The sequence below is a fragment of the Anoplopoma fimbria genome, chromosome 24, assembly GCF_027596085.1.
Source record: "Anoplopoma fimbria isolate UVic2021 breed Golden Eagle Sablefish chromosome 24, Afim_UVic_2022, whole genome shotgun sequence".
NCBI lineage: Eukaryota > Metazoa > Chordata > Actinopteri > Perciformes > Anoplopomatidae > Anoplopoma > Anoplopoma fimbria.
In genome coordinates this window covers 18,269,067-18,413,245 of record NC_072472.1, presented here as the reverse complement: position 1 = coordinate 18,413,245, position 144,179 = coordinate 18,269,067, and the positions used below count along the sequence as shown (strand labels likewise).

Here is a 144,179-nt window from a genome sequence, read left to right as displayed (position 1 = left end):
CCAAACATTCTGCAATACCCTGGATTTTTTTCACAGACAGCATTTTATAAATCCAATACCATGCCGTTTTATTTTTTATAAAAAACACGTTTGTTGTCATTTTTTTTGTTGACAGCATCTGCAGATGGCATTGTTATTGAAAATAAAGGATGGTTGAGATATGGTTAGGAAAGTTGACTGTGAGGTGTGCACTCATCCAATACAATAACAAATACTGGGCTGTTTGCTCCCCAAACCGTGTACTTATAGTGGCAACAACCAGTTGAGAGGAAAAGGTGAAACACTTATCAATCAATGAATAGTAGTCAAGTAATTAATTCTATGAATAGTCTTTATAAAAACAGTATAAAGCTACTTTGAGATTGTATTTAAAAAACACACATTTATGCATTTCTCAACAATAAATGGTAAAAACTGAAAGAAAAAGAAACGCACATTGATTAAAATGAGGCTTTACAAATTGAGATGATAAAATGACAGTGTTGTCATAAGGTAACAGTGTTCTTAACAACAGCATTGTGCAGAATTAAGACAGTAGATTTAACCTGCATGTGACCATTAAAACCCAAAGTTCTAACTAAATGTGTTATTGCAAGGTGTGCATGTTCGAACCAATATGCATAGAAATTGCTTTGTTTACGTAAAGCAGCTGGGCTACTGATTCCATGTAGATACGTCTGTGGAAGATATTGCATTGAACTGCTCCTTATTTTCCAGGATGCTCTCCTTGACATGGTGCGGAGGTCCAGGATTCACTTTGTTCACTGCATATTGCCTAAGGCAGATGCCCTCAAGGCTCTGAGTGGATCCCTGTTCAGAGGAGGGGAATGTGAGGCTCAAGGGGAGACTGGAGATCCCGGCTTAATGCAGCTAGATGTAGCCTTGCTCCGCGCTCAGCTGCGCGGCTCCAAGCTGCTGGATGCTCTCCGGATCTACAGGCAAGGTGAGGTGGCTCACATACTAAGGATGGGCAAAGAAACACAGACCTCTCGTTTCTTTTTTTTCATAGGGTCCCTCCTAAAACATCTGTCCCGCTCTGCAAACATTTCCAGAATCTAATGTTGTCATTCCATGACGACCTTTACAGGTTACCCCGATCACATGGTGTTCTCGGAGTTCCGACGGCGCTTTGACGTGCTGGCACCGCACCTCACCAAGAAGCACGGGAGGAATTACATTGTGAAGGACGAGAAGAGGGTGAGTCAATCAACGAGGGAGGAAAAATGTGCAGCCAGTGGCCAAGCGCAGTGAAGATTAATGTTGTGAAGAGGCAGCTTCATTACATCTGCCCCCTGATTTGTCAGCAGTCAACTGACAGAGAAATACACCCTCATTCATCAAAGCCAATGGTATTATCTAATCAACTTAACCTTATCAGGATCGCCCCTGTTAAAGAGGCAGATCGGTAGTGTGACTTAATATTTAGAAAGTCTGTTCAAAGCAACAAAATACCATTCAGGTAGATGTACTTATCGTCTTTTGTAATCAAGCATTGGAAACTAGCTGCCAAGGTTTTTTCCTTGTGTTTTGACAGTGCAGTTGCTTTACATCTTTAGTTTTTTTGTTTAAAATGTGTAAATAATGATGGTGTACTGGACCTCTGCAATAGAGAAGCCCTGTTGAGGTGCAGTGGAGAAAAAATGCGAGAGGGGGAAAGAGTGGGGTTAAGGGAGAGAAAAGCTCTTTTTCCCCCTGCGTCCTTGTTTTGTGGCCGAGTTTCTGTGGAAACGCAGGCAAACAAAAGCCCCTCAGTGCTTGTTGCAAACCTCTCCTGGTGTAATCTAGATGTGGTCTTTCAGGCCGGAGGCTCGGGTGGAGAGAGGCGGCTGAGACAACAATACACCTACAGTATACAGGCGTGTATATGGACAGAGAGAGGCTCCAGGCTGGCTCTGATGGTGTACCTCTGCATCGGCTGTGTGTGTGCTCAAAGCTGCAAGAGGGCCAAAACCACTGGGGGGGGTGTCGTGAGGAATATGGCAGTAGCAGGTGGATTGTGAGGGGGAGTGTTGTAATTGCTTTGTGGTTGGGAGGTTCTGAGGAGCCAAACTTTTTTCTGTGCTTTCTGACTGACTTTCAGAAACAAAAAAATCCAGTCGGGAATGGTTGCCAGAGAAGAAGAAGGGGGGGGGGCTGCACTGTACCATTAGTTCAGTCTTAGGGGGAGCTGTGGACTACTGAAGTGTTGCGGTGTCAGTGGAAGTTCCCACTGGATGCAGCAGTTGAAAGACTAAGTGTGTGTATTTGTTTGTGTACATGTGTGCCTTCATCCAGGCTGTGGAGGAGCTACTGGAGTCCTTGGATTTGGAGAAGAGCAGCTACCACATGGGTCTCAGTAGGGTAAGTCATATCACAACATGTCAAACAACTAAACAGCTTTATAATAATTGAATAAACCTTTGCTGTGAATTGCTGCCAGTTTCACTCCTCTTAAAGCTCTAAGCACAGAGCAGCAGTACAAGGCTCTCTTTATCCTTGTATTTATTTTACTTTTTACTTAAAAAGACGCTCACTGTCTGGGGGGAGTGTGTGTTGCTTACACCTGTCCTTCCTTGAGGTTTATTTGTCATCCTTTTTTGGGAATGTTGCCAAGCCTTTCCCCTTCTTTCAATCGTGTAGCCAGTGGCAACCCGAGAGACATTTCTCCACCCTGCCCGACTACAATTCTCTTTTCTTCTCAGGTCATTAGAGCAAATTCTCGCAACTGATGGCCCTCTTTGTTTTTCCCCATGACCGTTGTAAAGTAATCACAGTAAACACTGCCTAGCACACTGAGGTCTAATCCTATCAGCTGGAAAGTGGCCATCAGCCAAGAAGGAAATCAAAGGGAACAATAATGTCGAAAACTGTGGAACTTGTGCTCCCAGATATGTGTGCCGCACAGGGCTCCTTTTAAAAAAAAAAAAAAAACAGGACTCGAGAATGGTTCGGAGGCAGCTTCGTATGGAGCCACACTTTGGAGTGTGAAATGGGCTCAGAAGTAGAGGAGCGCAGTCGGCCGTTCGCAAAGCATTCCGGCGGCATCCTAGCAACCTGGCTCACTTGCATGCCAATTACACCGGCCCCCATGTCACCTTACGGCAGCGGAAATCACAGCTTTTGACAGCCATTAGAAAAGGCCACGTGTCTAAAAACAGCCCAGCCATGGACATTTTTTAACAAAGTACTGCATGCCCCTGATGATGACAAATAGCTTCTGCTCAAGCCCCCCACTAAGCAATTTGAAAAGTAATATTCACTGATGTCATTGAATGCATCACTCCTCCCTATTGGTTTGCAGATTCCCTCTCCTGAAGCTGCTCGATCATTTCCAGCTTTGGCTTTGTTAACAAATCACACATGGATTTGGTCATTTATAAAGCATTGGGACTTACAGAGAGACCTTGGGAGGAGGCAGCCGGTCATCCATCTATTTTAATAGCTCGCTGCCATCATATCTGGAATGCATTCACAGTGCGTAATCCCTCTGAGGTATAGACAGGCCGTGACGTGATCTGCTTTATATCGGCTGTTTACCTGTGTTTTACCTTTGGCCTAGATTAGAAACAGACAAGGCTGATTGTCCGAGATAATAACTTAATCACAGCTTTCCCACTTAGATAAGACTCACTTGTCCGTGGATTACACTGTCTCCTATTGATTAACTGCTTCAGAGCACTTATTTACTTTTTTTATAACTCAGTTTCTGTTTATATTTCGCTCTAAAGCACTGCCTTCTAAATCCAATTTCCCCCCGGCTAAAATAAGCATTAGATAATCTCTCCCTAATTGTATCCATTGCTAATAAGTTAATTTGGTTTCATGTGTTTTGTTCTAGCTGTTCTTCAGAGCCGGCACCTTGGCCAAGCTGGAGGAGCAGAGGGATGAGCAGACCAAGCGTAATCTCACCCTGTTCCAAGCTGCCTCTAGGGGCAACCTGGCACGGCAAGCCTTCAAGAAGAGGAAGGTAGGAAAGACGTCACATGAGAAGAACGGCTGATTCTTAAAGTGGCCCTACTATACTTTTCCACTTGTGTTATATATATTTTTGTACATGTAAAAGGTCCGTAGAGTGTAAAACCTGAAGTCCACGCCTAAAAGGAGTTACCCTCCCCCTCAGAATCACTGCTCCTGAGCTGCCTGAAACGGCTCGATTGAATTCTCTCCTTCACTTCTCTAACTTTATGAAGTCATAATGTTACGGAAGTCACATAAAACTCTCCGGCTAGTTTGGCCCGCCCTCAAACAACAAAAGAGAGAGAGGAGGAAGAGTCATTGACCAATCACAACAGATCAGGCTAGCTGACCAATCAGGGCAGACTTTGCTTTTCTGGAGGGAGCACAACGGAGCATTTCAGAGAGAGGGTGAGAAGAGGTGCTGCAGGACAACCAGGATGAGAAAAACAAGATTATGAGCATTAACGCATGTAAACGTGTTGTAACTGTAGAGACTTGAGATAAATATATGCACCCGGAAAATAGCATAATAGGGCCTGTTTAAATTAAAGTTAGCCCAAAACACCAAAGATGTTGTCATCTTAATTTAATTATTGACATTTCACCCAGATCATCACCCTAATAAGAAAATCAAAGGATTCCCTTTAATATCTGACGAGACAAGTTTAAAATGCCAAAATAAATTTGATATTTGCAAAAGTGGACAAAGTAAGGTCCATCAATCAAGGTATATTTATCTGCTTAGCCCTTTTCTTTGTAATAAAGTAGGTGGAGAATGTGAGCCCCAGGGGCCTTGTTCGCTTGGAGTCCACCAGGAGATGAGAGTTCCTGGTTCACAGCTAATTTTAGTGCCTGTTTGCTCTGCTCTTTCGGTAGATCCAACCCGCTCTGCTGTAAATCTTCAACTAATTATAAACGTGTTCTCTAAATCTATTGCCCTCTCCCCCTTAACTCCTGTTCCATAATCCATCCAATCAGCTCTCCTAGGGGGATATTTGAAAGATACACGTTCATTTCTGTTGCGTTTTTTATCAAACTGCCGCCCTTGAGGGCAGCCTTATCAAACATACTGCTGACTCACACACCCATCCGCTCCACCCGTCTTCCATCTCCCTCCCAGCATGTGATGGGCCCATCTCTCTGGACCTCATACATGTCCCCCCGTGATGTATGGAGCCCCGCAGTGCCTCTCCCTCTCTGGGATTACTATTTAAGTGAATGTGCCGCTTCAGCTGGCTAGTGATGAACCAGCAGAAACAGAATCAACATCGCTGCTCTCCATCCAGTATGACATGCTGTTAGCGAGCAGATATCTTATATATGATGCCAGTAAAACTATAAAATTGTCATCTTTGCAATGAGGTAAATCAATATGACCTTATATATTACTGGACTTCCAGCTCTAGTCTGTTGTTACTGTTTCTACCATAATTCGAGTCTGAGTAATGGATGTTGGTTGAAAATGGGGAACCAAGAGAGCCCAATGTATTTTCTTTATTAGGTTCATAGGTCATTACTCACACAGTGAAGCAGGCTAAGAGCCTGGTGCTTCATAATCTGAGAGAAAGAGAAGTAAATCAACAGCAAGAAACCATTTGAAATTGCTAAGCAACTGCGCAATTACAAAAGTCATTAGCAAAGAGGCAGTTTTTTTTCCCTCTGCTCCCATGTGCCCCTTATCTCAAGCAAATACATCCTTAATAGAGAGATAAGTTCATAATAGCTTGTAATTTCATTGCTCTTCAACTCAATGTAGGTCGGGGAGGAAAGATGGAACATACAATTATGAATGTGATTGAATGTGATCGCTGATTCTATCAAGTCAGAGCTATAGGGGGATGTAGTGTACAGGCTTATTCATACTGTGCATTGTCTTCATGGTCATACCCGTTTTGTTTCTCAAAAATCAGTTTAATTCAATCCAAAAAAACATGCTTAACCCCGGCAGGGCAATCAAAAAGTAAATGCAGCAGAGCACACTTACAAACCCAAATGTCTCTCTTATCTATAGGTTTCAAATTCCAAGGATCAGATGTGATACTTTTTGGAACTATACATAATAATTTGCTCTTGAGTCAGACGATGCAATGTTTTCATGTCCGTATGGTAAATATCAAGCTACCGCCGGCAGCTGGTTGTCTTAGGTCAACACAAACACTCAAAACAGGGGAAAACAATTAGTCTGGTTCTCTCCAAAAGTAGCGAAGTCCGCCTAGTGAATGCAACGGCCCCAGAAACAGTCAAGCACATAACCTTTTAGTAAAACTAGGGTTTTTGTATGGCTTTAAGAAACAAGCCATAACTCACAATACAAAATTTGACTTAAATCAGACCTTTCAGGAATTCCCAAAGTGTTGTTAAAATAATAATAATAATATCAGAAGATGACCGATCACATTTGGGAGAAAAGAATAAGTAAAAGCCAATACTTAAGTGCCTTACACCCCATTCTTTCTACTGACCATCAGGGGCCGACTCCTCTGGATGCAAAAATAAGTCTGATTGTTTAGAAGTCTATGAGAAAACGACCCTACTTCTCACTTGGTTTATTACCTCAATAAACATTGTAAACATGAGTTGATGGTCTCTATCGCTGTTTTTCAAGTCAAATTATGATCCATTTAGTTTAAAAGTCTGGGTGTAGTCTGTGTTTGTCTTCAAACCTTTTCACAGTGAGTCTTCTAATCATGAAAGTTAATTGTAACATTTTGGTGACAAAAATGTCTCATTCAGTGCTCAGTTGTACAAAGCTCAACCCACTCATGTCACTTCTGGTTGCAAAAAAACAAGATTGTGACGGCCAAAATGCTGAATTCAAGGCTTAGAAGTGGCAGTCCACGAACAAATGGGTGAGACTACGTCCACTTCCTATATAGAGTCTATATTCTAAACATAGAGCCCAATCTGATACTGTGCCAGGCACAGCTTGGTGTAGGTATTCACTGCATTGAAATAGTCCAATCATGCTTTATCAAATGAAGTCCTCTACAAGTTAAAATAACATTATTAGGTGTTATCTGCAGTCAAGTGTCAGACTGAGATTTGAAAATGTGTTCTGTAGAGAAACCACAAGTGAGGAGCAGTGCCAAGTCCAGTTTGCTTCCCCTTGATTTCCCCTTTTTTTCCACTTACTGCTCAAGCAACAACAGTATGCTGGATTTATAACGTGTGGTATACAATTTTTTCCCGCTAAATCTCATTCTGCTTATATTATTCCTGATTCAATTTGTCGCCACCAGAGTAGTGGAACAGAAGCAGTAACATGGAGTGATTTTCATCTCCCCTTCTCTCCCTGATTAACAAAGTGTGTTGCTGCTCAATCTTAGAATAATCATCACATAATAACGTCCACTTGCGCCTTTGTTGTTACCCCTGTATCCCTTCGTGAATATTGATAGGGCTCCAATTGCGTCGATGAAGTATCTGTCTTAGCTGGTACAGTAGATGGTACTGTGCCTCTGGAACAGTGCGGATGTGTTCAGGTGAAGCCTCTCCGACACTTGCTGGTTGATGTATATGGATGTGACAGTCGGTCACCAGTTCCGCTTGATTGATATTCCCTGGCATGTTAACCTTGTGAAGCTGTGCCAAGCCCATGTGACATTAAATGACAAAACCATAATTTTTCTTGTGTTTTTACCCCCCCACCCCTCTTTCAACTGTCAACGGCTTCCTCAAGGGGACAACCTGACATTTTAAAAGTCTGTTATTTTGCCTCAGCAGGCACTCTCCGCATCGAAAATGTTGTCCTTCAGGTACCCTACAAACCTTTTTTTTCTTCTTTTTTTAGTAATTTGCTTTGAAACCTGTTTAAAGCAGAAAACATAAGCTAGCTTTAGCCTTTTAATACTATATCTACTCACTGCAATGGTGCTCACTGAATTATATAAACCTTTATCAGACAGGGATACAGGACATCTCATTCATTTGAAACATGCAAACCCATAGTTCCATATCAAACAAACACGAATACCTCCCACTGTAAAGGCGTAGATAGGCTCTGCATTGGTGTACGGTACATTTCTATACATAGTGTGTGCCCATAACATGTTTTAGTAAGTCAAAGCTTGCAAACCCCCCTCATGTCGATGTACCTAGGAAGCCTGAACATCCTCTGAACGTCCAAGTTCTGTAGTTTGTGGATGTAAATTTGCATTAAGCTGTGATAATCCTAGAGGTCACAACAGGTATTTTTATACAGTGACGTCAAGTTTCAAGAAATGGTCCCACTATATGAAATGGCTAATGACTACCGTTATCACACATGAATAAAATTGGGCTCATTGGATCCACAATAGTCTCTGCTTTCCACTCATGCCCAATTTATGCAATCCCAAGACTGTTAAAAGGACCCCAGTATGCAGGAATATTGAAATACACAATTTTTTGAAAAGGATGCACATTTTTGGGGCAACCATAGAACCCGTTTTCATTTAGATATCTTAAGGTTAGAGGTCAAGGGGCCCGTTCAAAAATTGCTGTGCAAGGTGTCTGTCGCCAAAAATTTGCCTAATTTTGGAGTGTTGTTCAACCCCCTTCCTGACAAGCTAGCATGGCCACATGCATTGCCACAAATGGATTAATTAAATGTAGGTCGTTTAGTTTCACATGATGCCAGTATTTTCAGCCAAGCTTTAAGACTGAGTCCACTACAGCCTCTTAAAGACAGAGATGTCGGCTGGGATGGGGTCAGGTCTCAGAGGGTTAGCAAGGCATTATTTAAAGTTAAAGAGAGCCTCAGACACCGAGCATATAAGTGTTTCCTTCACTCAGATGTCTGAGAAATGTACAGACATGCCTGCATACATATACATGCACACACACCAGATTATTTTTTTTTTTTAACTAATGGAAATGTAGAACATCGAGGAAGAGCACGGAAACACGCTTTTGTCTTAATCTTGGCTCAGAAGCCTTATTCACATCACATCGTCTCACAGCTGTCACACCCTTTCAATGTGACGTGAATACCAACACGTTTATCCACGCTGTTCATGTAGTATAATCTTTTATTTGTTTTTCCATTCAGTTTTGACTAAGTATGACAAGTGAGACCTGTTTAAATCTTCTGTCAGAGATGCGCTGCATTTTTCTCCATGTTGAGGCATTCACTGTGTGACAAATCCTAATTGGTCATAGAGAGTACCTTCAGGGCGAAATGCACCTGATGCTGAGAATTGCGTCGCTCTAATTGGGTTTGCCCGTAATCTGCTGCTGCTGGAGAGCCTCATGCATAAGCAGCATGGAAATCGTGTAATACTTGGAATTAGCTGCCAACATGTTTGATTTAATTAATCAAAAAAATTTGCTTCCAGCCTTGGAACACATTCTGCAGAAACTCTCCAGAGGAGGCTGGCAAGTCCCGGGTTAGCTGCGAGAAGCCCATACACAGCCAATATAGCATAAGAATGAGGAGTGAAATGTTTTTCAAATATTGTTCATGGGTGGCGGGGATGATATGACAACAATAGATGAGCTCGGTAAAACATTTATTCCACTGGGTAATTAAGATTTTCCTTATTTCCTGGCATTGTTTTATTGACCCCCGGATACTGCCACCCTATGATTTCTGTCCATTACATTATCTCTTTCCATATACTGCATTTAACAGTATGTACTGCTCAAATTGCAGCAGTAAAGCTTGTATTATCTCATTTGTCTTTATTACGAAGCACTTATTTGTATTAGAAGATACAATTAACAGATTAACACATTTCACACAGACTATGTAGCCCAAAGTGCTACATAGTCTACTTTTACATTTATAGTGCACTCAAATATTTCAACACATGAATAGAGACTGGAAAACATTTTACATTGAAAATGAGAAAATAATTAAATAAATCAATAAAAATGTATTGACAGCTGCTGTGATAATGTTAAATGGTTAGAGTAAAAAAAAAGAAGATGTTTTCGGTATTTACACGACATTATTTTTTATATCCAAATGCGCTCAAGAATTAACATAAATAAAAAGGTCAAATTAAAATTTATATTTTCAATGACCAGTTAGGTGTGATTATCACCACGTCATTCCCGACACATCCTCAGGTAGAGACTCCCATTAGCTAGCTAACGTTCCCTCGGATTAATTAACACAATTAATTGTTTTTTAGAAGAAAAAGAGATGTTTTTAGTTTAAAACCTGTGCACTATAAAAAACACACAATTCCCCAGATGTGCTCCGGTTTCGTGACTGCTTCTCCGTATGTGTGTTTTTCAGATTCAGGATCTAGCAATCCGTTGCCTCCAGAAAAACATCAAGAAGAACCGCGGCGTGAAAGACTGGCCATGGTGGAAGCTCTTCACCACAGTCCAGCCCCTCATTAAGGTCCAGCTCACCGAGGAGCAGATGCGAGGCAAAGATGTGAGGAGGCCTTTCTGTGTGATGCACCCTGACCGGATAGATCCATCCCAGTCAGACAGCCTCTAGTCCCCTTTAATGATGCACGGCCTGCCACTGCAGCGTGGAACTTCCTGCTTTTCATTTTTGATGTCTCTTGTAATACTCAATATTTCACAGTTTTACCTGTAACATTACACATAACTTATATAGGCTGCATTCTGTGCCCCAGGAGGAGATCCAGCAGCAGAAATCGAAGTTGGAGAAAGTGGAGAAAGAGCGGAATGAGCTCAGACTGAACACGGATCGATTGGAGAGCAGGGTGGGTCCCTTTGCTTGTGGCAATGCATGCTGGGTGGAAAAGTGTTTAATATTGGCAGTGGAGTTCAAGTCTTTTCATTTCTTACTTGTACAAGAATGGTGGCAAGTATTTTGTAGTTTTGTATTACACCCTGTCTGTGTCTCTGTACGTGTGTGTGTGGGTGTGTGTGTGTGTGTGTGTTTGTGTCCAGATCTCAGACTTGTTGGCAGAACTGGCAGATGAGAGAAGCACCAGTGAGTCAGCATCTCAGTTGCTGGAGACAGAGACTTCAGAGAGACTCCGCCTGGAGAAGGATATGAAGGATCTACAGGCAAATAAACACACACACTTATATAAACTCACATTGTAGTATTTATTAAAAAAAATGTCCAGTGTCAGTGTGATTTATTTTGAATTGTGAACGTGTGCATTCCAGGCCAAGTTTGACGCCATGAAGAAACAGTTGGAATCACAGGAGATGGAGGTGATGGAAGCTCGGCTCATGAAAACGTCAGACCTCAACGGCGAGATGGATGATGACGACGATGGTGGTCAGTTGAGCTATGAACTGCTAATGCTCATTCACAGCTTACACCAGAGACTGTCATCTATCTGTGCGTTTAAATTTGAAACAATTGAGGAGGAAACAAACTTTTTCCTCCCTGTAATCACTATCTCGGTCATCAGTGTTTTTTAAACATTTGTTTTCAATTCCTTAATTAATTGGCCTTTGTGACATTTGCAGCAGCTTGCCAAGACCTCCCTAATGGGCATGTCAGCTCAGGGCAAAAGCATAATTTACTGAGCGCTCATACCAGCGCTACGTGCACTGTTTAAAAAATCTCCCCTATACTAATTGTAGCTGCGGGAATTAGCGGCTTTGTTCGACTGTTTCAGCGGGAGCCATGGCAGCGAGACTTGGTCACATCTCGCATAATGCTATTAAGTATATTTCCCAAGTTTGGGATTTACCGCTAGGGGATTAAGATGTTCGATCCCAGGGCTACAACTAATGCCTGTTGCTGATTGGTCTGCACCTGCTGGGTAACAGAGCTCCCGCTGAGAGCATATTGTCCATGAGACTTTTTTTTTTATGCTCTCTCTGAGTTCCCACCCCCCCTTCAACCCACCTCGGCAGACAAGCCATTACAGAGCATATCAGAATTCTTCGATGAATGAGAAAATAATCGTTGGGATCAGAGCCGGTGGCCCTGCAAGTTGTCATTATGCTATATATATGCTAATGAGCAGCACTGATGGAGGAGCCGGTGTTGGTATGTGAAGGAGAAATGGACAGCCTCTAAAATGATAAGGCTTGGAAATGAACCTGAACCTGAATATCTGACTGGCCGCTGTTATGGTTCTGATAGCCTGTGACAGCTCCAGAATTAGGGTCGGCTAAGAACTGTGGAAAGTGCCACTTAGACATGTCGTTCTCTAACTAGTATTGTGGTGTGCTCTGAATTCCTACCTCAGGTTTATCCAAGATTAAAGCTGAAACTCAAAGGCTGCTTTGTAGTTTTCTGTCGAAATTTTCGACCTAAAGTAAGGTCGGGATTTGATGAAACGCTTTTTATTTTTTGCTGAAAGATTATATTATTTCGGTTCTTGAATCTGATAACCATCACAGGCAGTGCAGTGCACTCCATAATCCACAGCATCCATCATCACTGAGCTTTTGAGCCTTTTTTTCGTCTGTATACCCCGCTAGGCCTGCATCAAAGGAAGTAGACACCCAAATGTCACACAGACATTTTATGAATTGTATGTCTTCCCTCCAGGAGGCGAGTGGCGGATAAAATACAACCGAGCCATTCGTGAAATGGACTTCACCAAAAAGAAACTCCAGCAGGAGTTTGATGAGAAGCTGGACACAGAGCAGCAGAGCAAAAGACATCTCGAGAGAAGGGCAAGAAACAATTTTTTTATAATCATAAACCACTGAACAAATAAAGTTTATTATAATGCTTGGTTACCACACACTTGTTGCCAGTTATATAAATGTGGCATTTAAATATTATAAAGAATAATAGAAATGTGGTGTGTTTGTTTACATGTGTTTGTTGGTGTGCACGCTGCAGCTGGCTGATTTGCAGACGGATAATGAGGATGTGCAGCGCTCTGTGCAGCAGCTGAAGAAGAAGTGCCAGAAACTGACGGCAGAGCTGCAGGACACCAAGCTTCACCTGGAGGGCCTGCACAGTCGCAACCATGATCTGGAGAAGAAGCAGAGGAAGTCAGTTGCAGTTTCTTTTTCTGGCTATTCTATCTATCTGTCTTTATTTCTTTCACAAACACAAGTTACGGAGAACATATTGCTCTTTTCTCCTTGAAAGGCCAGGCGCAGACTCACTGACCCAACCTGCAGCAACACTAACGTTTCCTTTAATTTGACTGAGATGTTCTGTAATCTGTGGAATTGCATTAGCTGAGAAAATGACTCACACTTTAAGCACTTGAGAAGCTACCGCTGTGGCAGAATGTGATCTCTCCCCTGTGGCTAATTGAAGATGCTCTGTGGGTGAAATTATTTTCAGCTGCGCTTCAGAGAGAAAAACAGGGAATTACAACGAGCTGACAGCATGAAACACTTAGCTGTTAAGTTCACTAACCATAAGTGTTTCTGCCCCAGACAACAGAAGAAAACATTTTGCACATTATTACAGCCCAATTGTGAATTGATGGCGAACGGCCGTGGAAAACAGTTGAGCCTGAAATAGAGGTAGCGCTGAACTGATGTTGGGCTCTGTGTCCATGATAACCTCATAGCCACAAAATCTCCTAAGAAGCAGGAGTTAGGGTTAGATATTGAATGACAATTTATGATGATAAATTACTTAATGTACCAGTTGTATCTACTACATCTGCTGTAGCCATCTGCGAATTGGCACCATAGACTGTATATAAGAAGTGGACAGAGTCACCGTGACGTCTCCCATTGGTTTGTGGACTGCCATTTTGAAACCTTGAGTTTTGCATTTTTGCCGTCGCCATCTTGTTTTTTAGCAACCAGGAGTGACATAAGAGGGTGGAACTAAGAGCAACCGAACACTGAATAAGACATTTTTAGGCACCCAAAAAAATTAGACCAGACATTGCCATGGTATCAACCTGTCAGTCACAAGGTAGCCACGCCCTAAAGCAAACGCTGCTTTATCATCTATTTCACTCTAAATGAGACCAGTATTTACATCATGATGTATTAAATAAGTCATCAAACTAGTGATGAGACTATTAACGTATGTTAAAATGTCTACTGAGGTTATAAAACAAGTTAGAAGTAGGGTCACATTCTCCTGGACTTTTACACATCCAGATTTATTTTCACAGCCAGAAGAGTCGCCCCCTCCTGGCCATTATCAAGAATGCAATGTTAAGCTACTTGAGCTTTTCCTACACTTTTCAGGCCCAGATGATGCCGCCCAATTGGCACTTATTAGCACTTTGTGTAATTATAGATATACCGTTTACTATTATGCTCAACTTTTCCTCCCTTTGGAACCCTAGTCTCATGTACAAATACCATTTTGCTGAGAGGTTTATTCATGCGTGTGTGTGTGTATGTGTGTTCCAGATTTGACCTGGAGCAGAACCAGGCTCAGGCGGAGGTACAAAGAGAAAGGAGCCAGAGGGAGAAGCTGGCTCGAGAGAAAGACTTAATGACTGGAGAGATGTTTAACCTCCGCCAGCAGCTGCAGGTAAGCTACTTTACACCACACTACACACTTCAAACGTACTCGGATGTCCTCTCTCAGGGACCACACGTCTGGTCTCTCCGCTCTCTATTTGACATAACTGGGCTGGTCCAGAGGTGCGTTTTTGATGTATCTCTTCCGCCTGCAGGACAAGGACAATGAATTGTGCGCCGTGAATATGAAGGTGCAGCAGCTGGAGGCAGAGCTACAGGATCTGTCCTCCCAGGAGTCGAAGGATGAAGCCTCGCTGGCCAAGGTCAAGAAGCAACTTCGCGACCTCGAGGCCAAGGTGAAAGACCAGGAGGAGGAGCTGGACGAACAGGCTGGAACCATCCAGATGCTGGAGCAGGTAAAGGGTGACGCAGTATGGTGAAATACTTGAGTTTCTATTGCTTAAAAGCTGCTTATATCACGTTATTCAGTGTTTCAAAAGTGCCTTCAAAAGTACCAACATGTTTTATTTAATAACTAATTTAATTAGAGCCTCTCATTTGTGACATGGTAGAAATCTAATTTTCAATTATTTTCATTTTTTTTTTTCTTCTTCGTGTCTGATGTATGTGTGTGTCCCCATCATGCACTCAGGCTAAGCTGCGGCTTGAGATGGAGATGGAGAGGCAGCGGCAGACCCACTCTAAAGATATTGAGAGTAAGGATGAAGAGGTGGAGGAGATCAGGCATTCCTGCAGTAAGAAGGTGGGTGCTGCTCATTCTCACGCTTACACATGTGTACATTTTTTTCTACACATAGCCTCTCTTCCTTGAACTGACTGTTGATCGCGCCCGGTCAAGGCAGCACTGAGAAACACATATTTGTAATCACAAATATGCTGTATTCATCAGAGCAGTATAAATATTATAATTTTAAAGGACATTAACAAAAAATCGTACTTCCAACACAGTACATGAATATTAATAACAAAACAAATGCATCTTAGAGGACAAATAGTGCTTTGTATTTGTATATGCTGACCAGGCGCCCCTGTGGATATACTGTACATTTTTATTCCTGTTCTATCTTTATTTTGTTGTATAGTATGTGTATTTATTGTCTGTGTCTGTGTAGTTGTATAGTATGTGTAGTTATTGTCTGTGTAGTTGTATAGTATGTGTATTTATTGTCTGTGTAGTTGTATAGTATGTGTATTTATTGTCTGTGTATAGTATGTATTTAATGTATAGTATTTATTGTCTGTGTAGTTGTATAGTATGTGTATTTATTGTCTGTGTCTGTGTAGTTGAGCTGCTGCAACACTTGAATTTCCCCCATGGGGATCAATAAAGGAATATAATATATATTAAAATGAAAACTAAAATATCTCATTTTCAAAGTTGACGGATCTACAGGCTAGCAGATCTGCTCGGGGGGGGGAATCCATTTGTCTTTGTCGTGCGAGAGCAGCCATGTCTAACAGGATGGTGGATGGTGTGTTATGTCTGACTTTGTTTATCACTGATCATCTGTTTGTGCATCCTGACACTCTGTTCCCGTGTCCTGCAGCTGAAACAGATGGAGGTGCAGCTGGAGGAGGAGTACGAAGACAAGCAGAAAGTGTTGCGCGAGAGGCGAGAGCTGGAGTCCAAACTGCTGAGCGCCCAGGACCAGGTACCTCCATCACTCCGCCTCTGTCGGCTGTGTGTGCACGATTTTAGCTTTCTCCACTTCTTTTTGATTGGAAAGATAACCGCTTTGGAGTCTGGAGAGGTGCCGTGGGACTTAAGAGGGCGGATAGAAACACAGAGAGTTCCTAACAATACTGGCTAGAAAAAGGTGTGTTTTGTGATTCAGGTGAGCCAGAGGGATGTGGAGACTGAGAAGAGGCTGAAGAAAGACCTGAAGAGAACCAAAGTCCTTCTGGCTGATGCACAGATAATGCTGGACCACATGAAGAGTAACGCCCCCAGCAAGAGGGAGATCGCCCAGCTCAAAAATCAAGTACGCCACCCTGTTGAACACTTTGCTGTGCCTCACACGGTTGATAAATCCTGGTTTCCTCTGCAGTATCCGTGATAGCTCCTTGATCTTGGCCTATTAATGTTTGTCCCTCACCTCCTTGCGGGTACCTTTTCCTCCCTCCTGTTTCTCACAGCTGGAGGAGTCAGAGTTCACTTCAGCGGCAGCAGTGAAGGCTCGAAAGAGCATGGAGATTGAAATAGAAGACTTGCATATCCAAATGGAGGATGTGGTCAAAACTAAGATGTCGGTAAGTTTTCACATCCATAGAGTGGAACTGCACAAATTGAGTTTCAAATATTCACTCCAGTAAGCTTGAATGGAAATCAGTTGACAATGAATTAGACCCGCCCATTTTTTCATCTCACAATGCGGTAACAGATACTTTGATGCGCAAAACACCCAATGATGTTTAATTAATTTAGGGCCTTTTCCTCACTAGCGTTCACTCTTAAAAAAATACAGCAGGGCTCAAAACATTAATATGCATGCATCATAAATCCATGGTGGCATATTAAAATAATAAATGCCCTTTGGCTTATATCTGATTTCAGCGTTTTTGCCCTAATGGATAAATTAGCTTTGTCGAATGTTTTTTTTTCCTCTCTCCATCTGCTCATTAATGGCTGTCTCATGAGAGTACCGTCTGCATGTCAGACTCGTAGACTGAGGATGTTTGTGTCTCTGGGGATGGCGCACACAGAGTGCTGTGGTGCCGGTGCTTTGCTTGTTAATTGCTGCATTTATGGCAAGGAAAGGTCCTGTAAATGTCTCAGATCAGAGAATGCATATTGAGGGTCTGAGTCCAACCCCCCCCCCCAGCACCCCGATTCAACCCCCAATCACAGAGGATGAACTCTAAATAGGACGTCGCCAATATGCTGCACTGGCTGCACTTTTCCCTGCCTAAATGAGCCAATTGATTATTTCCAATTGGTCTCATCCCTCAGCCGTCCAGATTGCGTTTCACTGCCATCAGCTGAGATTTGAAGACTGCCGCGGCCTGGCCAGCTAATGACCATTTATCCTATTCAACAGCTCATGAATAAGCCCTGTCGTTCTATACTAAAATGTGTGTGTTTTCCTCCTCTTCATTTTCTCCTTTCAGTTGGAGGAGCAGGTCAGCCGTCTGCAGAGAGAGAAGAATGACCTGCAGTCTCGTATGGAGGAGGATCAGGAGGACATGAATGAGCTGATGAAGAAACACAAAGCTGCAGTTGCCCAGGTAACCCGACATGCAACACCTCGGTGAGCAGTTCGAGAGCCTTGCAAATATGAATTTCTTTTGTTATCAAAGCTCCGACCAAAATCAGACCAAAACTGCGTGATCCCTCTCATTACTCGTACCTAGTTTGAGAAGTGGTGGTGTAAAGTCTTTAACATCCACATTAATGTTCTGTTCTTTTTCTGCATGTAAGTAGACTGGCTTTGAGGTTTGGAGGACATGTTCCCCTCTAAACACAGTGTGCGCTCTGCTATCAGGGCGACGCAAGCTGTTCTGCAGCAGATCACATGACAAATGATTTGGCACAGAAGTATTACGGTCATTAACCATTTACATTAAAGGGGATGTTCTTTTTTCAGATAATTGATACATTCATTGACACAAACGTCCTCTCTCTCACACACACTAATTATCTGACTATTGTGTGTGTGTGTGTGTGTGCACTAGTCTGCCAGGGACTTGAGCCAGATCAGTGACCTGCAGGCCCAGCTGGAAGAGGCCACAAAGGAGAAGCAGGAGATCCAAGAAAAGGTACAAGGAAGTATTCAAAAGCACTACAGCTGCCTGCCAGGAACCCGCCTGCTGCCTCAACACTTCTCTCAGATTGTTGTAACCCAAAAAAAAATAAAAAATGCTCTGTTTCTGTGGCAGCTTTTTCAGAAATCGCATTGCAATTTGCATTTAAATAGTAGGAATCAGTGAACATTTAAAGTCAAGGAGAGAAATTGTTCTTTTGCCTCTCAGTACTCACGCTTAAAGGAAGGGTCATGTACATACAATTGGCAGATTGTCACCATGGTTTAACCAATTAGATAAAGTGAAAGCACTCATTCTGGTCCTTTGAAACTCTATCAAATTTGGTGCAGCAGCTTCTGTCTCAGTGATTTCTCTTATCGCTGGTCTTTCTTCGTTTGCAGATGCAACATTTTTTTTTGAAAATAAGAAAATTCTCAAGGAAATAAGAAGGCGGCAATCATCGGATGTCTTAACTATTGTTGTGATAAAAGAAATTGACACAAAAGCAAAACCTTGTTGCTGTACTCGTATACAAACAGAATACAATGAAAATGCCATTTTACTTTCAAACATAAAAAAGTCCCTCACAACAGATGCGCACAGCTGAGTCATACACAAAATGTCAAACTGCTGCCCTGTGACTTTTGTATCGGCCAGAGGGCGGCTGGCGCAGTGGAGAGCAGGGTCGTTCTCCATTCAGAGAATCGGCGGCTCGATACCCGGCTTTGGCAGGCGATGTGTCCTTGGGCAAGACACTTAACCCCAAGTTGCTCCCGAAGGCTTTGCCATCGGTGTGGCCTGGATGTTGTATGAATGTTAGTTAGAGTCTGATGGGGCTGACCTTGCATGGTAGCCCTGTCATCAGTGCGTGAATGATATGTAATGATATGTAATATAAGCTTTGAGCTACTGATTGTAAGTTGCTTTGGATAAAAGCGTCTGCTAAATGACTGTTGAGCGCTAAAATGCCACTGTTTGCATTCTAACACAGCCTTTGAAAACATTGAACCTGCTAAACAGAATGTTCATTATGAGCATGTTAGCATATGGCACAAGTGGCATACAGCTCACTCTTTAAAAGCTTAACATTTGAATAACATGGTGGTCATAAAACCTCGTCTGATATAGCATGATTTTGGGCCGATTGGTTTGTTGTTGTATTCCGTGCTTGAGTCGTCAGCTAAATGATTGAAGCTCAGCATAAATGTGTATTCATGTGGCAAAAAGGTTAATGCACCTGATTCATGCCTATGTTGATAATAGTGCTTTTATAATAACAGTGTTTTAATAATAACAGTGTTTTTTCACAGGATAACCTCTGTGACGCTTTTCTTTCCAAAATGAATTTCCTCTGGGCTATCAAAGCTGAATTGACCTAGAATATGGCAATCTAGTGCTCTGTTTGCCTGCACATTACACAGGCTCAGGCTCAGAGTGACTGGACTCTCAGCGGGCGGCTTCCTTTAAGTGTTGACATGCAGCTACTAAACAAATCAAACCACCTGCCCTGGAACAGAATATGTTTAAATATAATTCCACTAAAGGACAGAATTGAGCTCTATCCAGCCCCGTTTCTATTAGATTAAGCTAAATGCGTGCCAAAGCTTTGGTCCACTTAGTTGTATGCAAACCCACCCATCAGAATATTGTTGGCTACATTAGGAGACCCACAGCAGGCTGCAAGCCATTGTTGGAAAATGTGCGGCGATAGCCATCTAAAGTATCTGACCTTGAAGTGGTTATCTCGTCCCCAGTAGGAGGGGACTCTAGCTCCTTTAGTAATATCAAAGAGAAACTCCGAATCCACCTTGTCTCAGATGCAAAGTCCCCCATTAGGTGCCATGCTGCCTTTTGGGCCGTTTTTTTGTTGTAACGTATCTTTCCTCCTTTTATCAGTCATGAGAAAACGATTCAGATGGAACAAACGTGCTTTACATGAAGCTGTGCTCTTTCCCCAAAGCCTGTGAAATTACTGTGACTCGGTGCTACTCAGCCCTGAACCCTGAGCTCTTCTTTTGACCATTTGTGCTCAGATTGGGGGGGCTCATTATTCAAGCTGGATGCACCATATTTACATCTACCAAGATTGATTAAATTTGCATTAAAAAAAAAGGTTGAAAAAGTGAACATTAATTTAGTTTTAATACATACACATTGCATCAGCGCAAAGTATTCCCAGGTCCTTACTTAAGAGGAAGTGGAAACGCTGAGATCAAGAGAGAGGTGTGCAGTCGGCGCTAGTCCTTAGGGAGTAATTGTGTGTGTGTTTACGTGTGTGTGTTTTGTGTGTGTGTGTCTCCTCCAGATTCATTCGCTGCAGAGCCAGCTGGAGTTCCAAGAACAGTCCATGGTGGAAAAGTCTCTTGTGTGTCGTCAGGAGGCCAAGATCCGTGAGCTGGAGACCAAGCTGGAGTACGAGAGGACACAGATCAAACGCTTGGAGGTGAGAGAAAGATGGGCTGTGTGTACTTATACACGCAAGTTTGGTATTAATCAAGAGCTGGAGATTTTATAAAATAAAGGAATGGTCCTTTTGCATAGCTCCATATTTTGGAGTCTGGTTAAGAAAAGCATCCACTAGGGAATGAATGTTTCAAATCATAATTGAGAAAAGTGCCGTGCTCAAAACTTTTGTGTTTTTAATCCTCACACGACCCCAGAGGTATACTCTGTCATATCTCACCGGTGCTTTATTTATCTTTTTCATTACTTTGTCAATCAATTTTTTCTAAATGACTTCACATCATTGTTTTCTGTCTATAATTGTATTATTCCTTTTCGGAAATACGAATATATTGGGGTAACATAATGCAGCTTTATAGATAGAACTATTTATTGTTTGAGTTTGTTTCTGCCATGTCACCCACTCATTTTGAATGATATAGACACAAACATACAGATCTAAATTTGAAATACATTTTTTCAACCTTTATTTTGGTCTTTATCTACTTGTATTGATTGCGGGTTTTCAATTAATTTATGTTGGGTTCAAAATGGCCCTGTTTTCTTTCACCATATAAATATAAACACAAATAAATGAAAGGATGGTACATAATCTTATGAGTAATAATGTGGATTGATAAAAGCTACAACTTGTAAACAGATTAACTCTACCTTTCCTAAAATAATAATAATCTCTTTGTCTTTCCAGATGACTAAAATGACACAACTAATTATGTTTTGAGAAGAAAACAAGTTAACATTGTTGCTATCCTTAATTCAGTAGTCCTTGTATTTTAATGATGTTGATAGGATGGGGCTTGTGAGCTAGGAACATACATTTAAGGGTAAATACAGAACAAAGGAGTTCATATTTGTTCACTTGGAATCCTCCCCAGAGTCTGGTGGGTCGTCTAAAGGAGAACCTGGAAAAGTTGACAGAGGAGAAAAACCAACGCATCGCTGCGGAAAACAGGGAGAAGGACCAGAATAAGCGAATGCAGAGGCAGATAAGGGACATGAAAGAAGAAATGGGAGAGCTGTCCAAGAAGGAGGCTGAGGCGAGCCGGAAGAGGCACGAGCTGGTAAGGCTACCGTGTGCTGGGAGACGTGATACGATTCAGCGGCGCTCACACTAGGAAGAGGTAACCGTGGTTCTTCTGTGCTGTTATCCATTCACCAGGAAATGGACATCCAGAGCTTAGAGGCGGCAAATCAGAGCCTACAAGTGGACCTTAAGCTGGCCTTCAAGAGGATAGGTGACCTGCAGGCTGCCATAGAGGACGAGATGGAGAGTGATGACAATGACGACTTAATCAACAGGTACAGCCCAGCTCTTAGCCTTCTAAAGAGGAAAACATAATTGCCTTTGCTTCGGTAGCTTTGTAATGTGTGCTTGGTACATTAGGGGATACTGTGCTGAAGCTACCGTAGAGAACCAATCGGAAGTCATGTTGCTGCAAGAAACAGATAAAATGTGAACTGCTATTCATTTTTTTATAATTTGGAACAGCCTGTCAATCACATTTTGTATCTTTTCCCCCTCATCTATTTCCACATATTCCTACACCAGCTCAGTCTAACCTCTTTAGTACTGTGTGAGTCATACTACACTTTGTCTGTTCTCCAAATACCTCTCACATGGTTTCGTTCGGCTCCCTGCTTCTGATCTTTTGTCTCGGCGCTGGTTTTCCCCTGTTTGGTTACTCCTTCCCTCTTTGCAGAGGGGTTGAGGGGTTATGCTAGCTCTGAGCCCACTGAGGTAAACACTGACTGCAGTAATACAGACCTCTAAGAAAAAAAGGGAAAACATTACACACGCCAGCTCTGTTTGAGAAAGGAGGCCGAGTCACTGCTTTCCAATGGATGGTTATTTCATGTGCATGTGTAAATGTAAAACTATTTATTTGCTGTTATCTCTGCGGGTTGTTTTTTTGCACCGTTGTTTGTGTATCTCACCCTCTCTCCTTTTTTTTCTCCTTGTTCCCCTTTTGGTGTTTTCCACACTTCTGCCAGTTTGCAAGACACGGTGACAAAATATCAGAAAAGAAAGAACAAAACGTGAGAATGGAAAAATGCATCCTTTGTTTCCGTCATAATGGTTGTTTGCAAGTTGTTGTGTTTTTGTTTTTTCTCACCAGTTTTCAACCACAAGGGAGAACAATGCAGTATTCCTTAGCTTCTCGGTGTGTGTTGTTCACAACAACACCGCGAGGAGAAGTCACTTTAAATAGAATGGAAAGCGGTGTCTGTGGTTTACATCTCAGATAAAAGCTAAGCTTAAAGGATGGCCCCGGTGTTTCATTTAGTTCCATTTTATTTTGTGCCAGGAGTCCGGAGGTGTCTGTACACAGACGGCCTCGTCAGAGGTTTCAGGGCTTGTTTTTCTGCCTTCAAAAGTTGTTTGTAAAATCTGATGGCACACAGAACACTTTGCAGAATGTAAGAGGAAGCGTGAGCTAGAATAGTAAATAGACGACACCGGTATTCTCCTCTAAGTGAGTCTCACTGCTGTAGACAATTGAAAAACAGCAAAGTGTTACAGACCTGAGGTAATACTGTATTATTGTCTCCATGGATAGTGTTCTATCAGACGTTTGCAGCCTCATCATACACCTTCATCACGCATTTGTTCTGATTTTTACCCATCTTCTGCTCCAAGGTGGGTTTTCCAAAGCACATGCAACAAGCCCACCTCTCACTGAGTTTCTACAGGATCACTGCACGCTATTTTCTTTTTATTATACGTTCATGTGAATAACAAAATAGAATATGTGAACATATTTCCAACATCAGTTGCTTGACAGTAGCTTGACATAAAATCTCTTAAATTAGGATGAATTGATTTAAGCTGCTGATTTTTTTTCTTATTTTGGCCTTAGTATTACCTCGATATTGTAGTAATTTTTTCTACTCCTCTACAATTATTTATTCTGTTTCTTTCAGTTTAAAGATGAGAAATGAACATGGACTGAGATTTGTCTGTAGAAATAAAAATCAACAAAATCTCTCCCACAATCAATGCCTGAGTGGCTTTATACACTCCTCCTGGCCCCTCCCTAATTGGACTGAACCACTGCATGGACGCAGGTGGCCAACGAGTCACAGCTGGGCTGACTCAGCCTGACAACAGTGATTGCTGTAAAAAATGTAGGGAATATGGGCATGTGAAAACATATAGAGGGAACCTTTTCCCAATAGAGATTCTATATATATTTTTTAAAGTATGTCACGAGAAAATGATCTTTCTTGTGCCCTGTACACAAACTAAGTGTGGGGGGAGAAACTGACATGTGCTCTGGAAGACCTTAAGTGTGACTGTGTGAGCAACGCTTTTGACTGTGAAATGATTGCAGCCCGGCTGTCTGTCCACAGCTGCACAGTCAGCAAGTGTTGCAAGAAAAGAGACGGCACAGTGTACCACTGAAAAGATTACGCCCAGAAGCTCGGCTGTACGTTTCCATGCACTCGTGTAGATACTCCACTAATTCAATCTCATTTCATAGCGCTGTGAAACATTTAACTTTAAATACAAATGTTCACCTTGTCTTGCTTGTAAAATGTGTAGTCATTGATTGTGAATGCTAATTAAGTTCTTTTGACTGACTGAATTACATTTTCTTTCAGATTTTTAACGCAGTGAAAGGAATCTTTGTGGCATGTTACATAATTTAAACCTTCATTAGAGCGGAGTGAAGAAATGTAGTCTTCAGTTTGTGGCGGATGTGCCCGTCCATAATTTCCCGCTTTAACCTCTGATTGCCTCTTCACAGAGACATGACATTGCGGTCTTTATATGCATTTCTTTCTTTTAACCACCGTTTTTCATCAAACAACCCGCATGTAACAACGCACTGCTTTTCTTATTGTGCTTTTCCATGTTATTTAATTGGCTTTTTATCCCTCCTTCGACATCATTGCATTAGCAGCATGGGTGAACAATAATGGAGGACGTGATTTTTTTATAATTATGAAGTGGATTTTCCAGATGATTTACATTACTATTCATTATGTTTTTGTACTCAATGCTTCAAAAAACAGAAGTTACAATAGCTGGATTATTATTATTGTAGGGGGAGATGATATCAGTTCCCCTTACGGACTGCAGCAGGCTATGTTAAAGTACAGGGATTACAAATAATATAGGACTATGCAGTGCAAAATATGCTTTCATAAGTTGTTTTTTTCACCTTTAGTGCTTATTTTCCTTGAATATTAGATGAATCACATCACAGAGTGTGCACATTCTTTTTTTTTTACCTAAATTGAGGCCTTATGCTCTATTTTATGAATAAATAATTAGCTAATGTTTAGCATATACTTGGTGTTGGTACCACAAGTGCTAAACCGATAGAACCAAGCTAACGAGATTTGATGCTGAGCGTAAGCATTTGTGACAAAGATTTACAACCAGTGCTGGCCAATTGTCAGAAGCTATCAATGTTCACTTCTAAATTCTTGGGGCTTGTTTGTATCTGCGAGCCTCAGGACTGGTTAGCTAGTAGTGCAGGGCGTCGGACAAATCACTTGTGACACCATTTGCACAGCACTCAATTGCAAGCCACCTTTTATTTTGTGTGTGTGTGGGAAGAGGGAGATGATTTTGCTGTTGCCTGGTTTCAGCGTTTTGTTGTGTGATATATCATGTTAAAAAAAGTCACAGTATCACAGAGATGACAAATTGGCAGCAGGTGTCATCAATGAACCTATTATCTAGTTGTGGTGGGCGTTCATCACTTGCATTTAGTATGCAGGGGTGATATAATAGCTGAAATTGGACTCAATGTTTTGGCTGCCGCTTGAAGCTCCTTTCACACTTAAGGTTTTCATATAGAAAATAATAGAATCAGGCCGTTAAGTCTCTCTGGAATCACCATTACCCTTCTACGCTAGAAAGTCGGGCCTGTAAGGTTAGATGATGAGAAAGTTAAATTTCTTAATACTCTTAGAAATTTTGAAGGCCTGAATACTATTCAGTCCAAGAATCCGAGGCTTCTTCATGTCTCTGCTTTCTCCCTCACAATGCTCACACAACACTGGCACCGTCACCACCTCTCTTGTGTAAGAAAAAAAAAGAATAGCTTTTAGGCAGAAAAAAAAGAAGGGAGCAGAGAGGACACATGACTGAATGCGTGACACAAAGCTTGGTGACAAAGGAAATGGTACGCTGTTCACTGGGAGACCTACATAGATGGATATGTGGACAAATGATAGAGCTCTGCAGTCTGGCTGTCATCTCACAGCTCTTTGAATATTGGGTTTTGCTCCTTAGAAGTATATCTTTTTTCTTCAAACATTCTGCAACATGACCCGAGGCTCAGATAGAAAAGCTTGTCCGAGAATGAAGATCTGGGATTGAAAATTGCAGCTCCTCTCTCAAAGCCCTGTCATCATCCCCACTGTTCGCACTGCTACAGTGTGTTTTAATATACACTCCATTTTCCTGCTCTGATCACAGAAAACGAAACAATGGAAAATTTTCGCACAAGTCGGACATGGTTTAGGCCTTCAGAACATATGTGTCGCCGCGCAATATTTCACCTGTCTCTCTGAATGTGAAAACTCATTTTCACACATCATGTAACCAAGGACAGCGAAGTCCAAAGCAGAGTGTCCTCAAACAAATGGAGGATAACATTTCGACCATGACCGCAGTATTGACGTAGAGGTTACGCCACTCTGCCCTCCTCTTCTTCACCACATCCTGTCACATTAACCCCCTCGAATAATGGGATGCATAATTTCGAAAATTCACCCTGGATTTTAAATTTAAAATGAATGAGGCCTGACCTTATCCAGGTGGGATCTACCAAGCTTTTTCATCGGGATCGACAGGTCTCTGTATATTGATTGTTATGTCAAGCGTAGTGCCCGCGGGGGCCGTCTCGCTCCAATAACAATCACCAGGAGCAGGTGACATGCCACACAGATGCTAGCAGCCCAGAACCAACCAAACAAGTTAATTATGCCTCCAACAGCTTCATCCACATTCCGCCTGGATCACTCATCTGTGTCTGAGGGACGTTCTGTCACAAAAACATCTTGATTGTGTTATTATTGTATCACATAATCATGCTTGTCTGGATTGCACTGCATCATACTGACCTTTTTAATATGATAAGAGAAGGAGTACAACTGTAACATTACTAACATTACTAACAAAACGCTAATAATGGTTAGTTTTCACACGTGATGTGTGAAAACTAACCATTATTTTGCCTGTGTTATTCCAGTGATGTTAGACTGCAGAGAATATTCACATAACAAGTCATTTGTCTAATTTATTGTCTGAAAATCTGCCCAAATTTATTCTAAATTGTTGCACAAGGCAAATTAAGGCAGTTTATTTTCGTATTATCAAGAAGGTATTTAAATGAGTTAGGAAAAATGTAAAAAACGACTTGTTATGTTGAATATTTTTGCTGTGTTGCGTTGGAGTCAAACTCGAGCTGATTCTGTTTCTCCACAGTGGTGATGAGACAGAAACCGATTCCGAGGTGGAGGACCGCGTGGACGGGGTTAAGTCTTGGCTCTCGAAGAACAAAGGCTCCACCAAGACCCTGTCAGATGAGGGGAGTCTGAAGAGCACCAGGTCAGTATCCAAATCATTGTGCATCACGACAGATAACAATGTACGTCCCCGGTGGTGACACTGTGATAAATGTAGCTCGGCCTTAAAAAAAAAAGGCCCGGTATTACCTGTGGCAGTTTGCAACAGAAGGATGGGTATTTCATGTGATTAGGCGTCGTCTCTCTCTCCCAGTAATCCCTCTAATGACAGGAGGCGGAACGAGGAAGCGGCTGCTGTCAAATTTATTGAAGTGGCCCGTGGCCAGTTGGCACGGCTGCTTAATGACGCCCCTGCCACAGTGAGATAGATCTCCTCACTGGGAGATTGCCTCACTTTCTGCGGTGTATACTGTACATAACAGCAATAGACTCTTGACTGGTCCCAAGGACAAAATGAAAATGACAAATGTAATATCCTGTCAAGGCACTAAAAGTCTCTGTTACCACATGTTGCATACAACTAAAGAATGCAACAATTTCAAATTTCTTAAGTATGCAGAGATCTGATTTTTTTTCTTTTCGTCTTCTGTTGGTTGTCTCTGTTTGTCAATTTATTACATAACCTTTTTAGACATTCAGCAAATGCCGATACCAAGGAGCTAAAAGAGGGTAAGGAGAAGATGAATGACGGAGGTAAAGACGGTAGAGAGGTAGAGCCGAACAGATCAGTGTCTGTCATGAGTTCCTTAAGCTACAGGAAGCGTTCCAACCTGAAAGACTCCATAGGGGGGACAGGCGATGACAGCTCCTTGTTCAGCACTCTCAAAGAACAGCCTGACACACCAGATCAGGCCTCCATTCGCAAAGCTAAGTCTAAGTCTGGAGGGCTCCAGGAGGATTGGAAGAAGAGCCAGGCGCAGGAAGACTTGGACGACAAAGGCTCCGTCATCTCCATGGCCTATTCTGAAGCCACCAGCAGAGCCAGGAAGGGCCTGGAGTCCCGCTGGACCTCCCGCAGCAGCCCTGAGTTCGATAAGGACTCCACCGTGTCCTCGTTGGCTCCCAGCAGGATGTCCACCAGGAGGGGCATGACGGACATGGATGACGACAATCGGTCGACTATCAGCAGCGTGAGCCGCTCCAGCCCCCGATCGCTGCATCGCAGCAGCTCCTGGAAAGACGACAAACGCAGCAGCTCTCGTCTGTCCGTCGCCCGCAGCTGTGGCCTCAGTGAGTTCGGCCTGCGTGTGGATGACGACGACGACGACGATGGCCACAGTGTGGCTTTCACTGAAGGGGGAACGTCCTCTTACAGTCCGCGCTCCATCAGTCGCAGCTTTTCTACCCCGGCCCAACCGCGCTCCTCCGACGGCAATCTGCCAGATTCATCTGACATCAAGACGGTCACCCACCGTAACTACTTGGACCCGGACTTGGAGGCCGCCATCAACGAGGTGCTGAGCTTTAAACCCATCAAGTTCAAGCGCAGCAAACTCGACGAGTCGAGTGGAGAGGAAGAGGATGAGAAGAAGAAGGGGCCGGGAAGCGAAGACGGTAGGAAGAGGGGGGAGGACGAGGGGCTCGGCTGCAGCACATCCGGCCTGCTTCGATCCTCCTCCAGCTCAGCTCTGGACTACGGCAACCGCCCGTCCAGCACCCTGAGCACCAGCAGCTCCCGCAGTCGGAAGGAAAAGAAAAGCAAAATCTCGCCGTCCGACTCCTCCTCCTCATCCTCCTCAGACGACCGTCACAGCAGAAAGAGCTCAAGGGGGAAGAAGGGCAAGAAATCCAAGAAGAGATCTAAAAAGAAGCAAAGTGAGTCAGAGGATTCCTCTTCCTCCTCAAAGTCGTCCTCCTCCTCTTCCTCCTCCTCCTCCTCCTCCTCCTCCGACTCGACCATCTCCTACCGCAGCTCCAGCAGTGTCAAAAGGGCCCCGAAGCCACCATCTGATGATGACGAGCAGGGGCCTGCAGGGCGGGGGCCATCGGGCAAGAAGGATTCCAAGAAGAAGCAGAAGAAGGTGGAGAGCTTGATGATGAAGTACCGCTACAGGCCCGACAGTGACTGATGGCGTCAGTGGAAGGTGATGCTCGGTGTGATAATAACCCAGGAGCCTGGCTTAACAGAATCTGATCCGGGATCTCTCACTGAATGCTCTAACTCAGTTTGCTGTGTGTGTGTGTGAATGTTTTGTATTTATTCTGACTTAGATACACGAATACTGACTTGTATTGTACTACATATGCCCTAGCTACCTTTTTTTCAAAAGTCACATTGGCTAATTAGTGCATGCCACTGATTGTTTGTCCTTCGCTCCTGCCAACATTTGTCCTCATTGGAAAAAGGTCGCCAATTCACTGTACTGTTGTTATCCCCCTAGTTTGCACTACTGACACACTCCAATTACTTCAGTTTTAAATGTCATTATAGACAGCTGAGGATGCATTTTAAACCGTAATCAGTTTTACAATTTATTGACGATTTACCTTGCTTCAACGTTATTCAGGAGCAGCACACTGAAACACTAGATCTTAAGACTTGTAAAGCAGTGTTACTCTCCTGCTCCCATTTTGCAAAGATTTCAGTGGCTCTCCTGACGTTGTGTTTGATGCTCTTCCACGGTGTTGAGAGAGGGTTGTCTGGCTGTGGCACAAACAGATGTTGGCCATTAGGCAAAAAAACCGAAATGACACCAAGTATTGCTTTTAACATGTTAACTGAGAAGAGTTCCAAGAGGTGTGACACGGCTGCTGATGTTACTTGAAGTGAACACTTTGCATCACAATTAAAACGCTAGCTCTAAGCTTCAAAAGCTCATCTGTTTTGAGAGTATTTTTACTGATAGTTTGAGCATCTCTACCTCCTGTGTGGATTAAAAAAATGCAGGACAGTGGGCTTGGGTATCTTTTTTCAAGTGTCCTTGAACATGTCTTGACGTTACCATTTTGCCAAGAACGCTTCTCTCTAGCATACAGTTACGAGGCAACAACAGCTAACCCCCCCCCCAAAAAAAGATGAAAACACCTCCTTCAAATTAAGTGTCACTTTCACAGCAGATAAACACGCCTGTAAGTCATTTCAGTTCTCATTCATAGCACCCGTTCTTATGTCTCACTGTGGGATACGGTGTGCTTGTCTTGACTATCGTACACATCTTGCAACACTGACGTGCAGCATTTGGTATGGCAGAGCACTTAGGCCCTTTCCAAATACCAATATCTCAAAATACATACAACAGTTATTATATTGAAAGGCCATTTCATTTGTTTCAGTGTTTTTTCATTTCTTAATTTCCTTTGGTTGTGTATTAAAGGGCAGTGGTCATGTCAGTGTGGATGTATGAAATCTCCCTTCAGTTGAAATTCGAGTAATGCATCGAGTGCTTGTCATGCCATGTGTTGTCATGACAACGTGATCTAAGGATGTAAAGCCCTGCTTTGAAATGACCTTAAATGTGGTTGGTAGAAGCAATGTAAAATAGAGTTATGCTGATGCCTGACATTTACTTTATTAACTGCACACACTATTTACTATGTAAACATTGTGTCAGACTCACAATGCCTGTGCATGGCATTCCTGTTTGTTATTTATGTTGTTAATTGACAAGAGTTTCTTGTGTTTTTTTCCCCCTGTAGTTTAATCCCACTAACACTGTTTCAGGTTTGTTCGTGGAACAAGAATATTTACGATGCATTTTTTTATATATATATAAATAAAAATATATTTAAAAATATAAATAAAAAAAACTATGTTGACAATGTGCACATATGTTAAGCACACCTTTTGGAATGTGTTGTTTACTGACTGGGGAGTGTAATCTCACAGCCTACATTTCTTTGTTTTGCTCTCCGAATGCCAAAATTTCCTTGTCTACATCCTTTACTTACAGTTACTCTACAGTAAGTAGCCATGTAGTGATATAATGCCTTGTCTGTGTGTGTGTGTGTTGACCCCTGCAGCCCTTCTGTGTGCCGCAGACACCCGAGTCTCGGCAGATCTGATGAAGAGGATGAGGTGGACAGAGACTCCGGCAGGCAGTCGCCGAGGCAGAGCGGCAGCGAAGGAACATTAGCAGAGAGCACATCGTAACCCAGAGTCGGGTCACCTCGTGCTTTCAGTGACATCAGACACACAGGAGGGGAACCATTCTATCCCCAAATCCAGCTGCTTCCAGAGGCATTGACACTGTTCTCAGATTGATTAGTCTGGGCTTTTGTTTTTGTGGTATATTTCACTTATTCACATGATGAAGTGATGCTGCTTCTATGTGCTTTTTTGTTTTAATCTAACACAGCATATTGAATAAGTTAGTTAATACAGAACAGGGAAGTTATATCAGAAGAACTTCCTACCGCTACTTCATTTATAAGAGTTGCTTTTCATGCAAATATGAGCCCTCCTCTGCACTCTCCTCTGACTTTTCAGATAGCTCTGCCATGGAGGATTTAGATAAGCCCACTCTGGCTACGCTCCTCCAAGAAGGTCTGACCAGCCATTAAGACTCTTCCCCCTCCTCCCCATTAATGTGGACTGTAGGCCCTGGGAGGAATTAACCTATTTTCAATTTAATACATTGCTGTAAGTTTACATGTGGCTCTTGTTGCAAGTTCATGATTGCTGACATCAAAGTAAAAGCATTTTGGAAAATAAATGTATATCTGAACCAAGCTGTTAGATGCATATGTTTGAAAAGGATTTAAAAGTCTATTTATAAGGTATACATAGATATTTAATAATATATGTGTAATCTAAGCATTTACATGAACAGGCTTTTCAAATAGATTAAGATTTTTGTAAACTAGTGAGATAAGTATTTTATTAAGATAAGGCTTATTTCATATTTCATGCCGCAGTACTTTGGCTCCTTTGAGGTTCTGCCATGCTTTGTCCACTTGTGTCAGATTTCTCAAGGTTCAAAGGGAATGTGTTTGCTTGCTATTATAAATTAGTTTTTTTCAAGAGCCGTCAAAACCTTTCAGATGTAGAGATGCATGATGTTTTGTTTTTTTAAAGCACAAACACTGGACTTCTTTATATCATAATGCTGAATTCTGAAGAATGATATTCCAGTATAATTATGTTAATTTCGATATTTCTGTTACATGTGTACGGTGCAGGAGTTGCACTAAGGGATTTTTTTTGCTCATATTGGTTTAAGCAGTAAAATCATAGCACCCTTTTCTTCCAATTTCAAGGTGCCAAAAATAATGTTCATAAACTGGTGATATTTTGCATGTGAGAACATTTGGATTGTCAGAGGTTATCTGGCCATGATAAAGAGCACTCATATTATGATATTTAATCCCCAGGCTGTTCAGACTCTTAATTTATTTGTCCTCTTTCAGCCGTCTGTCTACTCTGTATTAGAATACAGCCCAAAATTCACATAATATAAAACCAGTCTGCTCTCATATTTCAATACCTTTGTTTATTTTTAACTGTCTAGACACACATGAAACTGGCTAGTTATTTCTATTTTTGGCCTTACAGAATTTTAAAATATATTTAAATCACATGTAGGTAGATTTAAATAAGAAACCATATATGGAATATGTGCATCCGGACTGTCTGCCCTTGTGCAAAAGAAAAGCTTCAAGTGTCTGACTTGCTATTTGCATATCTTCTCAGAAGAGGCTAATCTGCATTTCATGTCTTATTTTCTTTCTTTTTTTGCTTCACATGAATATTAATATGGTGCACAGGAAACTTTGATGTCAGTGATTCAAAATAGTCTTTTTAACTGAAAAAACCCCCACACATTTTGAGTTTCATGGCCTCCAAGTTGGAGTGGCTGGCATTACACATATGGTCCAAATAAGTAAAATAAGTTTGTACACTTTTCAAAAGGTTTGACTATATTCATTATTCAACAGATCATTTGTGATATGAGTGATTTTTTAGGGTTTTTTAGATAATAAATGTTTGTTTACAGAATCAACGTTGGCTTTCACTAATTGCTGAGGTATAATTTGGATGGGGTTCTGTTTCAAATTCACCGCCGTGAGAGAAAATGAGGTTATAAAGGAGGCAGGGTGTTTTTTTTCTTCCTTTTTTTTAGCAAAACAACCCATTGATGTGTTTGATTAATTTTAGCTCATCCACCCCAGAGTAACTTCTCATCATACCCAGCCAGTTTCCCCAGGAGACCACAGAGGAAACAAACGATTCATTGGAGTGATTAATTCAGACACGTTGGAAGACTGAATTGCTTGCGCTACCTTGCAACACACGGGGTTGTTAAAAAAAACAAAACGTGTGCTGCACAGCTACGTAGTTCAAAAACAAGCTTGAGACGAATTCAGGAGGATCAAAAACCCGAGAGCAAGCACAGTCTTCCTCCCCACATCAATCTCTATTCTACATAGGCCAAGCTTACCTAGATTCAAAGGGATTGATGGTTTTAGATTACCACCTTGGTTGACATTCACACTCAGCGTGTTTTGCTTTAAAGGATCCCCTATTTATCCAACCAATCTGTAGTCCTCCTCATCCCTGTACACAACCTGTTCTGGTGCTTCACTCTGTTCCAGGGAGCTTTTGCTGTAATTTCCCTTCACTTGCGTGCACCCTGTGGGTGGCTGGGTGTTTCTGCTTAAAGGCTTTCCATTGAGTGACAGATTAAATTCTGCTCCCGATTTTACTTATTTGGGCTCCAACACTGTTTCACAAGCCACTGGAGCAGGAAGTCATTAGCTCGACAAAGCCAAGCACGTCTGTGTTTACCGTGCCACCCTCCCTGTTATTTAGACAGAATGGTTCGGCCACAGACATCTGCTGCACTGGAAGTCTGCTCATGGACAGAGCTGCCCTGTGCAATAATGTAGAATGCCAGTAGTCTTAACATTTATGCACACACAGTTAATTTGCTTACTGAGTATGTTATTTCCTCCTTTCTTTAACAATTTACATCTGAGATTTGTCTAAAATTGTGCACTTTTCTTGATATATTCATGGAAACCACGTCTCCTCGGAAAAGACTCGGTGCCAGTGTGGATAAAGATGCAGCTTTTAAGTCCTAAAAAAAACTGTGTTCCATTTTTTTTTATTTTATTCATTTTTGCACAAGCTGCTCCGTTCGCCGAGCATCTCCACATTTTGACCTTGGTTGGAGGCCACGCTGCCAAGCAGTAAAATATGCGGGGGTAGGGGGGAGCAGTTATAGGGGGGCACGTGTTTATCAGGCATCATCTTCTACTATTAGCGCTCCCAGTTTTCTGCAGGATACCTGCTGTCAATAAAGCACTGATTGGAGGCTCTGGGACACTGCCTGCAGGGACCAGGTGAGGAAGCTGCCTTCATTTGCAATTCTGAGATGTAAAGGCACAGCAGCGTGCTGCATGGGAGCCTCTCTGTGTTTGCACATATCATTTCCACTCTAATGAACACTGCACAGTAGTTGGCTCTTGTACTGAGGATCAAAGGTAGGCTCAAACATTGTTTACATTTTGCATAGGTCTTCGCCAGGACCTGGGGAACAATAAAAGCCATTTTTGTTCTCTTCCCGTACCATAAAAGTGAATCCGTTATAGCACCCACAGCAATGGGAAACCTTTGATTTATTTTGTCTTATGCCACTCCTCATACATAAGCACAGTTTAAACCTTGAAAAGGAATTGCTGAAATCCTTGGGAGTGGAAAAAGGAAATGTCGGAGTGTCTATCACCAATTTTAGTGTTGGATTTGTCTCTCTATCTCCACTCCACAGTATGCAGGTGGCCAAAGTCTCCTGCTGTGCTCAGAGCTGTTCAGTGCTCAGTGTCCCTGCCAAAGGAGAGTTGCTGCCCGTGTGTGTGTGTGTGTGTGTGTGTGTGTGTGTGTGTGTGTGTGTGTGTGTGTGTGTGTGTGTGTGTGTGTGTGTGTGTGTGTGTGTGTGTGTGTGTGTGTGTGTGTGTGTGTGTGTGTGTGTGTGTGGCAAGGGGGAATGAAGACTTAGGATGTTCTCTATAGCAGTCCACTTCATCTGAGTGATTTGAAAGGGGCGCAAATAGTCCTTCCCCCAGCCTCTCTCAGTCGGGAAGTGTTGGAAAGTTGCTCCCTTATTGTGGTGCGATTTCATTTCTGTTGTTCCATTGCTATTATGTTTTTAGCCCTGCAAACTTAGAAACCTGTAAAGATATTGACAGAAGATGCAGGAGCATTGTGGCAGCCCAGTGTTTTAAGATTGTACCATAAAAAACATAACGTCCTCTTATCTTACCTGACAATAATAATAATAATAATAATAATCAATCCTTTATTAGTCCCACAATGGGGAAATTACAATTCTCTGCATTTAACCCATCCCGGAGGAGCAGTGGGCTGCTAAGAAGCACCCGGGGAACAACTTGGGGTTAGGTGTCGGCATGTTGACTGTTGAGGGGTTCGAACCACCAACCTTGTGGTTACGGGACGAGCGCTCCACCTCGTGTGCCGCAGCCGCTCCGGAGACCTATTTTTGTGTATGCTGTTTCTGTCTCACAATCACGGCAGTCTATGCTGTACATCCGGCAAATGGGAATTATTTTCAAAACAAATTAAATGTAAAAATTGTCAAAATCAAAAATGTAATGGCAAAAGAGGTCTAGTGGTGCCAGAAAAGAATACAGTCCCTAAATTCAGAGGGTAATAGGCCGCACTCTGCAGCATTACGCTGAAACTTTTAAGAGGAAATGCATTTTTTCACTGCACAAAATATAGAATGTATGTGCTTTGTGCATTTGATTAATGATTATAATTGATTCCTCCACCACGTGCTGAGATTTATGGCTTTCAAACGACACCTACCCACCTGTTAGAATTTCAAAATCCACCTACTGTTTGGCCTACTTTTGTGTTCAGCTGCTGAGTGATGGAGAATAGTTCAGATGAGAGAGAATCATTTGTCACATTTATGTGGCAACACCTAAAAAGCGCTTCGTTTTCAAGCCCAAATGGCCCATGACAGAGCAGTTTTATTGCAACGGTATTTTGCATCTCTTGGATTTCTTTTTCTCGTTAGCTCGCCTAAATGCAACTTTATTGTCCACATTAATCCTTGGCCAAACAGATGGGAGGATTGACATGGACGAGGGTTGACAGATTTGTGTAGGAGGCTGCTGCTGTAGCTGCACTTCCCTCTTACTCTGATCAATGGGAGTGATAGATTGCTGAATAGCCCTTTAACTCTCTAGACAATGGGAGGGTGCGAGAGAGTATTTAACCACTAACAAAATTCCTATTTGCAGCAGATTTTGTGAACCGACCGAGTAGCTTTTTCTGCAGCTACATTTATTTCTAATGATCCCTGAATGTCCAGATCCCACTTCAAACCAGGAGGCTTCCCCGAGAGCTGATGCCAAGCTGTCCAGTTCCACTTCAAGCTCATCACATTCTGCACAGGAGCTCGTCCCCGTCCAAAAGATATCCCAAGTGGCCGTTACTTATTATTCTAGACAGTCTCTTGGCAAACTCATGTACTGCAAGAATATTTTCTCTTGATGAAACTTGAAATTAATAGATTCATAAGAATGCATTGGTCTTTAATCACAGTGAAAATGAGTGGAGTTAGGGAAAATAAGTGTGGAAACTGACTTCACCAGGCACTTCATCCATTCTTCAGCCCTGTCACTGCACGAGTCATTGCGCTGAGAGATAAAATGTTCTCGACTTTCTGCCAGCACTTGACAGCTTGGTGGTCTTTGCCACCAAACTCACGAGCTATAAACGGATAGATAGCAGGAGTTAACTATGCATCTAATTGCAGAATTTACAAGCATAACCAACTGAGCGCAGATGGAAGTCATTGGTGTGTTTGGAGTCACATTATTTAAACCCAAAGATATTGCACTGCATCAATGTCCCAGAGGAACACATTCCTCTCCAAAGTGGGATTTATTCAAACTAACACAAAAGTCCAGTGGCTACTTGGCTCTTGACTGGCTTTGTGTCTTTGAGTCTTGGCATGTGCAGAGTGAAAATGACACAGCTCTGCTGTAATCTATTCAGATCTGGATGGCTGTGATAGACCATATGCACATCAGTGTTGACAGGTGGTGGAGACAACTTAACCCAGTAGACTGTTTTCTATATTCCTGCGTAACTTAAATTTAACAGATAAAACGACCTTCGTTGGTTGGATTGTTTCAATTCAGTTGAAACATTTCAGCCTTAAATGTGTCAGGTATTTTTATTGCAGTGAACAGTGACACATAAATATTCGCAGAAATGAAACGAAAGTGTGAAAGAACAGAAAAAAAATACTTGATATGTTTCTAGATGAGCCATCAACTGAACTGTGTTTTTGTTTCAAATGGAGCTTCTATATCTCAGGATGTCTGCTATTTGAACAGATTTTTTCAAAGGTTTAGTTTTTCATTTCTGTATGTGATTGGAAGAAAGATCCGAGCCCTGAATCTGAGACTTGCTTTCTTTCCCATTTCAACTTAACTCCACTAAAATTGGCGAAAGCAACTTGAAGCCACAGACAACTGAAAGACCTTAAACAGTTATTCAAAAAGGGGAGGGGGGGTGGTGCACAATCAACAACCAGCAGTGGGCTACTGAATGGTGGATAATCAGGCACTGAATAGAAATTTTAGAAATGCATAAAGTGGGAAAGTAGTGCCTCAAACATATCCAGAGATTGACAGTCGGACACTGAGTGAGTCAGACAGGATACTAATGCCTGTCCTGTCATTCGGTCTTCCCTTTTAGCGGCCTCCATCTCTCTGCCCATGTGGGACTGAGTCTGAGTGACAGGCCACTGACATTTGCAATCCCTTCGGCCTCAAAGCGGGGGCATGCATGCCTGTATCAGAATGCGATGGCAGTGGATGGTCATCATTAGCGCGTTCCATATATTACGGACCTACATCATTATATTACGGTTTCTCCATCATTTTCTGTTGATAGCATGTGCACTCTGCGTGGCCTGTGGTCCGATGTGCTTTCAGCGCAGCAGAACATTACTCCGACCAGCAGAAGGTCATCATTCGTGTCACATCTGTGAAGTTGTTTATGGAGGTGTACCCTGCCAGCACACCTCCATACCCTGCAAGGATGAAATCAACGCCACCTTTCAAGTTATTCTTAGAATATCTATCCATTACATACAATGTGCTGAAATTGCAGGCTGCCGTCTGGGACTATATGGCGATGTTTATTGTGCGGCGCTATCTGCAGTCAGATGTGGCTCTGTGACGGAACACCTTTGTGAAGGTCTAGCAATGTTGCTAGGAAACTTTATGTCCAGGCAAATGGTAGACTAATAGGCACTGAATTATTCAGTATCAGTACTCGAGGTGATGCTGTTAAGAAAGGTTGTATCAGCATGGAAGGCCCTTTTTCTCCCGAGACCTTTGCAAGCGTAAAGTGGGCTGCATCACTGGAAGTTCAGGTGGATCCATTTGTGTATGATATTTCCTCACATTAATCCTTTTTCGGGGCTCAGCGAAGGACATGAAGTCAGAGGGGCTCCTTTCTCTTTTCCAGGCCGCTGCTCCTGCTACTGTATGTGCGTGGAGCCTCGCCATGCCAGTGGCTCAAATTAATCTACAGCGCCTGTCCACCCGCAACAGACCCCATACAGCACAAGGGCACATGCATTTATTTCATTACTTCCCGCGGGGCCAAATACTCAGAGACATGTAATTTAGAGCTGTCGTCGCCTGCTACAGTATCTGCTGTTTTTCTGGCTAAACGATGCAGAATTTAAAATGCGGGGTAAGCGCTTGCCTATACTATTTATGCCTCACCAGGAAGAAACAGACACGAGAAATGTGACTATAAATCTCCAACGGTAGATATAAATAATTGCAAACCTCCTATTGATGTCTGCTGCAGGTACTGTATATATTAGCTGCTTTGGTCTGTAACTCTCAGAACACACTGTTGTACAGTATTGGTTGTGAGGCAGGACTTGCTGCTGTTTCTATAACTAGGAACAAAAGGAAATTGCTTGTAACATTTTTCAGGAAAATAATATATTGCAGAGTTGTTGAGAAATACAGCTTGAGGGCTTCTTTGGGGTTCAGCCTGCAAGTCATTGTGTTCAGTACGCCAAAGTGCACATGTATAAATATGTGGTGTATTTGTTGGAGAGGTGAAGTCACATGGTAGCCCATGTTATTAATACAGCTAAAGCACTTAATTGTCTCTCTCCACTTTGCTTTTATCCTCCCACACAAGGATTATTATATCAGTGACAAACATGCGTTTCGCAGATCCACAACTCCAAAACAACAGCATAATTTATTCGCTCACACACATTTTGAACATATTTTATTGTTCGTATTTTTTTTTTTTATGTCATCATTACCAAGTTTAAAAAAGCAGAAATAGAAACTAATTGGAAATGTATAAACAATATTGGGGGACCACCACAGGCCTTTAACTTTTCTATTTTAGATTAGGGTCCATCACTCAGCCCTTTCCAATAATAAGTGATTAAGTCTATGGTAACCATAAGACTGGATTGATTTTGAAGAGTATATATAAACAAGAGTACTGCCAGCTAACGTATAAAACTGATTTAGTTCTGTGTTTGTTGGTGCATCGTGGCCAATATTAGATCCTTTTATGAAGGAGGTGGTGAGAATATTCTGTGCTGAGCAAATTGAAAATTGTATTTTGAGATGTTCGAAATGCAGGGTGAGGAGGGAGGTTGAATAAATCATTAGCAGCAACATTGCACTAAACAAATGATATCACCGCTGAGACAGTTGGCAGAGTTTGACATTGTGTGGTATCCATTGGGTTTTGCAGGAAATCTGCAGCATTGTTTTACAACAGTACCCAGAAAAAAATGGCTGCTGGTGGACCAACACAAACAAAAAGCATTTAGGGTGTCTGGCTTTGGCAAAATCCTCTTGGTGGCAGAGAAGAAATGGTTGCACTGACAACATTATTGCCACAGAATAGAAGCTAGAAATCAGTACTGAAAGTCATTACGAATTAAACAATGATTTATCGATCTTTAAAATACAAAATAAGTAATACTAATAAGAAGATACATTAAAAATACATAACAACAAGAAAATACATCTTTTAAAGTGTCTAATAAGGACAAAGATGGGTTTACATTGCGGTTACTTGAAAACGTCTGAAAGCGTCTCATTCAGACATTAAAGGGTGCCTTATGTGTCGGGACCAGACGCCCAGTTGCGTGACAACACATAAGTATTTGTCACCCTGGGAATGAGACAAGGCTGGAAATACCCAAGTAATCGTAGAACTGGACTGCACTTCTGTAACCACTGCCAGATCCTTCCTGATTGCACCATAAGAGGTTGATTCGCTATACTGGGCTCAGTGCGTACAGTACCAGTGGATTATTGCTGCAGACTTGGATTTCTTTTAAACACAAATTACCAGCATCTTCCCATCTGCTAAGAGACAATGGAAAACATTTTTGTGTGTGTAAGTTAAACATTTAATGGAAAACATTTCTGAGAACCAAAAATCACCTGATTGTGTGATGACCGTTTACCTCCTGACACTCCTGACCTACGTATATATAGTGTCCAGCTACTGAGAGGTATAGAGTGTATTTGTTCCAGGCTCTGTCACCAGCTCGTCCCTCAGGGGCAAATCTCAAAGTGGCTGCCTCAAATCGAGCGGTCCGGGTGACGGATTGCCTCCGCCATCATGTATGGCTGCTGCTTTCTTCCCACAAGCCTGCATGGCTTGTGCTTGGTTAAGTGACCTCTCCGCTTCCTGTGCATCCTATCGAGTTCCCCGCAGCCCCGAATCTGCTGTCTGCGTGTAAATATGATCCATGGTACTACATGGCATGTGCTGAGTGATGGGACTCATTGTCCGTGGGACGGAAATCAGATTCTCCAAGGTTTGTTCCGGCAGCCTTTGCACTGAGCTGAGGAGTTGGGATTCACTCTCTTTACATTTGTTGAAAGGAAAACAGAATTCAAAGGATATGCAGAAATAGTGTTGTGCATGCCTTTGTATTATGTAGAATTCATGCACTCTCTAGCTTTTACAGGACAAAGAGATGATAATAATTTTAAGGACAATGCAACTGAATTCTAACCATTGACATGTGCAGTTAATTTTGGGGGATTGCTGATTGATATTGTTGTTTTTAATATTGGTAAATGTTCCAGATGCATGGCTGATTCAGCTTGCAACAAATTCATACAAATGCTGTTAATAAAAATGTGTTCTTCTATTTCACACTATGAATTCACACATTTAAGTCAGGGTTAAATATTTCTAGCTGCAGGACGATTAAATTACAAATAAGCATTTCTGCGCAAAGAGTAATAGGAATGTTCAGAACACAGACAGACATTTGCCTCTACAGTCCACCAAGAATCCGTACACAGCATGACCTTTCACTGTGTCCAACCTTTATCAGCCAGCCTTTGCAATAGTGGAATCAAATATGTAATTTCTCAGTATACCATCAAGTAATTTTCTTATTCTTAATGTCGGTTGCCATGCACTGCAGTGCACACCACACCACTAAATAATGGGTCACTGAACTTCCATAACAGAGAGAAGTGCCAGGCGCTGACACAATGCATTTTCCCTTGCAATAGCTACTCTGGTAAATACACACACTGAGAAATTAGATTTGGCAGGTCATTCAACTCTCCCCCTGGGGATCTGTAACTTTGGGACTGAAATGTTTTTTTCTTCTTTTTATCCAGCTCAAAATAAACAGTTCACCTCAAATGCTCCAAGTGTTTTGCAGATTTGACCATTTCCTTTTAACTCTCTAGATCTTTTAAGTCATTGTCAGGAACTACAAAAACAATACATAGTATATCTCCCCCGCTAATCAAAGAGCATGTAAGGGTGGAATTACAATTTCATCTTTGACTTTTGACTGTTTCGAAACTCTACACTTTTACTGCGAGTAAACAGAGAGAAATAATTGGCTTGCCAAAAAGCCCCAAAACTCCTGAAGGGTGAATTTTGAATCATGATGATCCCATTTTATCTGATTGCTATCACATCACTCTGGTTGAGCAATGGAAGAAAATTTAGAAAGAAAGAAGAAATATGGTCAGAGAAACTTTTAAAGCTGAAGTTTGCTTCCCCGAAGAAGCTGCTGCATATTTTGCTCCACTGCTCGAGTTCATTTTAGTGGCATTAGCCTCACCTCTTACTCTGCCCAGAGCTGGTGGCACTGCTAGAAGATCAAATCCTACTCATAGATCTTCCAGAGTATTCATGTATGTCCACTGCAGCTCCCTTGGCAACAGTGAAGGGAAGGACCCAGTCCTTAATGCTGAGGCTGTGTTCTTTGAACAACATCTACAATGAGCGAGTGAGACATTATTCCTTTAAAAAATCTGAGGACTTACCTGTCCACTCATCATTAATAAATTCTCTGATTATTTATTGCTATCTCTGTGAGCCTCAGAGTACTGTTGTCAAGACAAACACAAAGGAAAGCTTTGCCATCCGACACGTGCTGTTTCCACAATTCCACCTCAGTGGTTTGTTTATCCTGTGTAGCAACAGGCATCAACATTGCTGACATGACAGCGGCGACTGGATTGTCTGCCTGATTAAAAACGGTATTTTTTATTAGATACAAATTATACAAGTTATTTCCTCTATCAATTAAAAGATAAAAAATCTCTATTATGAAGCTGATACTTCCTACTTCTATTTGACATAAGATGCATGCAAGGGATGATATTTTGTTTCCCTTTTTAAACCCAGTGAACTAAAACCTGATGAATTGTAAGACCTTACTTTTCCTCGAGTGCCACCAGCAGGTTGACATTTACTGCTTTTATAGAAACGTCTCAACATCTATTGGATTGATTGCCATGACATTTTGTACAGACATTCATGGTACTCAGAGGATGAACCCGACAGACCCTAGTGCAGTTCAAAGTTTTCCCTTATTCATGCGATATCTTAACATCTATTTGATGTACTGCCACAGAATCGTTTACAAACTTTTATGGTTCCCAGAAATGTATGTATCCCTAGGACTTTAGTGATCCCCTGACTTTTCATCCAGCATTGAATATCGGGTGATGTAACTATACTTGCAATTACTGTGAAAGTCCACCAGCAGTAAAACCAAATACATTATGCAATCCTGTTTTATCTGTGGTGATCCTGTATGTCTCCGCTCTCTCGCAGTCTCGAAAGATCTCTTTTTATACAAATGAACCTGACTGAGAGACGACCTTCTGCTTCTTTTCTGGGGAAAAAGAGAAGCAGATGTAAATAATATAGAGTAGTTGGTAATAATGTTTTTCTTTTAACTCTGCCAAGTGAAACCCTCAGCCTAAGTTCAGTGTCAGTGTCATGCACATTAAAACAGTTGATAATAAGAAGTGGAAATGGATGGAGGTTATGAACCTCACAGCCTTCCAACCCTTTCCTCTCATCTCCAAAGTACTGCAGATGCTCATGTTGAAATAGTTTTTCTAGTTTTCAAAAAAAGTGCCATTCTTGCTTATTTGATGCACCTTTTTTAGTTTATTTGAAGTTCTGTCAACATTTGATCATAGGAGAAATGATCAAATGTTGACAGAACTTCAAATAAACTAAAAAAGATCTCTGTGAGGTGTGTCTGCAGCTACAACAGCTGTATTGTGTGATTGAATGAATACGACCTATAATTATCTACCCCCCGTCTAGACACTAATGGGCTGTAAGGCATCATAAAACATACTTCATTCAAACTCAAAAACAAGCAGCCACGCATGCAGGCCATCGGCTTGAAGTCGTCGTATAAGACACTCCATACAATCCTGGCAGAAACTAAATTGAACTCACCAAACTGTCCACCTAGCAGTGGCTGAGTGGCAGCAAGTAGAGCAATGCCTGTGTTGGTAGTTCTGTTACTTGTTAGCAGTTAGACAAACACACCGTCCAAAACAATAAAAGTGAGACGCAGAGCAGCAGCTGAGAGGTACTCAGCAGTGTGTGTACTGGTAGTTCCGTTAACTGTTAGCAAAACACACCGCTTACTTCTTTCCCCCTAGTGTGGGTGCAGAATAGCGGCTGGTGGTTGGAGATGCACTCAGCTGTGTCATCACTAGTGGCCCCTACTGGCAAGGCACTGGTAAAGACTAGTGAGTGAGTCAGCAGGCATTCATTGGCATTATAAATCAGGCAATAAAAGGTGTTTTGAGAAAGTGTGAGTCTTTGCAAACAAGAGAGGTCCATGAGCATGCACCCAAAATATTATGCGGTGTGCTGAAGCCGAATGCGAGTTTAACAGAATGGACAGACAGTGATCTGCACATTCGCTCACTCACACATGCAAACACGCATCCTATCGGATCATTCTCCTGGCAGAGTAAATTAATGGGATCATATGTAAAATAACATGATATCTTATCAAACTTTTCTTTGATGTTACATTATTCTTATATATGTATAATTTGCTAAACTGATATATTTAGAATGTTTGCTTTGTTCATGGGAGAAAAGTAACACACACACACACACACACACACACACACACACACACACACACACACACACACACACACACACACACACACACACACACACACACACACACACACACAAGTACACACAAAGCCAAGTGGAAGGCATCCTGCTGCTTCTCCAAAATTACATTCTGGCAGATGTAAAAATTTGCTCTGTGAGAACACTCCACACAGGTTGATTGTGGACCTGCTCACAGCAGCAAAAAATGGCGATTTCCTCTTAGGATCTGGATCTGCAGTCCAAAACCAACTAGTTCTGTGCCTGCCAGCGTGATTCAAAAGCTCACTGAATCAGCCGTAGAATTGTATTTCTACCAGAAAGGTGAGCTTCATTAACTTTTCTTTCCCAGCTCTGTTGCTCTGGCATGGATTCTCAAGATCATTTTGCTCTGCCTGAAATGCAGTGAATAATTAAACTGGCTGGGTATATTATTGAGTTTTTGACTTTCCAGAGACATATAAATATTTCTGTAACATCTACGAGAACATAAATCGCTACTGCAGCAAAATCAACTAGAACTGACCTATAATTTCACTAGTATTGTATCATGTGCATGTGTGACAGAACTGACCATAGACATTTAGGTTACTACATGCTAAAAGGGGGCATTGGCCAAGACGTTTTAGATGGAAGATAAGTAATTAAATTAACTGAACTGACTGTGAACTCTCTACCTATCTTTAATCCCTTAACTAATACTCTTCAGGTGCCACCAACAGCATTTAACCTCCTATTCATCAGAAGATGAGGGTTATCCAATTTAGGCTTTAAAGCATGGACAATAAGCCTTCATTTATCATAAGAACATTTTTTCTTTCTTTCAGCACATGCTCAGATATAAGTCTAATTTATCATTTCGTCAAATTAAAGCATAACAGGAATGCAAAATAAAAGAGAAAGAAAATATAGGAACCATCTTGTGGTCGGATCACCTTAGCCATTTCACTATTTATACAGAAGAAAAATGAAAGAAAGAAAACTATAATACAGTCTATTTACATGCAATATGGTTGTTGAAATTAAAAAAACCTTTTCATCTACAGACATAAATCAGATACTTTCAACTGATTTTCTCAGCCTCTACAAAATATATACAGTATATAATGTTACTATAACTAAAAGATGCTCAGTGTATTCACTGATGCAAAGATTGACTCTATAGCTCAAATGTCTTTACAATTGAAATAGATGATACATTTCAAACACAGATGCAAATTCAGTGCAAGAGTGAAATACGCTGAATGGCTTTTATCCTTTAGTGATCATATGTGTGGCCGCAGGGCCACACATCTTAATTACCAGCCACACGCATGTGCTAGTCACACCGCTTATTTTTGGACCTGTTCAAACAGCTATCTGCTGAATATTAATGGTGCTCTCTGGGTTGCGCACAGGTTAATGCGCGTCCTTTCTGATGAATAACTAAGGGATAATGTTTAATGCATAAGACTGGCTGTTCCCTGCCCTTGGCTTTGCAGTTGTCTCAGGTGTCCATGTTGGAAGGTGATGGAAGTCACCATCAGTGGGAATTGTTTCTGAATGTCTAATACACTGCAACTAGAATAAGGACATACTCAGTTGAGGGGGTTATGATTACAAACAAGTCATGATAATCATGCTGTCACAGTAATTCTAGCATTTTAATATTCAGTTTTGGTTTTTTTTGCTGCTTTGAATTAAAGCAAAACAACTGCTTCTCATGTTATAGTCATCCAGATTTCAGCAAAGAAAACCACAGCCCAAATGTAGTCCTATAGAAAGCTTTAACAGTCATTCCCATAAGCTATATCCATGACTATGTGCTGTATAGTATATACGCTGTAGGCATTTGATGTGAAGCCTACATATACAATAATACTCCCACTGTCCTGTATAAATTCAAAATGCATTGCTCAAACGTTTTTAAGGGTACTTTAAACCAGCACATGTCTCCCAATCATGGAACTCTACGACTGCTTTTTAAAAGAGTTGGTGACTTGAGAGTCAGACGCTGGTGAAATAATGGAGGGAATATATAAGAATGGCTAGAGGCACTGGATTGTTAGCTGGCTGAGTGAAGCTGCTTTGCTGTACTAGTTTGCAGACCCCTGGGCACCAAGTCCATGTAAACAGAATATTTATTTAATCGTCTTCTTGGCATGTGGGACTGCTCCAACTCAAGTAAAATGCTGCACATGGATTTATTTTACTCCCCCCGCTTGCAGAGCTCGTCTTCCGATGGCGTGTAAACCTTTCCCTGCTTATTGACTTGTTGGTATATCGATTCATGGGAGCATGTCAGTGGAAGATGCTGTTGTTAGTTGTTGATGAAAACATCTTGCTATTCAGGTATTCAACACGAATGAACAATTTGAAATGCGTTCTTTCTGAATGCTGGAGAAAAAAGAAGACACATTGTGTCTGTGCATGTGTGTGTGTGTTTTGTGCTCAGTCCTATCTTGTGATGGCACATGTCTTGCCCCATGTTGTGAGTGCTCCCACTGAGCTGTAATAACACACCTCACTGCTGTCTGAAATATTCATGGCCAGGTAAGCCCATCACTCTGAGTCAGTCACATGGATTCCTTATTATCACCCCTCCTCTCCTCCAGCCTCCAGGTCACTTTATTCCACCTGCCTTCTGCTGCATCCTACTCACCTCTCAGCTCCCAGCTGCACCCTGCAGCCACCCAGTGTGGAGCCGCGCTCTGCATTGATTTCTTGGTATTGGTTTTCATATAGGCTTCAGTATACATGTTTGTATGTATTTAATTTATTATCAGTATCAACTTAAAGTGGAAATTTGCGAGAACCTCATTAATGCATCGTTGTGGCTGAAAAGATGATATATTGGAGATTCTCATCCAGCAATGTTTACTGCAGCAATCAGTGTTGTTTAGATGTGCAAAGGATAAAGATCTCACACACATTTATACCATAATTTGTACACTGGACATGGTTGACATTTTTCCACAATAGAAATTCAATGTCTATACTTTTTGTGAATACCATGTAGTCATTTTCATTGTTAGTGGAGGAGTCCGGCGTTCTAGCCTTGGATTGAAATTGCCTCCCTACCTAGCTTGCGAACTTGCGCTTTACACAAATAAACCAGTTTGCTCCTATCTTGTTTCCCCGACAAAGTGGCTGCACTTGCTGTAATGAAAAATGTTGAATGGCTTCAGGCAAGTGCTTCAAGGCAGGCATTTGTTGAAGATTTATATTGTTTATTCATTTCTTATGTGCCACAGTAAACAAGAACGTACAGTTGTGTGTTAAATTAGATTATTTAAAGGTCGTCACATGGCTTCATTTCTGTGATGCTTCTGTCATGCCGATGGTGGAATAGACACAGTGTTGTGACGAACAAACAGAGCTGTGCAAAAGGTTCATCAGTAACAGCCGAGAGCTCAGCGGCAACATATTACCCAATAAAGCATTTCACATAATAACAAGAAATAATCCAGTTAGCATAATCCATGCTGCATTTATATAGTTGTTATACAGTTCATTAATGATTGAATACTCATAATAACTAATGCCATTACAGAACCTATTTAATTTTCCCTTGTTTGAGAGCAGGCAAAGGCAGATATTGATAAATTCTTCATGAACAAATCTCGCCAACGTCGAGTAAGGTCAGGGCTCCACAAGCTCCGACCCTTCCAGCAGAAGTGAGGCCACGCAGGCTAGAGCAGAGCAGTTACCACGTACTGTAAGCAGCTTTTTCCTGGCAAAACTGCACTGATCACCACTCCACAGCTGAGGCCATCAGCGAGGTCAAAGTCAACCTGCACCAGGTCATGGCCTCAACCAGGGATCCATCAGTCGGGCACAACTCGGAATAGAATAGCAGCCCTATTTTTTTCTTCGACATTGTTTGTTAAAGAATTGCTTTTTTGACACACCAAGGTTCATAAACAATCATGTAATCTATGTAATGCCATATATCCAGCTATGAGACACAGACCTCTCAGGAAATCAACAATTCAGCTTAAAAAAAAAAGAAATCAATCACTACAAATGTCATGCCTTCAGGTCAAAATGGCGAGCTTGTGTACTGTATTTTATCATTGAGGTGATATAGCCAGTGATTTATTTTGGATGATAGCAGACTAAAAAAACACAAAAATCCTGTTTATTTTCTGTCTTTTAGGGAGAAGGGAAAGCAAATTGTGTGTATGAGAAACCCCAAATAAAATGTTTATTTCTATCCTTGCAAAATGCATATGAAATCTTATCTTGCACATAAAGCTCAATTTAGAGCGCTTTATACACACACAGACTTTATACCAGTTAGAGTAAACTATTTGTCTCGACATTTCATCAGCCAAAGCTTTGTTGTGTTTCTTTATTTCTTTGTCTAAACCATTGTATCTGGTTGCTGCGATTAGAAGAGAGGCTTTCTTTAATGATGTTTACGCCGTTGTGTTGTGGATCTTACCATCATGTCCTGTCATGAGTGCAATACAAGCAAGGAGCCCAATAGCGCCATGGAAACCAACTCACTGGTACTTTATGTTGTGAATAAGAAGAGGAGAAAAGAGAGAACAACGACAGAAAAACAGGTCGACTGTTCCAGAGAGCCTAACATAAGGAGGCTATTAGGAATCAAAATCCTCACATAGTGAAGGCACATTAAATGAAATAGTGAAGCATGAAACAAACACATGCAGCTGGCAATGCTAAGTGCACAACCCTACTATACAGAATTAGATATTTTCTGCCAGAGTGATCTTATCAGAGAGTTCATATTGTTAAGTAAACAGTGTTACCAGTGATACAACTGAAAATGTATACCGATGTTAAAGCTGAAATAAAGAAAACACTACAATGGTCAGCAATCTTTAGAAATTGCCGTGTAGCTCTTGAGAGGTTTTGTCGACTTTGATTCAGTGGACAGTTCACATGCAGCAGGACTGACAAAGGTGAGAGTTAAGCATCTACAGCGAGATATGATCTGGAATACTGAACAACCTAGAGAGAAAAAAGCTATGGCAGAGCAGGACAGGAAAGCAGAGTGTGTGTGTTTATTTTAACACACTGGGGACCCATTAGGTTTAGGCAATAAAAATTACTTGGTTAGGTTTTTCGTAAAAAAAATTGGTTTGGGTTAAAATAAGTATTAATTACGTAGGCAACCCTGCTTGATGTGATGTAGGTTAAGTACTAATGTAGACCAAGTTAAAATAAGTCAGCATTGACTTCTGGTCTCATACAGGACATGAACAACTGTCTCCTGGGTGAACCCCCTGTGGTTTTTGACCACCATCCATCCACCCATCCACCCATCCTCCTCCCTACATGGACTTTGTCACTCTTTATATTACGTCACCTGACTTGTAGAGCAGCTGTTCTGGGCATCTAATAACAGCCAGGTGCATCTCATAGAGACGCTGAAGGTTGCATTGTGTGTCGGCGTCAGACGCTGAGGACAATGACAAAATATCAGCATTTGACCGCCCAGGAATTAGACTGGGCTGATTAAGGAGGTGCAATGTGGCAAACATGAACTCAAACATACTGTGCTGTCTGCTTAGTGTTTGTGGCAATTAGTGGTGGTGAGGATTTCTGGTAATGTGATTTAATATTTGCCGTTTATGGGGCGTTTACTATTATTTCTTAATCAAAGTGACCATATAGAGCTCTAGCGTCCTTTTATTGGACTGATCCAGTAGATGTACAGTAAGTCAGGGTTAGATTGAAGACATCGAAGAGATTGAAAATCAATTCAGTTTAGGTTTTCAACCATCACACAAAAGACTACAGTGTACCATCTCCATAGCTATCATTATTCAGAAGTGACAATCTACCAAACAGATGGTTTTTCTGTTATAAAGTCTACAGGCATGCTTTAAAAAAATAATAAATAACTGTATACATTGTACAAAATACAGCCGTCAATCAAACAGCACCACCTTTAAAAAAGGTTTGTTAACCTGGCAGCTCCAGGAGAAGATGAAAAATGTAAAAGAATGACCATCTATCCTCCTTCTTGACATTTGGTGTTTCGGAAACACTTCAAAGAGGTCCTCTATTACCTCTGTGTAGCTATCACACGCTTCAGCACTGTGCACTACTGTGCCTCTACAACAACAAGACGTGTGGAAGACTCTTGTGAAATGCATTGTGTCTCAAGCAATTCCCTTTTGCAGCACTGACTAATAGTTATAATTCTAGCATTTGAGGATGCTTCTTCTTGCCAAAATTGCAATAATTTTACTTGATATAAATTTATAAATCTGTTTATTGCGCAAGAGAAGATATTTCCTACAGCTACAACATATTTTATTGCACATGTTATTTAAGGGTGCCATTCGAAATTCTGAGCGTCGGCTAAACAAACGCTGCTAACAGTGCTAACAGCGATAACAGCGCAAACAACAGTGCTGACCGAGCTAAAAGTGTTGACCTGAGGGGGAATTGGAAGGTGGGCTCTTTGCTTTCACAATGATGATGTGGGTCAGGAGGATGTTATCAGCTGCAGACGCGGTATGAGCATGTCCGTTAGCTACCCTATGGGACACGCTAACATGCATGTGTGCCAGTCCGGCTATGTAAACAAAACCCTCGGATTACAACACACAAAGAGGGAGAGTGACTTCATGCTCTGCTCAGGTAGACATCACTCCACTACATCTTTACATAGAAAATAGCTGTTTGCTGCTATATCAATGCTCTGAATGTTTAACAAAGAACCTTTAAACAAAATGCTCTTTTGAATCTGAAATTGTATTTCAGTCTGTGACTTTCACCCTAAAACTAAATATAAATATTCCCTTGAAGTAGCAATGATACAGTTGGTTTATTTGACAGATGTAAACATTATGATAATTTTGCTTAAAGCAATAGTGGCAACACATAAAGTTATGATAAGTTGAATATCTTGTATTATCTAGTATCTTGTAATTTCCAGGGTTAATTCCCACTGTCAGCTAAATGATATGTGCGTGTATGTGTTTGTGTGTGTGTGCATGTGTGAGTCAGAGAGAGAGAGAGTTCAAGCAAAAGAAAGGAAGAGCAAGAAGCTGGAAGGAACAAAAGAAATGAAACTCTGTGGCAATAAAGTAAAATTGCCTTTTGAGCCTTTTCATTAAAATGATTCTCCATGAACAATGTACTTTTTAATTCTAATTGAACATGTGTTTTAATAGAGAAAAAATTTGACGTTTGAATGCAATTTAATGGCGGCTAGAAAAGAGTAGCGAGACAAAAAAGAACAAAAAAAAAACTGTCAAACTTGCCCATCGCCTCCCATTAGAGCAATTTCTAAAACCTTTTGGAAGAGAACAACATAACTTCCCTGTCATCTCAGCTGTCAGTTTGAGTCTTACCGTTGAACAGAGATTTTCGGCTGCAGCCCCTGCTCTCCCAAAGGCAGGCTGCACCTTTGTGGCTGAGAGTGGGAAAACGGCCATTGAATGGAGCGAAGCGAGCTGAGCAGCGGGCAAAGATGAAAGCTGACGTTAAAAGTGGCAAGACTTGCATCTCTGTGACTCAGGGCCTGCACGGTTTAACAGGATGTCGCTGAACCCCAGACACACAGCGCAATGGACGTCGGTCTGCTGCGAGCTGTGTTGTGTGTGGATGTAAAGTGGGTGTGCACGCATTAGCGGAGGCAGATCTGTTGTCTTAGTGCAGCCGCCCGCCTTCATTTACACTTAACTTCTCATTAGGGGCTCGTATGACATAAGGCAACAACCTGTGGCCAAACGATCCATGGTATACGGCCGAGGAGAGAGGAAGGGAGGGATCAGGGGGATGGAGGTGTGTGTGACTTGTTGTCACTTGTCAGGTACCGCGGCCGCTAGCCTTGAGATACTTGGCTGTTGTCTGGGAGTGCTTTATCATCTTGATAAATGCAGCCTTGGAGCGGTGCACTATCAGCATGCTCAGGGGCATGAGACACACTCTGACTAATGAAAAGAGAAGGTCAAGGAGAGGGAGGGAGGGGTGCGGAAGAAGAGAAATCGTGAACAGAGATGTGGATGTGCAAGTGTGGGACAACATGTCACAATCCTATGAAAGGTTTGTGTGTGTGTGAGAAAATGCTTATTTTGTTTTTCTGTGTGTGTGTGTGTGTGTGTGTGATGCTGACATAACGTCTTGCATGGTGGCAGCGTGTGCATGCAGCGTTTGCTCATGACTTTGTGTGTAAATGCTGTGTTAAATGAATTGTTTGGTAGTATACAAACCCTTCTAGCTGAGCACTCTATTATACCTCAGGACAGGAAACTCAATCTTCACATACGCCTCTGCAGAGGCACACAGAACACTGTTATCAGGGCGAAATAGAGTTTCTCGCTGCAGCAATAATTTCATTCTTTTCAAAACATTCATTGTGCCATGTCCAGTGCCACTATGCCTTTAATTACATTTGACCAGAGGGGTTACTTTAATTTTTCTCCTACCTGTATTACAGTAGACATATTCCCTTCTCTCTTGAATGTTATTACAGCCGGTGTTGAGAATTGTCTAGCGCAGTGTTAATTTCGGAGTCATCAAAGCGACAGCGCCGAGCTTGGGAATCGTTCAGGGGCTCATTACCATGGACTGCTGAATCTATTGGCAGGGCCCCCGCATGACTGGGCAGACGCTGCTCCAGCCTAGCCGTCAGTTAGACGCAATGATCAGGGGGTTAACAGATGCTGCTCAGTCTTTGGGGTCACATCCACTCTAGTCCCACTGTTGGGAGCAGAGTGATGCCACAACATGCTCACGCAGAAGTCGGGCAGCTAAGAGGAATGTTTCACCGCTACAGAGAGTCTCCAAACGCTCATGTGTAGTACACAATGGATAAAAATCCATGAAGCAGTTTGTGAAATTCTTAACTTGAGGTCAATGGTCAGGTGGAGCATTAATTCCTCCCCCATCCCCCCTTCTGTTCCCTTTTTTTCTCTCGCAGAAAATGGATGTGTACAAAGAGCTTTGAAAAACTGTCTACTGCGCAGTTGACTTGCTCAGAGGGAGTTCTTTTCCAATGCGTGGTAATGAGGAGTGAGCAATTAACTGGGCTCTACCAGGAGGAAGAGCACAACAAAGGGGGAGGGTTGAAGAGGGAGGAAGACAGCACAATGCTACAAACTGCACTGAACTATCTATGCTACGCAGGCAATGGGCGAGTTAAGACGACACTTGATATTTATAGGGAAATTGGGTCATTGTGGTAGCAAGGACCAGGATGTAGAGTGGAGAAGGCAGCAAGAAAAAAGCAAGAAATTAAAGATAATGCACAATTTATCCATGGCCCCTCATAGCGGCTATTAGATTCACATCAGTAAACAAGAAATTGTCTACAGATCTATGACAGATATTCTTCTGTATAGAATTTTTTTTCTAATTGAGGAGCATTAACAGTATTGCAGACTCACAAACAGAGGTAACAGTACATGGTAGCACATACGAAGCATCATAGTGTGTATCAGGAATGGCAAGAGCATAACCTGATCACTGAAACAAATTACTGATATGGTCAGTTATAGATAGCTAACGTCCATATGGCATTGAATACATACATATAACATGTAATCATTTGTAAAAGTAAAAATTTAAAGAAACTGCATCTTCAAGGTTTGGATCATAAGGAATTTGGTTACATTGGGCATCATCAGTATTTTGCCAATGTTGCCTATTAAATAAGTTAAAAGTAAGGATACTGAATGTTTTAACCTTGAACTGTCAGTTTCAGTGGAGGTGAGACACATACGAGTGAACAGAATGAGTCAACCCTGTGTTGGTCTTGTTTTAGTCTGTCTCTCATCATTAGGGATATGGATTAAAGTCTCCAGCCTGTTTGTCCCACCCCGTCTGCTTTCACATTCTGAGGTGAAGTTTCACAGAGTGTGTCGTTAAAATCAAATCGTAAAAACAACATACTAAATCAGTCAAACCACTAAAATCAGTAACAGCAAATGATTAGATTATATACAGCACATGCACATTTGTTAGGAATTACATGCTACAATAAATGGGGGGGGGGGGGGGAATGAAAGGAACAGAGATGTTTTCAGCTTCCTTTTATCTGTTCACTGGGTAATACAATTTGACAGGGTTTTCTGCATTATTCTGTGGAAAGAAGCCGTGTGCTTGTGGCTAAATGAAAAGCCACAAATCTAGTGACGACGCTTCAAAAACATTCAACATCCAATAATGTCAACATTTAATGGGAATTGGCTTGTGCGTATGTGAAATTATATGAAAACGACAATTTTTCCATTGTGAAGAATGTGTAACTTGATACTTTGTGTGTGTTGTTTTGGTGTAGAAACTTGCTTTGAAAAACCTAAAATAAACACTGCAGCAATTGTGAACAGAAACTCTCGGAGGGGAATCAATACTATTAGAAATTCTTTGCTGTTCTGTTTTTCTATGATCAGACTTATCTGGCTGTTTACTCTAGTTATATACTTAAGGCTGTTGGTAGCACTCAAAACTCCTAAAAAGGAAAAAAAAAAGAAAAAAAGACGCTAAATTATTAGAAAGAAAAATAAGCCAGAGTCTAGGCTGAGGATGCACTGAGTTGCATCAGATAAGGTCTAAGCTATAACTACCAGTATTCAGCCAGGTATATAGTATTTTCTACAACAAACTCTGATATAATCCCTCAGTTTCAAACCATAAATCACTGACATTTTTCGTCTGATTGGCATAGCCTCATACAAGACAAATAACATTAAATAACAGTGAACAGATTTTCTGGCCAGTACTCTGATTGCGACTGTTGGCTGAAAGGGGTCACGGTTGTTCCCCATGCATATAATGAGCGATGATTAGCCCCGTGTGCATTTGTGAGTCCTGTGACTGTGATATTGTTGCCGCCAGTGACTGTAATATGGGCTGTAATTTGTAGGTTGTAATGCTACGTGGGCAGGGACTCATTGATAGCGTTTGGCACACAGCCTTGCTTTGATGAAGCACTTAGCCAAGCCAGTCAGTCTGAATATCACAGACAGTGCTCTGAGTCAGTGGGAGTGTGTGTGTTGTTAGCCGAACATGCCGTGTAATAATCAGTCAGTCCTTAGCCATCTAATGAACAGTCATCATAAAATGTTTTTCAACATAATCCTGCCATCTAAGATTACCTTAATGCATGTAAAGGCTTGCTGCCGACGTGTGTGCCTCATTACCTTGGTACATTGGTCATTTCATTTCAAGGGTCTGATTTTCATTAACTGCTCTGCCCCCCTACCCATTAGCAGAATGAAAGCTCGGCTGGAACCATCTGGCTGCCAACTAGACCTCAGGGCTGCTTTATGGCTCCACCGAGCTTCGCTAAAGGGAAAGTTGCACTATTAGAGCCACTTCTGAGTCAGGCCAGAGGGAAATACGGGAGTGATGCGAGGAGTGTCCCGTGCTTGGGGATGTGGGGGGGGGGACAGGGAGATAAATTTAGAAGAAAAAGAGACACGTTGGCGCAGTGATAGAGGAGACAGAGGGCGGCAAAGTGAGACAAAGTCAAATAGAGCCTGAAAGAAAAGTCAACATGAAAAAGAGAGAATAAAAGGCGAGTACAGCAAGAGTATGTGTGCAATGACGATGCTATTTCTGATATAACATCTCTAAAAAGGCAGCTAAGTGTTACGTGACACAAAGGAGGAAGATTCATCCATTGATTGGCGATAACACATCACACTTATGGCTCATAACGGGATACTGCACATGTAGATCTCAGAGGAGAGGATGGCCGACTGACTGCTCCACTGTACACCTTTTATTTTTAGAATGAGTGGTCTTGTTTTCAAAAAAGCATCTGTTTACACATACTATTTTAGAGTCTTCAATGACACCTGGTTCTCTTCCAGTGCTTTTATTCCCCACTCCTGTCCCCATCTCTATTCTTGCCTGATAATTGCTTTTATTTTGAAACCGTTTGGCTGGTGTTTCGAACAACAGACTGCCTTGTGAACACTCATCAACCTGCTGTATCTTCCTCTGTTCGGGTGACAGAGTGCAACACAACAGCACAGAAAAACTATTCAGCATTATGGAAAGTAATATGTTTTGTTGCTTGTTTTCTGTGAGCCATCTCTGAGGTTTAACCATTACTTTTTATGCATCACTTATGCAGAAGTTATTGACTGGATGAACAGAACACATTGTAATTACTTTACTGGCTATAATACGCCTCTTGATATAAAAGGCTGATATGACCTAGATAACTAAAGGGGGTGTAATGATAGTAAATAGTATCTATGTCTAACACTTTTTGGCGTCATAAGGGCAGAGCATATTCAGAACAACTTATCAGATTAGTTATTTCGAAATAATAACTTTTGTCATACACAGGATATTAATGAATTAAAGCATAGATTCCTACAACTACATGCTGGCTAAGATCATCTTTAATGGATTACCTTACTCTGATTAACAACAAGAACAGTGACGTAATAGTGTATTGATCTCTTCACTTGCTCCATCTCCACAGGGAGGTCAACCACACAACAGCAACCCTTAGGGCTTGTAGGAGTTTAACGTCTTGCTCATTGCTTCAGTTTGGTAACTGTCTGCCTACACGTGAGACTAATACTAATACTAGGGCGGCTGTGGCTCAGTGGAGAGCAGGGTCATCCCCCAATCAGAGGAGCGGCGGTTCGATCCCTGGCTCCGGCAGTCCATCGATGTGTCCTTGGGTAAGACACTTAACCCCAAATTGCTTCCGCAGGCTGTTCATGCGGTGTATGTATTGGTATGAATGTTAGTTAGGGTCCTGATGTTCAGGTGGCACCTTGCACGGTAGCTCCTGTCATCAGTGTATGAATGGGTGTGAATGGGTGATTGATTAGTAATGTAAAAGCGCTTTGAGTGGTCGGAAGACTAGAAAAGCGCTATACAAGTACAGTCCATTTACTTTGTCACAGTTTTGTCTATTGTCGCTACACTGACCAAATACTATATTTACTGGTTATGCTCTACCCGCAGTAACCAATTTAGAATCCCCACTTTATTCATTAAAGTAACACTCTCCTGCAAGCACTGGGCAGACATGCATCACCCGCAAATAGATACAGCCTTGAGACATACACTGAAACAAGAAAAGGGACATAAAAATATGACCTAAGAGACTCAGAGCATGGTATGATTATTTCCTGCACCTGAGGACCGTCTCCCCTCAGGGTTAGTCATGCACAGCCGGTTCTGAGCTTTATTGGGTGTGGATCTCAAAAAAAATAAAAAATAAAGAAGCTGCTGTCCTGACTCATGTTGCCAAAATATTAATCAGAATGGTGTATGCTGAATGTAGGATCAGAAATGATAAATGATAATACAGGTAAATGAATACAAATACTACAAATATTTAGGTGTCTGGCCGGATAGCAGGTTCACTTTATGACATGGAACACCTCACTGGCAAAATTGAATTTCTGAATAGAAATAAATCTTGTTTTTCTTCTACAAGTTGGAATCTAGCATACTGTCTTTTATGGTGATGTTGTACACGTGCATAACTCTCCCTCCACCTTAAGGTCTCTTGACTCTGTGCATCACAATTTACTGCATTTATCACAAATGATAAACTACCTTCTCACCTTATGAAAAGGTGGGCTGTTCCTCTTGACAGTTACACTGTTACACTGTACAAAGTTTTAAATACTGTTTTATATAATATTTAAAAATTATTACTTTCAAAAACTATTATATTGCTACTTGTAATTATTTACCCCCTGCAATGTTAAAACCGTGTTTATAGTGTCTGTCTGTGTTTTTCTCCATGCTCATATTGAATAGTTCTCTAGTGCACATGCTGTCTTGAAAAGAAGATTCGGAGTCTCATGGTGTTTATGTAAATGATTGAATATATAAATACATAAGTATATATATAAAAAAAAAAAAAAAAAAAAAAAAGCACATAGTTTGATGGTGCTTATCACAAGTGAGCCACACCAGCAGCACTTAGATTGGTAAACCAAAAAAAAAGAAAATCAAATAATCTATCTTTCTGTAGATTTGAACCTGATTATGACCGTTATTTTTGATGGAAATATTTGAGACAAATGCTTAAAAAGAAAATAAATATGTAAACGATGGCTGTGCTCCTAAAAATAACCCAGAGGACGTAAAGGAAATGCAGAGAGCACAGCACTTGAACTCCACCAACTAACTCCGAGGGGGCTGTTCCCTCGGCTGACGCTAGGAGCTGTCCGCGGTGCTGAAGCCTCGACTCGCTGCCTCGTCTCTCCATGTGCCGACTGCTCACACAGACAGGAATCCGCTTACTGAGCGTCCAAATTACGAGAAAAGGGACCTCCGCATTTCACTTGATAATTCTCGACTAGTCTTCACATTGCAAATTGCAGAGGAAGTGCCACGGCGAACCGCGCGGCTCAGTGTATGCTTTTTTTTTTGCGCACGATTTAATCCTCGCTTTCCTTGTTTTTCTTAAGCCCTGGAAGTATTCTTTTCTCAACACAAGGACGTGTTCTGTAGCTACGCGAGGAGCGACCTCCACTTTAGGAGACATGTGGATGAGACAAGACTGTCAATTGAGGACCCTCTTCGCGGTTTTGGTCCTCGCCGCCGTGGTCGAAATACACGGACAAGGTAAGAACTTGGGTCTTACACGCACTTTGTGGGGATTGTTCCGTGCACTTCCTTTTTTTATTTTATTTTTATTTTGCCAAACTATACGTAGGCGAAGGTAGAGCTGAGTGCTGGGCAATGACAGCAGGTTCACCACGTTATGATCTACAAGTGTGTATGTGGCGGCGCTTGCACAATGGTCCATTTGATATTGAATTTATTCATTTGTAGGTTGAATTATTCTCAATCAAGAAAGCACAGCATTGCTGTTTTTTTTATTAATTATCTATACATATTATAAACTGCTACAGAATTCTTTGAACTACAGAAATAACTTAAATATTGGATAAGAAGCAGGCAGCATATATACGAAAAAAAACAAAACCTTTTTCCTAAACCTAATTCCATACTGCTCACAGAGTGTAGCTCATTAGAAGTTATAGATCCTCACATTTTGCCACTGGGTAATATGTGTTTAACAGTCAGTTGCATAACGGTTTACTGTCAATAACAACTTACAGAACCTCTTTAGGATGATCTGACTATACATACACACAAACAAAGACACACACAAACACACATTTGGCCACAAGTAAAAGTTTACAAACTAAAACCTATTTGGAACCATTTCTAATCTAATGTAATGCATTTTCTTGGTAAGATGCCTATTTATTTGTGGAAGACAGGAGTAAACAGTCAGGAAGTGACTTGTTTTGGGCACCGAGGTCTGTGTGACAGACGGTGCTCGGTAATAAGACTCTAATCCTCAGGAATTGCTGAAGATTATTGACCAAGCTGTTTGACACAGTTGAGTGCTTGTGGGAAGAGGCAACGCATTCATGCACAGTGGCCTTGTCCTAATTATTTCTCTATTGTGCCTCTGCCCTCTCTTTATCATTCTAACTATGCAAGCTGTTAGTCTACCTGCGTTTCAGCTTGTCTGCACAGTTTTACCATCACCCAACCCCCCCTTTGTGTGGTGATGTATATCTCCTAGCTCTTTGTCGTGCAGTTTGACTAGACATGAGCCACCTCCAATGTTGTGCGTGCAGATACAGTTAGTCCAGCAGGATAGTAGTAAAGGCTACAATTTGCAGCAAAAATATTTACATCTTTACTTATTTATGTGAGCAGGATTAATGTTGTATATATATAAAAAAAAAACATGTTTTCTATGAACAGGTCAATTAAATGCACATCACATCATCAGTTAATACAAGTATCTCATACTACTGCAACACAGTCCTTTAGCATTAGGTAGAATAAATGTATTTTATGGAATCATTTTTAAGAAAGCTGTCTGTTCCACACAAGTGATTACTAAACAATGCAATCATTTTGAAAATTAATTCACAAATGCCTGGGCTGTTTCAGTCATTACAACTCAGACCATGTAAAACATATCCTGGACCAGCGCCTGAAACAACATTTTACACTATCAACAAAACATCTGCTGATGGATATCTACAGGAGGAAAGGTGCTGCGTCGTTCCAACAAAGAATTTCAGAAGCTTGCACGAGCAAATTGCAAATCTAGTTGTTTGTGTTATAGCCCAACACCCACAGAAGACTTTCCATATTGTTTTAATGTTTTATGAACTTTTTTGAGTCAACCTACACTGTACAGTAGTGCTTATAAGTAGAAGCTGTATGCATTTTTTAGTGTTTACAGAGGCACAAATGCACAAATAACAAGAACACACCTGCACTGCTCGCTCTCCGCTGAAACTGTAGGGAGGGGAAAAATGCACAGTGCACTATTTTTGTTAGAGCAAAAATAAAATTGAACAGCTTCCATTAGTGAATTCTCTGCCATTGCTTAGCCAGCAAATGTTCACGCTTTGGATAAAAAGGCTGGCCATATGAATTTTTGATTCTCCTGGTTTTGATCTTGATGTTGTCAGAAGTTTTGAATGCGTAGACATAAGCAGTGAGGTCTGATTCTCTCATTTGTGGCACATGCCTGTTGTTAACACGCTTCGTCTACCGTGCACTGAATATGAATGCCCATCCATTTCACGGTCATGAGAATGCAAGATTTTGGGGACTGCGAAATTAATTTCCCATCTACAGTGTGCACTTTCATTTTTTGGAGTAGAGAAAATGTAATTTTCACTAATAAATCTAGCTAAATACTTGTTGTTAGGGTCATAAAAATTCTAAGCAACTGATTGTTCCTCAACTGCTGGGTTATATCTCTTTTCCATCCAAGTTCATTGCTCTTTGAGCTTCCTATTTGCAAAGCAAATTCAGGGTGATGTTGTTATTCAAAAACATCACCCTGCACACACACACAAACTGTCATAATTTCCTTTATTGTTTTGCAGAACTAATACTAGATTGTATTGGCTTTTAACTGTTAGTCAGAAAAAACTGATGGATTAAAGATATTTTACATATTGCAAAAAACATTTCTTAAATAGCGTGTCCTGGCCTTCCACAACATTTTGAGCGTCGGCTATGTCTTTCATTTGGTAAACATCAAATAGGAAGCAAAACACTGAAAGGACAAAAGGAAATGCATGCATGCAAGAAATAATTACCTACTAATTAGGTTTAAACATGGATTAACGTGTCTGTAGGCACAAAGTTCATGGTTTTAAATAATAATGTTGATTTTCAAATGAATTGGTCAAGGTTTCTATCCCTTTAATTTATTTTCCTATTAATGAGAGGCCTCTAAAAGAGGATCATTAAAATTCTGATCAGAACCTCCTAAATTCTTTATGTACCTTTTACAGCAAGAACAACAAAATAATTAGATGGAAAACCCCTAAGTCTGTACCATACTTTCCATAAAGTATTTTAATTTAGTTTGTCCTTCAGCCTTCATTTATGTGGATGAAATTGAACAGTGACATAGTTCTGTGCGCAGTTTGCATGATTTCCTTACATTTACATACAATTCAAGTGGTTTGTCACTCTGAAATTCAATTATGTGTTCCATCTGTAGGATAGAATCTGTCTCACATCATTAATAAAAATAAATAAATAAATAATAAAATGTGATTAAAATAAAACAGATGCTCACTCCATGAGAATTAGAATGACATTGTGTGAATTGGTGAGGTATGTGTAGTGTGAAAAACAGAACTGCCTATGCACATCACCCAGCAACAGTGTTCTGAGGATGTCATTACCGAATTGCAACAAGTAATACTTAACATGACAAAGCTCCAGGCCTTTAATTATCTCCATGCGATTCTCCGAGCGACGAAGTGACAGAACTTGTTATGGACATTTACTAGGGTAGACAACCTGAGGGCAACAGCTTTAAGTTGTCATAAAAGGTATCAATCAAATTTACACTCTGATATAAAGCATGTTATCAGATGAAACTACTTTAACAGCACTGTTAGATATCATATTAAAAAATATTAAAAGGGACATTCCATGTATACCTCCTGTCTGTCTCCCCAGATACTATGTAGAAACCTTCCTTACCCCTGATTCTACATTAAGTTTAAAATCTCTCACAGTGCTTCATACGCTCGTTTCCAAATCATTTGTTACAATGCAGCGCTATAATAATTACATTTTGTAAAATTATTCCAATGAGTACGTCTGATAAAATCTGGACATATAATTAATAGCTAATCACGCATCCATTCAATGTGGAGAGTTTTTTGCTGGCCTTGGTGCAGCACTTGAAGTTTTCCACAATGTAATGACATTCAGCTGAGCCTATTATCTTTATGCTTACACATTATCTCCGCCTGTTAACAATGATCTGTAGCTATCGGGGAGTTGGAGAAAGGGTTGTTTTATGTATCCTAAAGCTCATTAGAATGAGTTACGATCTCCTCTTGGTTGACAGAGCACTCTTTGACATGCCACTGTTGGTTTAAGGAATGTGTATTGTCAATTCTACAAGTCTTAGTTTTGATATATCTAGCAAATGTTATTCATCATTAAAACATATTGCAAGCTTGTATAAAACAACAACATTTTTTTTTCTTCTTTAAACTAAAACTCTGCTGTGATGCTGTGTTGGACTTGGCTTGAGGTTATTGTTGGAAGAGTTGCATCTTCAAACTGCACCATAGTCATTAAGAGGGTCTGCGGACCGGCTTTTATTTAGAGACTTATTACCACAAAGAAGTTGCATTTGGTGTGTTATTCATTCTACTCAATAGTGTTTGTCTCCCTAACATCACAGGTCACGGCACTAGCTTTCTGTTTTTCCAGCATTGGAGGTGTTGTTCATATTCACAAACGGTCATGTAATGAGCCAGGATCGTGGGAATATGACGGCAATACTTTTAGAGTAGCTTTCAGCGATGTGCTTGAAAAATCTGAACATCCTATAGTTCCAGGGGTGGTAACAGAAATCATTCAACACCTGTTTGTTGGATTGCCAGTGATTAACTTCATCAAGGGCTATTCAGCATCTGTGTGCTGTCATAATTAGTTTAACTTTCCCAAGGCCTGTCAATGGTAAATGAGAGTCATTATGCCAGAATGCCCCTCTTCAAGGCTTGGCGCCTGCCTGCCTCAGCCCCTCTCTGTGCCTGTCTCGGTCTCTTTCACTGCCTCCTAGGTGGAGCTCACAGCTTGGCTGAATGCGACTCATTTTCGACTCTTCATGTGCAAATGCCTCTCTCGCTATGTGAGAATGTTCTATGCATTCTAATTTGAGTCATCGCCTCATATATTTTCTTCCTCAAAAGTGTGGAGCTTTGTTTGTGGAAGGAAAGGGGTATTTTTTTTTGCAAGGATCTTTTTTGGATTTCATCACAGTTTTTCTTGGAATGGGTCTCCAACAGCTGGTTTTGCCCTATAGAAAATAAAGCCTGGTGCATTCACTAAATCAGGCTTCACTTCAGCTCAATCTGCGGCTCAGTATTAAAATTCAGATGTGTGGAGAGCTTAAAGTAGTTGGTTTATTTATTTTCCTCATGTCCTTGCTGTGTGGTCAAAATGCAGCATCAGCTTTAAAAATAAGTGCAACCAGCTATGTTGTATATATAGTGAAATAAGTATTTCTATCATCAGTTTCTTTGTCAGGTTTTCTTTCCTCCTCCCTGTTTTATTTAACATTTTGCTTTTCATTTGATTTTGAGGGGGACTCAGAGATGAGTGGTTGTCGTTTGCCCCAGAGTAATTGAACATTTTAGTGTCCTTGTTTTGGGGTAAACTAACTAATTAACTAAATGTATTCTGTTCTCCAGCATTGAAAACATGTAAATAGGCTTTTTATTTTTTTCCCCCTAATATAATAGCTTTGTTAGCATACTGTATGTTTGCGCTTACACACTGTTCTGCATACACTATATTTTTTAAATCTCTGAATAAAATACCATCAACAGCGACAACATACTCACCATCAAAATATGAAGTCAGAAGGAACAGTATTGGCCACTTGACAATTAACCAATAAAGCAATAACAGGTTTAGGTTTTTAATTCTATGATAAATAAATGACTGAGAAAATACAGCAACAATATACAATTTCAAGCAACGTCATTTGCTTTTTGGTAATTGACTTGACTTATTTGCCTCAGCTCTTATCCAAGGTAAAATTGAGTATATTATGCATTCCGTGTATAAGGAAATAAATTAAATAGTTATACTTTAAAATACGGCACTAGATACTAAAGTTTGCAACAAAGCACTATTGAGACAGCAGGATTCTGAATTCATATTCAGAGTTACTCATTGTGTAATAGCTACTCAGATTATGGCCATTTATTACCACAAATGCATTGTATAGTAGAGCATTTAAAAATAAAACATTGTTTATTTAACCATGTTGACAGTTTGGATTGACCTGAAATGGGTTATTGTGTTTAGCCAATTATGTGAGATGTTTCTCCAACAGCCTGTGTTTTGGCTCAACACAATCATCTTTTCAGTGATATAAAGTTAACACATAAGCAATGAAATTGTCAACATGTACACTTTGAAAAGGAGACAAATTTCATCAAGATCAGAGGAAGGCACCCATAGCTGTTCCACTTATGAAATCAATTTATTCAAAGTGACAAGTCCCCCTCTGTAGCAAAAAACCCTAAATGAAGCGATGTCTACCACTTTGTCAGGGCAGTACATCGCTGGCTTATTTCTACCTACTTCGCCTTTGGCCTTGCGCCTTATCGATCCTACCAGTCGTCCACTGACAAAAGAGATGGCATGGTTTGCCTCCCCCAGGCCAGGCCTCCTTTCCGCACCTTTCAAGCTCCACCTGGCCTTGTACACACCTCTCTAATCAGGACTGGCGTGTTTTGCGGCTGCAGTGGGGATGGCTCTCTGAAACGATTAGGCTTGGGGACAGCTCCGGCTCTCTTCCCCTCTTCTCCACGCCACATCCCATCTAGAAGGCATTTCATCTGTGGCTGTGGGAAGGCTTATGCAGGGTTCGGAGAGCGCTGGGTGAAAAGCAGCAGGTAATAGGCTGTGTAATGTGTTTTGGGGGAGTAGTTTTAGTATTCACAGTTTGTGCTGACCTCTGGCAGGCTGAGCCACCCCCACAGTAATTTCCTCTGAAAAGATGTAATTGAATTCATCAGGATGAGTAAACATATTATAAGTAGCAGCGAAAGATAACAATGTTGTGGATAGATCAAGGAAGGGGATAGTAGCGCCATGAGTAATTGGAAATAGTCAAAGACAAACATAGGCGAAGAAAGTCTGCACAAAGCTGGGTGAGCACATTGCATTTATAGTTGCATCACCAAAAACATTGCACTCTTGCAGTGGATTCACTGCTGGCTAAAACGAAGCAAAGTATCACAGGCGTACATCCATTTCCAAGCCTTCTGCTCCGCTGACGTGTTCAGGTCACACAATACAGACACAGAGCAGAGGGACACGATGGAACCCTGAGCGTCGTGCTCTGTAGTGAGATGTATTGAAGTGTCGTCCCGGAGGACCTTGTGTATAATTTAGAGGTTCTAACATCGACCGCCATCTTCAAAATATCGAACATTGTCAGTCCTAGCAACAGCCGGGTGGTCGGGCAATTGTCCTACAGTTACAAGGCGGCCCTCTGCCTCCGCTTCTCTCCTGGTGATGGAGAGCCAGATCATTGTGGCCGTTCTCATCTGTCAAAGCAGCGAGCAGCCTTTGCAGCAAAAGCCCCCCCCTCTTAAGAATGGATTAGTTAGCAGGGAACAGCTGGAGCTCTGTTAGACCACGTTATTGATTGCTGGACTATAGCTTTTAGTTTTAAAAGCTGGTCCATGCATTGGAAGCTACTTACATCTCTTTAAGATGGTCGCTGAAATAGATGGTGACATGTTGTTTAGTAGCTTCCTATAGATGGAGGAAAAGTATTGAAAGCCAATACAGTTGACAGGAAAATAATGTAACTCATCGCTTTGTGTTCCTTCTCTTTTTACATGTGGAATAAAGACAAGCTGACATCTGAAATATCGCAAGAGCTATTGGATGGATTGCCATCAAATTTGGTACAGCATTAGTGGTCCCCAGAGGATGAAACATGTCTACTTTTGTGATCCCCTAAATTTCTATCCAGTGCTACCATGAGGTTTACATTTGTTTTAAAGTGAAATATCTCAACAATTGTATGGATTATTGTTCATTTCAGTAGTGGTATCCATTGTCCCCAGAGGATGAACCATAATTACTTTGGTTATCCCCTGACTTAGGGCTGCACGGTGGTGTAGTGGTTAGCACTGTTGCCTCACAGCAAGAGGGGCCTGGGTTCAATTCCCGGGCCAGACAACCTTCTGTGTGGAGTTTGCATGTTCTCCCTGTGTCAGCGTGGGTTCTCTCCGGGTTCTCCGGCTTCCTCCCACAGTCCAAAGACATGCAGCTTAGGTTAATTGATGACTCTGAAATTGCCCGTAGGTGTGGATGTGAGTGTGAATGGTTGTCTGTCTCTATATGTCAGCCCTGTGATAGGCTGGCGACCTGTCCAGGGTGTACCCTGCCTTCGCCCATTGACAGCTGGGATCGGCTCCAGCACCCCCGCAACCCTTAACTGGATAAGCGGTTACGGAAGATGGATGGATGGATCCCCTGACTTTTCCTCGAGTGCCATCGTCGCGTCACACATTTTAATTTCCCGATACTTTGGTTTATGAGTTAAAACCTGCGTAACTGACATCCCATCAGCCTTAGCTGTATTTTCTTTAAACAATAAAGCCAGTATTATTTCACAAACACAAAAATATAGGAACAAGAATACTTATTTGACTTTTTATATGATTTAACCCAAGAAACCTGCCTTTAAATGTTGCTCAGCAGCTCGGGGGAGGTGCATATATTCAGTCCATGAAGCCTGTCTGGGTGTGCTTTCAAGGATTAAGACTGAATTATGAAGGCAAACAGAGAAAGGGAATTCTGGCAGTAGGGATCCTTGCCAAAGATTGGATCTTTTACACAGTATGTTCAAGGTAAACTGTATTCTGGAAGAGGATAGTATTCAGGAAGAGAATAAAACTTGAGCGTACAGCATTAAAGTGTTAAGATCATTGGATGGAAATATGAGAACAGTCTGCTGCCAAAATAATGTAGCCATAATTCAAAGCATTGTAGTACTTTGGGACCAGGTCTTATTAACATATCTATTTACCATTTTATTTGAATTGTGATTTATTGAGTACAACATTATCTTGAATGACAATAAAACATCAATATGCTCACGTCCATAGATTATCATGTCTTTTTACTCTCCCTGTCCATAGATTTCTCAGGTCCTCAGGTGTGTAATCCTTGCAGAATATTATCCAACTTTCTGGCTGATGTTATAGAGGTTTATTTATAAAAATAGATAAAAAATGTATTTGCTGCTCACGCTGTATTGTAAAGTTTTTAATTTATTTTTTATTTTTTGAAGAGTAAAAACAAGAACCGCTTGTAAGTAGGAATCTGTAGTATATCAAATGCAAGATGTTCCCGGTGTAGCACATCTGGATGCACATGTGACCATATTTTACCAATTTTATATGGTATTATAACATTCCTTTTCATACATGATTCATACAAATGATGTAAGTATATGTAGGATCAGGCCTAAAGGGCAAAATCACTCTGCAGCTTTTTGGAATAACAGCTGCATCTTGCACCATCCACATTTATGCTTGAGAAAGAAAAAACTAAAAACAAACTCTCCAGAAAAGTGTAAAAATCAGTTGACACAAATTTGGACCCAATTTTGCAGACACTCAAGACTGAGGTAGGTAGGCATTTGATATGACAGAATCTTTACTGTAAACTTGCAAGAAGGGAGAAAAAAACAACATAGACTGCCAGACAGGTAGACAAAAACTGACAAGGGATCTGGGACAAAAAATAAAGCAAGGACATCTGACAAAAAATGGGTTGTAATGAGGTGCATCTGCAGGCAGCTGGTCACAAAGGTTGAAGAGGTGATGAGCCACAAGTGGAGATCATGGCATGTCACAGGAGGAAAAGCACATATAATAATACAATTAATGATGGATAAATTCCATCTTAGCTGATACAGTTTAAGGGTCCTGGTAAAGTGCATTCTAGCTCATTGTCACACTCTCATGGTTTACTGGGACACTTAGAACAGAGCCATCATTAATGTTAGCAGTAACACCTTGAAGTTGAAATGTGTGCTCTGTCTTCTCTCTGCCCACGATCACTTTCTTGCTGGGGTTTAATTGAGAACACTGTATGCTATCTATGAAGCTCCAGCTGCAGCTTATGTTAGCGTGTAACTAAGGTTAACAGCTAACCTCGTGCTGTCAAAAGTTAAAAATCCACCCAATGGCACCTCATAATATTCCTGATCATCACTATAAATATCATCTGTACACAAGCAGAAGTGTAAAAATAGCATATCAATGCTATCCTAAGCTAACCCTGCTGGTTCCATCTCCATGTATAGCATACTGACATAACAGTAGCATAGATCTTTTCGTAAAACTTGCTGCGTAAAGCAAATGAGCATATTTCCAAGACTCTAAAATATAATCGTTTGCCTTGTGTGGACCATATTTTTGCCCCTTAATGGGAGATGAGTCCCTCAAGTGTCACCATGACATCAGTTTAACCTCTGGTGGAAATGTCTGCTAACTGAACCGGCAATTATTATATTTGCTGCTTATAACTTTAAACATGCATCAATGGACTTAATGGTGATATTTGTGTCAAATTGAATGGATAATAGCTTATCACATCGCTGATTTATACAAGTAAGGTAAACTGATGACAGTTAAAGCTTCCACTGGACCCATCTTTAATCATGTAACCCTATTAGGTATTCATTTATTTCTCTTTAGACAACAATAAACTCAAATCAGCTGAAGTTGAAACGCAATCATTTTTGGGTCAATCATGGGTCAGCATCTTTTCTGCAGCAAGGCAAGCACATAATGGGCTGTAAGAGGCCAATTTTAAAAAATGACATATCTCAATATATGTCAGAGTGTACATCTAACTACCTTTACGGCATTGTGCCATGCCGTGCGGCCTTGAAATGCACCAGTTTCTAAGAATTTTCTCTCTATCTGTATTTTTAGATTTTTAGACATTTAAATGGCACAATTCCCTTGACCTGAGAAACTCAATGCATAGTTGCCCACCTAGTATAACCATATAGTTTAGTACAGGAGAAGGAAATAAATCTAGCTACATATCTTTTGGTTTCCTGGAATTCCCATTATTTATTACCAAGGTAGGAACTACCATACAAAAACACTTCATTGCACAATGTAAAAACAAATATGCAATTAAAAGGTAACAAAAAAAAAGAAAACAAATAATCCAGGACCAGAACAACAAAAAAGTTTCATTAGCATATGAGCTATAAACTGGCCTCCTGCATTTTTCATTTTTTCATACTACAACATGGGTAGCATCATAAACACATCTCTGGTTGCTTTTAGTAGAGCACTGTTCTGCAGGAACAAAAAGAACCCAGATGTTTATCAGGAAACAGCCTTGGGAAAAGGAGAGAAAATATTATGTGAAAGGGCATTTTTTGGTCCATGCTGCTACAAAAGCACTCTCAAGCTTCCTGAGTTCTCTCCATTTCTATTTCTGTATGGTGAATGAAATGTTCTGCTCCTTCCTGCGTTTTTCATGAAGACAAAATGAGTAAAACTGAATTTGCAACATGTGAGGACAGCTGTTGAAACAATGGATGGGTTAGACTAGTGAGCATCTGTCTCACTGGGTGACGCCAATTTTCTTGGCATTGTTTCTTTTCAAAAAAACATGTCTTGTTTGTTTAAAAGTTTAAGATCTCACATTGAAAGGAATAGAGCATCTTCAATGCATATAACAGCTGTGAGGGTATTTCCTATGTTTTCACGGCAAGGTTTGTGCTTTGGCTCGACTTAGGTAGCAGGTTATAAACAATCTGACAAGGAGGGTGCGAAAGTGAGAGCAGAGTGGTGGAGACAGGGAGAGGAATAAAAGCGAAGTAGCGGGGAATCTTCTCTCCTTCTATTTCTATTAGGGAAAACATTAGATATACCACTTGGTCGAGGCTTTTATCTAGAGTGCCTGAGAGCGATACAGCAGGGCTCAAAACTCTACCGCTGGAAATATTCATCAGTGTTTTCTTTAGGAACATCTTAAGAGATCGTGACCGGACAAGTGTCATGTTATTTCATGCCTAGGTGTACACAATAAGGAAGACAGTCGGTTAATAGCCTGCCAATGTCAGTGACCGGTCCTTCTTGAAAGTGATGTGTTGTTTAACTGAACTTATTATATGTCCCTGTCAAAGTAGTTTCATCTGGTGAGTAAATACATCCAGACAAAGTTCTAGCAAAGCTGGGAAAAAAAAAAAAATCTCATTACAAAAGTGCACCACTTGGCTCCAGAGCAATTACCTTCTGTAAATGAAGCTCAGTCTGTCCTGCGAGTCGCTCAAACTGTGCAGGCGCTTTGCACATACACTGTGTCAACAGAGCAGCACGGCTCTCTGTTTGGAAGGTGCGAGGCTGTTTACCTTTGTTGCAGTGTGGATTGATGAGGTGGCTGAGGCAGAGGCGAGGGCATGATGTGAATAGTTGGAGTATTACTGTGGAAAGAGGTGTTTTCCCCCCTCGGAGGCGGCTAACTGAGTTTGACAAAGCTGTTTCTGCTGAGAGGCTATAGGGACGCTCCCTGGCCCAGCTCCAGGAGGCCCGGCTCTGAATGAGGATGCACATTTGAGGTGTTGATGAAAGGGAAAGCAGAGACAGGATGGAGGATGCAGCTCCCAGTATCATTGTTTTGTAGGTTAGCCTATAGTTTGTTTAATGTTTCAGTAGCATTGAGAGAGTACAAGTTTGACTTCCAGAAAGCTTTATCCGATTGTAAACTCTGTGTCTGTTATATTTGTATGCACTTGCAACAGCCTTCACCACCAACATTTTGTTTTTGGATTGTTCATTCCCGTGAACAGAACATCAAAGGAATGTCCACTTGCACTCAAGGATGAATTTATTAGATTTTGTGGTCAAAGGTCAAGGTCCCTTCAGCAAATTCCTTAAAAATTTGCACACACATCTACTTGCATTCAAGGTTGATGCAATTAGAATTTTGTGTATAAGGTCACTGTGACCTCACACATTTTTGGCCATAACTCAAGAATTCATATGCTAATTATGACAATTTAACACAAATTTCTAATATAATACAATAATTAATAAACTGCGGCATGACTGGTTGGCAGATGCACACAACTTGTTTGAGTCTATATCTATCATTTTGTCTCAGCCAGGATTACAATTTTAGACAAGATATTTAAACTTATCTCATTCCAAAATTCTGCACACACATGATAAAACCATTCTGTAAAAATAGTCTGATAATGATAACTTAATTGATCTTCCACATGGGATTTAACCACATCCCAAGATAACAATATGAAAACAGGAGGGCTTCATTTCTCACATTCAACCCTTTTTTTACTTTGGCATATTGACTTCTACTTCTGTCCTTCGGCTGCAATAGATTCTCTTTGAATCTGTCTTCCTCTTGTTAGATTGTCAGGCAATTCTACTTTTGGTGTTGTGGAATTGCCCATTTGGATGGTATATAGCCATCCCTATAGCTATTATAGGAGACAAACCACTATGTGATTTTAACACAGCTCCAACTGCCGAGCAAATTGGATTAAACGTCATGCTGTGGTTTTGAAGTCATTTTATTCTGCTGCCTTGCCTTTCATTGTCTGTAACACGTGCTCTCTATCTCTACATCCCCTGGCCACCGTTGAGGATGCTCTCCCCCATTTTTTAACTATGACAAACTTTGCTATGGACTTTTTCATATTTACTAAACTCAACTGTAAATGAAAGTAGAGATAAGAGAAAGGTTTCAAGCCAACTGGATTTGTCACCCCATAATCCAATGGGATTTGCGAGCTTACATTTCATTTCACTGCACAATCCAGTCCATCCAAACTGATTATGAAAGCAAATACGGGGACAAAATTGTAGGCACAAGTTCAAACAGATTCTAAAGTTGGTTTTTTTTCATGTATTTGCCTCTACATGCCAACACTTGCAAACTGAGAGGATCTACAGTGGTTAGATGATCACAGTTTTTTTTTGAAACCCAAAATTATTGTTTTAATAAAACTAGCAAAATGCAATATACTTATTTCAGTTGGAAACTAAAGTATCGACAAAGTTATTTTCTTGTCATGACATTATTAAGAAAAATATTTGCGCAGATTTGTTAAGTGTCTTTTTCACTGACTTTATCACTGAGTTATATTGCCCCTTTATTGTTTGTATGTTGCATGGCAAAATATATAAACGGACCAATTTTGTATTTTGTCGCTATTCAAACACAAGTTCATTAAATTGAATGATGGTTTAATATCTAAAAGAGCTGTAATTCCCTTACTGGTTGGTCAGAGCGTCTTTTATGTTGACTTGTTGTTTGGCAATTCATCTTTAAAGTCACTGAGTAAACTAGTTTCCTTTTTTATTATTAATTGCATATTTTTCCCTATATAAACCTATTTTTTCTATTTCGATTGTGGCGGGAGGGGGGCCTTTAAAACAAAAAATATTGACAAAGGCACACTGACAGAACAAGCACAGAGGTGTCATATTCACCCTTTTCATTGACTCATGAATAGATCCTCAGAATAGAAGCTTTTTAATAGATCCTCAGGGAAGGAAAATCTTGTTGTTTCCATGGTAATATGGGTGAGGATCGTTTGCTTGCAGGGAGTAATTCGACGAAGAAACTTTACTTGGAATAAGGTGAACAATAGTGGTAGGGAAGCCATCAGTCCTTCAATTTAGACATCTTATCAAGGCAGAAAAATAGAGTACATAATAATCATCTACCGCAAAAAAGAAGCCTGTAATGATTGTTGGAACGGAGTGGCACAAGTGGGACAGAAAAGGGTCAGTGCACGAACACACACTCACGCCATCGCAGACAGCTCTGCCATTACGCAAATGGATCTGGAAAGGCACTTCAGTATGTTTGCTCTTTGTCTCGGGCCGTCTGAGGATTTGGTGAGCTTGAAGACAAACCGCTCCTTGATCTGAAAGCCCCGAATCACGCAGGAGATAGATCAAAGCCTTGTGCCATCTCCCCGAGATGCTTCCGTTAGTGTTGGGGAAGATTGAGCGAAGGAAGGGAAAACAGAGGGCAAAGTCTGTGCGTGTGTGCCTGTGTACTGTGTGTAATTAGGGTGGTTTTCTGGTAAACGTCTAGGAGGGGAGATGGATTGGCTGAGAAGAGCCACAGAAGAAAATCCTGCCGTCTGGGTCTCACATCAAGCACCAAGGGGCCCAGTGAGATACCGGGAGACAAAATAGGGCCTGCTAAATGATGTGTGGAAGCAAGGACTGGAAAATAGTTTCAGAAAATACTTACCAAAAGTAAGTGGAGTAGGCAGTTCTGTTCCTCGCTCATGTTATGTGGATTAAAATACGGGCATTAAAATACAGTTTAAGAGCTTATATTTGAAGGTAGTTCTAGCTGTATCAGCTTAACCAATAAAAACCTCACAGTGCATTTTTGCACAACGCCTCAACTTTTCAGCGCTGTAAAAAGCAATAAAAGAAACTGTTGGCACAAGTTGCGACCACATTAAATAAAGCATTCAGACCCTTGCAGGTTTCTTGGCTGTGTTCTGCGTTCAGTTAATGATAAAGCAGAAAGATGTCCTTCTGGCCTTTATTTGAAACACTTCCTGTGAGGGAAGCTTCTTAAATTAATTATGTTTGCCTAATGAATAATTAAGTCAGGGGAAAGATAATTTGGTGTTACGCAGCGAGCCAGACCATTGTGCATGTAGAGGAACCGCTGCTCGGTGTGCCTGGCTGATTTCACATTGGGAGTGTGTGAAATGAGAATTAGCAAACAATCTGCCTCCTGTTCCATCATTCGCCACGACTAAAACATCACTGCTGATTACGCCTTGACATGTGTCAATACTGCACGCCTGCTTGTTAACTGCACCAGAGACAGGTCGGTTATGAGGTTCCATTGTTGTGGTTTTAAATTGTGATGTGTTATTGATTCACAGTTTGAATGAAAGAAGATAACAAATGTTATTGTGTCAGGGTGTATTGTCAGAGTAGTTGAGGTTCAGCCTTAATGACAGGAGACATAAACAGACGTTAACAGCTTATTTTCTGTGGATGACATAGAGGATAGAGATAAAGCCATTAGAGAAGACATTTTATTATCCAAGTCATTCCTATAGTTTTCTCTCAAGACACAAATGGTGTTACCCATCAAACAATCCTATTTATGTATTTGTACAATACCTTTTTTGGATAAAATAATTTTTCTTTCTTCTTAAGTCACTCCTTCACAATCACTAATGGCTTAGAAGCCCACGTCTCTCATTGGCTAAATGTATCAGGTATTGTCATGGTTGGTTATTTCTAAAGGTTTTATAGGCTTTTTTCAATACATTTGATTTCTAAGTTACACTACCTTTTCTAATGTGCAATTAAAGGGTTTGGGAGCACTACTGTTGGCTTTAAATAGCTCTCAACATGGCGACAACTGTGCCTGTGGCTAGCAGTTTACGGAAAAAGTGCAGACAGAGCTGGCAGTGTTTATTTGAGCAGGGAGTTTGGCTGCTTCGCCTCGGCAGCAAGGCCGTCGATCGGGACGGCATTATCAGCTGTGAATGGTGTATGAGTGCAGTACAGAGCGGTGGCCATGAGCTAGCCAGTGGGGCATGCTCACATGCAAAAACATGCACTAAAAGCTTGGGCCAGCTGGCTATATCTTTACATAGGAAGTAGCTGGGGGCTGCTATATAAATACATTGAGTCTTGAGTATTGCATCTTTAAGATTTTGTAAAAAAAATCTACTTTGGGAAGGGTTATTCTTTTTTTTCCAATTCAACTGTGTTTGTGTGTCTTCTCACTAATATACACACCTAGCTTAGATACGTTGTTAAAGGACAAACATCACTGGCAGTGTCAGCTTTGGTGCCCCAAGTGATTTATAGGCTCTATGAGTCACTCTAAAACACAGAGAGAGAGAGAGAGAGAGAGAAAGAGAGAGAAAGAGAGACAGAAAGGGAAATAGAGAGAGAGAGAAAGAGAAAGAGAGAGAGTTAGAGCGAGAGAGAGAGAGAGAACCCCCCTTTCTATCTCCTTGTCTTTTCCTCTCTGCCTCTTTGTTACTCCCAGGTTAAGACTTGCCAAGAAATCATTGGCTCAACAGGGAAAGGGCAAATCCTCTTCAGCCAATTTAAATTCTCCTGAGCACATGGTGCCGCCTATTCCAAACTAATTAATAGACATGTCATGAATAAAAACACTTTAATTATGAAAAGAGGTTGCCCTGTGCCTCCTTTTAGGCTTGTCATTAGTATGAGGACACATGTGGTGAATAGCTGGAGTGTTGGTACCAGCAGCCCGAGACAGCCACAGATGTCTCTTGATTACATTTTTTTATGTTTTATTCAGAGCTGACTGCATGGACCCAATGGAACAGTCTCTGATTAGCTATACCTGTACCGACAGGAGAGTCAGGGCCAGGAGGACCAGAAGGGCAAGGCCTATTCAAAGGGCGGGGCACAAAGACATATGACCCTTGAGCCCCTCACTCACACTCTCTGTGCACTCAATCACCCACTTCCCTCCTGCTCTCTTTGTCAAAGTGACATACAGCGAAGATCTTCCTATTTTGTAGCATCACTGTAACTTGCACTCCCTCAGTTTTATGTATGTGGCACTGTGAGGATGTGGCAGCACACTTGTACTCCGAAGGTTGGGCATAGTACATCAGTTCTTCTTAGGAAGCAGGTGGAAGTAGTTTGTCTATCCTGACCAAATTATGTATTATCTTTTGATTTAATTTATATTATTTGCATGCACACTAAAGCCTCGGACATACTTTCCAAGCTCTAAATCCGTGGGCAGTTGCAGACGTGGTTTGAGTTGGTCTGGCGTTCCACTTATTTGCATTTCCCGACCTACACTCTATTCCAGTTGGTAGCTTTAATGTAGTATGATGTTGTTTTTCAGGGCTTCAACACCAATTTGCTTTCTGTATTCATTTAAATGTGGTTAACAGCAGACCCCCCCCTCACAGTCTCTCTTCAAAACAAGCATCTATTTTGTGATCTTCTTCTGCCCACTTGGCGCACTTGCTTTGCATACAGTCCACGCAGTCTTACATTTTGAGCTGCACACGGACATCCACATAGGGGCCATGTGACTCAGACATGGCCGGATGATGACATATACATCAGATGGACCAAAGGGGACCCTTGCCAAACCGGAAAGTATGACTTGGCCCCACCTTTTCTGTGGAAATAGCTGGACCTGATGCATCTAATAATAATCCTCCAAAAGTAGGGTTCTGTTTAGAATAAGCCTTTGAAATTCCTTGTGAGTAAAAAGACATGTGTGCTTATAAACTATTGCTAATAAATGAAGTTGTAAACATAATTATTATTATTATTTACAAATGCATATAAATTATTTGGTGATCATTAGTTCTTAAAACTGATTCAATATAACCATCATGATATAAGTCTTATTTTGTGTTATTTTCAATGTTAATCAATGTTAAAGCTTTTTATTAAAACCTATTACCATCCTACCTCTTATAATTATATAACAGTAGTATAATTATGACACAGTAGAGAAGGTTTGGTTGGGATAATATTTTCCTGATGGGAGTCTCATATTACACATGACTATGCGCAGTTGAGAATGAATAACGCTATATGTTGGAGCTGTTAGTGTTACACTCGGCTGCTTTATTGATCCTGTGGTAGTAGTACAGCATCTAAGAGATGTTCATGGTCTCTAAGCAGTTATAGCTGGCATTCTGGTGCCTCATATTGTTCTGCAAAGAGGTTCTGGCTGTCAACATGTGGTCTCCAGCCCAGCTGATTCATCCCAAAGGGAGGCCGGACCCCCTGCAGGAGCCATCTGTATCCCAGACAAGGCTATCCATCATCCTCACTGCAGCGCTCAATTTGGGGTTCTTCTTCAGACAGCTCCAGGCAGCAGTGAACAGCTTTACATGTACGTGTCAGTAATGAGAGCCCTTGAAACCTGGCTAGTGGCTCTCAAATCTAGCCTAAGGGCTGAGAAAAATCAATGTGTCAATCCCCGAGGCTGAACTCACGGCCATCGTCCAGGGTTGTTCCAAATGTTGGTTTCTTCTCTGGATGTCTCATTGTGGAGACAGCAACACTAAATTAAGTGGAGAAAAAGTGATTGGTGTGTCTAGTGACATACAGCCCTGGCTCCTTTAGGTCAGTGATTCTCAAACAGGGTGTGCTATAGGCCCCTCTAAAGGTTTCAAAGGAAGATAAACCCATTGTTCCTGTCACAGTTCAGCTTCCATACTCCCCTGTCACTCTGCATCACACTCACCTCTCAGCCACTCCCACCTCACTAGTCCGTCACAGCTCGGCCCCCTTCTCTCCTGCCACTCTATCTCTCACTCACCTAATCAGCTCATTCAGTGCACCTGTTAGCCACACCCACCTCATCAGCACAATCACTCTCACCTGCCCACTCTGCTGCACCTACTCCCTTTAGTATTTAAACCCCAGTCTCACACACACTCACTGCCAGATCGTTCTCCGCATTATGCCAGACTTTCCCGCTTTTACCCTCCGATTGATTTCCTGTTGCCGACCCTGCCTGTTTGGACTTCTCCGCCTTGCCTCTGCCCCGGTAAACGACCCCGCCTTCCGACCCTGACCACGAGATTCTTGCCTTGCCTCTGCCCCGGTAAATCGCCATAGCCTTTTGTCCCCGACCACGAGAATAGCCTCTGCTTCCTCTGGTTTCTGTCTGCCTTCTCCCCTGACGGCTTGGCGTTCCATCGAACGGATTTCTCCACGTGAGCTGACCAGAGACTGTTTGCCTGTTGTGTTTTCTGCCTGGAATAAAGCTTCGTTCAACTATTCCGTGTGTCCGTCGTACTGCTTCTGGGTCCTTACCACACCCGTTACAGTTCCTTCAGTCAGTGGATTCCTTTATTTCTTTATTTACACACACATACTGTAGCAAAAGAAGCCTCTCGTGCAGAGATCCCACAATATTTTTTATCAAATAGGTATTCTTATCTTATCTATGTAGCAGTAGTACCAGGAAACTAAAAAAATTGTAACAACTGGAAATTCTGGCTTTAAGCATCCCTGAAACTGTATGTACATTTTGCCCTGTGGCCTCGATTGCAACAAAATGAAACAACAACACGGTCTAAACATCCATTAGTGCTCTTGAGTATTTTGATCATAGCGCACCTCTCCTCAAGGCACCCCAGCATCATATTTATCCCACTAGTGGTTGATGTTGTTGCAGATTCCACAGGAAGTTCACATTTTTATTTTACCAGGTGTGTTGACTTAAAGCTCACATTCATTTAGATCCTTGAGGCAAAAGTTGTAGGGAAAGAAGGCTTATATGCAATTCATGAAATTGCGTTCACTCATGCTTGAGGGCTTGCCTGCTGCAACCACGGGAAAGTGCTTTTAATTAATTTTCACAGCTCAGACTTTCCAAGCAACCCCCCAGTCACAAGCCTGCTCCTTTAACCCTAGGCTACCAATCCTGCCCCATTGCTAGGAAACAAATACATTCACGTCAAACAGCCAACCCCTGCCTTTTACACAGTTCAGAAACAAGAAACCTCTCGCCGAGCTTAATGCAAGGGTCGAGGGTCATTATCTACTACAGGGGTCTTAGTTGTATTGGGTTTCCCACTTAGATTGTGTTTATCCTAATGGCTGACCGAGCCACTGCAACCCTACATTCTACAACACTCTTGCATTGCCAGGACTCAAGGTCTGTCAGTGATGCGTTCATCTGTCCGGCAGGTTGAGTAAATGGAATCCATTTTGTTCCAGTTAATTCAATCGGGCTCAGCTGACTGCTGCATGCTGACGGTGCTCTCAGAGGCCAAGGGGGCTCTGGAGAGAGAAGATAGAAGAAGGATTCTCTTGGTAGGGGGTGTTGGAATGTCATAGCCCACTGCCCTGGCCAGATGAGGCTGTCTTACACACCAACTTGGCGGCTCAAAGCTTGATAGTTTCAGCTTATCATGTGTAAGCTCGGGAAGGAGGCCAGTGGGCATGGCCACATTTTGTGTTGTCGTACTGAGTCCACATCTCTACATTACAAATCTCATTCTTCATGCTGGTGCACTGAGCTCTCACGCAGTTTCTCAATAATCACATTGGCTGGTAGGCGACACGTCCAAATCCGTCTCCTACAGTTTCCCAATTCCACACAAGAGTTGTTGTGATGTTTTCTGAACCTAGTACAAAATGGCAGTAAACAAACTCAAAAGTACTCTGTGCTGAAGGAAAACCCAACAGGCGTAATACCTAATCATCTTTCCATGCCCAAGAATCAGTCAGACCACGTTGCACATTACTGCAACCAACTGTAAGCTTCCACCTAGCAAACTTACATTGTAAAATGCAAGATTGGATGAGTCAGACCTGATACTTTGGAACCTTAAAGCACATAGTTGAAGAGAGTTGACTCGCTTTGCAAAAAATCGTCAATTTATCCCGGGATTTGGGGGGGTGGAGAGTGAGGCGAAGTAAACACAAACCTCTTGTGCCTGCAGAGTGAAAATGAATCCTATAAAGTCAAGATTCATTCCGTATCTAGTCACTAATGCTGTAACTCAAGCAGTGTATCATTCTGTTTCTCTAACTTTGAGTAAACCACGGTGCCTATGTCATTCAATTTAATTTCGAGAAAAGTGCTTAGACTGATGCAAAGTGGTACAATGCAACAACCTGGTGTGACATGGTAGAAATTAGATTTTAGAGGAAATAACGCGGAAAAAAATATGACTTTGCCTGAATCTGTTTTGCTGGAGAGTGTCAGGTTTGCCGCAAGTACCACAGTGGTAGATACAGCGAGATGTTTAACTGTGGGGTGCTTTGAAACCACTTCTATTGGATTTCTATCACTGCATTCCCAAGATTTGTATGTTGGGGTTTTTTGCTTCTATTCTTAGACAGATAAGCCTCCAGAGGGGCCCTTGCTTTTATTTTGATCACACATGAAGGTATCCTGATTTTTCCAGTAATGATCCCCATCCTCCACGTCTGCGAGATTGGCAGCTAGACTCCCTGTAGACAAACAGCCAGTCGAAGTGTCTCAAATTAAAGGGAACATCTCAACAATGTATGGGAAGCTTTACTTAAAGCACAAATCATACCTTGGGAGTTCTGCTTCAACCCATCAGCTCTCCTTTAAAGGGAAAAAATACCAGAAGTTATGTTCTCAGCTCTATCAATTCGGCAGTTATACCAGCCCACGTAATTGCTCAACACAAAGTCACAATATCCTTTTGCCGTTCGTAGAACACTTTTGAAACTGAATGTCGCTCCAAAGTCATCAACGCCCTCTTTTGAAACTCTTTTTTTAATATCATCCAGCAATTTCCTACACCAGCTGAATGAATGTGCACTGAATTTATGCAAGATGTCTTGTGGGTGTATGTGTGTTCATTCCGGCTACGACCGAGTCTGGGAATGTGTGTCTGGTTCTTGGCGTGCGGGCACGCGTGTGTGAGCAGTTGAGCATGTGGCCGAAGGACTGTCACTAATAGCAGAAATTAAATTTCTGTAGATTAACATATGGAGATTGCAGGCTGTGAAATTGACTTGAGGCTGTGAAATTAAAGGCAATACCCACTGAGATGATAGCTCCGGTTGTTCGGGGGTGGGGCATTCTGCACCGTACGGGTGTACACTGCAATTCAATTAATGCCCTTGATCATCTTCTTTAGCAAGTCTGATGTGGTGTGACTTTGCGATCCAGGCGGTGAGACACCGGCTCAATCTCGAAGAGATGTTTGATTTATTTGTTCATTAGGAACTCTCTCTACAGACTCAGACCTCTCATCAATCCCTGTTCACCCTCAACAAGCACAATCAACCAACGTTCCATTTCATAGCCAAAGGGAAATAAGAGAAAAATTGCCACGCATCATAACCATTGATAAGGCCGTCCCCTGCCAAATTTTTCAACTAACCCGTAGCGTGGTAATCCTATCTAAAGTGGATTAAATATTAAATAGTTTGGCGTGTGTGTGGAAGGAGAGCAGGCTAGTGAAATGCCATGAGGATTAAGTCAGAGCGGATATGTTGCGGCAGTAGTAGCATGCCATCCTAGAGTTGCTGTTTCTCAATAATAGAAATGTCAGGGGGGGGAGGAATGAAAAGGAGGGTTGAGGGGCATGTCCTAACTGCAAGAGTTAGAAATCGCGGCTTGTGTAGAAGTCACCATTACTGCTTCATGTCGGCTTACAAATGACATTAACCTTTGCTGCTGAGGAAAGTCACACTTGTGATGCTTAAATTCCACTGAAGGGCCTTTGTTCAAGTTTATTTAGAACAAAAGGGCTTGGTAATTAGATCAACGTAATGCTTTTTTTTTTTTCATGAATTTATTCAAATTGTTTCATTAAGCCTATACAACCACACACACACACACACACACACACACACACACACACACACACACACACACACACACACACACACACACACACACACACACACACACACACTTATTTAGACCAAATGTAATAATCCATAGCGATCTGTTAATAAGCAATTGAGTTTAGTGAAACAAACATTAAAACAACCTTGCCTTGAGGAGGAAGTGTTATTCATATCCATCTTCGTGCTTTATTTTGTAATGTTTTATCTCTCCCGGAGCGATCACTTTGTCAGCATCAGTAATGCCTATAAATCCTACTGTGGAGGAGATTAGTCTGCAAGAAGTGCTGCTGCCTGCAGTAATTAAAATTCTGCTGGATGGCCAGGGTTTCTCCTGCCATCATCTCCTCCAAACATCGCTCACTGTCTGTCTTACTAACTCTCTTTGTCCTTTTGTCCCTCTCAATAGTTTTAATCAATTACAATACATTTCAGGCCCGATAACAGTACTCCTTCGTGCTTGAGTGGATGATAAGAGGGGAGAATAAAGGGCCCTTCTGAGAAAATACAACTGGTGACAGCCATCTACTTCTGTGGCTTTAAATCTCATCTCAGAGATCATGGTTACGACAGTGTCATCTGAAAATTAATTACTTTTTTTATATATATATATATATCAGATTTATATAATTTTTTTGCAGTTATTGAAATCAAAAAATGTGACAGAGAATAACTAATGCGTGATAAAGGTCATGTGAGATATATTTAAATATTTAACATTACATGTTAAGACATACAAACTTTACATTATTATTTTATATAATCAATTCCATCACAGTTTAGAGATTATGATTGTTGCGAGACGTGGGTTCTTCTGTTTATTCAATGAATCATTTCTAAATCTAATCCAGATTTGTTGACGATTGCTCTCTTTCGATTGAATCGCACGGCCATCTGCTGCTGCTGTCTAGAACTCATCCTACAAACTACGTCTGTCTGAGATGGGCTGTCAGGCTCTATAAACATGTATTTTATGACACCTTAGCTCATACCCCGACAATCGCACTCAATCACAAATGGAATGAGATGCCATTGTGAATCTCTTTGCAGCATCAGCAGTATGTAAAGTCAATGCAAATTTTCTTGTTCTCAATGTCTGACAAACAGCTTTATAATTCATCATTTTCACTACCAAACTTGTGACTCCTTCCATTTGGGCTTCACTGCACTGGAGTAAAAGAGAGACTTGCATGATCTATGGATGGTCTCCATTAATCTATCATCATTATGGTCATCTCAGGGAAAAGTGTGTCTTTATCTGACAAAGACACTTAAACAAGACGTTCAACACTCAGACTGGACATATAACAAAGAACTGTAGCGGGACCTTGACTTTTATTATAATCTTCGCGAGGAGAATCATGCGATTGCTCCCGTGTGTGTGCGTGCGCCTGTGAGTGAGTGTGCTAATCTTGCATTCTGCTGCAGAACACTGCATAATATTTTAGCTGCTCATACATGGCTGCATGCTCAAGGACCTCAAGGTTGCAGTGATGCATACATTCTCAAAACAGCTTTTATTGCCTGTTTGATACTGCCATTGATTGACTGCTGACTGCTCACTCACTAATCTTAACCAGCCCCCCCGACGAGAAGGGCTGCAAGCACACAATGGGGGGGAAAACCATCAACCGTTTATCTTGGGGAAAATAGTTTGCTCACTTTAATTGTTTTGGACAGTGTGTTTGGCTATCAGCTAACAGCTAACTGAACTACATGGCCGCCGCTCAGTCACTGCTCTGCTGTCAGAGACACAGTTATTCTGTGAGTTTTTACTGGGCATCAACCTCACATATACATAGTATTGTCAAATCAATAGACTAGGAGCCTAAAGAAATGCTTCAGGCCAAGACACGTGTTTGCACAGAGTAGGTGCAGACTGCTGAATTGATTAAAATGAGAGAGAATCTGTTGTGGGAGATGTGCGAGAGAAACAATACGTGTGATATATTTGGTCCTTTGGTTGTTGCAGACACAGATGGTGCAGATCTGTATTCTACTATGGGCTACTTTTTAGCTGCCTCTGTAATTGATATTCTTTAACACACACACATATGCTGATCTACACTTATGAATGGGCATCATGTGCTATCTGCACAGACATTTACCATTAGTTATGCATTCATAACTAAGAGGAAGATTTTTGTAGATGTGACCCTGACTGGTTTTCCTTTAGGTCTTCAGAATGACAACATTCAAGGAAATAACCGACATAAAAATACTGTAAAGCAATCAGTTTCTTATCTCAATCTGTCAGATGGCAATGCTGCCAACTCAGTGAAGCTAAGCAGTCAGCACTTTGAAAGATCTTTGATGACGGTAATCTGCCCTGGTTCGCAAGCTGTGCAACCGACCATATTTCAGATGGTATGAAATGGCGCCTGGTCCCTGGCTGTTGTATTTTTTCTTGCTCTGTTTTTGACACTTGTTGCCTTAAATGTCAGCTGTTTATCTGCTTTATCACCTTATTGAACTACCCTTTGTGTCTGAGTTATACTGATGGTGCGATTGGTCGATGAGCCCATGTCTCATTTATAAGTTCTCCACGAAGTTATGAGCAAAATCCTGGAGTTTTAATCAACAACCTTGCCCACTCAGTCCGCACCGGATTTTGTTTTATGGCTTCAGTGACCTTTTCTGGGCCATAAAACTCTGCCTGTGCCAATCTCCGTGACGTCGTGGGGTCATCGCTTCATCAGTTATCTCTTTACTATAGCAGCAACATGACCTAAACTCCCTGTCCTCAGCCATCAGGCAGAGGGAGATAGATGGTTTTATCTGCAAATGTCGCTATGGCACTACACGTGCTGACATAAATTCCCCGCTGATAAGAGGAGCACTTTACAGGCCAGGCGGCAGGTCATGGCTGTGGCTGTATCTCAATGCAGCATGTAAAAGAGCAGAAATGTGACTTACTGGCTGCCTAGTTTTACTAATAAGAATTACAATTATATAGTATTTAGTAGTAAATTAACTGCTGGGAGCCAGCAGTTTTTTAAGCGATTTCATACATGTTATATATTTGTCAGTGGTGCAGAGCTAAATAAATAAAATAATGCCAATCTTACATTTTTAAATAATAGTAAGCAGCATAAGGCATTTGTAGCATTTATTGTATGTTTAATAATCAGAGCTTGTGCTCCCTGGGTGAACCTCATCACAAGTAGCTGATTGCCAGTCTGGCACTTTGCGACACGTCTCTCATCCACAGCCCTCGATCCAGGGAGTCGGCCATCAGCACTATTGACGCTAAGCTTGATGGATACGGCTTGGCAGAGAGCATTGACTGAACAAACTACAGTGTTGTGCAGTGATTGGCTGGTTGTCTGGCTCAGGAAATTGCCACAGAGAATCTTAAAATCGGCAAGCAAATACTCCAAGACCAACTCCATAGGAGGCTTAATTAATCCCAGTGGGGAAAACAAATATTTTGACTAGAAAGATTTTCATAAAAGAAAATATCTTAGATGTGTAGGTGCAGCAATCTTTATTATTTTCTTCATGTTGAGACCTAAAGATTGAAGACTATTGACTAATGAATATGGGACCCTAGTAGTCTTATTTAACTTAACCTATGTTTCTTAAACACTTGCAGACCTTTTCTTATTAATATTTCATTAAGATTAATTATCCTTCCATTCAATGTGGCAGATGTGTATGCTCTGTTTTAATTTTCTTTGAAAGAAAATTACCATCTACCTCAAAATATTGCCTTGGGGCAGAGGAATGTGTGTTTGTGTTTTGGGTCCAGAAAACTGAAATAAGGTTGACAAGGTGTCAGGGTCTAAGTCGGCCTAGATCTCAGATTTTTTTTTTTAAATTCCACAGGAGAAGCAATGTTACTATGATGAAATCACCCAACTCTTTCAGACTCAGTTAAGATCAGAATTAGCATAACCTCTCTGTGAACAGCCGTACGTAAAGGTTGCAGTCCTTTTAACCTTGTGGTTGGCACTGCTCGCAGCACTGACACACTGATGTGTCGGACCGCTTGCTTATTCACCTCCCTCCGGGACGGAGCAGACAGGTTGCTGCAGCTGTGTGAGGGCGCTGGCTGACTGTAGTGATGACAAGCTCTAAACAGTGACTCTTGCTCATTTAAGTATTTAAGTCACAGGCTACTGGTGCCACTAAGACCTCAGGCCTTTTTTGAAGACTGGCTTAATATGTGACTGCAAAGTCACTTGTCATAAAATATTAAACACTGGACTCTCAATTTTGCCATCACACTGAAATTAATTGAAAAAATCAATATTATACACTTGAAATGTTTCCTTATCCCCAGTTAATGGCGGTTGCAATTATGTGTCCATCATATTCCTGCCAAAGAAGGGACAAATATCAGGTGACCAATGGGATGGCACTTTTCACAGGAGGCTGAGCTAATCAAACATTTAACAATGGCACAATGCGTATCACATACTATCTGTTTTCAGTAATGCTGGCTGCAGTGTTTTTCCCCTGTTCTGGTAGATCTGCCAAGATTTAAGGGATTAGACCGGGGTTGTATTTTCCACGGTTCTACAGACCGCTTAACCTTGCAGCACTGTGACGACCGTTTTCTGCCCAGATTAAGCAGCAAATGTACACATTCACCAGATTTGCTGTGGCACAGTAAGCATTTACTGCCCCAATCTTGTGTAAATGTATGTGCAGTACTCATACAAAAAGAAAAACGTAACTCATGCCAAATTTGGTATCATGGATTTCAAGGCCCATAAATGACCATATCACAAAAATATGTGTGACTCATTGATACAGTTCCCTAATTTAACATTTATAAAATTCCATAGAAATAAGGCACTGTAGGAAGGAATAATACAGGAGAGTATTCGTCAAAGGTATGAGATAAATTAATGGAGGATTTTTTTTATTAGATTAATTTAATTAAGGAATTAAATTAAAGTTGAAATAACATTTTGAGAATAAGTCGAAATGGTGAGAGTAAAGACGATATGTTGTAAATAAAGTTGAAATGTCCGAAAACGTCCAACTCTTGAGAATAAAGCAAACTACTATCTTTAGCGCATTCTGAAATTTCTAAACATTTCATCCATATTCTCAGATGCATTATGAAAAGAGAACACCTCCTCTCCTTTTTCCCCTTCATGACTGGCCCTAATAGTCTTTCATTAAAAAATGCTTTGAGTGCAGGGAAATCTTAAATATATATATAATCAAGATAAAAGCAGCAGTTGAATTGAATGTACAAGCAAATTCCAGACTAAATATCTCATTTTTCATAAATGATGAAACAAAGCAGTGAGTGGTATCAGTGCTAATTGAAGGGGTTGGTTCCAAAATGTTATGTGTCTATTACGAAAAGTGCTGCCACAGTCGAATCCAATCAGGAATTCAAAGACAGTTGATTTGAGCCACACGATAATTGCTCTTTCATAATCCAGGCCCTTGAGACGACTCCTTACACTTAATTAGGACCTCATGTACTAATGTGCTTCATATCATGCCAGAAATCACTTTGATTTGAACACGTGGTCCACGGGTCTCTAGTTCACTCTATGTGAAAGGCTGTGGATTTGAGACACACAATATCTGATAACACAAATATCCAACTTAATCTGTTTTATGGATTAACAAAACATCTAAATCCAATATGGAAAATCTGGATCCCCCCCCTTTTAAACCCTCAGGTCAGGAAGTAACATATGACCGGAGAAGTACATTGAGTGAATATGCATGCAGTTAAAGAGATGTTAAGCTTGGCCTGAAGTTAAAAAGGCTGGAAGAAAACAACAACAAAAAAACAGCTCATAATTAATAATACTCCTGTAGAAGTCATAATATAATTCAGTATTTTTCACATTTCATCTGGACTGCACTTTGACATTTTTTTTTACCACTAAAAATTATCAAATAGCCACTCCATCTCCAGCTCTTTCCATTACACTGACGCCTTTATCCAGACCTTCCCTGTGTATATCATAATGCGGGCTATGTGCTGCAGCTCAGCAGTGATGAAGGATGACATTTGTGATAAATGCGCTGACCATAAACTGTCAAATCAGAGCAGAACCGGCCTCCTGGCCGCTCCCTTAGTTACGCTCTGCACCCTTTCCCTCCTGTCTTGTCCGTGTAACTCGCCTTCAGCTCCGTGCATGGCTGCCGCGTTGGACACACTTGGTCAGAGTTCACTTTGACGGGAGCTAAACTGAGTCACATAATGGCCAAGGGCATTAGCAGCCAATGTTAGTCACCATTAAACATCTTTTCACCTCTCTCCCCCATGACCCCTTTTGAACTAGAAATCTCTGCCTTGGCATGTGTTCTGACATACACAGCGATTGAAAAATGCACAGGAAAAAATACATATGTTCCTTTTTTAGACAGAAAATGAAAAGAGAAAAATGTGGAAGGGTTAATGCATATAAAAGGGCACTGCAGAAAAGTGGATGGGACTGACTTACCTACTGTCTGCTGGCACACTCTTATTTTATTCATCTGTTATGCATTCAGTTTATCTCCTGCTGACAAGTTGTCATTCACTCCAAGTCTTTTGTCCTTTTAAAAAATACATTGAATTATTCACCCCGCTTCATGCATGATACCGCGACTGTCAGTCCACATCACTTTGGAAACAGATAAGAGAGTAGTTTTTTGGGTCATGTTTGTAAAAACCTGCCAGAGGACACTGATCAGTGCTGATAGGGTTTTTCATTGTTATAGATGGACATGAAGTTTTATCAAGATTTTTTATAACTTGCTACTGTCTGAACTTTTCTGTTTGACTTTAAATTTGAACAGAAAGGCTTGAAATGCGTTCCACACTCTTGTCATATGGCCATGAACTTTCAGGGGATGCTGCAGTCAAATTCTTCAGAGCTCAAAACAGGGCGGAGTTCTTCAAAATCTCAAAGAATATCTGTAGATGAGTCAGCAGCTTCAATTCACCATGGTGCCACTGCAGTGTAGCTTCAAACAGCAGAAGCAAGCGAACAATAGCAAAACGGGCCTTAAGAAGAGTTACTGCTACTGGTTGAACAAAAGAGATTACTGAATCAGACCCTTTGGTATGATCTACAGTTCGGTTTTGTAGCTGACAATATGACATAACACAGATGATCACGGTGCAAGAGTTCAAAGTAGAATAGGAGTTTTGTGTGTTTATAGGAGAGAACTCATGTTTCCAGCATGCTAAAATCAAGGTCTGTTCATCGCCTATCTTGCTGCGTAGCTGCAGAATAAACAAACACCTGCAGACGCGAGTATCAGCTTTGATGTATGTCTCTTACAAGTGCGCTACGGCATATTGGGTTAGCGCTGGCGTGGGTGTTGTTACCACCTGCTGTCTTTAAAGACCTCGAGGAGCCACGCCAGAATCTCAAAAGGGCTGGAAGAGGAGCATGCAGTACAAAAGAGAGTTGAAAGCAGGCAAAGGAGAGAAGCATTCCCTCATACTCGGCTAAGTATGTGTCAAAGCTCAGCTATCAATCAATGCACGTCCTAGTGGCTTTTCAGTTCAGTTTAGTTCACTAGCGTCTGATCGATCATAGGGCCTTAGATGGAAATAACAACAGGTTTACATGAAATGAAGATTTTAGACAGGTTTCTAAAACCTATTCAGTGTTATAGGCTTTATTAATTTCTTATTTTTTAGTGGATGTAAAATTACATTTGCTTGATGTTGGGTTTTAGTTTTGGGAGTTTTCCTTTATCAGGATCCCAATTAGCACTAGCACTAGCATTGCTTATTCTTCCTGGGGTCCACACACATACAGCCAAACATATTTATGAATTTAACTTAGACTTTATCATATATGCAACAATTTAATGCCACTCAACAGTTTAGCTAAAGAGTGAATCAGTGCTGATGAATGCCTCAAGGTTTCTGCTGAGCTGGAGCAGACAAACCATTAAAAATGTATATTAACAGTGGTGTGAGAAGGATGAATGACTGGGCACTAAAATGTATTTTCCAGCCCCTTAAATCCATTCAGTCTAAACCACTTTAATTTTCACCCTGTTATTTTTTTTTAACTTGGTGCTCTTCCACACAGATTTGCTCTTGCACCACATGTGTTTGTAGATCCTCTTAGGGTAGCCAGGCTTGAAATCCAATTTTGGTGAAGCTATAAAAGCGCAGAAGAAAGAAATAAAATTAAAAGAAAGTTTTTAAACTGCAATGATTCTTTTCACTACACAGGCGCCAATGAAAAACAACTTTGCAACTTTAGTGCCGAGATAGGGGTTTTTGTGGGGTTTTACACATGGACTCAGCAGTGCTAATGTAAAGTTTCTCTCCAAAGAGTAACAGCTGCTCTCCAAGAGACTTGCTCATCATCTGGGTTTTGTTTTTACCATCTGCCAGTGCTTCGACTTTATTGGCTCCACTGATGCTCTCCAATTACCTGGTATTAATTTACAGCACCTCATAATAACCTGCTCCTGCACCAGGATAAGTTTAAATAAGATCAGAGCAGAATATTTGCAGTCTCTCAATCATGCTTAAGTACACTGCTTTCAGTCACAGTTTATTAAAGCAATAAGCTACAAGAGGCTGTGATTTGCAGTTATTTAAAGCAGCCACTGGAAACACTATTCTGAGGTAAAAAAAAAAAGAAAAGCTCCCACTGTTAGGTAGATGATTGCCTTAATAAAACAGGAATTACTTGGAGTATTCTAAGTAAATATGACCAATAAATCGATTTCTTTTCTAACCGCAGTGACTTCTTACCTTCAAATATGAAGCAATTTCCATTCCAAGTGTAGTTTTATATACAGAAGGTGTTCATATTTCACCTGCCCTTGACTCGTGATTATGTGTGCATGTACAGAATGACTACCGAGTCACATGGGATACAGAAATCCTGAGCTACAGCCTAGTGACGGTAGCCTTCATGGTGTCAGCTTGGCATTGAAACATGGATTTCACATCTTACAATAAATGTAAAGAATGCTACAATTTCTTCAGAAATGTATGTTAAACTATATAATCCAATTAGCATCAAAAACATGATGAAAATGCCAAAGCTAAAATGTCAGTGTTACATAATGACCTCTGTTTCTATGGTTTTTTTTTAATCTGCTTCACAGCTTAGTAGAGTAATCATATCTCGTCTTACTACCAATGACAAAATTCACATGTTATTTTATCCTCCAGGACCTTACCTCGCTTCAACCTTTTCCCATGCTACAAACACACAGTTGAGATATATTAGGGAATATTTGGAGGGAATCCCTTTAAAACTAAACAACCATGTGTGGCCTGATATATTGAGTAGAACTGTTTGAGCTCCAGAATCAATTATATCTTTTTTTTTTTTTTTTAGTAAACTGATCTGAACTTCATTTGTGTTTTGAATAAAAATGCTCCCTGTAACATAATTTATACCATTTAGACACACAGACACAAATCATCAGTGGGCCAGTATATTACTACTTTAGTCTTTAAATTTGAAAAAAAAAACACTGGTACCATTTTTCTCATTTACAATGACAACCTGGCCAAAAAGGCAGCGACAATAGGCAAGTCTTTACAAAACAAAATAAAACATAGATACATCTCAAACAATCTCATACAAAAATTACAACATCATAATTTGTCCAATGTTTATAAATAAACAAGCAGTAAAAGCATTCGCAATACATTTACTGTTTTTTTCTGTCTGTAGGCAAAGTATCCCTGCAAAGCAAGTATTGCTGTGCAGTATGACTGGGTTTTTGGGTATATATATATTGAACATTTACTTCAACAGTCTAGCAGGCAAATATAAATAAGAAAAAGCCCATCCATCTTTACCCAGATTGGTATTGTACACTTTCTCCTTACAAATGCAAGTTTTACCTGAAACACACATAGAATGTCCCTTTTAGAAGAACATGGTGCTTCTCGCCTCTAAAGGGCCTTGTATCTATCAGACCTCTACAGGAAGCAGCATCATCCATCACTGTCAGCGTTAATATTGTTTCCCCTCACATCCCAATAGGCAGCTTGTGTATTGGTTTATAACATTTATGTTTTCAGACTTGTGTACTCACAGGCCCTCACCTGGCTTTGCTCTCTGGCATCCCCCTGCCAAAACGCATAAAACTAATTTCAACATTACATGCAGCCAGCATATTAAATGCTTGTGCTCTAAGACATCTTTCTCTCTCTCTCTTTCTCACTCTCTCTCTCTCTCTCATCGCTCCCTTCAGGATTTAGCTGATTATTGTTTGTGTTTTATAGACTGTTTCTTGTTTCAAGATTGCTTTGAAAAATGTTCTTGTCAAATTGCTAAGATTTGATGCAGTTAGAAGACGTACTGTAATTGATTACATTCCCAAATGCTTGAAATGTTTTTTTTTTTATTGTAAACCCTTTAATGGTCCAACCCAGAAGAAAAATAATGAAAATATATATATATTTTTTTACATTTCTTTGTTTCATTTTTTTTTTTGAATGACCCTTTATTATGAGCTTCTACCAAACGGTAGAGATATCCATTTATGATAAAAGTACAGTTCCAACAAAGGGCATACATTTCTCTTCATTTAAGTCAAATAAAGGACGTTTTTTTAGTAAACATCTCTTTTTATGGAGTCTAAAACCAGAAAAAATAATTACAAAACATGAAACATTTTTAGATTAAAAGAAAGAATTATGTAATATCATAACAATCATATAATCTAAGTTATAGTCTGTGTAGAACCGGATCCGACTTGATCATCTGTGATGGGCACAGCAGCAGGATCTTTTTGTTGCTTTGGACAAATCACTGCCGACTTGTTTTCCAGTACTCAATGTAAACAAATGTTAATGTGATTCAATAAGTCATCAATAAGTATCAGCCTCTATAACCTAATCAGAGACTGTATTTTATTTTTATCTTTTTAAATCACTGATCTAATAACTTCAACAACTATGCAAAAAACGTTACACTTATCACACCGACAGTTGATGAACAGAAAACTTTATATCCCTTGACAATAATCAGTTTTTGTAAAAAGGGTTTTGTAAATATTCAACAAGATATCACAGCTCAAATGAAAGGGTTAAAAAAAAGGGATAATCCGTGCAATACTACTACAACTACTAGTATAACACAACCAGGGATAATCCGTGCAATACTACTACAACTACTAGTATAACACAACCAGTATAACTACCCCCCCATTTCATGAAAAGAAGTTCATGAAAACTGCCCTGTATGGATCAGATATGTTGATACAAAATACGAAATAGAAAGCTCTATTGTAAGAAATAAGCCAGTAGTCCCGATCAAAGCAAGAATATTGTCACCCGACTTAAATGCAATCTTCTGGCATGTGCGTCAAGTTTAGATTTAACATTGTCTTCAAAGAATTGGAACCTTATGGTGAGTCTTTCTATCAACCTGCATGGCTGTCTTTACTTAAAAGAGATTCAACCGTAACGTGTCACAAACATACAACAATTTCAAACGCAGCGTCTCTCTGCTCCCTCTGACTTCTAGTCCCCTGGACCACTTTATTTTGCTTGCTTGCTCCGGCAGAGTGCACAGAAAATGCTTGTGCTCAGATTGTGGGAGATGTAAGAGCCAAAGTGATTTTTGTCTGAGAGTCTGCTCGTCCACCTCCTTCGAACCAATCCGGTAAATACATAAAGGTCAAGGCTCACACTTGAATGCGATCGCTTCGGCTCTGCCTTCCAGGGCTGATGCATTAATCACCTTTTCCCTCCCATCCACATGGACATTCACAGCCACGTTTTAGAATGTGAAATAGTGAAGGGGAAAAGTGTTTGCAGATGAAATTCACATGTAATTCCCGCAAATTTTCCCAGTGTCTGAAAGCCTAGCAGCCGTATCAGAAATTATTGATGAGACAGAATATTTTATCTATGATTATCTACAATTTCCTCATGGCAGCAAGTGGAAATGAGCAGCTCTGGCCCAAAGCAAGATATCACAAAAACTACTAAAACCACAGGGCAAATGTTCAGCCTGATTGTTAGAGAAAAGTAGCATCAAGCACCGTCCTTCATATCCTCCCCAAATATCACACAGCATGACTATATAATTTTGTCCACTTTTGGGGTTGCCACTGACAAAGAACTGTGCTCTTGAGCAGTATGTCAAACGCAAGTGTGGCTGTGCGTGCAAGATAACCTCAGATTTGGTTAAAACAGATGCGTGTGTAAGCATGTAAAGCTCGCGCTATCCAGCTGTGCGTGTAATGTATGCGGGTGAATGCACCAGGCAGCACATATCACAGGAGTGGTACTGTACTGAATGTCACATAATAAAGGGAAGGAGAAATGGAACAGCTGGTCAGGTGAGAGCTAGAGTAAGGCACAAGGTAAACTGTGCTGAATATTAAGTCTGAACTTAGATAGACACAGAGACTGTCTCGCTGCGAATGCCAGCAGGCCTGTTTCAAAGGAAGGTGACTCTGCAGGAGGAGACTCCCACAGAGTCTGAGACTGAGGCAACAGATTTCTAGTTTGCATGAGTGCTCGGCTGAGAAAACTACTTGGAAGCTCCAGGCCCGATGCTGGATTTATTCTACAAAAAAACATGACAGATACTACCTATAGGTAATTATTTTTAATAAAAAAAAACAAGGGTCTCTCCGTACACTCATTCAATGAGCGTTTTTTCTCTCCGACTTTTCTTCTTTTCTTCCTTTCTGCCGCCATATAAGCCGTCCAAGACAGCTGTGAAAATAGCAGGATGCCGAGCGAGCCACCTAACCCACTTTTAACCTCATCTTTTTGGCCTCGACCAAATGCTGCCATGCTTGCACAAACCACCGACAGCACTCCAGTTCCTTTCAAGTTAGCTTTATCAGCCTGAACACAAGAGCTCTGTACTAGTTCCTAAGAGCAAAACATGGAAAACACAAACACAAAGACCCCTGATGTATCTTGCTCTGCACTTTCAGTTTCAGATGGTCTTTTTGTGAGATGAAAGAGTTCTTTAGGGTGAAATGACTCTTTTCTTGATTCAGTGTTATTACAGGAGCTTCCCCACGAGATGGAGTAATGACAGGTGTAATGGCGCACATAGGTATGTCAATCTATGACTATTACACAGATAAGGTTGGAAATCGACAGCGTGGTGCTTTAGTAGTATTATCCCGGGGCTGATTGAATTGTTATGGGGCTGGGGAATGACTTTAAGAGGGATGGAGAGCGTGACATCAATCAAGTAGCTTTTAAATTCACCACTAATGTCTGTGTTGTCAGGTGGAGAGCCAGATGTACAACCTGCACCCTCAGAGAATATGAACATATGTGTACATTACATCATTTTCCTAGATATACTGATGTGTTATATCACTGCAATGCTTAAAGTAATACAGGGCACTGCCTAAAGAGTGCCACTTCCCAACCACTGTTAAAAAGACATTTTGCTCACAATATAGTAATCCACTTTGAAAGTTGTATGTCTTGTTTCACCCACAGCTCTATTCTTAATTGACTCCACCATGGAGTAAATGAGAAGAAAATGAAAAGATAAATTACTCTAATGGGAGGAAATGAAGTGTGAAAAGAGACATTCCTCCCAGTACTTTCCAGGATGCAACACATTGGTAAATTGAAATACATCCGGCTTCTATATAAAACAGATTCTGCCATGATTACAGAAAATGATGTGATTTTAATACTAGGGATTTGTACAACAAATGCATCCGTTCATTCCTTAGTTCTCTTGCAGAAAAAAAAAAAAAAAAAAACTTTCAAAGTGAAAGCAGAGAAAATACAGAAGACAAAATAGGGAGAACTGTGGCATGATAAATGCAAATTGATTAAGCTAATAAACTGATAAGATTATCAAAGAAATGATTGCCAATTAAACCGCATTCAACCCCTCACTATAGAGTTCAGATTTGTTTAAGAATGGCCCATTTACCCCCTGCAGCTTTAGTGCTTTACAGTAGATTTCATGCAAGTAGCGCGGCTGGGTAGCTCTGTTTTTGTTCTGCTCCAGCTTAAAGGTCAGGTCTTACGAGCTCCCTCACACCATTAAGACACAGTTTGTTTAAAGCCCGTCTGAAGGACAATGCTCAATGAACCGGAACACAGACAGGCCGTATTAAATGAAAGGGAAAAGTTATGGTTCCGCTCAATGAAGTCAAAGGGCAGATGGAGGATAAGAGTGTGTCTCATTTCAATATTCCGTTATCCTCACTACTCAAAAACCAGACAGACAGTAAAAGCCTAATTTGATGCTCTGCAATTGGAATCTCGGCACAGTCATGGATGCACTATTCTGGGTTATGACTGGAAATCACTGTGTGATTTGTGACCTTTTGTTTTTTTTTGAAAGGCTTATTCTTTCAGCCAGTGCTCACTTAATTTAATTTCCTTCATTTTCTCCCTGCTACCTTTTTTTAAATATAATTTATTTCCATGTCTATGCACTTGTCACACCCACATACCAAATTAAATTAACAATGCATTAGGTTAACTAATGGAATCATTTATCAGTTTCACCCCATTATTTCCTGTAGTCTTTCCGTATGGCTCCATGCAAACACGTGCAGAAGCTGCACATACTGCACCAAATGCCACTACTGGGAAATGTTCACCTTCTGTTCGAATGAATTCATGAGCTCAAAGCTCCACTGGGGATCCTAAAAGGAGTCATGTAGAGTGATCTGAAGGCCTCGTATCTCAGCCCAGCGGAAGCTGCTTATTGATTTGCTTGTCTAGTGGCTCTCTGTAATAATAAGGAAATAAAGCCCCTGGATATAAGGAGATTGATGTCAATCAGCAGCCTGCCTCAAGTGTGGCTTGTCCCATCTTATTAGTGCTCTCTCCATGCACTGAGTGTTCACTGATGATTCCATTGATATGCAACTGAGGAGAGGAGGCTAGGTGTTTTCATCTCGAGGAGGAGTCCCTTATGATTGCTCATTCTGTCATCTAAGTCAGTGTCCACTGAGAGGTTGCCATGGATCCATGAGCTTGTACCTCCACTAAAACATATTCAGGATGTGCCAGACACTCTTTGTAATAATCTATTCTGTAGAGATGAGAAATAGGGCTGGAAACATGCGTCATCATTTTAGAAAGTCTCATGAAAACCACATTTGCCTTCTAGAATGCTTTACTTACGTCAAGAAAAAAAAAAGAGCAGCCCAGTTGAGACGTTCAGCTCAGTTTAGGAAATTGTTTTTAGCAGCAAGGCAGACTAAAAACACAATGACATAAAACATAAACACATTGAAAACACAAGACAATTGAAGACATTTTAAAAGGTTTTGTACCACATGCAATTCCGAATAACATAAAAGGGTGTAAAATAAAACAAGGAAACCAGCAACATGAAGAATACAGATTGGAAATATAAAATGTGAAACAGCAGTGTAACTTATGATGGTATTACTTCCTGGTTATTCTCATTCTTCACGCAGCAAGATATTTTTCTAAAGGTTTTGAGTTGGACTGCACCTTCTCAAACATTAATGTGGCAGATAAAGGAAATGGCTTGCCAGAGATAGAAAGTACAAATCCTGTATTCATTTTCACTCTACGACTCAACTCAATTAACCTCAGGACACACAGACTAGTTTTACCAAACCATTTGCAGAGGTTTGTTTTAATACTTTCAAATTGTCAAGTCAGATTTTTCTGCAACATTAACTAGATGATCTTGTTATAACATCTGCGGTGTTAGCTTCAGTTTTAAAACAGGGCTGATGTGACTTAACATAGTCGGATGTGATGAGGCTTAAGGGCACCATCGAATTCTTCCTCCTGTTACATGTCCTAAATGTTCTCTGCTAAATGTGCAAACAGAAGACACATAAGTATAATTCCCCCAAGACAATTAATGGTATTTTATTGTATTTGTGACACCGCTCAGAATAAGATAACAGTAATCTCATTCTGTCACGGTAATTACCACCTTTGATTAATGAATTAGCCATACAGTAATTAACTAGCTTCAGTGAGGTGCAATGGCATAACCTCTAGAGTGTGTATCTACTTTTAGCTGTTGGATCTGCAGTGAATAAAGTTTAACAGAGGTATGTGCTATATTACCTTTCACACCAGCTATGTCTGCTGTCACTTGCACTCAGCCCACAGCAAGACAAATGTCTGACCACTGGTCGTACAGCACAACAAAACTTTCACACACGTTAGCATCTCTTTGTGATTGTAGTCATTGCCTGCGACTTGATGCAACTTGCTGGTGTGTGAAGGTTTAAGCATGATCCCCATTCTACGGACCTGACGGAGCACATCAAGATCACTTTGTCCTGACAGTGGCCTGTTTTTCGCCAGCATATTACAGTACCTCTATCCCTGATTGGAGTCCTTCAAGCACAATAAATTTAAATTGGCAGGCAGTACAGGGTGTGATTTTCTAAGTATGTATGGAAACAGGTTAGAACAGGACCTGCCTGTGTTTCAAATTACAACCTTTGCCAGAACCGGAGAGATTCAGCATCTGGCAAAAGTTGCATTTTTTGGGGGGTCAATTGACAGTAATACAAGGTTGGAAAATGAAATCAAATGAGTATCATTTCAGTGTTTGCATGACATTATAGTTTGTTGCTACACAAAGGTTTGATAACATGAAGTTAAGTTTGTGTAAGTGTGCGTGTTTGTGCCAGGGACTTATGTTGAAGGTACTCATTTACAACACTGTAAAACAAAAATAAACCTGACCAACAAGATGTTTTGCAGCCTGTATTGCAAAAGAAGGCAGAGCATTCAGAGCATTGTTTGGTTAGTCATTTTCAATTGTTAAGGTAATGACAAGTTAATTTCATGCCTGTTTCAAAATGTTGTACACCCCGCTATCATTTTTTTAAAATGTTTTTTGTCTTTTATCAATTTTATTGTTTTTTAATTATTTTTCCCCCCATTTCATTTGATTCATTACAAAATTTTCATCATTTTTATTTCTGGTGTGTTACACTGTTTTTATTTATACAGTTACCAAGATCTTTGAATTGCACAGACCTGTACAAAAGGTGCGATACAAATTGATTGAATGACTGCCATGTTCAGAATCCAGTAAGGAAGGCACCGGGGTTGGCCAATCAGATTCCAACGGGGGTGATGCCACCACTATGTTTTATAAATGTTTTTTAAATCTTGCCATCTTGCTTATGTTGTGCAAATTTACATTTTGAAATGGGATTGGCATGCAACAACAATTTCCCCAGTCTAGTTGCATTTTAAGATGGCATTCTTATGTTGGTGTATAATTTGGAATTTCACAATTTAGTCTCTATCCCATTGTACATCTGTAAGGATTCTCAGCAGCTCAGATGTGAGGCATTTCAGATAATTTGCAGAAAAGATTAAAAAGGTAATCAGTGACTACCCTATGTGTGTAAATATGACAAAACCCCTTTATATTTGCAACTAATGAGTGCAACTTGCCTAAAAGAAAAAGACTATGTAACTGGTTCTTTCCCTTTTTCTATTTTATTGATCTACATACTCAAATGACATTTGTAATTCAGTTTTTCGGCTCTATTCTGTGAAACCTCAACTGTAAACACCCAATTAAGACTCAGCAATGAGAAGAGTTTGGTAGTAGCACTCGCTCCTCTGTAATCACCACAGTGAGGTCTCCAACCTGTACATATTGATCCTGTATTGATCTGTGTATGAGAAACTCTTGTTTAACCCAGTTCTCCATTCCCACTCTCCACCTCCACTCGATATTCTGACTGAAGGGCGGCAACTGGATGGTCAACAGCTGACCAGCACAGATAGAGACATAGAGAGAGAGAGAAAAATAAGAAAATAAAAAGGTAGCCCAGCTTCCAGTTCGGTGCAGCGATAATAATGAACTAATGAGCAAAATTCCCCAGCTTCACTATACAGTATGTTTGAGTGCCTTTCTACTTTGCAATTATAAGGAGCAGGGGCAGCCTTATAAACTTCAATCATTCATGAAGACCTCCCTTTACACTCTTTATTCTCGCTGGTTGTGAGACATGTCAAATATGCTTAGTTTGCCTTTATAGTGCAGCTTTCGCGGCTCTTGTTGTGACAGAATAAGGCTACAAGGAAATGTTCCTCCTCCATCTTAGAACATCAAAAGGTCTTTCAATTGCTTCTGTCACCAAGGAAAGATAAATGTGGTGTTGTCGCCACATTTATCGGATGAGCGTCTGCCAGTATAATGTAAAACCATGTGTCAATTCTGTCAGCCTGGGAGAGGCTTTGTAACAAAATTGTTTACTCTTCCTCTTAAATAGCCCGATCAAACTTTTATTAGCGTACTGGATAGTGGTAAAACTAAACAAAATGTAACAGCGGCTTACAACTACTTTTCTTATGAGCGAAGCAGAGTCTCTCCTGTGGCGCACTTCATTTTTTTACATAAATTCTTGCACCATTTTTATCACCTAAATGTACGTTTTCCTTTATGAGAACCCCAATAGAATCAATACAGACACTCAGTCAGTTTTCCACGGTGATTGTTTGCCTCCTGGCAAGCAGATTTAAGTTTAAATGGCGTACACTGGCGCTTGTGAACAATAAACCCAATATGAGCAAGTCAATTGTAGAACATGCAAGCTTCATGATTTTCATTTTAAGAACTGATCAAAAACAAGAATAGACAATAGACTGGATGTGAAAGTTACAATGTAAAGCATTAAAGAATACATTATATTGTTTCACCGGTCACGTGCCTCTGTATTTAACTTGACATCTGAAATGTGCACAAATTTAATAATACAATAATTATTCTGTCTGTATATATAATGTTTTATAATATTTTAGTTTTTGTGGATATTGGGGAATATGGGGTACCTGGTTCGTTACTACGAGCCATTCGGTCCTTGTATGACCAAAGTGAGAGCTGTGTCCGGATACTTGGCACAAAGTCGAGCTTGTTCCCAGTGCGTGTTGGCCTCCGCCAGGGCTGCCCATTGTCACCAATCCTGTTTGTGATTTTCATGGACAGGATTTCAAGGCGCAGCCAGTGGGAGGAGAGTTTCCGGTTTGGGGACCTCAGAATCGCATCCCTGCTTTTTGCAGGTGATGTGGTTCTGTTGGCTTCTTCAGAACGTGACCTTCAGCACGCACTGGGGCGGTTCACAGCCGAGTGTGAAGCGGTCGGGATGAGAGTCAGTACCTCCAAGTCTGAGGCCATGGTTCTCTTCCGGAAAACGGTGGATTGCACCCTCTGGGTTGGGAGTGAGTCACTGCCCCAAGCGAGGGAGTTCAAGTATCTCGGGATCTTATTCACGAGTGAGGGTAAAATGGAGCGGGAGATGGACAGGCGGTTCGGTGCAGCGTCAGCAGTGATGCGGGCGTTGTACCGGACCGTTTTGGTGAAGAAGGAGCTGAGCCGAAAGGCAAAGCTCTCGATTTACCAGTCCATCTACGTTCCAACCCTCACCTATGGTCATGAGCTTTGGGTAGTGACCGAAAGAATGAGATCGCGAATACAAGCGGCCGAAATGAGCTTCCTTCGTAGGGTGGCTGGGCTCAGCCTTAGAGATAGGAGGAGGAGCTCAGACATCCGGAGGGAGCTCGGAGTAGAGCCGCTGCTCCTTCGCGTCGAAAGGGGCCAGCTGAGGTGGCTCGGGCATCTGATCAGGATGCCTCCTGGACGCCTCCCTTTAGAGGTTTTCCAGGCACGTCCAACTGGTAAGAGGCCCCGGGGTAGACCCAGAACACGCTGGAGAGATTATATATCTCGTCTGGCCTGGGAACGCCTCGGGGTCCCCCAGGAGGAGCTGGAAAGTGTTGCTGGGGAGAAGGACGTCTGGAGGACCCTCCTTAGCTTGCTGCCCCCGCGACCCGGCCCCGGATAAGCGGAAGGAGATGGATGGATGGATGGAAGGATTATCTTATCTTATCTTATCTTATCTTAAACATCGTATAACCATTCCACTGACCCCTAAGGGCCATTTCAAAATTAATCTTACATCTGTTTTGATGTGCAACATTCATCTTCTTGGAGCGCCGTAGCTGATAGAAAATACTCACCAGGACAATATCCCATGCTTTTGCTGCCTGTGTCATCAGCATCCTTTCATCTACGAGCATGAAAAGTGTGCTGGCAGCTTTTACTGCCTCATTTAGACGAACGGATTCAAGCTAATTAAGTTGTCAAAGCAGATGGCATTGTTTCATGGACACATAAGAGGATTAAATGAACTTCCTCAGTCTTTTTTGATATCATGCTTACAACATCCAAACAACACATAGTATTGTTTTATGTGTGGATGAAATTACATGGAGAAGAAAGATGTGCATTGCACTGATGCCAAAATAAAAGAAAGAATTTACAGTTAGGTGTGGCATTTTTAGTCTGCTTGTCTCACCGTCCTAAAAAAATGGTGTATACCATGTTTTTGTGCTTTTTACGTACAGCACTGTATTCCTACCTCCGTCTTAACAAGATAGAAACACACCGTGCCAACACACACCTTACAAAGAGCCAGTCAGCATTAGAATTTCAAAATATGAAAAAAACTTTTTCCACATAAAAGGTTCAAAATTTAAGAATGTATAACTAGCAGCCAGCTGGAAAACATTTGATCATTTCAGGAATGCTGTCCTGTCAAAGCCACTAAGGAACTAAGCCATTTGTCTTTCTGATGTTTACACTGTCTGCAGGATTTGCAGTGGTGGGAAACATCCATTCATTAGAATTTGTCCAAACAACTGATGTGAGGAAATGTAGCAGATAATGGGGTATAAATGACACTTTTTTTTCCCAGTGTGCAATCATTTTGGCTACAAAGAACACTTTCACTGCATGAGCTGATTAGCCGGCCTGTTCTTCTTGAGCTGTTAAATGATGTGCTGATATCTAGAAGTGAGTAGATACTGAGTTTTATTTTGGGCTGTACTGTTCCTTGAAATGTGGTTCGTCACTTATATGGATGAAGAGCTGAAACCAGATTTTCAAATTCTTCACTATATCATATAAGAGCAAATGGGTGCCTCTTTTACTGAAAGTGATTTAACAAAATGATGAAGGCCGATGGTTTAGCTAAAGTTGTGCAGCTTAAATCTAATAATCAGTTTTGTGTTGCTTTCTTCCCGCCGGTGGTTTCATTTCACTACAACTTCTGTGACTTGCAATAATGTCTCATGTATTATTTGTCTGTGGTTTACTGACTAAACCCTTGTTGAGTGTTTTTTTTTTCTATTTCTGTGGAACTTTTAACAATGCCTGCTCTGTTTGAGTAGTGTGTGTGTGTGAGTTCGGGAAAAAAAAGAGAATAAGAATACAGTACTAGCCTACAAAAGAATGCCTTAGAAAAATATGTGCTTTTAAATCTTTTTATCTTACAAGCAACCAGAGTATTTCTGCTTAGTGTCTCTCTGCTCTGAGATTCCACCGCCTGCGGGGTGTGATTGTGGAATTTGCCTTTGATAATAAACTGGCTTTCTGCAAGCCGCTACTCACCACTGTCAGTATTAATCGTCTGCATCTTAAAATCTGAATTAGAGAACATTTTTTAATGAAATGTGGCATGTCAAGCACAAAAAGATATTTCAACACTCAAGATGCACTTGAAAATAAAGTGTGTGTGTTCTTACATAGGATAATATACAATGATATCATACCTACTGAACGTTACTTGCAGTGACCTACATATGTCAACCCATCGGACTATTGTGCTATTACTTAAGCTTCTGTAATGGATAGTAAAAGGGATTACTGTGCTGCTGCCCATCCCCCCAAAGAGACAGACCCCCCTACACACACACACACACACACACACACACACACACACACACACACACACGCACACGCACACACTGGATAATGAACTGATTTAAATAGCAACAAAATGTGTGTGGAAGAATTATACAAGAGGACAGCCTCTCACCTCATTAGGCATAATTTTGGTAGATTATGGGCTGGCAGTCTTGATGATTCTATAATGAAACTGTCAAAAAGATGAACTGCTCTTGTGCACTGCTTTTGTAGCTCACTGGCCTGTTATATTGTACTAAATACAATCATATTCTCTTTTTTCTTTTACTTTTAGAGCCAAAGGACAACAATGGCATCAGTAAGAGGAGACTGGACCCAGACAGGGACTTGTCAACACAGGACACGGAGAGCGAAGTCCACTCCGTCACCACGGTCTCATCAATGAACATCCCCAACCACCGGCCTGTCCTCAAGGGCATGCTGCTTCATGAGCACATATTAACAAAGGATTTCCAGGGGGACCAACACTTTTTTAAAAGGGATGGCTCTGTGGCTGCATATTCCACCATGCCGGGCTCTGCGTCTGCCTCAGATGCAGGGGACCCTGTCACTCAGCTGGTGCCCCACGAGGATGCCCCAGCCTTTTCAGACATTGCCACCACTGCCACTGTGGCTGCCACCTCCCCACTGACCACATTTTCTCCCACAACACCAAAGCCGCCCATGTATGTCCCTCAAAAGAAGTCCTCTAAGACAAGGGGGGCGGACAAGGTAGAGCCAACAACAGACTCCCTCACCACTCAAGTGACAACAAATAATAGAGGCTCAGTCAGCGAAAACCCAGTGGCGTCCTTATCATCGCAGAGAAGTCGGCCTCATTTTTGGAGTGCGCCTCCCATAGAAGCGACCCTGGCGCCCTCCTCAATGCAAATGGAGGAAGGGGAAGCTGGGGAAACAGTGGTGAAAAAGAAAACCAACCCAGATCATCCACTCCCTAACCTAACTTCCAGAGTGGAAGGTGCCAACGCAACGTCCACAACCGTAATCACCACCATCACCACCATGCAAACAGCAGGTAGGCATGTTCATGTTTTCTCTGACTTTCAAAGAGGACACTCAAACGACTTTGTTAAATTTATAGCAGCTGATCCCAAAACTTTTGCCCCGATTGAAATTCAAAATTGAGGTAACCTCCCCCGAAAGATTTAACACATCCATCCCAGAGGACAAGAAAATTAAGCATCAGGTCATCAACATCGCCGGTGTTCATTTCGCATTCTGCACACCGCTATCCATCTCTTCAGCGGGGTTAACAGAGTCGCTCATGTGTCAGAAACAATCTGATTTTCCCTGATGTGTCCTGCCCGTCCTTTCCACTGGCCACAGTGGGCTGACGGCCCAGATGAGCAGTGTCGGGGAGGAAATCTGCAGAGATAGTTAGAGGGTTATGGGGCCACGGCGACACAGGTGTGCTGTCAGAGAGATCAGTGGTCAGGGAAAAAGGGAATCACTTGTCTTTTTACTGTCTCCCACAGAGCCATGCAGCCTGAATTTCACTGACCCTGAGGGTAACATCGAAATCCTGCAGCAGCTTGACTCTGGAGCGGAGTGTAACTACCTGGTTACGGTCTACCTGGGATATGGCATCGAGGTTCAGGTACGTGATAAAGGCTCACTGTGATGTTGTCCCTTATTAGCAATTTAAAACCTACCCATGCAACTTCTGTTAAAGTTGTAAAGTTCTAAATTGCATCTTTAAACCAACATTAATATATTGTGTTGGGCATTGTAAATTGAACATTATCACTTATCGAGTTGACATATCAAATCGAACAGTTTATAGTTACCCTCCTTTCAGCTCTGTTTTTAGTCTACACCAGTAAAGAATAATCGGACTCTTGCTCCAATCAGTCACTAGCTCTTTGCTAATTTTGTTTTCATTTCATGCTGGGCAGTTAGCAGTTGATCAGAGATTTTCACTAAAAACTGCTGCCTGCATCAGGAAATAATAAAAGCTGTGAGACTTGACCAAAACAGTAAAGTTTCTGACCATAAAAGCAAAAGAATGAGCTGAAATATGCTATAAACACAATAGAGCTGAGAGGAATTGCAGAGTCGGGTGTCTTAAAGTATAATAATGTTGCAAAAAAAAAGGGTTTCCGATAAAACAGTGAAAAGCATTGATTCATTTTGGTTTAGTGTCCTAGCTGTTACAGTATCCGCTTGTCTTGTGTGGGTTGACGGAGATAGACAGGCTACAAATTGCTGGGGCGAGTGGGTGGATGGGAGCACAAGTGATGGGGTCTGTCTCAGGCTGAAATGTTTGCTTGGTAAGTCTTTTCACAAAAAGGTTATAAAAATTAACTGTCAGTGCGTGTGTTCCCTGGCATTTGCAATTTCTCGAACGCCTCATTTACCACCGGGGACTTTAAAATGTGTGAGCTTTGTCTTGCTGCCTCTGGAGGGCTAAGATAAGTCTTGACAGAGTATATGTTTGAGACTGGGTTTTTCTCTGAACACTTTCTCTGGGTAAGGCAAGTAAATCTTGAACGACATGTACTTATGTGGCAAACTAACCTGCACATGTGCATGCACACACACACACACACACACACACACACACATTTGCATTTCACCATGTTTGATATATCAGATCTCAACTTCTAGGGCCTCTCCAGTGAATCAAAACATCAAGGTTAGGAAGGGAACTTATAGACATTTTACCCTCATGCAATCCATACCAGGCCTGATAAAGAAACAACAGGAGGCCATGTGTTTCAACACCGCAATGTGAACAGATGGGGCCACAGTCTCCCTCCTACAGCTGAACTGATAGTGATCTTATGGCAAACTACACACACAACTACTTGGCACAACTGATGAGAATAACAAGCGGTGGTCTCTTTGTTCCCAGCGAATGAAGATGGAAAGATAGAAATTGAAGTCAAGTATGTGTCATACCTTCTCATCAGTACTGAGTGAAGCTCTTCTGCCTGGAGGCTATGAGGGTCCCAAGGTTTTAAAGGAATAGAGGAGATCAGAAAGTAGACTTGCGGAGGAACAGTGTGCACAGAAAATGTTATGCAAGCAGGACGATTTTTACACAGGGATAACTTTTAGTTATCAACAATTCATAACCTCCACAGTCACCTGCGGTAGGAAGAGACACACATGTAGCTGTTGTCTCAAGGGATTTCCCTATTTGATATTGGCGCACACACGTATGTAGATAAACACGGATAAACCAGGATTTTTTGATTTTTTTTACTTTGCAATATTGATTATTGCAAAAGCAAAAAAAACTGCCGGGTTTCCTATCTTTTTTTAAATTTTAAATTTTGTGTAGAGACACGTGACAGCAGCGTCTTTATTGTAAAGATAATGTGACATTGTTTACTGAGCACCATGCAATGCATTCATTTTTTGGGGGAATGGCAAACAGCAGAAACCATGCCAAATAGACGAATTAAACAGCTTAGATCAATGCTCTGTCCTTTCATTTTGAGAGTCCTATACGTCTTTTCATGTTTCATGCGTGTAATTTAAGACACTAATCCCTTAAATCATAGTATCCAATAAGAAAAGAGAGAAGAAATGAACCGTTGTTCTAGCGACTAAACTGATTGCTTCCACTTTCCTCTTTGGAGGGATCACAGACTCTCCTCTGCCAATTCCCTGGTTGGATCATGGTCAGTTTGCTGATTTGTGGCCATAGGTTTTGTAGAAACACAGAAATATACATCTCAAAATTCACTTTGGTTTGGATACTATTTAACGTGTCGAGCACTAAGCATTAGGAGCCATAGGAGGGGTATTTTGATTGAAGGGCATGTTCTTGTCTTGGCAGCCGGCCTCCGCAATGGAAGGGAGTCGTCATTATAGAAGACAAACCAGCAGTTTGCAAGGGCAAAGGAAGGAAATTTGGTTGAGGAAAAACTCTGAAAGACAGATGAGGTGACTGTTTGATAAATATTTATGTTGATGTATGGTTCGGTAAAACATAATATAGGCACTCAGAGAACCCTCTGATTCCATTCAGGTATCCCATAGATTGGTGGGGAATAAATAAGCACGATCAGACCTTTTCTGCGCTTAGTCAATACTCCTTTCAGCAGTCTGGCAGCTTGCAGGAGAGGGAGGATGAAAAATGTATCAGGAGAATTTACTGCCCTCAGCCTGACTCTACAACCCCACTGCCACAGCTAACAGCATATAATGCATTGCTCCATCTGATGATTCTGGCCGCATTACAATTTATTTGCAGAGTAATTGCACAAATATTGGGAGGCTGATGTAACACCAACTTTCAGCCCCAGAGATAAATTAATATTAGAATATATATATTTTTGGTATTGTACTAAGTGTACACTGCAAATAAGTATAGATAAACATGTTAAAAATGTGCAGGATGTTTGAACATAGAATGCAAACTATATCATGTATTTCTGGCATTCCAAGCTATAATATCAAGCTTACTATTGATAAATAACGTTAAAGCCAGAGTGAGTAACTGTTACTCAGTTTTGCATTAAAATTGACTGAAGGCAGGTTTGAATATCATTTGTAAAGAATCAATCTTGAGGATTTGATTTATTATTGTTTTGCCATTGAATTGGCGATATTTTAAGTACATCTTATTTCTGTCCTCTATATCTGTCTCCGCAGTCACTTTGCAATAAGGTTTTAGTAGAGGACAGATTGAGGTTTTCCAGAACTGGGCAGTGGTATTAAAGTACTTAAAATCTGGTTTGGAGCTTTTTTCATTTGATCAAGTAAATCCAGTGGGTTAGCTAGCTATCAGCTCTTTCCAGGCCATCTGTCCCACTCTGATTTCGCCGTCTACTCTGCTCACTAATCTACCTGCCTGCTTCTCAAGGAGTTACAATCTGAGGCTGTGCACAGGTTGTTCCCGTTCTGTTTCATGGTGGCCACATCCCTGCACTCTCGTTGAAAGAGAATGTATTGTGTTGGGGAGGACAGAGAGTGGTTGATACATTTCAGGGGTTATGAGCGCAGACATGGCCAATTTCTCCCGTTGACACAAAAAGGCTGATTGGGGGAGTGTTTCCATTTTCTCTTTAAAAGGAGCATCATTCAAAAAGATGGTGAGGGAGGATTTTGAGGTCAATACTGTATATCTAATTTTTTTTCGCTCTTCTTCCATCCTTCTCCTAATTCTCCTTTCGCCCTTTTTTTCATTTCCACCCTGCTCTCATTGATCAGTGTTTCTATCTGTCCAGTTCCTCTACCCTGTCTTAATCAGTTTCATCTCTGGTGGTGAACCTGGGGATAAATTGCACGGAATACAGCAATGAATTTACACGACTCTAGCTTGACTTGCTATATGATTATTTTTCAAATGAATACCTTTTATTTAATTTGCTTGATTAGGTTAGTTAAAGTAGCCATTGACCACCAAGTAAAAGAGAACACAACATTGTCTTTGTTTGTTTCTTTAATTGAAGCTTATAAATATCAAACAAATGCCTCTAGTCTCAGTGGGGAAAATTATAGCTTCCAAGTTTTTTGTCCTTAAATGAATGAATATTGTTTCAGAAGTTTCCAAACGAGACAAAATAAAACTTAAGAACCAAACTTCTAATGAGCTCAAGGCTGCATGTGCTAATGAGTTACATCTGAGGAGGGGATAAAGCACGGTCGGGGGGGATTGCCAGTGAAATGCCCCTTCAAGGATTGAGATGTTACCGCGCATGCCAAGTGTTTATAGCCAGTGCCGACTTGTGGGTTAACGATTGGTATTTGATGCTGCTCCCGCAACCACGCTCCTCTGACTCCAATCAATAGCCATGTTAATAAGCAGCAGAAATACTCGACACACAGCCTCCTCTCTGTGCTGGGTGAATTGCTGTATTGATCCTTGCACTCCCATTTTAATTCCAGTATTTCTTACAAAAGAAGCAAAATGCACATGGCATTGACCCTGGCCGAGGTTGGCTGATGATGGGGGGGAATTAAATTTGTTTTGTTGGTGTTCAGTGACCGCCATTGCTCTCTTCAAATGAAAGGGCCACAAGAAAGTGTAAGGGAATTTCCACCGAGAGCTGGTCTTGACACTTTTGTAAAAAACGTTTCCCCTTTAAAGCAGCCCTACAATGATGCCTGTAATCTTCTTTCCTCACATCTTGCAGACTAAAAAGTTGTTTTAACAGGGTAATGCACATGTTTTGGCCATTCTCTTGACTCCCCAGCAACAGAAACGTCCTAACATGTGGCAGATGTGTCGCAGAGAAACCGAGCCTTACTGAGAAAAGGAGGAAGGGCTGGCTGCCTTTAATCAACTTGAGATGAGGCAGAGGGAAGCCTTCATCATGTTGTGCCTTGGGGGAGTAAGGGAGGACATAAAGAAGGCCAGTTTGATCTTGATGAGCTTTTTAGGGTGCCGGGGCTTTTCTGAGATGAGTTTTCATGGGCCTAGTCATCCCGGGAGGAATGCTTTCAGGTGACACTAATTGCTCCTCCACCCAGCTAGCTGTCGACAGAGAGAAAACTCTGTCTGCCAGAAAACTATGTTTTCTTCAACTCTCTCAGTGTCACGATGAGGCTGGTAGACTGGAGATGTGCACTTGAAAAAGAGTAATTAGCAATGCATGAATTTAAATCTATGCAAAAAATGCACACTGCAGCAAATAAACGGGGATGTCAAGGCCCGAGAGACACCTCGGTGAGTGAGGCTGATTTTTTTAGTCTCATCTCATGAACGTGTTTCAAATGCTGAGGGGCGTCACGTCTGCTTAACTGTAAGCTACTGGAAGGAAGATGATAATATTTGATAGGATGGTCACTATATGGTGGAGCCATTACAGGATCTCAGTAGCATAAATGTTGCATAAAAATGACGCTCATCATGAAACAGCATTGTCAAAAGGTTTCAAGGGAACAAATACTCCTCCGGATGATGTTTGTTTTAGACATCAGAATACATTTCCAATGAAAATCAAAGTTATACTTTCCACGTCCGCCAGGGTCACTATTGCGTACATTTTATAAGAGGGTGTACACATAGGCTCTGTGCAAACGTCTGTCTACCGGCAATTTGTTTTGACCGTTCGAATCGGTCCCAATGGCACCTACGCTATAAGCAGGAATGTAGATACTGCGCATGTGTGGAAAGCATCCTCTATGCAATATAACAACAATATAAACAGAACTACTACACAGAACAACAGGACACGGTTTCAGCAGCTGTAAGTATATGATTCAAATTGGGGGTATAATCCCAGATTGACTCCTTGTTGGGAGGTTATTGGATGGGTTAAACATGGGACTTTCACCTAGGACACTAGTGTTCCATTCCTTTGTTAATTTTAAAAGTCATGTTTAACCCAATCCCTTATCTTTTACTTAACCTATAAACAAGTACTTATTTTGCCTAAACCTAAACGCAATTGAGATTGCTGTGTGGTTAAAACACTATAATGATGATATACACAATCAAGAAATGTTAATTTGAAACATATTTTTAATTCAGAAATGTCAAGGTTCATTGTATCTGTGGTTTGCAGGTTTGTCAGTTTTTTTCCGGCGACTGGGTTGCAAAATGTGACATAAGTGAAAATGAGAAAGCGAGTATTGTATTCTACCACCAGCTCTGTCACATTCTCATTAACATTGGGCTTACGCTGATTGGTAAGGATCCATTGTTTTAACAGCAGGGCAAACAGGAAATGGCCTTGGCTGTTGTGTGTATAGAGGTGAATGTTCAATTAAGATAACGTGTTCCATATAATGAACACTGGAGGAATTCTTTTTTGTATGAATTTATCAGGAGATACACAAAAACACCAACTGGTGGTGTACTAAGATTATTCAAATGTGAGCCTTAGATACGGGGCAATGAGGTAGGTAGTCTACCAGTGTGCTCCACTGCATCAGCCATAGTAATGATGACACTGCAGCTGGTGAGTCCAATGGCTGTTGATTTATTGCCCCCAGCAGCAGGGTCATTTAATTTTCATGTATAGCAAGATCATTTTGATTACATACTGCTCATTTCTGCATCAGCAATGGCTCCTGTGAGTCAGTGTAAATGTTCATTGCAGAGCACCACCAGATGTTTTCAACACTAAATTATCAGCGAGAACCTGCCTCTGTGGACAGTTAACTCATATGTGTGCTTACAGACGAATTAATAAAAGAGTGAATGAAGATTACATGCCATCTGCAAAAAGGCCAATTTGTTTGACAGATTATTTTAAAATAAACAATCTGTCTTGTTTTCTTTTGGAGAGTCACTCCTTAATTGCATGATCCAGATTTTTTGGCTGGAGCGCAGCAAAGCAAGGCTGACCTTATAAACATTAAAGTGTGTCACTGAGTCCCTGTGTGAGTGATGAAGTTACTAAGTAATGAGGTTATAACATTGGCTGTTACAGCGTTGGTGTTTCTCTATTGTTTCGCCAAATTCACTTTAGAGCAACGGCCAGTGTTTCTGCTGAACGCTCTCTCGCACACGATCAGTTATCTGATCCACTTTCTCAATACATACAAGGTTGTTGTTGCTGCGCAATCCTATATTTGTAGTGTTGACACAAGCTGTGTCCCAATCCAGCGGCCGCATCCTTCGGGGGCTGCATTTGTAGACCGATTGCGTCACGGCGTTTTTACATTTTTATTGACATGGGGACTAGTGGACCAGCAATGGGATAATTCACATTTAAATGTAATTATTGGGTTTTAACTCACGTGAATATCTACAGATACAAGTGTTGAAACTAAAAACAAGGGACCTGATCAGATCATACTTATGTTAAAATGATCGGTTAATTTACGTGACGCTATTAACTAACCAGGTAATGCTATCGAGAGTCGCTGCGCTATATATAGCAGCTCGTCCATTTTAAAGTATTTTAACTCAGCTTTACCTCTTTTATGACAACAGAGCTGGTTGCTAGGAGACGGGAGCGGCAAAAGGGTGGGGGTGCGAAAAGCTGATGACGCAAACAGGAAATCTTCTGTAAACCAGACCGTCTCATTTTGGGGGCCGCTCTGTCCAGCCTTCGCGGTATTCAAAGGACCCGGCCGACGTAGACCGTAAAAGCTGGTTCCTCCAAAGGCTGCAGCTAATGGATTGGGACACAGCTACAGTTTGATGCATAGTCTTAGTTATAAGGTCTGGAAGCTGAAACATAACAGTTATTTTGCTATCTTTGAGGCTGTGCATGTTCATAATTGTCATGGGATGCAACCTAGGTCTGGTCCATTTAAGTGCTCAATCCAAATTCAGAACATTAATATAGCAGCAAACGTTTTGGCTATATAAAGATATTGGAGTATCCACGAATTTGTCAATCATAGATATGCTCTGAATTCGTAATTTAGCATCCTTAACAAAGTAACACGAACCATTGTCTGTCCACTTTGTGGTGGCGATTGAAATAGGGCAGTAACTTTAGTTGAGTTATATCATTAAATTAATTAAATTATGGCAGTCCTGAGTAATTTGACTCAAACATAGCTAAACCATACTTCAGTACAATTCAAGAACAATTTGGGATTCTTTCCACTAAAGAAAATTGCAGATGAACATCAAGTTCCATGAATTCACATTATAAATGCACCAACAATGACTATCCCCGTAACAATTTGGCCACAATTTAACACAGACCAAACACAGTCCAGCCATATAAACTACCAGGTTTCCACCCAGTCTTGTTAGTTAATCTCTTGTGTGGACTGCCATGCCAGCCTGTTTTCTGTTTGGATGTTCATTCATTCATTTTCCGTAACCTGCTTATCCAGTTAAGGGTCGCAGGGGTGCTGGAGCCGATCTCAGCTGTCAATGGGTGAAGGCAGGGTTCACCCTGGACAGGTCGCCAGTCTGTCGCAGGGCTGACATATATAGACAGACAACCATTCACGCTCACATTCACACCTACGGGCAATTTAGAGTCTTCAATGAACCTTAGCTGCATGTCTTTGGACTGTGGGAGGAAGCCGGAGAACCCGGAGAGAACCCACGCTAACACGGGGAGAACATGCAAACTCCACACAGAAGGACGTCTAGCCCAGGAAATTAACCCAGGCCCCTCTTGCTGTGAGGCGACAGTGCTAACCACTACACCGGCGTGCAGCCCCTATTTGGATGTGATAAGATGAATCTTCACCTCTGCTCAGTCACATAGTTTAACACTGCAGCACCCTGGAAGCTGTTTGTCAAAGATCATGGTAAAAACAGCAAGATCGAGGTATCGACTGTAGCAAATATACAGTATATCATTCGAAACCTTTATTTTGGAGATATTTTGTATTCTGAGTGCAGTTGTGGCCGTGCAAGGTGGTCTGTTCATTATAGTGGTTTGATTGAAAAGACAGTGGCTAGAGGAGAGAGATGACCCTCTCTCCTCTAGCCCTTTCATTTTGATTGGGCACAGGAAATATTTTACTGGAACAGTTGGAGGGAGAAAAGAAACGCTGGAGGGTAAACGACTGGAATTTGAAAGAGCACTTGGAGGACAGTCTTACAATCAATGCATTGTTTAGAGCCTTCCTTTAATACTCTGGATTAAAAACAAAACAAAAAAACAAACAGACATTCTCTCTTCTCTCAACACAATTCTCAAAATGGAGCAGCACAATGTTTAGATGGCATCCTCTGATAATGTTGCTGGTGCAGAAGTGTGCTTGGTCAGCCAAATCCCCGGTCCCACAAATATGTCTGCTGAGGCAGATATTCCAACTAGGAGTTACAATAAGCCTGCTCTCATTACAGACCAGAGGAACATGCACGTGTGTGTACATACGCACACACACACACACACACACACACACACACACACACACACACACACACACACACACACACACACACACACACACACACACACACACACACACACACACACACACACACACACACACACACGAAGAGTGAGACAGTGAGAGAGAAGTCCCCCTGGGCATTTGGCTCCAGCACTGGTGAGGATAAGGTAGCGTGATGTCTCCTGACATGGCCAATGATTCATAATTGAGGCAGGACAGCTGTTGCTGGCTGCACTGACAGGTCCCAGGGTGGATGACAGATGATAGGACCCTCTGGGGCCATCAGTCCAACTGCTCACTGTACACTATCTGCTCACCTGTCCTTCATGAGCCTCCCTGGTATATGTAAACCCAGAGGTCACGGACCCACAATTTCTTTGACCTCACTGGATATGATTTTAAGTTGTCGCAATATCAGAGTGCGTACCAGTGCACAATTACCATAAACACTTGTATAATGTGATGTATAATTAAACAAAGAATTAATACCAACAACAACTAAATCTAAATAAAACATCCTCTTCATTGAAAATAAAAAAAGAAAGAAAGATCCAAAGTGCTAAAAGAAACATTTTTAAATAAAATTGAATTTAAATGAAAACAAATAGATACAGCCAAATTAAAGCTGCCATATTCTGTAAGCATACTAATGATTAAGCAGACTCAGACACCATCAGATGAAACATTAAATATTCAGTCTTTATCATGATAGGAGAAAATTGAGTATGTTTTAATTAGGAAATATCCTTTATCATCTCAATGGGAGTTTCACTGTCCGGGGACTTTATCTGCAAAGGCCTCATCCTTGATTACTCGCTGAGGCTAGCAATCCCATCCATCGATCTAGAACAACACCAAGGCATGTAAGGAGTCAGGGAATCACAGAATGTATGTACATGGAGCAAAATGAATGTAATACTTTCAAAATCAGCAGTACAATTGCTAATCAATAAAGTTTATGTCATTATGAGACAATCATTTTAGCTGGCCAATTAGCTCAGATTTGTTGTCATTACATTTGGTGAAATTTTGCAATATCCAGCCTCTGATAACATTAAGGCAGGCAAAACGATTGATACTAGACTTGGATCGGAGGCATGGGGGGAGGGGTTTGAGAAAGGATAAGAGGTTTTCCACCAGTTCCACAGATATAACAACAGGGACATTAGATTTCCAGCCTGATTTTTTTTGAGAGAGATGCTTGACTGAAATATTTATGAAGCATGATGGAATATCAGCCATCCCTCATTGTGTCACCAGCTTTACACAATGGCGGAGGCAACAGAAACACATTACGGAATGATAATTTCAGAATTAATTTCAGAAATTTAGGAAATAATAGGCTCTAATCTTTGAACTTTCTGAATCCCCAATAAAGACAAACTTTCTTGAAAAAAAAAAATGTCTTCCTTGCTTTTCTGTGCTTAAAAATGTTATGGTTAAGTACCAAAGTACAATCTTTTCCCGTCAATTTCTTGTTAAACGTTAGCTATATTATACAAGACTGTAATGGAAAGAATAAATCACGATCAAATATGGATATAATTTATGTTAAGACCCCATTGTTGTCTAAATTTGTCAGTCAAGTTAGCAAAGTTGTCTGCTTTGAATATCGATTTTAAATGAAAGAGAATTCCTATGCTTTACTGTGAGGTGAACTATGAAATTATAAAATGAGCAAGTAGCTTAAGTAACCGGATTTGCACAACATCCAAGCTCTCCATATTAACTCAGAGACACAAAGGCAGAAGTGGGGGGAAAAAAGAACTGTGCCAAAGGCGTTGTCATTGCCGTTGCCCTTGAGAAACACGGATTCTAAAATCATGTGGCATTCCTTTATAACTCACTGTGACACGATTGTTTAATGCTCCTGCAACAATGTTTTTTATATTAAAAATATACAGAGGTTATTCTGTAACACACTCACATACACACACACACACACACACACACACACACACACATATCTGCTATTTTGATCTAGTGTTTGCTCTCTGTGTTTTCAGTCGGTCTGAAAATCTCCAGAGTGTTTAATTCTAGTTGTGATAAAAATCAAATCAATCAAAGCGGCTGACCTCATGGATCATTCAGGAAGAAGTCACCTCTAAGCTCACTCTCAGAGAGTGTCCATTAGCCTCTCTGCGCTCATTGTCAGCTCTCCTCCGACTGAGTGACAGTTAGCCAACTGGTCAAATTCATTCCACTGCCGCCGTTGTGCAATGTGCTCATCCTGCCCACTGTCTCAGCTTTTCCAGGCTGTCGCACTAACACTCCTGCACACATATTACCTCAGGGACAACAGCCTATGGAGGGCAACCCTTTTTCTGCCTCATGGCTTACCTGAGCCCACTACCCATGACAGCTTTAGCCTTCAGAACATGTTATGATTCTCACTTAGAGCTTGAACTTGATGTGGTTGAATTTGCTTTTATGGTGGACTTGTCATTTTGGATCTTGTTGCAACACGGTTTAAAATAATTCATTCAAATCAAGTCATTGGGCTCTGAGCAGGGATATTTCAGTATTCATATTTGTTATCTCATCTTTTTTATTAGTACAGGCCAATGCACAAAACATTCAGCTGAATGAAGAATTTAAAATGATTTGAACTCAGAGAACTTATTCTAACCGGGATTGGCTTTAATAAAAGTCTGTCAAACTCCCATGCTATTTAAAACTGCCATGCAAATACAAATTACGACTTTTTGCCTTCTCCATGCACCTTGAAAGTAGGTGAAGGTAGTAATCCCTCTTCTGCAAACACAAGTAAAGGTGAAGGCGTTTTTCTTTTTTTTATCTTACAGAATAATGACCATGACCTGCTGTTGGATTAGCATGCCTCTTTTATAGTTCTGCAGGGGAATGAATCAAGATGTTGCTCCAAAATGTGTCAGCGTTCCATTATCCAGACAGTTTAACTACATGCAATCCTCCCGAGGTTCCTTCACCAGATTTAGCTGCAGATGCTGTTCAAACCTGTTGAAGGCATAAACCACGGCTGTCGGAGAGTCTTACAGGCACAAGGCAAACACAGAAAGAGGATGAGTCAATCATGCATCAAACCATGAGTGAGACAGATTCAACAATTACTCCAAAAAAGGTGTCTACAACCCGGGCGCAGGTTAACGAAGAAATGACTAAACCAAACAGATTCCCGTGCAACAACCCCGTAGACAACTGAGGAAAGTAACACAGCAGGTGACCCATTTTTTAGAGCAACATCATTAGACTAAACTTGGCTTTAAATGGAATCACAACAGCGGGGGATGCTGAATTAGGATCCCATCTGGTGTGAACTGAGACCTCATAAGTCTACACTTTGCATGCAACTTGATTTTGTGTTGGAGTTAAAAGTCTATGAATTTTGCCTTTTTTATTTTTTTTCAGAGTGGATAGAAATAAATGTGCTCCAAATACAATGCACCGTGCCATGTGTTACTCTACAAAGACCCTTTGCAAAATGTGAGATGGAAAGAGGTGCAGCAATGAGGGCGGTGTGTAATCATATGGCATACTCTGGTTTTTTCGTTTTTAGGTGCTAAATGTGAGTGCGTTGGAGGGAGAGCAGGTGACAGTTGAGGACACGGGTGGCCGAGAACCCTTCATCCTGGCCAATGAATCAGTCTTGATAAGGGGCCTCGTACTTCGCAGCTGGAGCAATCAGATCTCCATCCGATTTCGTGGTGACCAACAGCACAACTCTGGATTTGTCCTGCTGCATTACCAAGGTGAGCCAGTACCATAGCTATGTTGTCTCTTTATTCAAACTGTGTCCAACTACATACTGATCAGCTTAGCCCTGCTCACAATGGATTCATGTACATTAAATATGTTACTATCATATTGAGAAAACAGCTCTAAGTCAGTATTATTTCTCAGCACTTGTTACATTTAGTCGTATCATTTTAAATAAAAAAAATATATACAAAAATCAAATGACCAGGCTTTTTCCACGCTTATCAGTCAGATCTACAGTGCATGAGGGAAGATAGCTTTCCATTCAAATTAACACATTCAATAGTTTAGTGAGCATTACATTTAATTAGCCTTTGCAGAGATTAAAAGCACGTAGACAAAGCGCAACGCATCACTTTAAAAAAGCCACCCCACCCGAGGAAAAAACATTTTTTAGCCACAATTTGAAATCAAGGGCTGAAACGCTGCCTGTAGCTAGTAAAAACTTTGGATTTCAGCATGTGAAAGGATTTTTTTAGCACCTTATGTCTACCAGGGGTGCAGTTGATTGACTAAAATGATGATGGATGATAATTAAGATGATGCAGTTAGCCGTCAGCAATCTACTGTAGTTAGCTAAGACACTTGCAAACGTACTGCATAGCTTTCTGATTTATCCACATTATAGCTTAACCTTCAGAAATATTGTTTGCCTAAAACTGATATTTAGACAAAATACATGCTTTACATTTTTTCCCATTCCTCCTGCTTATGCCTCACGTCTTATTGCCTGTATCCTCAGGTTTTTTTGGTTTGGCAGCTTATACAAAAGTGTGGGGTTCTTTACACTTTCAGTAGTGAATCCCACTACACAACAGCTTTGAGGTATATTTCTGTTTGCTAGCAAACCAAAGAAACGAAGAGGCACTTTCACGCATTACAAAGTCAATGGAGACCGATGAATTGTTTTCCTCTCTATTGTGGGCGGGACCTAATTGCGCCCTGTCTCTGTGCAGAATTAATTATTAAATGTTATCAAATAGAAACTACATAAGAGAAGAGCAGCAAAATCTGTCTGCAGAGATAGTTACTGTATGTTGTCGGCGAATATGATGGCCCATAAATTCCTCCCTATCTCTCTCTTGTTTTGTGCGTGACATTGATCTTCCATGTCCGCAACAATGTCTGTTTATCTTTGCAATCACACAAAGTGGCCAGCAATTACATGCCCCATCGATTTGACTTGATGGTGGAAGCTGCTGGACAAAACATTCATTCCACCACATTACTGTGGCACTTTCATCAGCTCAAAAATGAAAGCGCCCATCAAAACAGTGGCGCTGACAGGAGATAAATCAGCCCGTCGCTGTTGGATGTGTGAATATTGCTGTGTGTGGTCAGGCTGAATGATGACAGTGAGGGGTCAGTGCAGATCATACTGTGTGATGCATTGATGGGGACAGATGGTGACAAACAGTTGAAAAACACCATCAGTAGGTGTACTTTTCTCCTTCACCTACCCTCTTTGCATTTCAGTAAAATATCCTATACAGTATTGTGTGCAATATTTTCCAGGATATTGTGTGCCGAACACACCAGTCATGTGCTTGTTTGGTAAAGAAAATATACAATGATAAAAGCTGTAATGATCTATACCCTGCAATGCGATGTAAGTGAAACTAATGACGACCTGAGTGGATGTTTAGTTTTTATGATGGATAAAGCCAAAGTACTGTGTATAATGCCAAATATATGCCCCTGGAATGTCAGCCCGCAAAAACGCACTCCATTAATACATAGCTTTCACAGCAGGTGAAACATACAGCCACAAAACAAATTAAAAAGATGCACATGTCAAACATGTCTAAATTGCTGTACTAAATGTATTGCATGCAAGCAATTGATCTATTTTCTTACAATTTAAATACATCTTGGATAATAAAACGTGGTCAGGATATCCACAAATGAAAGCAGGAAAATGGTAATACCTGCACCTTCGTACAGGAAGGTATTTGTGTCCTAAATCATAACCCTTATGTGATTTTAACTAGGATAAGACTCGTACATGGACAATAGTGTGCACGTAAACCTGTACCCATTGAAAGTTCACCATGCCAAGAAATGAAACTTGCAGATCATTAAATTATTGGACACCTAAAGGATCAATTATCTCAGTGGATGTGCCAGGCTTAGGCTAAACAAAATACTCTTCTCAATATTTTGTTTCAAAATAACTTATTTGATACAAAGAGAGCTTCATATTACCATGAACCTTTTCCTTTTTTTATTTTGTCAGGGTTACAAAGTTCAAACAGGTGACAAATTATATAGACAAAAGTGCAACACCAAATATACAGGCATAACACGAAATACGTGAAACGATGTTACGTCGGAATATGCTACAGATTTCTAGGTTTTTTTGTGGGAGTATTTTTTTAGTAAGTGTTTTCGCACATGTTTGAAAGTGTGTTGTGTCAGTGTGTCATGTATTAATATATGAATAACCGGGACCAGAAGAATATGCAGGTATTTCCGAGAAGAGAAAGAGATAGAAAAATAAATGAATAAGTAAATTCATCAATTAATAGCAAGGGGTTCAATAGCCCTGGAAGGAAGCATGAAGTCAACTTAACACAGCACTTCTAAATAATTTCACAGATAGATCCAGTTGTGTTGATGCTTCTGTATTCCTCAGCGCTTAATGGTATCAATTCTTATGAACCTATAAAACACTTTCTCACAGATTGCTTTCTGTATTGTAATTGTTGCAATAGTGGCTTATGAAAACCCTGCAGTCAGATGTGTGGCTTTAGTGGTCCACCAATAAATCTATTTGCTTTGGAATTTTGACGGGACAAATTTAGTTACCCTGATGAGAAAAAATGCCATGATCAGATTTCTAGAAGAAGGTGAGACATATTGGTGGGGAAGGAGATATTTCAATTTGGGTTCCCCTCCTTGATAAGCAGAGTATCACCTTGTCCTTTATAATGGGCTGTGAGAAATGTGATTGGACAAGCGTGGAGAAGGAGACAGAACTGTGGCGAGATGGATCTCGGCTCAGGGTAATTAATATCTGCTACAGCGTTGGCTCTGCCCGCGATGACAGACTGATGGATGCCTCTATAACATCAGCAATGTGCCTGACACTTGGGACATGATTGTAGGTGTGTTTTAGTGTTTAGTAACGAGTGGGAAGTAGGGGTGTGGGACATGAGAACATCTTTATCCTTCTCTTTCCCCTAATACACATTCATATAAATGTATCCTCATATACATAGACCATTCATTGTCCATTCATTTATAAAGTCTGCATTTTAAAATATATCTAAAAATAGGCAAGAATGCAAATAAAGAACCATACATAAAACACGTGTTACATGTAATGCATCCTGAGTGTACTCTTTATGCACACAACAAATATTCTAACACATCTATCCATTTAGGGCATACATACAGACAAACCGTTATTATTGAACTGTCCGAGTCGCAGTTATTGCGTAGGAAGTTGTATCAATATGAACATATTGGGACAGATTTGGGGTTTTTTGTAAGAATTTGTATTCTTACACTGCATACCACAATTTACGTTTTACTACCTTTGTAGTAAAGAGTGACTGCAATTTGACATGCAAGCATGTTGAGGATACTTCATCTTAAAGTGTTAGCATACGAATGAGCACAACAAAATAAATACAGAACAGGGAAATTAAATCACTACCATTCTTCCAAAATCATAATGATGGGTTAGTTGAAGTGCTGGCATCCAAAAGTATTCTTTGGCAAAAGTAGAATTCTAGCAGTAAATGTTATATTCTGACTTTCTGACCAAAAAGTCATTTATTTAAAAAAAGTTTGGTTTTATGCATGAGGATTGTGGGTACTAATAATTAAATGTAACTCTGCATATGCAAATTTGGACACCCATGCCAAATGAATGCCTATTAAGGAGTTTCTTCATTTTAAATTGAATTTAATTTATGATGGATTTTAACCGCAACCTCTTTGTTATTTAGTATTTTATATGATTGCCATCATATATGACCTCTTCATTATAGGCAAGCTTGAATTGTCAATTCAGGATTTTAGTATACTGAAGTATAAAGATCATAACCGATGGCATTGCCGATGGCAGTGATGCTTTAATTATCGATTGGCTGTTACTAATAAGCTGGCTTGACAAGTGAGGCGGCTAGGGGACCTCTGCCACTGGCAGTGATCCACCAATTTGCCACAACTTCTTAGTTCTATTGATGAGATGCCTCTGTTCCAAAGTTATTTCTCTTTAATAGCCTTTATTGAGTAAATGGCCATTAAAATCGAATTTTTAACCCAACCACATAAATATCAATTGACCATATCATGGCAGAACTATGGTCTGGCTTTCAACAACTGAATCACTTTCCCAGAGACAACACTATTGATCTTTCTGTAAGAGATAATGCTTTGGTGCACAGCCAAGACATGAGGCTTGGATACAGTGAGTCCCACTCTCCCACAAGTCACCTGCTAATTGCAGGACTGCAACAAAAAAAACAACAACAACTGACAAGAGATGACTGCTCATCAGCACAGGATTTTCTCTCCTCGAAAACACATTTTACTCTCGAAATGTTGATGGAACACATGGTGGATAATATTTTCCAAATACACTGTCATTATATTTAACAATCAACACTGCATTCATTGTATGTGTTTGGTTTTCTGTCACCCTGTTTCATTATCTCCTGGCCTCACCTTGTCAAGTTTGATGTCATTCCAGCTCTCTACCTGAGGGGATTCAGGCGACATGTGAAATGCAACATTAGGCTAAATTGAAATGCATTTTTATTTGTCTGCCCAAATACGGTGGATAACTTTGTTTAACTGGCTTCCCCACCTTATCTATTGTGCCCTAGTCAACAATATTTTTCCATTATTGGTTGAGGAGCAGCATTCTCGATTGGCAAAAAAAAATATGTTCATGCAGCAGAAAAAGGCTCATTAATGGTAGGAGTGAGTGAATGCAGGAGTCGCACCAAGTGTTTACTTCCTTTAAATTATTTCCTATGCAACTTTTGACTGAGGTCTGAAGAAACTGTAACTAATTATTGGATCTTAAATACAGATTCGGGGTTCCATATTTGTTGACAAAAAATACTTGATTTTCAGATAGAAGAGAAAGGGAAGGAAGCAATCTGAACAGAAATAGTTTATATTCAAAGAAGCCAGGACAAGTCCATCGCTCATGCACAGATAAGAGGGGGGAAAAGAAAGAAAGCACGACAGGATGTGTTCCTCTTGAACTGCTGTGAATAAGCACTGAGAAATGACCAAAAATAAAGTGAAAAAGAAAAAACTTGATGATTATGTATTGGTTATGACAAGCTACACAAAAAAAAAACACTTTCTAACTTCAAACTGTGCCATTTAAATCCCTTAGGCTTGTTGCTATTTTTTCCTTGTGCTTATTCTTTCATGGACACCTACTTTAAAACAGTATTAAACTAGAGACCAACCAGCGATGGGACGAAACCAGACACAACGACAAATCAGACCAGGGGCGTAAAGTGAGGGGGCCAATAGCCCCATCCCCACTTCCTACCCCACTAGCTCTGACCACACTCAACTTCAAACTCGACCTTCATTTTAAATCTCAACTACACACCTTTGAAGCCACAGTAGGTGTCTGCAGGACCACATTTTACCATAATGACACACTCACAAGGTGAAAACCATACCTGCTTCACTGTCTCGACAAGTACCAATACATGTCACTTATAAAGGATATTTGTGAGACAGCGTTTATGAAAGTAATGTGTCCTTATTTTTTTACCTGTTATGCCCTCCTTCATATTAAACTACTTGAAAGAGACAAAAGACACGTTTTTCCAACTGGACACCTTACCGTTTGACAGTTGCTATTTCTGGCATTTAAATCAGTTCTTGTGATTCAGAAAACATACTCTCTCTGCAAAAGCTGAAATTATATCAGAAATGCTAGTCCATACAGTGAAACTGAAAGTTTACCTGCATATCACCATTGTGACTATTTCCTCCCCTCTGCAAGGAAATAATGACTAAAGACACAACTGTTTCCCGTGGCCCTACAGTACCATCAGCTAATCTTCCTGGTTGTCTGCACCGTGGATCTATTATTTGTAATGGCAAAACAATCAGACTTTATGGCCCAGCACCACATCTACTGGAATGGGGGCAGCACGTATTTTAATACTTCAGGAATTGGCTCCACAATTTTCGCCTCCGGCTCTCCCGCTGCATGCTCAATAGGGATGTAAATGCTGCTATGATAATGGCAATAACTAGGTCCATTGGAGCTAGTGATAAACTATGAATTGAATGGATGACCCGGGGGCAGTGTACCTCGTCCCTGTGGCTCACTGATTCAGTGCGAAAGAAAGGCCTGTTTCATTATGGTGGAAACCGGTGGGTTGTGTAAAAGAAAAACCAAAGTCAGTAGATTAAAAACACGGTAGATTGGGGCAGCTTTAAAAGCCTTTATGGCCATTATGCATTTAGGGCTGTTTTCCCTTGAGTTCAAGTTCAGAGATTGATCGAATAACATGTTTGACTATCCAGTGTGGCTTCAAGGTAATGATAGAAACATCACTAAAGGTTTTTTTTTTCCCATCTATGAATGACTGGCTGGAATGAAAGCATTTCACATCCACATTGCTGCAGAGTGTCTAATCTCTCGTTCTAAAAATTTAACCTCCACCAGCTCTGCATATGTGCATGCAAAGACCTCAAATATATTACAGTATTCATGTTTGCCTCTTTCAAGTGTAAGCTTTCTCTTTCGCCATGTGGCCGCCGCTCAAACTCTTAATGTGTGATGATGTTTAGCTGTTTTATCGTATAATCCGTGTCTGAATTGTTTAACAGTTGGTGTTTACTTTATCAGGGCAGTTTAGATTGGGTTTTAAAACCACCAACACAAACAGCCAAAGAAAAAAGTAAACATAAGTAAACACTAAAAGGATTTAGCCATTTATACTTCTTTGATTCACGCCAGTGCAGTTCTGTGATGTGCAATCAAATCAGAAAAAAGCTGGATGTAAGAAAAAATAGAAAAAGGTAGCACTAAATTTCTATAGATGGGCTTACACCAAACAACCCTTCAACTATGCAGCTGAAAATTGCTGTAGTCCATGTCTTAACTCTGTAAACAACAAACAACATTAATCATATTAACATAAGTAGATTAAGGTGTTTACACTACATAGCCCGTTGCCGATAATTATCATAATTGCTTTAAAGACTGCAAGTACAATTTCAGCGCAGACAGGTCTTCCGCGATGCCCTTTTGTTTATTGTTTTCTCCTTCTAGTATAAGATCCTATTAAATGCTTTGCATACACTCCATTAAGCTGAAACACGACATGCATCTTGCAAAGTTTGGGTAAAGTTGCAGCTTTTAAAAGGTTTCTGTAATTCTGCCGGCACACAATCACACTGGGATTGTAGCACAAGCCAAAGTGGGTCCAATTAGGTTGCTTGTTTTGTTATTCACACATTGCCAGAAGTTTAAAAGTTTTAGTCTGGTCATTAAAGTACCTACACTAATGAGGTAGAACAGTGCAGCCGTTAGACAGGAAGAGAAAGCTGTTTAATAGCTTCCATTACAGACTCAGTTAGCTCACTCCATTATCCATGCGAACTCCATCCGATCTTACACCATTTATTCAAAGAGGACAAACAGGACAACAATGCAAAGCAACTCCAGGAACATTGATCTTACCCCCGCTGGAATCACGACTCTTTGACAACCGCCACAGAGGCAATTCATCTTCCAGCTATCACATTACGGTCCTATGATGTTCAACTGATCGGCAACATTTCCATTTGTCAAAGTATTTGCAGTGGGCTTACACCGCACCACACAGGGATGTTAATTACTGTAGTGCTGCAAACATGTCTCTGTACATTTGCATACTGCATGAACTTGTAAACTGCAATTAATTAAGAGCTGGGGGTGGTTATAAACAGTTGATGGTTGCTGTGTGACAGAGAGAGAGAGAGAGAGAGACAGGAATGCACATTAGGATGGAAAAACAATTTGTCTTTTTCCCATTTATTTCTAAATTTGTATGGGTTCTCAGTGGTGTTTTGGAGGGGAGACAACGTGGTCAACAATGCAACACAACAGCAGGGGTTATACAGTACACAATGCAGGACACAGAGGATTATGTTGTGGAGCCAGTTAACATTGTTGGCCGTTTGTTTTGGCCAGAATTGGACTTTTGTTCAGAATGAAACACAATGTCATTTTTTTTACATTGAAAATCTCCCACAGGCCTCTGGATGCTGGTAGAATATTTAAAATGTGTAATAAAAGTCAGAGCAAGCAGGTCTCTGGATGAAGAATTTCATCATCAGAACATACATGAAGTTATTTCCACTTCCAGAGCAGGGAATAAGCTTTATATATGATTGAAATGCATTTTAACAAAAAATAGTTTTGGACCCTTCTCTGTGAGGTCATGGACATAACATATTGGACAGACCACAACATTGGCAGAACCAAATTAGCATATCTATCCTCCACAATAGTAGGTCACTGAATATTCATTCAAATAGTGCTTATCAAATAATGTATTTCCGTTGTGCTTCCTGTTCCATGTTTAGGCCCATTGCAGGCTACAGCGATGCCAAAAATACACACATGAAAACAGTTTTTACTCATACTGCATCTAATATCAAACCGTCTCTTTGCACTCTTTTCATTTCGGACTCTCTTTCCTCTCCAGCCTTTGTCCTGAGCTGTGCATTCCCCAAAGAGCCTGCTGGTGGAGAAGTTTCCGTGACGCATCTCCACCCTGGCGGAGAAGCCTACTTTCACTGTTTCACAGGCTACAAGCTGCAAGGCCCCAAAATGCTCACCTGTCGCAATGCAACCACGCCTTACTGGAGTGGAAAGGAGCCCCTGTGTGTTGGTAAGACAGACTGGATCTTTGACAGAGACATAGTTGCTCACTAACGCTAGAAGCAGGTCAGCTCACTGAACAACGACAAACAGCCCGCAATGTAATGAGACATAAATAAATCTCAACAACTGTAGCTCCTTAATTGGGATGCTGTCCAATCTTTTGTTTGAGATTAGTTTCTTTCAGTTATATTTAATTTCATTTATTTATCGAAATGTTTTCCAAGACGCTTTGATAATAAGCCACGTTTTTCAGAATCTGACAGAAGCAGTTTCTTCAATTAAAATACGCAAATAAAATCAAACTTAAAATTAAATTGTTAGCACTCCTCTCCTTAGCATTCCTCTCAGGTGATTTTGATTAACGAAAGCTTTCACCAGGTTGTCTCCTATCGAGTCGATTAGTTACACTCCAAGGCCAAATGAGTGTGTTTGCATGTGATTAGCAGCACGGGGATCTATTCTTTGGGGACAGGGCAAAAAAAACAAAGCCATTGGACCCGGCTGCCTTAATTAGATCTGGGCTGCATGACCATCCTTCTCCTGCTGGTAAAGGCTCATCTGCCAGTTCCAGTCTTTCTCTGTGTCTGCCTGCCTGCATGCAGCTGCTCTGGACCGATAGTGTTACTGCTGCTGTTTTGCTCCTCTCTTTACAAGTCCATTGCACACAGCCACACACTCTTAGACTCAGGTGAGCCCCCTAGTGTAGTCTGGCCACAATCCACTGGATATTGATGCAATCTACGCTCAGACAGGGACTTTTCTCTGTACCCCCCCCCCCCCCACCACCACCACCACCACCATAGTTGGTGTCATTACCTTTCTCATCTAGTCCTACCCTCCAACTCTTTGTCTCCTTCCTCTTTTCTCTCACTGTCTTCTCATATAGCATCCTGTGGGGGAATGATAAAAAATGCCACCAATGGTCGTATCGTCTCTCCTGGTTTCCCTGGCAACTACAGCAACAATCTGACGTGCCACTGGGTCCTGGAGGCCCCTGAAGGCCACCGGCTCCACATTCACTTTGAGAAGGTGGCTCTGGCAGAGGATGATGACAGGTGGTGTATGCACACTGCAAAAAGAAACACAAAAATCAATTGCACGTTTGAGAGAGAGTGTGTTCAGTGTGAATGCTGTGTGTGTCTTCAGGTAATAACACCGAGCTTTAAACTCATTTACTGAATAACAGTATGCCTGTGGATAGTGGCTATAAATAACCTAAATCTTTAGGGAGCGACAGATGAATTTGAAAGGACCTTTTATCATTATAATCCTTAAACAGTGTTCTATCAAGCAAATGAAATAGAGGGACTGCAGAGGGTAGTGAGTGGTAGGAAACAGCAATTGCATTAGATTTTTCTCCAGCGACTACTGATCCACATGGCTATCGTCACACATGGCCATTCACCTCATTACCGAGCAGTGGAGAATGTTATCACAAAGTTATTACAGCCACAACTGGAACAGCGAGCAGCTCTCGGATAGCTTGGAACTTCTTTTTTATGTTTCTATTACCTTTCAAGGCTCACTTGCGTCTTTTTTAAACTGTCTTTCTTGTGTGTGTGTTTCCTTTTAGGCTGCTGATTAAGAATGGCAACAACATAGACTCTCCCCCTGTGTACGACTCCTATGAGGTCGAGTATTTGCCCAATGAGGGTGTGCTCAGTACTGGACGTTACTTGTTTATAGAGTTCACCACAGATGGGACACTGACCTCCACCGGTGCAGCAATCAGATACGAAGGCAGGTTTGATCATGCAGCTTGCAAGAGTTTTTTAATAGCAATCGGCACCTTGTCACTTGTGTCTGATGCTGTGTGTTTTTTTTTTGTTTCCACAGCTTTTGCTAAAGGCGTGTGCTATGAGCCCTTTGTCAAGTACGGCAACTTCAGCGGCAGTGACTCCACCTACAGTTTGGGTGCAGTAGTTGAGTTCTCGTGTGACCCTGGCTACACGCTGGAGCAAGGCTCTGTAGTGATCGAGTGCGTGGACGCACAAAACCCACAGTGGAATGAGACCGAGCCAGCCTGCAGGGGTTAGTCAATGGACAATCGCTGGTGTAATTGCGCGATGTGAAATTTATTCAAAAATAATGTGCTTCCACTGCAGAAGAACTTAATAGGCAGATGTGACTGACCTGAGGACCCTAAAGCTTTCCTTGTCTACTTGATCATTGCAGGAGTTAGAGAAGTCTTTTTATCCAGATATTAAAAGACCACTGGCAGTTAACCGTATCTTCATAAGCTGCTTTCCTCTGATCCACGATACATTTCCTCTTAAAATTGTAACATTGATTTACTTTGATATGTGTGCTTGCAGGGCAGAGTTTGGTCGTGCTCCGATTAAAATTCATACAATAGTTGGCCTAAGATGAACAGTACCACACTGCATCATAATAGCTACCCCTGAGCCCTTCCTTTTTCTCTCTCGCACACTCTTCCCACACACACATACGGACACGCACACACACACACACACACACACACACCTGACCCCTTACTTTGTCTCTTTGTTGCCTGCATGATCCTTTTGCCACACAGGGAAATCGAAAAGCTCTGCTTTAAAGCTAGATATAAGGAAATAAAATTTCTGCTTCTGTGGGTCACGGTCATCAAGCGGTTCAGTGGTAGTATGCAGTTTAAGAATGTCCACGTCAAGGAGGCTGTACACTCAAAATCAGATGTGCTTACTTAAGCATTAAGACCATTGGTTCCATTCTTTGAAGTCACAAAGCAGTTCATGTATCAACGTGTAGTTTTCATCACAGCGTTATCTGCACATTACAAATTGCATGTCTTGTTTTAGTTTCTCATTGTTAATTTGATTGTAACCAACATTGTCTGTGTCTTGAAATCTGTTACAATGCAGACCTTTGTTTCTCAGTATCAACCTGAGGTGTTTGTGCGTTGCAGCTGTGTGCAGCGGGGAGATCACAGACTCTGCCGGTGTGGTGCTCTCTCCTAATTGGCCTGAGGCGTATGACAAGGGGCAGGACTGCATCTGGGGTATTCATGTGGAAGAGGACAAGAGGATCATGCTCGACATTCAAGTGTAAGAGACTTCACTCAGGTGTACGACTAGAAATCACACAGGGAGGTCAGAGGAGGAGGCCAGATTGCCCTCGAGATGTCAAACACTCCATCTCCAGACACAAACACATACACGCAAAGTTTCTTTCCCCATCTTTTCTCTCACTCACACAGACGCACTATGACACGAACATGGGGAAAGTGTTTCTGTGGTTGCAGTCACTAATTAGATTTTTTTTCACAACCGCTACATTAAGAATTCTGTGTTGCTTCCAGTTCACTCTCTGACCAGATTAGCCAGTAAGCCTCCCTGCTCCCACTTCCCTGGTGTGTGTCTCAGAGTTGGCTTTGAAATGAATATGTTCTGGCAGTGAACTACTCTGAGCCACTTATACAGTACAGCCTTCCCAACTGCAATTCAACACATGCGAACAGACGTTAAAATAAAAACTGGCACACTCGTTTTTGCTTCACTTATCACTCCTCCTGGACATGCATGTCCTGTCCAAACACACCTAAAAGTTATTGCTGTTAAATGAAGTCTAAAATGATGATTGAAAAAAAAAACTATCCATGTGTGAGAATGAGAATCGACATCTTTGTCTTTCTCTTATCTAATATGCATGCATGCATCCATTTGCCGTCCTTGTGATCCCAACAATATCTCCACGAACATGCATCCTGTAGGAAGCACAAGAACGACAACATAAGTGATTTGTGCTTTATTGCCTGAAGCACTTGCACACTATAGGGCACAGAGAGGTTAAAATGAAAACAGCGGGAATACTTCCTGAGGTCTAAAAAAAAAAAGAAGAGAGTCGCTGATAAATCACAACTAAAGCAATTGTTAACTCTTTGGTCATTGTGGTATCAATGCATGCAATGCATTTGCATCATTCAATTTTTATGTTTGGGTTTCCATATTAATAATGAATTAGTTTAGTCACAGCTAATGAAATTGCAAGGTTTGCAAGCTGTGCAAGCAATCCACCACAATGGTAGACCACCCAAAACATATTTGTGCATTGGATTATCTTTTTGAAGTATTCTAAAAACCACTGCTGACGACACTGGGAAAGTATTTCCCGTCCATTTCAATTGGGTCAGAATTTGGGCAGAAGCTACACCACCCTCAGTGATCAGAGTGAAGCGGTCTAAGTCCTTAACCATTATTGTTCTTAAATTTGGCTTTCTTTACTCATGCCAGTATCATCCTGTATGTACCACTGGCAAATGTCTTTCATCGAAGACATTAAGAATCATGTGGATCTGATCATTTCAACAAATAGACATTGGGATAACATTAAATGCACCATACAGACAACTGATTATAATCAGAGAACTTTGTATTGCATGACAATATTCAGTCACAGTCAACAGACGAAGTGTGGATGGTTTTTGTACGGGCTCAGGTTGAAAGCTGCTGCATGGTTACAATCCACATAATGCCCCAAACATTATCTCTCGGTTTACAGGAACTGAGATATGAGCCATCACTCAAATATGATCCACAGATCAAAAAAGGGAATAATAGCATTGGAGGATACCAATAATACACAACGTCTAAATACCACAAAGGAAAGTTTATGTGACCCTGCTTGCCTCCCTGTTCTTTAGTTGGAAATTTAGATTTATGATTAATCTCTGAAAGTCAACAAGTTCATCTCAGCTTAAAAAGATCAGAGAGATCCCCCCCCTCCCCCATGCAGAAGTAAACACATTTGATTTGAGGTAAACTGATTGTCATTCAGAGATCTCTTTTTTTAAATTGCCCCAGCCTTATATTTGTTTTAATCCGAGCCGCATGAGGCCGCTCGGTGCAAATTAATGGTGCTGTGGCCAGCTTTAGTTTATCTCAAGTCATGCATGGCCTTCATGGCGGTAGGAACCCACAGCTGTCTGATCTTTACGGACCCTCCCATTACCCTCATGTCCGATCCGCTCATCTTGAGAATAGCATTCTTAAAGGCTAGGTCAACGTGAACTTTGTGCGTTTTTGTGCAGGCGCAATGTGTGTTTAAGTGACAAAAGGCTCCTGTGGATGAGAGCTGTCTCATTATAAGGGTGGGCACACACTTTCCCACATTAATGAGAATGTTTTCCGTTTTATCATTCATCGCTGTGCCTGTGCTGGCAATTACAGCGGAGCAGTGTGCATAATGAGGACTGATTAATTAATTTAGGCCAAACAGGAGGGCTGGCTCTTTGCTAATTAGCATGGAGCATGGCTCGAGCAAGAGCCGTAGACAAGAGGTTACAGCTGATATCCTCACCTGTGGAACACAACAAGGTAAAAATGATTCCCGTGTGGATTTTAGAATTCAGAGGGCATTGTATCTAGAAATGTGTTACACGGTTCACCACACTGAGGAAAGTCTGTTTTACAGTGGTAATATTTTTGACAGTTTACTGAGCAGGATCAGAGACAATTTAATGGGACACACTGGGTTTATAGAGTCCTCTTGTGGAGATTATGAGCATTACCATTGCCAACTGCAAGTATAATTATGCTAGGGATATTAATGGTCATTTTTATTTTAAAAGAGAACCTTTTTTTCCGCAGAGCAGAACAAATCAAATGTCAAATACGTGTAGGAATAAATGTAGAAAGCAATTTCCATTCTGTTAGAGTTAGTGGATATTTGCTGGGTTCTTCAGTCTCGACAGGTCAGTGAAGGTGACAGAATGCCTGGAGGCTTGTACAAAACACAGCTGTCATCCCCTCATCTGCTGAATTGAGCTGGTGCCATTGGCATGCAGTTTTTTAGAAATTCTCTAAAAAAAGTCAATTTTCAAAAACAGACCCCTGGAACTTTGTAAACACCCAAGTCACGTCGATGAAGGAGACTTTTAAATCGGATAGGACAACTCTAAAGTATTGCCATTACGCATTAGTCTTACACTCTTACAGACATCATTTTGACTTCACTTTGACTAATAATAGCTCCAGTCTCACATTAGCTTTTGTCATTAAGGAGTTGTCCAATCAAAGACCAGGACAAGACTCGAGACTCGAGAATACATCTGACCAGTCAGATGTATTCTCACCTGACTGGTTGCTTACTTTCTGTTCTTATTTATAGCAACATACAGCGGTAAAGTGACTGTCACCAAAGCTGAACTTCAATGTCTTTGTCTTCAAGAATAAAACAATAAATTATACAAAAATTAAATAAATGCAGCAGTCAGAAATGCAGTACCCTGATGGTAATCTGATAAATATTAATGTTAGTTTAAAATGGAAGGAAAATATTAACTGAGGAAAATTGAGTAAAACTATTTATTTATCAGTTTACAACATAGCACAGGGCGTGACTACTTTCCTGTCCGGAGGGGAAACCTTTAGAGGAGTAGGGTGGGACGACATTAAGGTGGAGTGATGGCCAGGTTTCTACATAGAGGGCAGCTGAAAGGCTTGTAGTGACTCACCCACAGAGTGCTCTTTAAGTGTGGACTGTAGGCACTTTGCCATTCTTTTGTGTTGTCGCCAGGATTTCAAAAGTAACTCAAGCAGACAGTGGGAAAATTCAAAACCAAGGTTGACTGCAGCATTGTTTATGAGTTCGAGCAACTAGGTTTTGTATGTTAAAATGACTACTGCAGATGTATGTTTGCCAAAGAAGGAGATCCGTCTGGTTATTAGATTTCATCGAGTGCAAAAACGTGTTTGTGGTATACAGTTGTAAGGAAAAGGAGGAATGCGCTCAATCACCATACCAGATCAGTGAAACTAGCTAAAGAATACAGGTTGTAGCGCTGATAAGATACACCTTTGTGAGGGAAAGTAGAGTGCATTCGAGTAAAAGTAGAGAAGGAATAGAGCCATGTGAAAACTCTCTGGAAAATGGCTAAACCTGTGCAGTATTTACAGCAAAAAAAGGTGCAGTATTTTTGTGTCGAGTTTGATGAAATACAGACTTGAGACTGGACGTAATCACACGGTTTGAGATTGCCAACTGACAGTTCCACATCCCTCCTTCTAGGGTAGTCTAGATGCAGGGACACCTACGGGAGATAAGGTGAAATACAGTGAAATGATAAGGTGGAGAGACTTGTTGACATGAGCAGCAGGTGGACGACAGAGCTTGAATAGAAGTGAACTGTGAGATGTGAAGATCGAAAAAGATGCAAAACAATTTGGCGGTTGTGTTGCTCTGTCAACTACACCCATGTTTTATTTTATTTTATCGTGGCACCACTACTCCTGATAATGCCATGCATCTCATCCGTGGAGTATGCCTCAAAAAACGTTTAACAAAGACTGTAGGAGTGTGAAAACAGCATTAGTTTATTTTTTTATTTAGTTATTTTTTTACACACGTCATTTTTATAATAAATGACATGTATAATAATTTCTAAAAACACAAATTGTGCTATTAGAAACAAACTGTTCTCATGGCGGTTTGGAAATGGAGACTGGCATTGTCATTCCTGTCACTTTCACCACAGCCGCTGATTGTTGGAGAACATGGAGGTGTAAATTGTCCCCATAGCTGTCCAACTAACCAGGGGGAGTACCTTGTCACTCAGCACCTCATTTCACCGCCATTCATGCAGCTGGCATCTATTATGTGTGTCTGTCAGGAGAAGCTGAAATCCAGTTTTGGCTTTGACTTTTTTTTTTTTTTTTTCAGCACCAGCACATTGCACAAGCACACAGAGGAATCCAGTCATTCCGGTTATGTTTTTGAGTCATATTTGCTTCCAGGATCTTGCAATCCTCAACAGTAGGGCGATGAATATTCACTTTGTGGGTCTAATTTCATGAATTGTTAGTTAACGCTTATAGTCAACATTAATATGCATGATTTGTTCCTAGTCTGGGTGAATGAAACTGAAGTGGGTGTAATTTGTTTGCACACTTGTTTCTACTCAGCGGTAATGTAGAAAGTCTGTGTGGGAGGTTGTGAAGAAGAGATTGAGGAGAGGTAAACATACTCGGGTCATTTGTTTTATTCTATCATAAAACGGTGTCAATCACAGAGGAAGCAGCCCCGTCAAAGGCTTCTAATAATATTAGAAGTTAAGTTTAGCCTGTGCTTTGCATATTAAATCTCATGTATATTGGTTTAGTCCCAGGGGCTCTAAGGCTCAAAAAGAGCCTCAATCTCAACTCAAGCTTTTCATTTTAAGTCTGTGCAACAATGTGTCAGCACAAGGTGCCCACTTGAAGTAAAAGAGAAGATACCAAAACAAGTTAAATGAATGACATGTATAGTGTGTCCGACAGGTGATTCAAATCAGTGAGCTCACAGGGCAATTAACCTGAACATAGAAACAGAGATCTTAGACAAGTCATTCATTGGGCAAGAAAGTCAACACAAAAACAAAATGTTGTTATCTCTTCCTAAATCCCTCATCCAATTGCTACCAAATTCTCTGTGGATCTTTATTGGACCAAGCTTAGCAAAATATATCAAAAACTCTTTGATGTCTTCGTTAGTTATAAATATATTTACCAATTAACTTCAAAAAGGCGAAGCTAAGCACCTAAATTACATTACATTACATTACAGTCATTTAGCAGACGCTTTTATCCAAAGCGACTTACAATCAGTAGTATATTACATATCATTCACCCATTCACACACTGAGGACTAAATAGACCAAACAACAAAACAACACAACAACCACTGTGCCAATCTTCACTAAACTTGCAGGATATGTCCACATAAGTACCTGAAATGTACCCTGAAAGTTTCATTCAAATCAACTAAAAAGGGGCGCAACAAGTACAAAAAAGTGGGCGTGGCATAACACAAATCAGTCCAATCATTACAAAACTTGCAGGATATGTTTTATAACAATGTTTAACCACGGGTATAAAACTATTTTGTAATCACTCAGTAGGGGGCGCAACCACTTCCAAATATGTGCATAGGCCTGGTGCAAATTTCGCCCTAAATCAATGACAGGTTGTCCAAACATTACCAAATTTGCTGGATATTTTTCATTAAGCTGTTGAAACATGTCCCCAAAATGCTTCCCCCGAGAAATATCTGTGCAATTATTAAAAAGCCGTATACAGTGCCATGATGAAACAAGTGTGTGATTGGTCCCACTCCTACTTTAGACAGAATTAAACCAGCTGAAGTGACTATACTCAGCTTTGTGGTGCCTGAAACCCGCTTACTACTGCCTGCTGCTTTGATTTTAGCATCTGAGCTCCTTCCTTCTGTTAAGCGAAAAAGAGTTTCAGCCTGGAATGACCGCTTGCGGCTATATTTTCTTGCTGCGAATTGAACATTTATATTCCTACATTGATTTAAAGGATATTTAGAACAACTTGTTTCTTTTTGTTTATTTAAACTTAAATACTGCACTGTGTGTTACTGGGATGTATTTTTGTGTTCTTTTTCTGACTTTTTGCTTAAATTTAAATGTATGCATTGCATTCATGTTTTCTTTAATATCTGTCTACTTTCTACAGATTTTAACTCCATTAAAATATTTTCTATTTTGAGGTTGGCTGGTTACTAGGATGAAGACATTTGAAGTATTTTCTTTGACCGTTCTATGGACTCTATTTCTATGTTCCTGTTGATTGCCCTGTGATCCTACTGATTTGAGTCACCTGTCTGCCTCTCAGTCTCTCAGGTTCTGTGTGATAAGAATTTTTTTTTTATTCCCAACAAGGGAACCTAAGCTAGAAGTGCATTTTCGTGCAGTTAAATGATCTGAGAACAGAAACGTAAACCACATTTATTTATGTAGTAAATACTTTGACTTGGTTTTATCAGTGATGAATCAACGATAAAGAGAGATAAAGCCAGGGTAATAGACAAGGACACATGATTTGAGAACAAAGTGTGATCACAGAGGAGCGAGAAATAGGAGTTTCAGGCATTGCAACTTGCGATTTGCATTGATGCAAAAAAATTGTGAAAAAGGAACAGAGAAAAGCTGTGGGGATTGTTATCTGTTACAATTTTTGGAAAACACCGCTTTCCTGAAAAAACAGTTTGATCGCTTGCTGGATCACTCGCAACAAACAGAGCTTGAGAGCTAAATGCAGTGGGCGGGTGATTCATTGCTACAAAAACAGGACTCCTACCTATGACGTGCATGAATAATGGCACTGTGCCATTAATACTTTTAAGTTCTTTCAGCACCGATTGGGAATGTAACACAAAACAACCATACAGACAATCTGTAGTTAGTTAGTTTGACTCCCGCCTTAAGGCACACAAAGAGCAACTAGTCCCCCCTTTTTTATATATATCAGCAGGGGACTATACCTTTGAATAAATGTCAGGCTTTGCTGATGTTCCATAAAAGGGGCAAGGACATGTGAATCTCCAAAGGGAAAAGGTTAATGTATTCTTAAGTTAATGACAGCAGATATTCTGTCCAACTGTGGCTCAGCTGCCTCATATTCAATTTTATATGAGCATCATAGCTAACATTTAGATGTTGAGATTGTTTTTTTTTCGGATTATTATTTACTTATCCAAGGCCTTTAGTCTTCATTATGTTTCTATAATCCTGCTTGTCATGCATTGCATCTTTTTTTTGTTGTGAGCAAAAGGATGATATTTTATTATGCTCATATATTTGCAGATATGCACTTCAGTACATATTCATGAGACCAATGTGGGGGACGATGAGACATACATCATGAATTATTTAGTGTTTACTTCACATCAGATCCATCCAATATAAACAGAATTAATATTTCTCAAGTACTGCTGACATCGCCTTATGCCATCAGCAATGCTTTCATCAGCTGTAGAAGATAGCAGTCACTTAACGGTTTATAGCTTTGTGCAAAAGGCAGAGCAAATGTGCCACGTAACCACAGACATGGAGCATTGTGTATGAAATCCTTCATTTATGAAATTAGTGAGACATTTATCCACTTTTTTATGTATCTTCTAGTCTCCACCTTGGTAAGAATGATCTGCTGACCTTCTATGATGGTGATGACCTGACGGCTAACATCCTGGGCCAATACAGTGGCACACGGCCACACTTCAAGCTCTACACCTCCATGGCTGATGTCACTATTCAATTTCAGTCCGATCCTGCCACCAACATTTATGGATACAACAACGGCTTTGTTGTCCACTTCTTTGGTAAGACTGAGTTTTACTTATTTGGTTAGCAAGGATTTTCCATAAATTTAAAAAAAAAATCAAATAACATTGTTTCTTCTCTGTTTAGCTGCAGTCCATAGATTTATCTTGGAATTAGATCAATGATATGCTTTTGGTGTATATTTGCATTGCAAGACAAACAAGAAAATAAAGAAATAGTACAAAGCGTGCAATGTTACCTATACCCTAGCAGGTTACCAATTACAAAAAAGAAATCTATTTGTTTCTCTGTCTCTTTGCCTCTTTCTCTTGATGTGCCTCTGTCTGTCTTGTGGCTTGTCCCAGGTGCAGACGATAAGATAACAACAAACACAGACCCAAAATAATAGGGTGCACTTCAACATCAGCTGTTTTTGCCCAGTGCTTTGTTTTCTTGGCCCTCTACGCTGCAGTTAGGGAGGGGACGATTGACTGCTGCCAAACAACATGCTGTGTTCCTCCCAGCAAACATCACAAGCCTCTATTTACATTGTCCTCCCAAGCTGCTGCTGTTTAATGCACACAGAACTGACAATCTTGCAGTCCTGTTCAATACCTACCGGGGAGGTTATTATGTATCAATGCAAGGATTTGTTCAAGGAACATCACTATGTGTCCTTTTACAATACCAAATAAGGAATGAACATTACACAAGAACATATACCAATAATTTCTATACCCCCGGTACCATTGTCTTTCCTCAATGTATCTACATAAATAGGTAGGGTTTCTGTAAAAGTCCCAGTCTGTCTCTCCTCTCTTTTAACAATACAACTGCTCCATCGCCAACAGAGGTGCCAAGGAACGACACCTGCTCTGAGCTGCCGGAGATCACGAACGGCTGGAAGAGCACGTCCCACCCTGACCTAATCCACGGCACCGTCATCACCTACCAGTGCTACCCTGGATATGAGCTGGTGGGCTCTGAGATCCTCATGTGCCAATGGGATCTCACTTGGAGCGGCGATGTGCCGAGATGTCAGGAAGGTGAGAGGATGCACACAAATCCTGGGGTTTTGTCCATTTGTTCAGCAGAATACAGAATACATAACGTAATAAAACTTAAATTGTACTGGTTAAGTCTACATGTCCCGCAGACATCTATAAATCTGAAATTGATCTCAAAATGGTCACAAATGTGTAACAAATGTTGCAAATGAAAAATAAGATTTAGAAATGCATATAATCATTTTTGCTTAATTTAGGTCCCAATCTACACACAAATACCAAGCAATTTGAACACATAAAACAATGCACACATCAAAACCTGAACCAATATTGATAATATTAAGTTGTTATTGTGTTAATGGCATGTTATTTTACACATACGTGCCCCCACAACATAATGAGCTGCTAGTGGAAAACATCTAAGCCTGCTCATTTCTAAATATATTGACATCAAACCACTTCTCATATGTCTGACATCTTCCCACAACTGTCACAGCTGCTAGATTGGAGTAAAAGTCCATTATGAATCCCTTGGCATCATTATCGGTGACCTACCATAAATATGCACATGTCAAGGTTGCAATTTCAAAAGCTTTACCAACCCCCTTGCATGTGCATTCATTTTTAATTCCAATGAGAGATTATGGGGTGGGAAATAAAGAATGCATAACACTGTGGAAAGCAGTGTCTTCAATTTCAATCTGATGGCACTAAAGACCATTCCCCCTCTGAATGTTCTCTTGAATGTGAGCATATTGAGGTTCCATAGACAATAAGCTGCTCATGAGTTCAGCAAATTTATCCATGAAACCTTTGTTACAAGTTCAGTATGTGTTCCTTTTTGAATGACAATGCAATCTGGATTGACAGTCCCCTTGAGTAGACAGCAGCTGCTCTCCTGGCAAGGCTCCTCGTTAAGACAGATTGGTCTCAGCTGGGTTGGACGAGGTTTAAAACAACCTGCCACACCCAACTTCTGTCTTCTTTCTTTCAGTCTGTGTGTTGCTTCCAGAGGGTGAACACCTTCAGTTCACCCTGTTTCTAACGACTTTAATAACCAGTATTTGGTCCCTCCTGTTTTAGCTCCTTTTTTTTGGGAAGCTTACTTTTAGTTTTGGTGGGCATCCATTGGTGTCTTTTTAAGTCCCTTTATACTGCAAAGCAGTGTTTGTGAGCAGCCATTGGATGTCAGAACCCCTTTTAGTTTAGCTATTTGGTTTTGCATTTATTTATTTTTACTGACATTTTTTCAGCCATCCTAGTGTAATGGAATGTAACACCTTCATTTTGATACTTACAGTGTTCTTGTTAAGTAACATTTTATGTGGGTGCAATTATTATACTGAATATTACAAATGGCCCACACGCAAAATTAGAGCAAACGTCACAGAAAGTGAGACGAGAGGCAGGAAAATCCATTTGCAGCAGGGTTGTAGTGGCTCTGCTATTCATAATAATCTCATGATGTTTGATCCACTTCCATCCAGTATGGCACAATATCTTTTAACAAAGCACATTGGTTCATAGCTATCATTTATTTGTTGAGGAATAGAAATATGCCCATCCACACAATATAAGTGATCACTTACAAAAAACATGTAAACCATGACCAGTTCACTCAGCAGATTACTTATTGGAGGTTTTGAAATTGCACCTGAAAAGGCACCATCAACGATCTATGAACTGCTTCCCTGTTGTTAAACACCCCTTGAAGAAATGTCCTAGTGGGACCGAGATCACTGAAGCCCAGACTAGTCTCCTTGAGTGCTCTCTTGGGTAGGGAGCTGGTGATTGATGGAAACAGATGTGGTTCATGGTTTTTATATTGAAACACTAAGCGATCAAACCCATGTTCTATGGATATGGTTTTGAAGCTGTAAAAAGGTTAACATACAATCTGCCTTAATGGTCAAATAAGGACACAGTCGTTTCCTGCTGTGATGTGTAACATGATATTTAAAAAACATAGTAGAGGGAGGGTTGTGTCCCACAATGAATTAAGACATGCATAGAAAATCATCGGAAATATATTATTTATTAAATTGTACAACCCAAAGCCCAGATGATTTGAAACAACGGCAAGCAAACTGGAAATACAAGAAATAGTCAGGAATAGATTATGAATCTGAGGGACCCTGGGTGAATCATATTTTTCTCTCAAGTCATTCAGAGCTTTTTTTGGAGGGGAGCTCAAAGAGACAGGCACTAAAATAGAGTGTTAAAATAGAGAGTGAATACAGATATATTCAGACGGACCTTATGAGAAGAGTAAAGGTCTTCTAACATCAATGCATGTCACCATGCACATGCAGGTGAAACGCAAAATAGTGAAAAAAAGCATAAACCTTAAAATGAGCATGATGTGTCCTTAAACACATGATCACTAACTTGGATAAGGAGGGAGATGCAATCAGTGGACTTTAATTGACTTCCAGTTGTGAGCTCCTAGAAACCTGTGGGGGAAAAAAATAAAGTTACAAATATCAATAGGAATCATCTACTGGTATCAAAGTCATATGCAGTTACAGTCGTTATCCATCTGCACTCAATCCTTAAATGCTTTAAGACTGTAGGCGGTTGAAGAATATGAACAGCAAAGGTCACTGTATTATGCGACTTATTTTTTCAATAAATTGGCACGAAAGGAGAAATAACTGATGGCCAATTATTTCCATGGTCAAATGACCAACTGGGCCCAAATAGACCCTTCAAATTCAGAGCCAATGAGTTCTCAAACCGTGCATGGAGATACTCAGATGTAACTAAGGAAGGGGAGCCAAATCCGATTGGCTTGTTGAATCACATGTTTTCCGGATCTAAGCAGCCCACAATGAAACTGACTGGAATTGACTCATTTCAAAGTTTGTGGGTTGGTGTGGACTCCAGACACCCACATTTATGTGCAAAAGCCCTGACAAAGTGAATATCACATGGTATGAACTCTTCAATGATGCAGTGCATAATGTCAAACTTAATTCAGTATTGTTGATTTCAATACATTTATTGATAATACTGCATTTCTCTGAAAGGGATACTTTTACCTTTTGCATAGGTTCTAGTGAGAAACGCTAAAAAAAACGAAATGTAACAACAAAAAAAGTTGGAAAAGATCTGACAACTACTGGATGAAAATTGATACAATGAAAATAATGAGAGGCGTTTTGGATAGTGGTGTGACACATTTTTTTTGACAAACCAATGGCTGTAAAAGTTGTGAGAGTAGGTCCAAGACATAAGTTGTTGTTTGACTTTTTTTTTTGTTACACTTCTACTACTACTACCACCAATGATAACAAATAATCATCATTTGTTTTTGCGATTCATCAGTTATGACATGCCAGGACCCGGGAAATGTGGAGCACAGTCACAAGGTGATCGCTGGCAACCGTTTCACTGTTGGATCGACAGTGCAGTTTATCTGTAATAAAGGCTACATCCTGTCTGGCAACAGCCTCCTCACCTGCTACAACCGAGATTCAGCCACACCCAAATGGAACGAGAGGCTGCCCAAGTGCGCCCGTAAGTCACATGAGCCAGAAATACACAGAGGCATGGAAGCAAACATACTCAACACTCACCCGCACTGTTTAAGTGCTTTGAATAAAGGATTTAAACATGTTCCTGTTAATTGTGTTGCACTTACGTTTCTTTGGTGACAAATCAGAACTAACCCACCTATAATGAATTGTGTATTCAACAAAATAAATTGTCAGTCTTGCCTTTCATGACTCGGTTGATGTGCATGTTGCCTTCATGTGTTCATATGAGTCAGTGTTTCTACAGTTACGATGCACTGCAATATTTTGTGACGTAAGATATTCCTGCCTCTCAGCTGAAAAGTACGAGCCATGCAGGAACCCTGGCGCCGCCTCCACCAGTGTGCAGAGCTCTGAGAAGGCATTCTACCAAGCCGGAGAGATGCTTAGCTTCTCCTGCCACTCAGGCTACGATCTGCAGGGTGATGCCACCATCTACTGCATCCCCGGACACCCGTCACAGTGGAATAGCACTCCACCTGCCTGCAAAGGTAAACCATGCACTCTGTGTTGCAAACCTTTTTGGATTTTACAATTGTCACATATATGACCTAGACCATGTTAAGTGCACAATTTGTATTGCTGTTGTGAATTTAAGGACTTACTTTGTATGTTAGTGTACCAATATGCACTGTGCTTTGTGTTGCACAGCTCATGGTGCAAATACTGACTCAAATGCTATTCTGTCTTTGTAGCATCCTCAACCCAATATGTGAATGAACGCAGGCTAGATGGTGAGTCATGTTTCGAAACATTGTAGGATAATTATACTGGATTCTATTGTGGCCGGAGGCATTATGTTTTCAGATTCTCCAGTCAAGGTCACTGTGACCTCACATCCGACCCATTCTCAAGCAATATCTTACTAACACCTTGAGGGAATTTCTTCATATTTGGTAAAAACATTGCATGTTTCACAGAAATAATTACTGCTTTATGGTTTTTTTTCCCTGCGTCTAGTTGTAAATATGGATTATAGCTTGGAGGGAACCAATATTGCCCTTGCAGTTTTTATTCCGACTGCAATCATCTTGGTGGTTGTTCTCGGGATTTATGTCTACTTTGCAAAGTAAGTAGTGACTTTAATTTATTTCTTTTTTTATTTGAAATCAAGTGAGCCTTCACTGGATGTTCCCTGTTTCTCTACTCCTAACTTAGACTCCAAGGGAAGACCATCAGAATGCCAACATCCTCGCCACCGTACGACAACATGACAGAAGAGTCAGCTTTTGACGACCCTATATACGAGAGCGGAGTAAGTACAGATGTCATGAGCATTCAAGACGTGGATTCCCAGAACACCAGTGTTCTGTCCTGATCCTCTCCCATCTGGCTGTCATCCTGTCGTCATCCCATGGTTCACCAGCAAGTGGCGCCCTCCACCTCGTCTATCATCACCATGTCAATCATCAACAAGAGCAAGCCACATAGCTGATGATGTTTCTGCTAAAAATAGATAGCAAGGACATCTTTCCTCACCTCACTCAGTGATCATTTTTCATCTTGGATTTCTGTACTTCATCTGTGTAAGACTTGCAGTACATCATTCACATTGTGGTACGTCATCTCCTACCCCTGTCATATAAATGTATTATGTTGTATGCTGCAATCACACCAGGTGTGTAAATGCACATTTGCAAGTCTGCACAAATGAGACTTTGGTTTATTTAAAAAAGCATATTACAGTATACCAAATGACCACATGTTTCTATGTAAATAGTTAATATATGGATGTAAGTTGTCTCTTGTTCTTTATTATTTTCCATATACTGTTCTCAAGTGCATCCTTTTTTCCCTCCTCCCTCAGCACTGGCAGTCTCATTCTAGATACTAACTGTCAGTTTATCCACTTTGGCTACACCGCTGATGAACTATGAGGTGAGATCTCCTCCTGCTGCTGAGAACACATATCACCATCACCTGACCCTTTTGATTTGACTTTGC

At 40.9% G+C, this 144,179-nt stretch overlaps 2 protein-coding genes across 2 annotated transcripts in view; both read left to right on the top strand.

Annotated features, from left to right (window-relative positions):
• The window catches only part of LOC129113147 (unconventional myosin-XVIIIa-like), a 57,996-nt gene extending 29,008 nt beyond the window's left edge, over positions 1 to 28,988 (top strand). Inside the window, exons 18-41 of the mRNA XM_054625308.1 lie at positions 718 to 943; positions 1,088 to 1,197; positions 2,275 to 2,340; positions 3,818 to 3,946; positions 10,160 to 10,303; positions 10,512 to 10,601; positions 10,792 to 10,911; positions 11,017 to 11,128; positions 12,362 to 12,489; positions 12,662 to 12,816; positions 14,155 to 14,278; positions 14,424 to 14,624; positions 14,861 to 14,971; positions 15,777 to 15,881; positions 16,065 to 16,211; positions 16,366 to 16,479; positions 17,338 to 17,454; positions 17,902 to 17,985; positions 20,276 to 20,413; positions 21,309 to 21,494; positions 21,593 to 21,732; positions 22,426 to 22,470; positions 26,879 to 27,001; positions 27,551 to 28,988. Coding sequence (XP_054481283.1) covers positions 718 to 943; positions 1,088 to 1,197; positions 2,275 to 2,340; positions 3,818 to 3,946; positions 10,160 to 10,303; positions 10,512 to 10,601; positions 10,792 to 10,911; positions 11,017 to 11,128; positions 12,362 to 12,489; positions 12,662 to 12,816; positions 14,155 to 14,278; positions 14,424 to 14,624; positions 14,861 to 14,971; positions 15,777 to 15,881; positions 16,065 to 16,211; positions 16,366 to 16,479; positions 17,338 to 17,454; positions 17,902 to 17,985; positions 20,276 to 20,413; positions 21,309 to 21,494; positions 21,593 to 21,732; positions 22,426 to 22,470; positions 26,879 to 27,001; positions 27,551 to 28,988 — 4,353 coding nt within the window. The remainder of the gene's footprint in view (positions 1 to 717; positions 944 to 1,087; positions 1,198 to 2,274; positions 2,341 to 3,817; positions 3,947 to 10,159; positions 10,304 to 10,511; positions 10,602 to 10,791; positions 10,912 to 11,016; positions 11,129 to 12,361; positions 12,490 to 12,661; positions 12,817 to 14,154; positions 14,279 to 14,423; positions 14,625 to 14,860; positions 14,972 to 15,776; positions 15,882 to 16,064; positions 16,212 to 16,365; positions 16,480 to 17,337; positions 17,455 to 17,901; positions 17,986 to 20,275; positions 20,414 to 21,308; positions 21,495 to 21,592; positions 21,733 to 22,425; positions 22,471 to 26,878; positions 27,002 to 27,550) is intronic.
• Positions 28,989 to 58,761: 29,773 nt separating this feature from the next.
• Positions 58,762 to 143,604, top strand: LOC129113936 (seizure protein 6 homolog). The gene is made up of 16 exons (XM_054626421.1): positions 58,762 to 58,843; positions 103,603 to 104,343; positions 104,804 to 104,925; positions 117,583 to 117,775; positions 126,473 to 126,658; positions 127,538 to 127,706; positions 128,225 to 128,391; positions 128,488 to 128,682; positions 129,560 to 129,698; positions 137,555 to 137,751; positions 138,544 to 138,738; positions 142,027 to 142,218; positions 142,532 to 142,726; positions 142,931 to 142,969; positions 143,196 to 143,304; positions 143,394 to 143,604. The coding sequence occupies exons 1-16, from the start codon at positions 58,762 to 58,764 to the stop codon at positions 143,551 to 143,553; spliced, it is 3,081 nt and encodes a 1,026-aa protein (XP_054482396.1). The 3' UTR covers positions 143,554 to 143,604.
• The last annotated feature ends 575 nt before the right edge of the window (positions 143,605 to 144,179 follow it).

Coding starts and splice junctions, on each gene's coding strand:
- LOC129113936 (XM_054626421.1), top strand. CDS start 58,762: ATGTGGATGAGACAAGACTGTCAATTGAGGACCCTCTTCGCGGTTTTG. Junction 137,752..138,543: donor CTTTGTTGTCCACTTCTTTG/GTAAGACTGAGT, acceptor CATCGCCAACAG/AGGTGCCAAGGAACGACACC. Junction 142,727..142,930: donor CACTCCACCTGCCTGCAAAG/GTAAACCATGCA, acceptor CTGTCTTTGTAG/CATCCTCAACCCAATATGTG.